Raw genomic sequence first — 144,179 nt, forward strand, 5'->3', positions numbered from 1 at the left:
ACTTCTCAACAGAAGTGGGCCTTTCAGTATAGTCTACTCAACGGGTAGAGTTTTCCTCTTTGGTATCTATTATCTTTGCCCTGGTTTAGTCTGAGCCAAATTTTTTATTATTATTATTGCAGAATAATGACTAGAGATCACAGAATAAAGAATGAAGACAGAAAAAGAAGTGAGTCAGAGAAGAAGGGAAAGCTGCACTCCATCAAAACTTGGAAGTGAGAGAGGAATATTAGCCTCTGGGGTCTGGCACCAGCTCTTGCCCAAGTGGGTACCCTATAGTGTTTTCATAGGTTTCACCAAAGCCTGGCTTTCCCCAGGGTAGACGCTAGAATGGCCAGTGGTGTGAGGAGACAAGAGTATGGCAATAATGACCAAAGCTCTACATTGAGCCCTCAAGGCTCAGGGGGCTGGTGGGCCCAAGAAAGTCCAGGAATGGGAGAAGGTGTGACACATAAATGGGATCTGGTATAAGCTTTGTTTGCTTGCTCTGGTTTTGTTTAACTTTTACCAGTATTCCCACATACTACATATATACACATATGTATCCCAAGTTTAAATTTCTAATCAAATAATATTTATTGCCAATTTAGTTACACTATGTATAGAATGTATTCTTGATAAATAATTTTTTATAAATATCATTCTTGTTTGTCAAAAGAGTGTGTATTTCTCTCACTGTTGTGCACGGTGAGTCCTTTCATGGTCTTTTTGTAACACGCACAAAGATGTTTCCCAGATTATGTGGCATGGAAAAGTCACAGGCTTATAGCAGACATTTACAAACTAAGAAGAGGGTAAGTGTGAGGTCTTCGAACTTCCACACCTCTGTCACTACCTCTTATTAAAGGGCAAGCATAAGAAAAAAATTTTAAGTGAAGGAGCTGGGCGATATGGGTTTGGTATATCAGCTGTCTACATGAGTTGTCTGAGAAATCCAGCTAATCAGCACCTAGAAACCTTGGGAATTGTGAGAAATAGCTGGGAGTTGTTTACGTTATAGCCTTGCCATCCATAGGGGATGGGACTATCAGGTCTCTAAACTGGAGTTAATCATGGTCCTAGTTGGGCTCTTGTCCAAGCAACCCATAGTGACCTTGGAGGTCATTTCTGGACATTCTTGCTTATTACACAAACCTTTTACAAGTAACATATAAAGAAGAAATTACAACACTACACCAGTGAGCAGCAGGCCAAAAGAAACGTGATCTTCTTGCAATGAAGGATGATGCCCTTGCTTAAGAACAAGATTACTCAATGAAATCATATTTAGTGACTGAGTATTTTGAAAAGAAAGAAAAGAAGACAGGAAGGGAGGAAGGATGGAAGGAAGGAAAGAGGATTTCATAAATTAGCCTTAATTATTCCCTTCTTTAAAATTCTAATCCATTTTTGACTCAAGACCTAACTTGAATAAACAATATCTTAAATTATATTTTTAAAATTAGTATCTCAACCTTGGGGGAAAAAATTAGGGCAGTACCATTGAATGATGTTTTTTCTACCATAAAACTGATTGTTGTCAAAATTGTCCTCTCCCATTCTTTTTGATATCGTATATCAAGCTACTGTCTTGATCCATATTTCAAATAAATTTATAAAAATTTTTATTACCAACAAATATTCCATTTCTAGAAGCAAACTTAATATTATTTTTAGTGATGCACTTTGCAAATGATATTTTTTTCTTATTTTAACCTAAAGATATGAAAGGTAAACATTTTCGTATATATTACAGTAAGACTAACAAGCACATACAATACTAATGAAATAACTAAAAAAAATTTTAAATTATATCAGCCCTAGATATTTAAAACTCTAACATATGAACCAATATTTACATTTCATATTGCTATAAAAATATCTATGAAGAAAATATGTTTTATAAAATATGTATTGTTTAAATATTTGTTACTCAGTGTATGCCATATTTAATATAATGCAACAGAGACGGTTAACCATCAATTAAATAACTAATAAAAAATAATAAAACAATTAGTAATAAGACAATGTAACACTTTGGCTTTAATTATTTGAGTAGTAAAATTGAAGACTAGGATTATTTGAGGACTAAGTACTAAAAGGCTTTGGTGCTTAAATACCAAAAGCTATCCATGGCATTTCTGTCTGAATGCTTTTTCCCCTCTCAGACACCTCTTCCTCCAAGAAATCATTCTTCATTAGCATTGATATATTCTTCCTCTGTGCTGCACAACACCAGTTTGTACAGATATATGTTGTATTCTTCAAAAAAAATTTATTTACTTTCTTATTTTTAGTTCTCCAATTAGATGGTAAATTCCTTGAGAGAAGAGAATCCATCCTATATTGATTTGCCTGCAATACATAGCATCTGGCCCATCCCTAGAAGGGAATTGGCAACTGGAACAAATCAACTAATTCAGGTTGCTCAAGGTAAATGCACTGAAACGGGTGGTTCTGGAACCTTTGGATATATTTAGATGGAAACTGCAAAATTGCACTTCAATAATATTCAGAAAACTAGAGTAAAGTTCAGACCTTTGGCCCACCCTCCCAAGCATAAGACCTAGACCAGTCATCCCATTTCCTCTCCCTCAAAGAAATACTTAATTAGCCAAGTTTTGGACTCAAATATAGTATTTGTTAAGTTAAAGTGAAATGGTGATTAGTCAGTTATTTAATAACCTGCTGTGATCCCTGTCTTTGAATGGAGGTATCAAACCTGAATTTTATATGTATCCTTAGCATTCCTTTTCCTGGAAAATCTATACATCCCCAGCAGGGTATTATCCTCCAATCTCAAATCATCATATAGATGTGTGATTTTGTCCCTAACTAAAACTCCAAAAGTACAATTGATCTATTGAAATTTTGACAATTAAAATTATTTCTTGCTTGTCATAAAAACGTAAAAGGTCATAGAGGATCACAAGGTGCAAAATTATCAGTTAGATGTCATCGAAAAATTTGTGCTTCTAATTTAGTCCTCTGACTACATAGAATGGTAGATAGATTTTGCTTAAATTATTGAGATAATTGCTGAAGAATTTCTCTTTATTCTCAGAAAAAAAATTCCATTTTACCATTGGGGTTCCTGAGAAAGAGTCTGATCTTTCTTTCCATAAAAATCACATCTGTCCTAACACAAAAGAAATGCTTAACAGAAATAGCTGTAAGGAAGACAAAGGTGACTTCACCATATTTTAACAATGTAGTTTCCCTTACTCATATGGAACACCGTATGTATCATTTGGGGAATTATCTCAATTTACATGGTAAGAATTCACAGCAAGTCATAAGGTCTGTTGCCCGAGGTTAACCCATGCGTATCTCATCATCTTTCTCCTGGATATTATAGTTTGCACATCAATAACTGATAATTTGACAAGAGCTAGCAGCTATTTTTTGTAGCATCACCTCTGCTAGGTAATAATATATTTGCTACTCAAATCTTGAATCTATATCTAGTTAGAAAAGTGTAATAAAAAATTCTAAATACATCGTCTGTGATTTTTACTGGCACTTCACTTTATTTGCCACCAACAGTGAAAACAGAAAATGTATTGACAGTATTTCCATTCCTACCACTTGTCTAAAATGTGCTACATAGCTAAGGTTATTAGATAGCTATATAAACACATGCAATTACTTGACTATTATGGGCAAATAACCACTAGATGATCCCAGATATTGATTAGCTGTGTACTTAATTAAAGCAATCTTCACAATGGATCCTTTGGTTTTAGAACAGTGGTGGCTAATACTTTCTAGAATGCTACATGTCTTGACACTGTTCTAATGAATTAATATACATGAAATCTTCGCTAGTTTTATCCTTAGAATTAGCCAGTGAAGGAGACACTATTATTACACGTAATTTAAAGATGAAGAAGCTGAGACAAGGGGGGTTAAAATAGTTCAAATAACTTTTCCAAAATCAAATCAGGGTACAGTAAGTTTTATAGACAGGCTTCAAACCAGTAATAGCCATTAACGTGTTAACCACAAATGGGATTCGGTAAAGTAAACTGAAGAGCTAATTGGCTTTATTAGGAGATTCATGAATCCAGCAGCAGACCCTCTAGAGCACTGAGGGGTTGTACAAAAAAGGAAGGTTTTTATAGGAAGAAGGGTGAGGCAAGGGAGCTATTAGCAAAAGAAAAGAAAGGATTATTTGTGGGCCAGGATTTCATCTTTTTGGGGGAAAGTGGAAGAATGGCAAGGGTTTTCTCATGCAGATTGCCTCTTCTTCCTCTGGGAGATGGAGAGGGCCTATGTGACAGATTGCCTCATTGGTGCTGATGGGAAAATTCCAGACTGGTTGATTAAGATTTCCATTACTGGCAGAGGATGAAACTAGTTAGGTTAGCTATTAAATCCAGATTTGGTATCATGGGCTTTAGTACAAGTGATGCTATTTTGGGCTTGTGGTTTTCCCTTTAACAGCCCTGTCTATCAGATATTATGGAAATATCAAGAGGTCATAGGTCAGGAATTCTAACACTAAGTCTCCCACTAATGATCTATATGACTTTGGTCACTCAACTGACCTTTCTGGGTCTTAAGAATATTCTTAAAACCCACATTCATTCCAACCCTCAAATTTCTACTCAATACAGAATATTTCTCTGGTCGAGCTGGTTTCCTCAGTTGTCATTCTGCATCCCTGTCTTCAAATATGTTATGCCTTTCATCTAAACAATAATAATTGTGACCCAGCATTGTGAGTGGATAACAGGTAATAATCAGTGCAGAATTTAGCACAATTCTTGGCCAGAATGAACCCTTAATAAATCATGATTAATATTACCACCAATATTTTATTATTAATACTTTCACCCCTAATACTATTATTGCTAGTATTAATGCCACAAATAAAGTTAAAATCTGATATTTTAAAAAAGCAATTAATTTTAACATTTTGATAAAAATTATTGTGATTTAAAAATTAGTAGAGGACTTAAAACACATAAAAGTTTATAGTCTTGAAAACAATGTGGTAACTGCAAAAACACCAAAGAAATGATGAGATACATTGAGAGGAGAAGGAGACGTTTGTCATACTCTGTCTTTCATTCTCACTAATTTCCTCTCTTCCTGATTTTACTCAGCCACTAGTATTAACTTTAATTTTATCTTATCCCACCCTCTACCCCACAATGGTACAATATCATTCAGCCCATGTGAAAAATGAGGAAGTCTGGGAAATTAAGTAGGTTATTCACTATACATCAAACATATATGTTGACACAAATAACCAATAATCAATCCACAGATCAAAATTGGGGTGAGTTTAATATATGAGCCAATTCTGAGGACTATAGCCCGGGAGAGCAACCTTCATCAGAGAAGGAAGCACTCCAGAGAAGTGAGGTGTACAGCATGATTATATACCATTTTGGAACAAAGAACATATATCAAATATGACAGGAATACTTTTTTTTTCCTTTTATTACAGTCACAAGATGTTTTGCTATGTACTGCAGGTCAATCTGACCCTGGTTTCTGGGAAAGAATGCTTATCTTTAAAGAAATGCTGATATGGAACAAGGCATTCATCTATCTTTAAAGGCAGCATCCTTTGCTTTGGGTTATTGTAAATGTTTCAAGCAGATGTACAATGCATGCTTGACAGGCCACGTCAGGCCACTCTGGAAAAACAAGGTCAGGCCAAATCAGTTTTAAACCAAAATGGTTTCCTCATATACCTCAATATATTAACTTTCCTTATTAGTTTTATTGCTTTCATTTATTCCATTATGAAGGTGAAAATAATTAATAGTTGGCTGTACACATATAGGTGCATTGACTGAAAAAGACAATTTGCATTTTAAGAATTTCCTTATGCAACAAATGATATTGACTTCTAGAGAAGAATTAGAGAAAATAATAATCTTACCCAGGGTCAGAAATCATGCCTAATTTTTTTTTTAAGAAATATCATAAAGCAAGGAGTTGTGAATATTGCTGTCACTGCTAATGACTATTTATTACTAGTGTTATTTGTACATTTTAATTCTATTTTAAAATAATAATGATGATAATAATAGTAACAAAACAGCCCCAGGATTTCATACTTAGCTGAAATTTAGTAATATTTGTAGAAAGAGCTTCAATATTAATCCACATATTTTCTATCGAGGTTTTAAATTGTTCTGTTATTTTTACGAAGGCAAATCAACAAGAAAATGGAAGAGACATCCTTAAAATGTAATTTTTTTATGTGTAAAAATGAAATCTGTCATTCTTCATTGTGCCCTAGTACTCGGCACCATGGCTGACACATGATTGGTGCCTACTATCTACATGTTGAATCAATTCATGGAGCATTTTATTTGAAATCATATAGTGTTTGCTGGATATATTCAATATCTATTGAAGTATTTCCAATTAAATAAAGTCACAAAATATCTTGTATTAACGATCAGTCTTTTTAAATAATTCAAAAATTAAGGGTGATTTTCATTTCCCACAATCTCTGAAATATAAGTACTTTCTGATATACTATCTCGTGATAAATTCTCCATTAATGGCAAACTTAGAGATCATTCTAGAAGGTTAAATAAACACTAAGCTAATTATTGGTAGCAATCAGCTCAGTAAGTATGAAATTAAGCCTGGGATCAACATCATTACTCTTATTTCCACAACATTAAAGAATAAATTATTTAAAAATATATTGAAAATAATTTCACTTGTGGATCAAAATTATTCATAAAATAGGCAAAAGGCTTTGAAAGAGAAATTCTAAACCTAGATATGCAAATTCAATTTAACTTTAATTTAAAAAATATTCTCATGCAGGCCTAGATGATAGATAATGTCTCATTATGTTGGAGCCAAATACGAAACCCAGCTGTGGAAAAGAGTGACTGTAGGAAATGAAAGGGCAAATCCATTTACAAACAGACCTGATGCTTTTTAGACAGCATCTATCTTTTCCGAGATATCCCTCCTAGCTGCTAACGGGTTGTCTTGCTAAATCTGAGACATAAGCCAATTTTCCAATGCATATAGGTTTTTAAAGACATTATTCTATCATGAAACAGTAATGAACATGGAGTTAGGAAATCTATTAACAGAATATGAAAATAGAATAGCTATTTTCTTATTTCCATAAAGCTAATACTTTAGAGAAAGAAATTGAAATTTTTATCCAATTTTCACCCTGTTCTCTTCCCAGTTCCCTACCTCCCTCTCACATTTGTAAAGAGCCAGCCAATGAGTTGATATACAATGAGAAGGCGTGGTGGTGCTCCCCTGTGTTTCAAGACAGAGGTCTTGAATGGAGTTTGAAGCACACTTTGAGCTCATTAGCTATAGGATTCATACAGCCTTGTTGGCAACATTAATAAAAGTTTCACAGATTGTTTCAAGTTAATTGATGTAACACTTTCTTTGAAATTCTATACCAGCACTATAGAATAATCAGATCAAACTTGGAAGGTAAAAATGGGAAGCTTTAATTTACTCTGATTCTAGCCATATATGTAACTTCAGGGCATTGCAAACTGATTTTTCAAATGCCTTAAAAATAGTGTCCAACTTAGCTTCCCTTTGTTACCTCTTTATGTATATTTTCACCAAAACCACAGCCTTGCAATGCTTTCAAAAGCTCACATAAGTGCCCTAATGAAAAAGAATTTTATTTTCAGTTCAGTTACTCTGTTTTATGTGGCACGATCCCACTTCCAACTTATTTCGAAGCAACATCTACCTGAGGATTCAACTGCTTCACCTCAGAGGAAAAACCAGAAGTGCCTTTGATAAAAATCTAAAGCATACAAGACACTTCATTCATTCATTCCGTTCAACAAATATGCATTGAGCACTGGCATGTACTAGGTACTGTCCTGTGAGCCCAGGATACAGGAGTGAGCAGAGGAGATGCATGACTTGCTCTTGTGGAGTTAAGTCAAGTCTTTTCTTAGTTCAGTCATCTGAGTTGGAAGTGATCTGAATGGAGGCAGGTGTGAGAAATGGTAACATATTAAAAAAAAAAAAAATCCAAGGAAAATATCCAATTTGAGGAATTAACTTGTTCATTTTTCCACTCTTTTAAATTCTTGTTAGTTCAATGAAATAATCGATTTTAATTAATTCAATGAACAGCACATAGAGAGGTCACCTAATTAATATATATTGTTAATTGTATGTGATTTATGTTTTATTTATATTTACATATAACGTAAATATATGTTATATAGATATGATATATTATATATGTTAATATAATATAAATTAATATAATTACAATTATTAATATTTAATTAATATTAAATTAATATATAATTCGATTGATATATAATTATTAATATATATTATAGTATATTATATACAATAAAATATGTATACTATGTACCATTTATATTTATATTTATTATATTTATATATTATCTGCTATATTTATCTATTTAAATATTATATTCTATATAATATTATATATTCCAATATTTAATATGTGTAATATTTATAAAATAAATATATATGCACATTTATTTCTGTGTGTTATATTTAAAATATCCTTTGCCCCAGTGGTTGTGCTAAGAAGACAATTAGCCAAATGTTCAAAGATGCAGATGCAACAATCTTTCTATTTAATTAGCTATTTCACAAATTCACGCAACACATGAAGTGAATACTTATCCAACACAAACATACACAACAAACCATCTACCATATTTAGAGTAAGATGGGTTTTAGAAGACAACAAACAGAAGAAGATCAGCATTGGGGCTAAACGTGACCATTCAGATTGTTCTGAAGTTTGTAGAATTTCTTTCCCTGTGAATATTGCCTGTTCTATCAAGTATTCTAAAGATATTATTGCAGAGATTAAAACTTAAAAAGCAATCTACCCATTTTGGGGTATATATCCAAAAGAACTGAAATCAGGATCTCAAAGAGATACCTACACTCCCATATTCGTTGTAGCATTATTTACAATAGTCAAGACATGAAACCAACCCAAATGTCCATCGATGGATGAATGATAAAGAAAATGTGGTATGTACATACAATGGAATATTATTCAGTATTAAAAAAGAAGAAAATCTTGCCATTTGCAACAACATAGACGAACCTACAGGACATTAGGCTAAGTGAAATAAGCCAGTCGCAGAAGGACGAATACTGCATGATTCCATTTATGTGAGGTATCCAAAATAGTCAGACTCTTAGAAGTATGGAGTAAAATGGTGGTTGCCAGGGACTGAGGGATAGGGGAAATGAGGAGTTGTTCAATGGGTATAAAGTTTCTTTAATGCAAGATAAATAAGTTCTAGAGATCTGCTGTATGATGCAGTGCCTGTAGTTAACAATACTGTAGTGTGCACTTAAAAATTTCTTAAGAGTATAGATCCCGTGTTAAGTGTTCTTACCACACACACATACAAAATCAAAGGGTCACAAAGAAACTTGGAGGTGACAGATATGTCTATTACTTTGATTGTAGTACGGTTTCATGGGTGTACACATATGTCCAAGCTTACCAAATTGTATATATTAAATATGTGTGGCTTTTTGTATATCAATTATACTTCAATAAAGCTGTTACAAATTTTTAAAAAAGCAATCTACATTGCTAGGGTTTTTATAATGGACCACTTTACATCTATTTGTAACGAACAACAAAACAACACAACTTGTGCTCGTTTTAATAGAGACCATGAATATCCATTTATTGAAAAATCAAAATAACCTGTTATAAATGTCCTGCTTTTTTTTGGCCTAAGACCAGGATTCCAACTCAATGTGAGCAAATCTATCTATAGGCCCACGGCTGCTGTCAGCTAGCACTATGGTGTTATCTCTCCTGACCCTAACTAGCATAATCAATCCTCACTCAAACTGACACGCTCTTAGAGACAACAGATGCTCTAGCCACAGAATCAGGGTCACATCAGGATTCAGCCTGATGCCCTTTCTTGTTGTGATGCTTAGAAACCAGCAAAAATCACTGAGAGGAATTTAAAAAAAAAAAAAGAAAGAAAAGAAAAATCCATTGAAGTGAACAATTTCTAGTACTATTTACTTTCTGTAGTTTACTCAGTTTTAGAAAGAGCTGCACACCTCTAACTTTGATGGTGTTGGTTGTGAAGATTTCCCAATTTCACTACTCATTTATTTTCTATTTGCCCTTTTGAAATCTATAATTTCTCTACTTCCTTAGAACAAAGCCCAATGTGTTATTGATGGGGGACTCTCTAACGCAGTAAAAATTCCCCAGACATGAAGATGTATTTAACAGTGTATTTAATTCCTTAGGGATGACAATTATTTAGATTTTGTATTCATTATAGACATTTTTCAACTAAATCTAAAAGGGTGTATCTCTCTAAAGCTTAGCTTTTCCACACCAGAAATATCTAAAGTTCTTCATTGAGTTCTAAAGTCATATGTGCTTCAATGTTGAAACTCTCTTGAAGAGTATGTACATTTCAAAGGGCAAATGTAAGTTTTATCCTTATTATTAAGTTTCAATATTTGTAAATTGTGGTAAAGATCCGGTATATGTTAGCTATCGTGCTCTTAGGGTCAGGAGTCTACAGAACTCTTCAATACCACATGCAACTTGAGTGACCTAGGGCAAGTTACTTAATTTGTCTAAACTTCACTTACATCACTTATAAAATGGATTTAAATTCTTAGTGTTGATAGTTCACTGAGTTGATGCAAGTAAATTCTAAGTAAAGCACCATATAATTAATAAACATTTGTTGACCTTCTTTTTATTTATCACTATTATTATTGCTTTTACTGTGGTCATAATTTGTTCCTTAGCTTGAAATAAAATTTAAATAAAACTGTTATCTCATGAATACATTAAATTAACATTTCATTCTACATTAAAGAAATAAAGAAGTAACTTCCTGCCTTAAAATTACTGCCTATAAGTGGTAAAAAGAGTATTGTAAGTTGTTGGCGGGATTCTTTTTCATAACTGTGGATTTATGAGCAAATATCTCTATTTTTCTTTCTAGAAACATCTCCTCCCCACTCTACCCTGGTTCCCTCCATTCTTCCTCTTTTTCTATGTGGAAGTTGTCTAAGTTCTTGGTCCTAACAGGCTTAGAGATATCTCATAGAGTCTCTGAAAGAAAACAAGATAAGCATATACAAGTTGAGCTGAGAAAACACGTGTGCTGAACCTGTCTAGACAGTTTGCTGTATTCCCTGCACATAGAGAAGTTGAAAAGAGCATTTGTAACTCATCGTGAAATAGTTTTCTAATAGTTTCTGTGATGTTATACAGCTTTTATATAGCAATTAGATCACGACATGGCACTAAAATTTTGTTGATATGTAATATAAAGCAAATATTTAATAAATGTTTTTTAAAAAAAGAAAATAGATCCTGATCAATTTAGGGGTAGTATAACAATGGATCTTATAGAATAGTGAGGTTTCTGACACCAAAATTACAAAGCAAGATGAGTTGTTGTTTCTTAATTTAGTCAACAATGATATCTGGACATTTGTCAATGAAAAATATGAGTGGAAATAAATTTTTAATTACAATGTTTTCTTTTTTTTAATTTTACTTTTATTTTATGGTAAGTCTAAACTTTTAATAAATTTTTATGTGTATAATACTGTATTGTTAACCATAGGCACTACATTGTACAGCAGATCTCTAGAACTTATTTATCTTGTATTACAGAAACTTTACACACATTTAACAACAGCTATCCATTTCTCCTACTCTCTGCTCCTGGCAAACTATGGTTCTGCTCTCTGCTTCTATGAATTTGCCTATTTCAGATACCTCATATGAGTGGAATCAAGCAGTACTTGTCCTTCTGTGACTGGTCTGTTTCACTTAGCATAATGTCCTCCAGGTTCACCCATGTTATCACATATTGCAGGATTTCCTTCTTTTTTAAAGACTGAATAATATTCCATTGTATGTATATACTGCATTTTCTTTATCCATTCCTTCATCGATGGCATTTTGGTTATTTCCATGTCTTGGTTATTGTAAATAGCACTGCGATGAACATGGGAGTACAAGTATCTCTTCGAGATCCTGATTTCAGTTCTTTTGGATAAATACCAGAAATGAGATTTCTGGATCATATGGTAGTCCTATGTGTAATTTTTTGAAGAACCTCCATACTGTTTTCTGTAGCAGCTGCACCATTTTGCATTCCCAACAGTGTACAAGTGTTTCTTTTTCTCCATGTTCTTGCCAACACTTGTCTTTTTTTAAGTTATTTAACATATGGAAATTTTCTTAAAAAGAGGAATGTCATATTAAAAAGAAAGAAAGAGAAAGAATTCCAGATGCAGTCTGTGGTAGGGCAGTTTTCTAAGGGGCCCTGAAGTCACAGTTCTGTTGCCAAGTTACCAAGAATTGGGCATGAGGTCTTGAGGGTCTTCCCCAGCACTCGCGTTTATGATTCTTTGAAAATAGCTTGAATATTCTGAATTTAATTGTCAAACAAGAGACTCCAGCTTCCTAATTGTTTAAGAATCCTCCTTGCTTAGAAGCAGAAAAAAACTAAGAATTGCACATTAACTTCATCATGTCCCTTCAGATATAATCAGTATGCATATTGAGATCATGTTATTTCTCCTTATCATATAAAGTACTGTGATATTTGTATTAAATGAATAAATTTTATATAAAATAGTATACATTAAGTTATGATGTAGTAGCTTGTGGTAGAACAATGAATACTTCTGCTGAAAACAACTATTAGAAAGAGATAAAAACAGAAAAATCCTTCTATAGCAAGGCAACTGAGAGATGCTAAGGCTAAGATGCTTTGAGGAGATAAATTCAAAAGGAAGGCAAACCACATGGAGCAGTGAGCTAATATTTTCCACCTGTGCTTCCCTTCAGGGCCTTGGCTGCTTCTAGGCCCAGAACAAGATCCTGAGGATCAAGATATTAAAGGAAGAATAAGAAACGGATAGCAAAACTCTGCCAGATTCTCTCAACACTTTGCTGAATTCTAAGCCTGCACATGGCAGGAGGCTAATTATCCAACCAAGGAGGAGTTTGGGGCCACTGTGTGCTACTGGGAAGTAAAGATTAGATTTTGGAGCTGCCCAGGGGAGATGCCGTGGTAAACACTTGAAACTCTAGTTGGGAATCTTTGCCGAAATGCGCCCTGGGAGAGACATGACAAAACTGCAAACCAGCTGCTATTCTTCCCCATCGCTGATCGGTTTTAAGTAATCGATTCCTACTCTATTAGTTTCCTAAAGGAAAATTAGTTTCTCTGCATTAGTTTTCTATTGCTTCATAACAAATTATCACACATTTATTGCCTTAAAACAACATCCATTCGTTAGCTCACAGTTCTGTCCTAAAGATCAGAAGTCTAAAATGGCCTGGCTGGGTTCTCTGCTCAAGTCAAAAGGCTCAAGTCATGGTGTCAGCCTGGCTGAGTTCTTCTCTAGAGGTTCATTCTTATTGGCAGCATTCAGCGCCTTGCATTTATAAGACTGAGATTTCAGTTTTCTTACTGGCTAACCACAGGGGTCACTCTCAGCTGCTAGAAGACACTTTCTTTGGCACTTCGTATGCTTTGAGTCTTACTTTGTATCCTGCGACCAGCCCAATAAAATTCTTTTCTTTCCTTCTTTCTTTTTTTTTTGCTGAGGAAGATTGGCCCTGAGCTAACATCTGTGCCCATCTTCCTCTGCTTTATATGGGATGTCCTCACAGCATGGCCTGACAAGTGGTGTGTCGGTGTGCACCTGAGATCCAAACCTGCAAACCCTGGACCACCGAAGTGGAGTGCACGCACTTAACCACTTGCGCCACTGAGCGGCCCTCTAGTTTTTTTTTGAGGAAGATTAGCCCTGAGCTAACATCTGTTGCCAACCCTCCTCTTTTTGCCGAGGAAGATTGGCCCTGGGCTAACATCTGTTACCCCATCTTCCTCTACTTTGTATGTGGGACACCTGCCACAACATGGCTTGATAAGAGGTGCATAGGTCCACGCCCGGGATCTGAACCTATGGACCCCTGGCCACCGAAGCAGAGCACACAAACTTAACCACTACACCACCAGGTCGGTCCTAAAATTCTCCACTGTTAAAGGGTTCATATGATTATGTCTGACTTAACTGTATAATCTCCCTGTCTTAGGGTCGATTGTGCCATAACCTAATAAATGAAAGTAAAATCCATTATATTCATACTCCCAAGGATTATGCAAAGCATATATGCCAGCAGCGTGAAATCTTGCAGACATCTTAGAATTCTGCCTAACAGTTCACATTCTGGCCTGCAATGATTCATGTCCCTCCCAAATGGAAAATACATTTGCCACCCTGCAAGGACCCCAAAACCCCATCGTATTATAACATAAATTCAAAGTCCAAAATCTCATCTAAATCTCATCATCTCAAAAGCCTAAAATCTCATCCTATAAATCCCTTAAATCAGAGCACATCAGACTTCTAGGTAAAATTCATTATGTACAACTCTTAGGACACAAGCCTTCTCTATCTATGCATCTATGAAACTAAAGAGACAACATATTGTATCATTGAAATGATTTTCTCCTTTATTATGTTAATGCAGTGAAGAACATTGATTTTTGAATGTCAAACCAACCTTACTTTCATGATATATTTTCTTAAGTCCATATATATGTGGATTTAAAATGTGATGTACATTATATATATATATGTATATATACAGACGGTCCCCAACTTACAATGATACCACTTATAATTTTTCAAGTTTACGATGGTGCGAAAACAATATGCATTCAGTAGAAACCGTACTTCAAATTTTGAATTTTAATCTTTTCCTGGACTAGTGATATATGGTATGATACTCTCTCCTGATGCTGGGCAGCAGCGGTGAGCCACAGCTCCCAGTCAGCCCAAGATCATGAGGGTGAACAACCAATACACTTACAACCCTCCTGTACCCATACAGCCATTCTGTTTTTCACTTTCAGTACAGTGTTCAATAAATTACATGAGATAGTCAACACTTTATTATAAAATAAGCTTTGTGTTAGATAATTTTGCCCAACTGCAGGCTAATGTAAGTGTTCTGAGCACGTTTAAGGTAGGCTGCGCTAAGCTATGATGTTTGGTAGGTTAGGAGGGTTAAATGCATTTTTGTCTTAAGATATTTTCCACTTGCAATGGTTTATTGGCGTGTAACCCCATTGTAAGTCAAGGAAGATCTGTATCACGTATATACACGGATATCATATTGATGTATGATATAAACACATACATATGCATGGATTAATTTGCTAATATCTTTAGGATTTCCTTACCTAATTGAAGTTAATCACATTATTAGATTTGTGAAAGAAATAGTAGGAAGAACTATATCCAGAAAGGATCAAAACACCCTGTTATGGAGGGGTGGAGTGAGGAGAAGTTGCTAGTTTCCACAACAAGTATTTATAAATGTCCTTTATAAAATAAATGGTAATACCTATTAGAAATTTTTCTGATTAAGTTTTAATCAAATCACACATCTAAACTTTTGTCTGGATTCAAATACTTGATTAGGTAATATCTTCTTGAATGCCTTCTCGGTTAATTAAGAATCTTTTAGATCCTTAAACTGAAATTAAGAATAATCAGAGTTATCAGCTGCTTGGTTTTCACTGTGTAAAAGCCAATAGTGTACCCTACTATCTATTAAAAATTCTAACAAAATTAATTCATTTTAAAACCAATGTTTTCTGCCACAAAAAGAAAAATAGGGTTTCTAAGAACCGTAGAATTACATTAGACCATACTGTATTGGAAAGTATACTGGATTAGGATTCTATATCCTAAATCTGGTACTTATTATTTGTAAGTTGTTTTGAAAGTCACACAATTTTTCAGTCTCAGTTCATCTAAATAGTGGAACAATAACGCTGTGCCTACCTATCTTTATAACAGAGTTGACAATAAGTTAAACACAGCATCTGGCATATAATATAGATTCAATAATTACTTATTTTAAAAAATAATGTGAATGAATGGATGATGTATGTGAAAGTAACTAAGTTAACAGTGAAAAGTTATATGGTTAAGATATTTCTAATGTCAGCTATGAAGAAATAAAAGTTATTTACATGTCAGTAAATGATTAGTCATATATTTTTTTCTGAACAAATGGGATAAAAAGATAAATCTATATAAGTCCAACTTATATAAGATTATAGCTAAAAAGCATTCACATGTAAAATTCAACCAACAAGTTTTCCTTTAAAATTGGTTGCTATATTTTTAATTTTCTTAAAAAACTGAAATCTACTGGTTGTTTCCAAATAAATTTTCATGTATAGGCACAGACAAATCCAATGTTAAAACACTTGGAGAGAAAAAAAAAGTATGTCAAGCACTGAATATTTTCTAAATAGTTTCATATATCTATGACTAAAATTTATTCTTATAACAGTCCCATGAAGTAAAGTCCGTGAATTTTGCTTTAAATTTTACATGGGACAGGTAAGAAATTAAATGAATGATCTCACTAATTGGTACTGAGGTCAACCAGGCTGCCTGTTTTCTAAAATTGTAAAGCTGTAACAAAAATAATAACATCTTATATTTTAGAGTGTTTTAGAGCTCTAGTCTTTTTTAAATATATTATTTAAACATACCAACTAGTTTTTGAGTAGGGAAATCATCTAACCGCTAAATCTATGTTGTGTAAAGAAAAAATTGTGTTAAAATAAACTTAGAGTTTGGTGATTATTATAAGTCAAAATGCATCTCTTACAAATGGATATGATCTTATAAGTGCTTACATATTGAGTAATAGATTATGTCTCTCAAATTATTAAAGGAAATATGTGTTAAAAAGTGCATTACACTGAAGGAGAAGGTCATAAGAAATAAAGGTGGCATCTTGCATAGCGCTAGGAAAACTCAGATTACCTAAGAAATTTGGATTTTGAATCACATAACCTAGAAAAAAAGATCATTGATCGGGAGGAGGGGAGTGGGGAGTATTAGCAGTCTCAGTAACAATAAACTCCCAGAATCAATTAAATTAACTTCTGTGACTTGTCATCTATTGACTTCTTTGGGAACAAGTTTCGTTAATTTCATAACATTTTTTCAGGCTTGAAAATATTAACATTTCTCCTTGTTTTATACAGATCAGAGGAGGTCTTTTCTATTTGGCAGACTACTATTTTAAAAATTTCACAAAATGACAAATAATAAAGAAACATTGAGGTCAAAAGAAAGTAGCTTTGCACGTTTAATTACAAAAGAGAGGGCAGAAAAGTATTTGTCAAGGCATTTTAGTCAAGGCTTTCCAGCCTATTATTTATTTAAAATAGGCATGCATGCTTCATTTGTGCATGTGTGGCATGGAGAAATAGCCATGTCTTGATTATCTGTTCACAGATATGAGACTTAAGTATTTTAAGAACTGAACACATTCAGAAATACTCTAAGTGAGAGAATGCTAAGAATGAGCAAAACTTTCAGCTCCTTGTCACCAATGATGACAATGGATTTGATCTGTAATTTTTTAATCATTTTAGAATGGTTCTTTTTCTCTTATTGCTAGAAATGTTCTTTTTCCTATGGTCTGGGCCAATTCACTAGTTATGAGCAGAGTGAAGATATTTACTAGAATCAACCATGCTCATGGGCTCTAATTTTACTACCTATCAACTACTAAAGCTTTAATTTTGGATTTTTCAATGACATCATCCGAAACGGATTCTCTGTTAAATTTTACGCTTCTGAAAAAAATATTTTACAGTTTTCAAATAATCTTTGATTAATTACATTTTGATACAAAGAAATAAATATTATATACCTAATAAACTATAAAATTTGGTATGTCAAGATCTGAAATAATCAATATTTCATTTACTCTTATTAATTATAGATAGTTAAACCAGTTGTAAGTGAGCATAAGTGAGGCCATCTTGTTACACTAAATGGTCCCAGCCCCTCCTCTGTGTGACTACTCACTGCTCTCCATGTTCTCCAAAAAATTCACAAGCTTTCCAGATTTATGGCCTCCACATACATATGTACTTCCCAATAGCTTGATAAATTAAAACCTTTGTTGTATGAGTTTCTCTCCAGGAACAGACCAACCACAGGCGAGAAACACCACTACAAGGTATCCATCACAGCTGACGGAAGAATGGAAAAATGTGAAGCCTGGAGCCCATCATGCCAGGAGACCAACATCCCTGGACCCCCTCCTCACTGCCCATTTCCCCTATATAACTGCCTCAAGGTTCTGTAATCTTTGAAGATGGGTCTTTGAGACATTAGTCACCTGTCTTCCATTTTGCTGGCTAATCTAATTAAACTTCCGTTGTGATTAATTGGCTCAGAGCAGAGTGAGCCCATTGCTCGGTATCACAATGATAATATATGTGTGAATGTATTGCACTGTATATTCAACTGTATTGAAAAACATGAATTAATAGTCCTAATAATATATAAAACATTTTAAAATATCTATTTAGACAAAAATTAATAATAAGAAATTTCAGAGGCTAGCTTTCCAGAGGTCAATTCCAGGATTTAAGAATATTATTTCCATCAAGGAAAAAATACTCATTTTGAATACAAAAGGAAGAGACTAAATGTATATATGACTAGCACTATTTTTTAGATGCATTAGGTTGAGTTTCCCTCTTTGTATCCAGTTTACTAGTAATCTCTCTTACAACACTGAGAACTGCCCTGAAAGAATTTGTAAGGATCTTAACAAATAATCAGAGAAGTTTCTTAGAATGGTATGTGAGAGCCACTTTCTAAAGAAAAGCAATTTATTAGTTCTTTCTGACTTAAAGCATTTATTAGTGTCCTTTTTACCTAGAGTTAATTTTTATCTATTATTCTAAATAAGTAGGGTCTTTTCCTATTTCTTTTTACGAATAGAACTGAAAATAGGCTAAATAATATGTTTAGAACCATCCAAGTAAATAGAAAGGTAGAGATAAAGAGATGGATAGATGGATGGATGCATAATAGCCACTGTTTTCTCTTTTGCAGATTAAAACGTATTTAATTATTTTTCTCCATACAACCTTCCAAATAGTACTGTTTCTTTTCAGTTTGTGTGTGTGTGTGTGTGTGTGTGTGTGTGTAAGATTAGCCCTGAGCTAACATCTGATGCCAGTCCTCCTCTTTTTCCTGAGGAAGATCGGCCCTGAGCTAACATCTGTGCCCATCTTCCTCTACTTTATATGGGATGTCATCACAGCGTGGTTTGACAAGAGGTGTGTCAGTGCGCGTCCAGGATCTGAACCTGCGAACCCCGGGCCACTCAAGTGGAGAGTGTGCACTCAACCACTACACCATGGGGCCAGCCCCACTTTTCAGATATTTTTGAAAACCCCTTTGAAAATTGTGGCTAAACTACAGGGGTGGAAATTATCTTTAAAAGTTTTTAATCGAAGCCTTAAAGAATAAAGGCAAAGTTGCAAATGAAAGCTACAAAAATGTCCCTTCTGTCTCTAGCAATGCTCAGATTTCCTCCGCCAGGATAGAGCTGAGGATTAGGAATAAAGATCAACATCAGCCAGCATCTCTGCAGCCTATGCAATGGAATAATTTCCCAGTGGACCTCAAAAATCATTGGGGTTCAATTTTAAGTGTATCCAGATCAGGCTGCAACCAGCAGGGTCTTCCACCCTAGAAGTGTGATTATTCCTGTATGGATTGCTCAGTCCTGCTGTTATTTCTCACTGTGGTTTGACCTCATTGACCTTGTTCTGTTTGACAACCTGATCTTCTTCCCTGAGTAGCTCTGTAGCTGTCTCCAAGGGATGTGACCTCTGCCCTAGTTAGATTTAGAATTTCAGTTCTTTCCTGCTTCAGATCTTACTCTGTTTACAGAAATCAAGTAGAAGATACAAATAGCTATGGAAAGACATAGACACAAAAAATTTTAAGGATAAGGGTTGTGTGTTCAAACATGAATCATAGATGACATGGGATTAAGCCAGGGTGTCAAGTCTGACACGAGTTCAGTGTTAAATAGCAATAATACAGTAAATGGAATTAACAATTTCATCAGAACTAGGAGCCAATCTTCTGTCACTCCTCCCGCCCCCATAATAAATCAGTGTTTCTGAGAACTGCATGAACACTGAAATCCTGATGTTATTTGTTGCTGAGAGTTTACTGACTTCTGTCTTACCAAACTCAACATGCTGCCCTAAACCTGTGGCCACTTAATTAACAGTCTAATGCCATGACAGTCAGTGTTTAAGAGGCAGGAGCCATTTCTTTTCATTAGGGAGCATTGAAGCACACATTTACTTTTGAAATATTTTCTTCTTTTAAGATTCTTAAATCATGCCAAAAATTTATTGAATGTCTTATATAAGTCAGACACTGTAAAAGTTATTTTCACTTTTATTATCTTTTATTCCTTATAGCAAACCTCTTGTAAAGTGTTTTATTATCCTTGTTTTATGGATGGGGAAACAGAGGGTCATAGAAATTATTTAACACAGAAAAGATATTACCTATGAACTCTGACTTTAAATCTAATGTTTGAAGATCTTAAACCCATAATATGTTAGTGACATTCAATCATAATTTTATGGTATATAAAAATTATCATCTGTATTAAGCACAATGAAAATGTAGGCCATTAGTATTTTATTAAATTATTTTTTTCCTGAGTCACATAAAATATTTTAGTTTGCCTTAATTTAAATTTTTCAGAGTTGAAGTTGATATTGTCAGTCTCTACTCTCCTCAAATTCCTGAGGGTTTCCCAAAGCTCTTGAGTGCTCTGCTAAGTGCCTAAATTCTTATAAGAGTACAGGCAACACATATTATGTTTAACTCAGCAGCCTGTAGATAGAGAGATAGATGCTTTTCCCATTTTCTTACAAATATCTCTAAAATATGTCTTCAGGGCTAAAAATGGGAGCATTCTTCATATATCCATCATATGGATTGGATATATGATCCATCCATCATATCCATCATATCCATTCTTCATATCCTACATCTTAATGAACATTAGCTTTCTTTTCGTAAAGGCAAAAAATAAGAAACTAATGTAGTCCCCTTTAATGAGAACTTAATTGTAGTTTTTCTTTTTTTTTTAAAATTATAGTATGGGAGGTACTTGTCTCCTTTCTCCTCTGCTTTAAAGATTTAGCCAAAATTCTGGAAGACCAATGAAAGAAAGAAAAAAAGTTCTATTCCAAATCCTGTTTTATAGGTACTAAGGATGTGTATAGACTAGTTTTACTGGATATGTAATTTATTTAGTAATTCAAATGTTTGCCTTAGGGATGCTCTTACACAAAAGCTTGCCTTTTCCAAGTGCAGGTACAAAGAAAAAGGAAAGGTAACATGTACAATATTCATAAAAATTTTGTTCTCATTATCCCAAACATATAAAGTGAATATCATAAATATACAAAAAGTAAAATGCTGTGAGAAATATTGCTTCTGTATTGCTTAATTTTTAGTATGATGGCCAAAATTAAAATACTACAATTTGATTCCACAAGAATGTAGTATCCTTATCAAAATGCACTATTCTATGGCATAATGAGTTATGTAAACACTGAGATGCAGAGTCAAACTCATAGATATGATTTTTACATTCTTGAGCACACTTGCAAAGATGAGTGTGGTGATATTTACACTTCTGTTGTGTTTCTTGGATTTTATGGAACTCCACAGATGAATGACAAATGTTATTAATTGCTCCTATCTTCCTCTTGACACTATCAGAAATTTTTAACTATTGAGTGCTTAGCCCATAAAGTTGCTTATCAATAAGCTCAAAGGTGTTATGTTGTATATTTGTGAGTTTGGTTTCTCAAATTAGAAAGGAAATTCTAAAACAACTTTAATGAACACATACCCTCTTTCCTCCTTCCTTCCTCTAGCATCAATGCTTCTATGGTTGGGATAATTTAACTAGTGCTTTAGTGAATTTCTTCCCATGTAAACTCAGCCCATTTCTTCCATATATATTTTTATTTCTAAATGTAATTCGGCTTGGACTTTGTAGACATTTTATAGAATCTTCCAGCTAACCACATGACATCATGTTTATTTAGGGGAAAAAAAAGAATGAATAAAAGAAAGATAAATCTTTAATCTCTGTGGATAAAGTACTTTATATAAATATTTTTTAAACCAACGGTTTTCCCACTGCCTATGTGTGAAACTAGCATCGTTACATCAGTACATTACAGTAGTACACAATTGTGCCTGATTGTTTCTATGAATCAATAATTATTCAATTCCTTCAAATAATTTTGAAGGAAATCTTCATTTGAGACTATCAGGAAGCTTATTTTATAGAAATTGGACTGACAAACTGTTTTGTCCTTTCTTACTTGATTTATAAGAAAAAATTCAGGAAAAATAAATAAAAATATGTGTTTCCTCCAAACAATCTTATGTTATTTTCCCAGCTGCTGCTATACAGAAGATTCTTATACACAGAGGAAACTATGCCTGTGTGTGTGTTTGTATACTGCATCCATATGTAAATAGGGATGAAACAATGATTAATATAGATCCTATGAGCTGATGATGTTTTTCCTCTGTAAGCCCTTTGGTTGCAAATGCTATTTTTTATTTTATTTTACAAGGATCAAGCAACATTTGCAAATCTTAAAATGGATATTAAATGTGAATTGGACTGATTTGTGACATTTGTAATGTATGCAAATATACCATGGCCCATATAACATTGGTTAAGAAGTTAATGAGCAATAGTGACCAGACCTACTGCTTCAGGGAGAAGCTTTAAAAGTCTAACAGGCATTGTCATGGCACTGCACATAGGGAGATTAATTTCCAATTCTGTCTCCAGTCAGGAGGTTACTCTTTCTCCTCAAGTAATTTAGAGTCTTTTTACCATCACCCTATCCCACAAAGTGAAGACATAAACAGAGCCTTCTTGCACACGACAGAAAACCATTCCCAAAGTTAATGAGCAAAGACTGAGCACCATCTGTGACTGTTCAAAGCAGACTGCTTTGTGTGACAACCAGGCCAAGCCAGAACTATATGGTTAGTCCTACGAGTTAAAGGGTATCAGGATTTATTTAATGAAAACGCCTCGGGACTTTAATCAGAACACATCAATCGTTTTGTAGTTCTGAGGACCCAGTTGTGAAGACTACATCATGGGATCTGAAGTCACACTGACTGGGTAAGGACATATAGTCAAGATGGGGTGGGAGGGGTAAAGGGATACTGGGGGAAGAGGAGTGGGCATATGACTACAGAGATCCAAATTTTTGTTCTGTTTCAAGGGTTAATACATTATGAAAAATAACTAATGAAAGAAATAAAAGAGGGTCATGAATGAGCTGTTTTGATTTAAGGCAAAACAATTGCGATAGACTAAAAGTAGCAGAAGTATCATGGATATATCTTATTACAGCAACACAAGAATTACGTGGTGAAATGGAAAATCTTAGAGTGGTTGGAGAATAGATACCTGCAAGCAATTATTTCCTAGGATGTTAGGTCATAAAAGAAAGGGGTTGTGATTGAGCTAATTAGATAAAGATATATTGGAAAAAAAGTCGGAGTCTCTATTTTTTTGTTTTAACGAATTTCACCAGAAGTTCATGGTTTGGCATGTGAGAAAAACCCAAACTCACCGTTAAGGATCTCCTTCCTAACACATATGCCTCATCCTTTCCACAAAGGTGTATCATTATCACACTGCTCCTAGGCAAATTTTGAACCTGGATGGGGTAATAATCTTGTTAGTATGTCAAAATCTTGAAACCATTTAAACTACTGGAATCGGAGACAACTGAAATCCTAAACAACTTTTTTAAATACTTTTTTTTCCATTTTCTCCATGCATCATAAATAAGAAAATAGAAAGTATATGAGAGAATACCCTGGATAGACAGAAAATTCTGTTTTATCTGAAAATTCACCAATATAAACAATCTGTAAAACATGAAAATAATATGAATTTGTTTCATCTCTTGATTTATCCTGAATTATTTGTACTGTACTTTACATAATTACAAATAAACATTTTGCCTTCCTCTTTCTAAGAAAAAGTGGAAGACTGTTTCAGTTCCTCGACTGAAATAGCATACAGACGTTACAGGCCAGTACATGACGATGTGCTTATAATGAGAGATATGGGGTGACTTGGTCAGTCTTTTCATGCATATAAGCTATGTTACCTGTATTAGGCCTTAGTTAGAGAATTTCTACACAAATATATGGCATATATATAATGCATACAGTTATATCTATGCATTAAAATAAATGGAGATCTTGTTACATATGAAACACTAGGGTAAGTGTTTATTTTTTAAATACTACATTAAATTCTCTAATCCACATAGCAATCTAAGAATCTAAAGTAAATGATATCATACCACTGGTATGTGTTTTTAAAAATGTATATAGAAGTTTGGACATGGTAGAAAATGTCACAGGGATTAGTACATGATCCTAATGAGAATCAAATGCAGCAGTTTTATATTTTCCCTATTATTGCATAGAGTATCTATAAATTTTACTGTTTTTTTTAATTTTTTATTTATTGCAGTAACATTGGTTTATAACATTGTATAAATTTCAGGTGTACATCATTATACTTCTATTTCTGCATAGATTACATCATGTTCACCACCCAAATACTAATTACAACCCATCACCACACACGTGCCCAATTATCCATTTCACCCTCCCCCCTCCCCCCTTCCCCTCTGGTAACCACCAATCCAATCTCTGTCTCTATGTGTTTGTTTATTGTTGTTATTATCTACTACTTAATGAAGGAAATCATACAGTATTTGACCTTCTCCCTCTGACTTATTTCGCTTTGCATAATACCCTCAATGTCCATCCATGTTGTCACAAATGCCTGGATTTCATCGTTTCTTATGGCTGAGTAGTATTCCATTGTGTGTATATACCACATCTTCTTTATCCATTCGTCCCTTGATGGGCACTTAGGTTGCTTCCAAGTCTTGGCTATTGTGAATAACGCTGCAATGAACACAGGGGTGCGTGTATCTTTATGCATTGGTGTTTTCAAGTTCTTTGGATAAATGCCCAGCAGTGGAATAGCTGGATCATATGGTAGTTCTATCCTTGATTTTTTGAGGAATCTCCATACTGTTTTCCATAGTGGCTGCACCAGTTTGCACTCCCACCAGCAGTATATGAGAGTTCCCTTCTCTCCACATCCTCTCCAACACATGTTGTTTCCTGTCTTGTGAATTATAGCCGTTCTGACGGGCGTGAGGTGATATCTCATTGTAGTTTTGATTTGCATTTCCCTGATAGTTAATGATTTTGAACATCTTTTCATGTGCCTGTTGGCCATCTGTATATCTTCTTTGGATAAATGTCTGTTCAGGTCTTTTGCCCATTTTTTTCATTGGGTTGTTAGTTTTTTTGTTGTTGAGATGCATCAGTTCTTTGTATATTTTGGAGATTAAGCCCTTATCAGATGTATGGTTTGCAAATATCTTCTCCCAATTGTTAGGTTGCCTTTTAGTTTTGTTTATGGTTTCCTTTGCTGTGCAGAAGCTTTTTAGTTTGATGTAGTCCCATTTGTTTATTTTTTCTATTGTTTCTCTTGCCCAGTCAGACATGGTGCTTGAAAATATGTTGCTAAGACCGATGTCAAAGAGCGTACTGCCTATGTTTTCTTCTAGAAGTTTCATAGTTTCAGTTCTTACGTTCAAGTCTTTAATCCATTTGGAGTTAATTTTTGTGTATGGTGTAAGGTAAGGGTCTACTTTCATTTTTTTGCATGTGGCTGTCCAGTTTTCCCAACACCATTTGTTGAAGAGACTTTCTTTTCTCCATTGTATATTCTTGGCTCCTTTGTCAAAGATTAGCTGTCCATAGATGTGTGGGTTTATTTCTGGGCTTTTGATTCTATTCCATTGATCTGTGTGTCTGTTTTTGTGCCAGTACTATGCTGTTTTGGTTTCTATAGCTTTGTAGTATATTTTGAAATCAGGGAGTGTGATATCTCCAGCTTTGTTCTTTTTTCTCAGGATTCCTTTAGCTATTTGGGGTCTTTTGTTGTTCCATATAAATTTTAGGATTCTTTGCTCTATTTCTGTGAAAAATGTTGTTGGAACTTTGATAGGGATTACATTGAATCTATAGATGGCTTTAGGAAGTATGGACATCTTAACTATGTTAATTCTTCCAATCCAAGAACACGGAATATCTTTCCATTTCTTTGTGTCTTCTTCAATTTCTTTCAGCAATGTTTTATAGTTTTCGGTGTACAGATCTTTCACCTCTTGGTTAAGTTTATTCCTAGGTATTTTATTCTTTTTGTTGCAATTGTAAATGGAATGGTATTCTTAATTTCTCTTTCTGCTACTTCGTTGTTAGTGTATAGAAATGCAACCGATTTTTGTATGTTGGTTTTGTATCCTGCAACTTGACCATATTTGTTTATTACTTCTAAAAGTTTTCTCGTGGATTCTTTAGGGTTTTCTATATATAAAATCATGTCATCTGCAAATAGTGACAGTTTCACTTTTTCCTTTCTAGTTTGGATCCCTTTTATTTCTTTCTCTTGCCTGATTGCTCTGGCTAGGACTTCCACTACTATGTTAAATAGGAGTGGTGACAGTGGTCATCCTTGTCTGGTTCCTGATCTTAGAGGGATAGCTTTCAGTTTTTCACCATTGGGGGTGATATTATCTGTAGGTTTGTCATATACGGTCTTTATTATGTTGGGGTACTTTCCTTCTATACCCATTTTATTCAGAGTTTTTATCATAAATGGATGCTGGATCTTTTCAAAGAACCAGCTCTTGGTTTTATTAATTTTTTCTATTATGTTTTTAGTCTCTATTTCATTCATTTCTGCTCTGATTTTTATTATTTCCTGTCTTCTACTCATTTTGGGATCTGTTTGTTCTTCTTTTTCTTGTCAAATGCTTTCTCTGCATCTATTGAGATGATCATGTGATTTTTATTCTTCATTTTATTAATGTGGTGTATTACATTGATTGATTGGCAAATGTTGAACCATCCCTGCATACCTAGAATAAATCTCACTTGATCATGGTGTATAATCTTTTTAATGTATTGTTTTATACGATTTGTTAGTATTTTGTTGAGGATTTTTGCATTGATGTTCATCAGTGATATTGGCCTGTAATTTTCTTTTTTGTGTTGTCTTTGTCTGGTTTGGTATCCTGGTAATGTCAGCTTCATAGAAAGAGTTAGGGAGCTTCGCCCCCTCCTCAAATTTTTGGAAAATTTTGAGGAGGATAGGTATTAAGTCTTCTTTGAATGTTTGGTAGAATTCACCAGGGAAGCCATCTGGTCCTAGACTTTTATTTTGGGGGAGGTTTTTGATTACTGTTTCAATCTCCTTACTGGTGATTTTTCTATTCAAAATCTTTATTTCTTCTTGATCCAGTTTTGGAAGCTTGTGTGATTCAAAGAATTTATCCATTTCTTTCACATTGTTGAATTTGTTGGCATATAGCTTTTCATAGTATTCTCTTATAATCTTTTGTATTTCTGAGGTGTCTGTTGTAATTTCTCCTTTTTTCTTTCTGATTTTAGTTATTTTAGCCTTCTCTCTTTTTTTCTTGGTGAGTCTAGCTAAAGGTTTGTCAATTTTGTTTATCTTTTCAAAGAACCAGCTCTTGGTTTTATTAATTTTTTCTATTATGTTTTTAGTCTCTATTTCATTCATTTCTGCTCTGATTTTTATTATTTCCTGTCTTCTACTCATTTTGGGATCTGTTTGTTCTTCTTTTTCCAGTTCCTTTAGGTGCATTGTTAAATTGTTTATTTGAGATTTTTCTTGTTTGTTGAGATAGACTTGTATTGCTATAAACGTCCCTCTTAGAACCGCTTTTGCTGTATCCCATAAATTCTGGCATGTTGTATTTTCATTTTCATTTGTCTCCAGGTATTTTTTGATTTCTCCTTTGATTTCTTTGTTGACCCAATCTTTGTTCAGTAGCATTTTGTTTAATCTCCACATATTTGTGGCTTTTCTGATTTTCTTCCTATAGTTGATTTGTAGTTTCATACCGTTGTGATAAGAAAAGATGCTTGGTAGTATTTCAATCTTCTTGAATTTATGTAGACTTGTTTTGTGGCCTAATATGTGATCAATCCTGGAGAATGTTCCATGTGCATATGAAAAGAATGTGTATTATTCGGTTTTTGGATGGAATGCTCTGTATAGGTCCATCTCTTCTAGTGTGTCATTTAAGGCCAATGTTTCCTTATTGATCTTCTGTTTGGATGATCTATCTGTTGGTAAGTGGAGTGTTAAAGTCCCCTACTATTATTGTGTTACTGTCTATTTCTCTTTTTATGTCTGTTAATAATTGCTTTATATATTTAGGGGCTCCTACATTGGATGTGTAGATATTTACAAGTGTTATATCCTTTTGTTGAATTGTTCCCTTGATCATTATGTAATGCTCTTCTTTGTCTCTTTTTACAGTTTTTGTTTTAAAGTCTATTTTGTCTGATATGAATACTGCTACCCCAGCTTTCTTTTCATTGCCATTTGCATGGAGTATCTTTTTCCATCCCTTCACTTTCAGTTTGTGAGTGTCTTTAGGTCTGAAGTGTGTCTCTTGTATGCAGCATATATATGGGTCTCGCTTTTTTATCCAATCAGCAACCCTATGCCTTTTAATTGGAGCGTTTAGTCCATTGATGTTTACAGTAGCTATTGATAAGTATGCACTTACTGCCATTTTTTAACTTTTTTTTTTTTCTCAGTGTTTTAGTAGTTCTTCTCTGTTCCTTTCTTCTTCTATACAGAATTGATGGTCTCTTTATTTTGACCTCCATCTGAAAGCTCTACTCTTTAACTCCCCTCCTCCCTCATTTTATGTTTTTGATATCATATCTAACCTCTTTTTTGTGCATTTGTATCCATTTCCCTCTTATCATGGAAATAGATAATTTTTCCTATTTGTGGTCTTCTCTTTTCCCCTTAAATCAATCCCTTTAACATTTCTTAGCACTGGTTTCTTGGTGACAAACTCCTTTAATTTTTGCTTGTCTGGGAAATTTTTGATCTCTCCTTCCATTTTGAATGATAACCTTGCTGGGTAGAGTATTCTTGGCTGTAAGTTTCTTCCTTTTACCACTTTAAATATATCATGCCACTCTCTTCTAGCCTGTAAGGTTTCTGCTGAGAAGTCAGCTGATAGCCTTGTGGGGTTCCCTTTGTATGTAACGTGACTTTCTCTTGTGGCTTTTAGGATTCTCTCTTTATCTTTAATTCTGGACATTTTGATTATTATGTGTCTTGGTGTGGGCCTCTTTGGGTTTATCTTGTTTGGGGCTCTCTGTGCTTCTTGTACTTGGATGTCTGTTTCCTTCCTTAGGTTAGGGAAGTTTTCATCTATTATTTCTTGAAATAGATTCTCTGCCCCTTTGTCTCGCTCTACTCCTTCCGGGACACCTATAACATGGATGTTAGTGATCTTGATTTTGTCCCAGACGTCCCTTAGACTGTCCTCACTCTTTTTAATTCTTTTCTCTTGTACCTGTTCAGCTTGGGTAATTTCTTCTAGTCTTTTGTCCAGCTCACAGATCTGTTCTTCTGTATCCTCTACTCTGCTTTTGAATCCCTCTAGTGAATTTTTCATTTCCAGTATTGTATTCTTCATTTCTGATTGGTTCTTTTTTATATCTTCCATTTCCTTGTTGACATTCTCACTGAGTTCATCTATTCTTCTCCCCAGATCAGTGAGCATCCTTAACACTCTTTGTTTGAACTGTCTGTCGGGTAGGTTGATCATTTCTGTTTCACTTAGTTCCTTTTCTGGAGTTTTGTCCTGTTCCCTTACTTGGAATGTATTCCTTTGCCTCCTTATTTTGCCTCTTTTCCTGTGCTTGTGTCTATGTATTAGGTAAGTCAGCTATGTCTCCTGCTCTTGGATAGGTGACCTTATGCAAGTGATGGCTTAGGAGGCCTGCAGTGTGCTTCCCTCAGTTCTCAATGTTCTAGGGGTGACCCCTATGTGGGCTACGTTTGTCCTTCTGTTGCGGCCTGTTTGCTCTCCCTGTAGGCACCCAGGGAGGCTGAGTTATGCTCCTGGCCAGCTGTTGTAATGCTCAGCTGCTTGTAGTTGTTGTGGGCCCTTCAGTCTCTTTATCAGGTGTGGGGAGCCCCAGCACAGTTGGCTGTAAATTCTAATACCACATTTGTGTTGCAGTATTTCTTTTAAGTGAGTAGGCCCCCAGTGTGGCAGGTTGTTAGGCTCAGGGCCTTACAATTGCTATAAGCCTCCAGTCTTTATGTCTCTTGTCAGCTCTCTGAGGATTGCAGCTGGGTGGGGCTGGCCTCAGGCACAGGAGCACCCAATTGTTTCAAGCTTTGGGAGGTGGGGCAAACCTCCTAGGTGGGTCTTTGAGAAGCACAAGTCTTCTGCAGCTGACAAGCCCTGCCCCCCGCAGGTCCACACACACAGTCAACACAATCCTGCCCAGTGTGCGTGCCCCGACCTCCCGAAGCGGACCCAGTCTCTCCATGGCGGGAGCCCCACCCACTCCACCACTGCCCCACACCCTCCACCTGCCCTTTGTTCACACCCTGCCCCACTGAAGTAGGCTCAGTTGCCAGGCTGCCAAGAATCCAGTCACCAATCTATGCAGGCCCACATGTTGCCCGAGGGCTTGTTGTTGGGTGGGGCCAGTCTCTAGGGTGGGCTGCCTGCCCTAGCTGAGCTGGATTAAATCGGTGCTCTAGTGGGTGGGGCAGATCCTGGGCTAGCAAGCTCAGGGACAACTCCAATGGCGTCTGTGTCAACACGCCCACACCAGGCCACAACAATGGCCGCCGCCAACGTCCCAGTCCCTGGAGAGGTCTCACCCCTCACCGAGATGCACTCAGGGCCTATCAGGTGAGTCTCTTTTCACCACAGCACTGTGCATCTTTCTTTCTGGTGATTTTAGGTTGCTTTCTGAAACAGGTGAGTTTGCGCGTGGGCCCTTTAAGTGCCAGTTTTAATGTCTTTGTGAACCAGCTTTTCTGGGGTTACTCCCCAATGTTTTAGTAGCAGGCAAAGTCAGATATTCTGCCACTCATCTCGATTGTGCTGGGTCCACAAAATGCCCACAGCAGGGGCGCTCCCGGCTCAGGGCCCCGCTCCTCCAGGGAGGCTGCGTACCTGTGGGCTGCTCCCTGGCGGCCATGAAGCTGGCGGCTTGTGAAGGTGGCGTTTTTCCTCTCCAGAAGGGAGTTTCTGCCTCTTCCATCTCAGTTAGGATTGTCTGTTGTTGCAGGAGTTCCTCTTATCCAGTTTTCAGTTCTGTCTCAGGGGTAATTTTTCCACGAGTAGTTGTAAATTGGCTGTGTCCGTGGGAGGAGGTGAGTTCCGAGTCTGCCTACTCCGCCAGCTTGACTTCCTGCCCCTATTGTTCTTTCTTATCCTCAATGCCCGTAAGTGTTAAATATGATTTTGTCAAAGTTTGTAATTAGCAACATACAATTAACACTGTTTTAGATATTTAATGTAAAATCCTTCATTGATCAATTCACTGTGTCCTTTACTAAAAGGTGCCAACGTATTGCAGGGTTAAACCAAAAGAAAAATTTATAAATGTCATCATACATAGTATATAATAAATATTTATGATATAAAAAATAAAGCAAAAAATTTTCTAGCTGGGTAATAAAATGCATTTAATTATATACAGTCACTATATGTACAACATACATAATATGTCTCTCTACATATGGCTTTAATAATTTAAAAAACAAGAGAATATTTTTCAGCATTTATAGAAAAATTTTACTTGCCTGGAAATACATTTTGTGTGTGTGTGTGTGAGGAAGATCAGCCCTGTGCTAACATCTGCCAGTCCTCCTTTTTTTTTTTTTTTTTTTTGCTGAGGAAGACTGGCCCTGGGCTAACATTTGTGCCCATCTTCCTCCACTTTATATGGGATGCTGCCACAGCATGGCTTGCCAAGCAGTGCATCAGTGTGCGCTCGGGATCTGAATCTGTGGACCCCAGGCTTCCGCAGCGAGCGAATGCGTTTAACTGCTTGTGCCACTGGGCTGGCCCCAGAAATACATTTTTTAAAAATAATTTTTGATGTTCTTTCAAAGTAGACTTTCAAAAGATTGACAACATAGTATAAAAATTCTGACCTGTAAATTTAGTTTTACAATATTTTGAAGTATCTCACTACTGATCTTCATGCCGAGTTACCATTTTAAAGACACAAATTTGATTCTTTTTTCTCCAAAATAAATCAATAGAATTGTAGGACATTACACAGAATTATTCAAAGATTTCAGATGAGTGGGATTCATCAGAATGGAAACTAAGATTTTAAATTTGTACATGGAATTATTCTATTGGGCTTATTGACATAATCAATAGCTAATATGAAAAATCTGTTGAAAAAATAGTGTTTAATACAAATATTGACAACAAAGAATAATTATTTTAAAGAGTTTATTGATGAACACTTTGGGTGGTATGGAACAAGATAGAGGACCAAATAATGTAAAAAACTTCTAAAAGCCATTAAAATACAAATGTTTCTTAATAATACTCACTGGAACCAAGATTGAGTAAACATCTTAATGTAATTTACTTTCATTTTATTATGACAAAATCATAATTATTACTCATTCCTTTTTTATCTGTTAAAAATAACATTAGTCTCTAAAACATTGCCAAAAGATGGTCTACCCTAACATAATGAAGAATGAAGCTTCATTAAAGCTCTGAAATTTGATAATTTAGAGAATGAGATGTTTTTTCTTGGGGTGGGTAGGGTATGGCTATTTGACATTTTTTGAAAACGTTAATAATAATGCTAATCTCAATGACCAAATAATAATAATGTATTTTGGTTTTTTAAAAAAATTTACTTTACAGTTAAATTTAGTACTAATTGCAAGAGGAATCAAATATCTATACTAAATAGAATTTAATATGAAAAATAAATTGGATTTTAAAGTATACCTAGTTATCACAGAGCATTATTTACTTTTAGAGATCCTTGTAAAAAATGAAGATATAAAATGCTAATACATGTGGATTTAATATCTCTAATTTCAGCTCAAATATTTGGCTCTGTGATTGATTTATATATACACATATATACACAGATACAAAAATTTACATTTACATTCTTCTGGGGGTATCACAATCATGAAATTATGTATATGTATTATATACATATATTTATATATCACAGATACACAAACACACATATCTATGTGCATGTGTATTTTATATAAATCTATGTGCACATAAAACAACAGAAAAATTAGCTTAAGAATGATATAGGTAGAATGGATGTGAGGATGAAAATCCACATGTAATTCTTAAAAATTTTTATCCACTGCTTTCAATTTTCTCCACAAATAAATCATTACAAAAGTTATTTTCTCCTTAGCAATTATCACCATTTCATTATTAATTTGTTTGAATGAGACATGTCAGTACCCTTTCTTGAAGGGGGTGTATGTGTTCCTTTAAGCACACAGTCACTTTCACATCATCACCAGTAAGTTTCTGCTTATGTAGAATATTCAAAGATCTTCTCTTCAGTTATTTTTTACAAGTTCCTAAATGGCAACTATACGTGTAATATGAAATTTAATAGCTTCGGACCCATTTCTCATCTGCCTTATTTTCCTCCTCTGCCTTGAAGACTCTCCTTAGTCAACATGCATTACATATACAGAGGAAACTCACCATTGCCAAGGCTAGTAGACAATTTTCTCCCACCCTTCTGATTTGAAATCACTAAGATCTAAAACTGACCTTTTCTCAAAATCCTACAAGCTGAAACTGGATGACTTGATACAAATGTTAGAAACATCACCACAACAGATCTTGTGTGGAAAATCTCAGTACCCGCTGTTGTAAGGGCCACTCAGAAAGTTCCTTGGAATACCCCATGCCATTACCAGAGACATTCAACCTGTAAACCAGGAAATTCATCAAATTGCCACTCTATCCTCAGTCCACCATCTAAAGATGATTCGAGTCCAACATCTGAAAATTTTCTTGACTGAGTGTCCTCTGAACTAAAAACTGGGTTTAAAGTTTGCTCCAACCATTAACGTTTGCTTTTCTTTTGTTTCCATGGAAATGTCCCTCATTAAATGCCTGACTATTTGCACCATATAAAGGCCTAATTTAGGTGTCCCCACCCCATTAGCACTTCCACCACTGCCTCCTGAAATAAGACACAACTGTTTAACTGAACTGACCTATTCTCAAGACTAAGAAACTGATTCAAGATATGGAACAATCTACCACCTCACCTTTTGGACAGTGAAACTTCTTGGGGAAATTTCAAAGGGTGGGGGGCGCCCTTGAAGGGAGGCAGAATATGCCCCCTCCAAAAAATGTTACTTTGACATAAGGATTAAATTTTGAGCTAAAAACACTTGAAAAAATGCAGATAAAAGAAGAATGCTTTGACTTCCCCTTTCCTTCCTGAAAGTAGAAAACAAAACTCCCAAATGAAAGATGTTCTACCTATACCAGGATGAAAGAAACATTCTTATCACCAAAGATGAGAGTCAAAGCTGAGAGAATTTTCCTGATGAAGGAGAAGCTAAAATCTGCACAGGATAATCTGATATTATCATATTCTGTGTCACAGGAAACCATTGGCCTGAGTATTGAATTGGCTTATTAACTTCCATATGCAACTTTCTCATGGTATCTATCTACTCATCTGTCTCTCTCTCTCTCTCTTATTTGCTATTTAAAAAACAAAATAAATTTATCTTAAGAGTCATTCATGTCAGGTGTTGCAGGCTGAGAAAGTCGGTGGGAAACACCCAGACCTTTCTGTTTTGCAGCACCTTCTAGGAGAGCTCTTAAGGATCGCTCGCCCCTTTAGGGCTGCAATCTGAGAACATCATTGTTGGCTTTAAGATCTTTGCTCCACCAATGTCTGTGTGTGCCTCTTTTTCTCTATTAAAGCCTTTCATACTGCAACAAATAGAGGCTCTATTTGTCTAAATGCCCAAGGCTATTCAGTAGTTTCAATAAGAAATAAATGGAAGGTGAATGCATGGAAGTGATGGTAACGAAAATATAAGTGTAAATTTGAAAACAGAAAATAGAATTGACAAGAATTGCTGGTTTATTTTTATAACTAGGCCTATTTACCTTGGCTTATACTTGGTTTACCCATTTTTCTTATTATGTATTTAAGGAGTAGCAAAGCAGATTTAATGACTGTTTTTCTGGTATTGTTTAATGTGCTCAGATATAAAACAATTTTTTAAACTTATCGTCTCCTTTGACAATGCTCTAGTCATTCAAATTAATTGCCTTCAGTCTCTATGAAAATATTGACAGTTGAATCAAGCACGTAATGGAGTTTGTCACCGAGAATTTCTTGAGTTTACATCATTTATGCTTCTTACTCCTTCCCCTCTTCTACCTCTCCTATGCCAATCCCAAAATAAAACGAAACTAAAAAACAGGCAAAACAAACAAAGCAACACACACACACACTCAAAAAACAAAAAAAAAACAGGGATAATTCTCACAAATACTTAAATATCATTTACAGAAATAGGGACTTGACTAAGTCCATTCAGGCTGCTACAACAAAATACCACAGACTGGGTAGCTTATAAACCCAGAAATTTATTTCTCACAGTTCTGGAGGCTGGAAGTCTGAGATTATGGTGCAGTCAGGGCTCTCTTCCAGGTTACAGACTTCTCATTGTATTCTTACATGGCAAAAGGGGCTAGGGAGCTCTCTCAGCCTTTTTTTATAAGGCCACTCACCTCATTCGTGAAGTCAGAGCCCTCAAGACCTAATCACTTTTCAAAGTTCCTGTCTCCTAATACCATTACATTGGGCATTAGTATTTCAGCATACGAATTTTGGGGAGACGCAAACATTCAGACTATAGCAGGTCTGGACCTTGAAGTCAGTGTCCTAAAGAAAGAGTATGTTTATTGGGAAAACAAGATAGCTTAATCTATTTGGTGTTATAAAGATGCGGGCGGTTTTAGCAGATACAACAGTAACAGCAATGGGGAATGTCAGAAACACTCTTGATTGTCATCACTGGGGGTGTGGTGGTGCTACTGGCATCTAGTGGGTAGAGACCAAGGATACCGTTAAACAACCTACAACAACGCACAGGACAGCCTCCCACAACAAACATTATTTGGTCCAAGATGTCAATAATGAATGTTGAGAAACCTTACTTTAGAAGATTAAAAGCAAATGCAAATGGTGGAGGGTGATTTATTTTATTGTTTTTGTGTTATTTCTACTATGCAGAAAGTTGCTTTCTCATTGAGAGTTCCTTATTCATAAAATAAAAAGGAGAATTCTAACCCTAGGGTTGGAATAAAAAGTACCTGTCTGTGAAGTCATATCTAGCGTAACTAAAACAAGAAAAGTCACAGAAGCTTCCTGGATAAAGTGATTTTCTTTTCTTAAGTAAAGTCTTTGAAACCGATAAGCCTCACAAAAACCTCTAAAACAGTATGGGAAACAGGCCTAACGAAATGTAGACTGGAAATCTGAACTAAGAAAAAGATAGGTGGATTTAAGAGGTTTTTCTGTCTAGAAGAAAATGTGTTTTACAGGTGAAAGCATTTCTAGTACCGTGAGAAGCATATGAAGAGGCAGCCCCGAGGGCTGTCTTCACCCTCTCAACTGAGAATAATAATTATGCGAGTGCTGAATACTCAGTCATCAATGGCTTGATATTAATGACTGCAAGGCAGGTTTATTCGTCGGCAGTAACTATTACAGTTTTCACTCCCTTCCTCATTCTAATCATCAACCACCAAGATACATTAAGCCTAAGGGGGAAAAGACAAATTACCAAGTCTTATTTTAACAATTCAAGTGATTTTGCATTCCTGATATGCTATTAAGTCAGTTAATACTGCACAGAATTCTTGCTCGTTGGTTTCTTGTTATTATGGTGAGTGCCTACATTGATATTACACATCACTTATGACCAGGGTCAGTGTTAGCATGCACACTGAACTTGAATTCTGAAATGTCAACAATGGTACAGCATATCATTACAGAAAAGAGAAAGAAACAAAAGAATTAAAACTATGTTTATAAGAAGAGAGATGATTTTAACTTTTAAGTGCAAAAGTCAAGATTTGAGACTGATTTGGGGCAACTAAGAATAATTTAATTGTTTATATGAGATAACAAAGAGAAAGACCTTCTCTGAGCTGATCATTATAAATTCATCACAAGTTAGAGGAGTAGAAACAATTAACTTAGGAGTTTGGGGAGCTATTTCTCAAAGAAAATTAGGAGAAAACAAAGAAACTTTAATTTTACTGTTGAATTAATTAAAATGAAAACAATAAATCCTTTAAAGAGAGTGTAGTATATTTTTTCCCCTCAGAAACAGTTGTGTGGTTTTGTTCTTCTCCAAAGACAACAACAAAGATATATATATATATGAATTTTAAACACATTAAATATCAAATTACTTTCCAATAATACATACCATCCAATTAAACAATACGTTCCCCACTAGCGCATTCCATTCTCACCATCATCTTATCATAACACTAGTCTATTCTTTGTTTTTCAAAATGTACAATGTGAGACTCAGAACATGAGCTTCAAGAAAAATTTCAGTAGCAAGTGTAGCATGTAAGATAAAAGAAAACACAATTCCATGGCAATGTGAGAATGAAGTCCAATTATTTTTCTGTTATCATGTAGAGTTTAAATGTCTACATGGTGTTGCTAATAGAGAGAACACTAGCAGAGTAACTAATATTAGCCATACTTTTTTTTTTAACCTCAAAAGCTCCTTAGAGATGTGCTTCTAGAGATAGCTAGAGTACTGAGAAGTGTGGTGTCAGTTCTGATAGAAATTATATGAATTATCAAGTTATGCAAAAATCTATTAAATCAGCCACATCCTCAATCTATTCCATCAATATAGAGAGAAGAAAATAGATTGTTTTTAATCTGGAGTTTTTCATATAACAATTTCCATATAATAAAAAATGAAAAGTTAAAATTGGAATCTACAATAAAGAGATCTTTTCTTTGGCAAATTTGAAAATAAAAAGTTCATAATAGGGGCCAGCCAGATGGCACAAGCGATTAAGTGCACGCGCTCCACTGCAACGGCCCGGGTTCGCCAGTTCGGATCCTGGGTGCACACCGATGCACTGCTTGGAAAGCCATGCTGTGGCGGCTTCCCACGTAGAGTGGAGGAAGATGGGCACAAGGATGTTAGCCCAGGGCCAGTCTTCCTCAGCAAAAAAAGAGGAGGATTGGCAGATGTTAGCTCAGGGCCGATCTTCCTCACAAAAAAAACACAAAAAACAAAAAGGTCATAATAGGTCAACATAATCCAAAATGATTGACATGACAGTGGCCCTAAGGTGCCTGGGTAGAGTCTTGATACATCATCAAAGCATAGTCTTTCCAAGACAGCTTATCAGATATCGCTTTACCCTTGTTCTGTAAACATTCAAGTGCCTAATAGACATTTTGCTGCTGCTGCTACAAAGTCTGCAAAAAAAAAAAAAAAAACAAAAAAAACCCCCACAAATAAAGATGCCAAGGGAAAAGTATCAGATAAAAAAAAAAAAAAAAAAGACATGAGATAAAAAATAAAGTCATACCACTATACAGAAAGTGACCCTGAGGATGCATATTTAGAACGCTTGTACCCGTGGCAGATATACGAGGTGAAGAAAGCTATTCACATACTCAAGAAATTACAAACTCTGGACTTTATTAATGCAAAGCAAAGTGTTTATCTTGATTTGACACTAAATATAGCACTTGAGAAAAAGAAAAATGGGTAGCCATTTGCCAGCGTTCTTAGTTTTCCATACCCATGAGCTTCAGGAATCAATCAACTTGCTGTATTTACAAGAACGCATCAGAGATTAAAATGGCAGAAGAAAACGGAGTCACATTTGGAGAAGGAACTAATCTGATTCAGAGGATTTTGGATAGAGAAATTCATGCAGGCTTTTATGTAGCTGTTTCAGAAATAACGCCAGAGGTCCGGCCCTGTGGCTTAGCGGTTAAGTGCGCGTGCTCTGCTGCTGGCGGCCCAGGTTCGGATCCCCGGCGCGCACCAACGCACCACTTCTCCCGCCATGTTGAGGCCGAGTCCCACATACAGCAACTAGAAGGCTGGGCAACTATGACATGCAGCTATCTACTGGGGCTTTGGGGGAAAAAACTAAAAAAAAAAAGAAATAACGCCAGAGATGAATCCATTAAAGAAGAAACTGAAAAAAGATTTGCAAAGCTTATTCAAAATTCCATTGGCTGTGACATCCCCCAAAGGCTTGAATTATTTAAAACTGGGCATAAAATTAAGGTAGATGAAGAAAGGGAAAACTTTCTAGAAACCAAAATAGCAACATTCGATCAAGTGCAAGCAGTTACAATGAAGTTTGTAGGACAGACCTCTGAGTTTGGGATCCTTTGTGGTACCCGCCTTCCTTCATAGTTCAAGTGAAGGCTTCTTACTAAAGATGGAGTCGTTGTTGCCTAAACAAGCAGAAACCAAAGAACGTGCAAAAGATGCTGCCTAAAATTGTTGAATTCTGAAATTACTTTCAGTAGATTAAGGAACAAAAGAGAAAATTATAAAACTGCATAATTTCTATGTCTGTGTCTTGTTTTTCTTGATCATTATATTTGAAAGTGAATTTTAACACCAAAAAATAAAACTTACAACAAATTCAAAAATAAGAACATAAAATTTTCTGTGTCAGAACCTTAAAAAAAGTCACAATATTGAAAAGGACCATAATGACAACACTTATTTTGTCGATGTTTTGAAATTGTTTTCTCACAAAAATCACTTAAGAAGGTACTTGTTTAATATTAAACAATTCATTAGATAAACCTCAATCAGTTGTGACAGATTTATCTTTGAGCGCATCACTTAATTTAGCTAGGATTTTACATCTACTAACACAAGAGAGCTTTCTTTATTATTTTTTTTTTTTTTTTGATCTGTGGAACCTTTGTGAGGATTGAAAATCAAACATATACCAGCTCCATAAATGAATTTGCTGGCTTTGTCACTGTTTAAAAATTATTTTAAAACCATTTATATATCAATGGATCCATCTGCTTTTTGAAAAAGCTATTCCATGTAGTTACTTTTTTTGTGTGTGTGTGTGAGGAAGATCAGCCCTGAGCTAACATCTGTACCAATCCTCCTCTTTTAATCTATTGCCAATCCTCCTCCTTTTTTTTTTCCCTTTTTCTCCCCAAAGCCCCAGTAGATAGTCGTATGTCATAGTTGCACATCCTTCTAGCTGCTGTATGTGGAACGCTGCCTCAACATGGCCGGACAAGCAGTGGGTAAGTGCACGCCCGGGATCCGAACCCGGGCCGCCAGTATTGGAACCCGAGCACCTAATGGCTAAGCCACGGGGCGGGCCCCCATGTAGTTACTTTTAAATGAATTTAGGTCAGATCCCATAACATTTGTTATGTGCTTTTCTCAACGATACAATTTTATACAAAGCCTTTTTGAACCAATGGATATCTAAGCGAAGGATATTTATAATTTACTTTTTATGCTCTCTAGTTTATTTTACAATTCTACTTTTATTGCATTTGAGTTTAGAAAACAGTGTGTCCAGCTTCCATTTTGGAGTATATTATGAATTGTGCTTTAAAATATTATGTTAGGTGTTTTGTTTTTATCAATACTTCCTGATAATTATAAACTTTCTTGATTTGCATATTTTGATGCTATATATATTTGTGCTTATAAAAACATGAGTTTATCACTTAAATAGGAGCTGTGACTTGCAGATAAACTAAATTTCCCCTTTTGCCTCATTTCATGTTTCTATGACTAATATTACACTTAAATTTTCTTCCCATTTTGATAATCTGTTTCATTTTTAAACTATATATGTTTGATCATTATTTCTAGCATTTTATTTTGTGTTAAGAATTTTATAAGGAATGAATACTTGTAACTTCTTTTGGCGCAATCTTCATGTTTTTGCCTTTAAAATGTGAAGTTTAGACTTGTATCTATTCACATATCTGCGTCATTTAATGTCTTTTATCATCTTATTTTCTTGTCTGACCCATATAGATCAAATATTCTGTTTGGTATTTTGTTATACTGTGTTCTCTTCTTAGCATAAATTAAAGTGTTTACCACACAAACTGAACCAAAAAAAAAATTAAAAATTGTTAAATGAATTATATTTTCTTTTGAATTCTCGGAATGAATTAAATTAAATTGGGGTTACAATCCTTATCATTTTAAATGTAAACCATTTATATAATATCTTTGAAAGAAAAATGTGATCATTTACATACATATTTAATTCAAATATTAGGTTTACATCTACATATTTGTCAGTTTTAGTGCTCTAAACTATTCTCCCCTAAAATTTTCTATTCATATGTGCTGACTTTTATTGCATTCTCTGTTACGATGGTATATGATTATCAGAAGGTGCTATATTTCTCATTTCTACCATATTTATGAGTATTGTAATGTTTCCTTTACACGGTAAGGAAAATATCTCATTGTCTCCTTGTATTTATTAAGTGAAGGGAGATTTTAGATTACTATCATATCTCTCCATTTTTGTTAATAATTTTTTGTCTTGGGTAATTTAGAAGTCTTTCTTTATTTTTAAAGTTTAAACATTTAATAGGATTAGTCAATTATGCTTTTTGTAAATGTCTCCTCTCACTTTGTTACTTTGGGAAAGGAGAGTTTTATATTATAAAAATACTATCTGGTATATTCTCCCTGGAATTAAAACCCTTCTCAAGTTCTAGCTTCTAGATTTCTTGTCTTTTTCAGTTTGTCATTGTTTTTAAACTCTTCTCTTTTTTCCCTTGTAAAAGTTAATTCCAACAGGCTTCTAATTTTCCTGAGCTGTTTTGCTCAAGTACCTGAACATACACATGGCACAAAATATTCTGAAATACTGTTAACAACACTGTTGATGGTATTGCTTTGTAATCACGTATCCGTGGAGTTCGGGGGACAGTTTGTCAGCATTAGTTATTAACAGTAGTGAGACTGGTGATTTACACTGTAAAATACAAAACAAATCCAAACTTGGGTAAGAAGAGACTTTATTCAAAAGGACAATTGCAAGAGATAGAGGGGTACTTTTGCAATAAACAGAGGTAAATATTGGGATAAGGAGAACATTCAGTTCAGAAGGTCTACAATCATCTCAAAAGTCAGCCAGAAAGGAATTTTCCCTCATAATGAGGAGTAACCAGGTCTAGAAAGAACCAGATGTGGAGGGGTGGGATAAGAGGGTGGCATGACTGGACAGTGAAACAGGAAAGGTTTTCTCTGAGGTCAGTAGATTCTGGAAAAGAGTCTTTTTGGAGAGGTTGTTCTTTGACCTCGTAATTACTTATTCTTAAAGGGTAGTCCAAGTTCAGGGGCCTGTGGGGGAGCAGAGACACTAAACTAAAGTTTAGTGAGTGAAGTTAGCAGATATTGTGCCCAGATTGGTCAAATAGTACAGCTAATCATTCCGAGAAAAAGACTGGAAATTTGTGGTGTCTGTTGGCCTGGGGTTGTCATAGGTCAACAAGGTTCATCCACGAGTCTTATCTAAGTCACATAGAGAAGGGTGGTCTTTGCAGTAAACCGTTTCCTGGAACAAAGAGAGTGGAAGGATCCCCTAATTTTGGCTGTTTTCCAGGAGCGCAGGGCTCAGGTAAAGTTTAATATTATTAGCACCTGCTTTCCATAAGACTCTCAGAGGGCTTTGACTTTCTGGCTGGGGACATAGCAAGAATATCCCTATGTGACCAACAGCATATTGACTCTTCTTGAGACTTCATTCTGAGCTCTTGTTTCTGAGGTGTTCTGTGCACAACTCAGTGATTCATTATTCAAGAGAGAAAATACATCCTGGAACAGACCTCATAAAGAACAAGTAGACCTGGCTCAGGACTTTCTGGAACACTTGCTGTGTGACACCTTTTGGCTCTGATGTATATTCTACTTTAATGCTGTTGTTGTATCCTTGTCTTGCAGTAAACCATAGATTGGTAAGCATTGACATTTTTGGTCCTGTCAGTTTTCTTTAGCAATCGAACTTTATCTCTCTGTCACCATAACTGCAACCTCTTGGCTCTTGAAGGATTTATCTTTTTCACAATTGTGATTATGTATCATAGAAACAATTTTATTTTTTACTGCTTCCTAAGTGAATTTAATACAGCAATAATGCTTTCCTCTCTGCAAAAATTATTCTTGATATCCCACTGCTTCCTTTTCAAGATTACTTATTCTTGCCATTTAGATGCACCAGAAGGAAAAAAAAAAAAAAAAGGAATCTGAAGGTCAGAAATTCTGAACCTCTGTGGTAGAGGGAGATGCAGTCCTAACAAGACCTGTAGGCAGTCACCGTGGCAAGTGGCCTGTGTGGTGGAGATCACCAGTATCTTTTGATCATTGTCCTCTGTTAGTCCTCGGTGAGGAAAGACCAGAGCAAATGCAAGACATTCAACATGCTACTGCATGTCTTTAAATGCCATCAATTCGTAAAAGTGAAAATATTGGTTGATTTCGCACTTACCTCTCTGCACACACTCATGGCCTATCTGCCCGTCAGGCTATTTCCTCTAACCAAGTGCCATGGAGGTGCCACTGGGAGAAGAATCAGGACTCCTTCCTGTAGAGACACTGCCTTATACATACCTGGTCACGAAAGGGAAGGGTGAGTCACATAAGACCTTGCATTTCTTTGCTAGGGCTGCCATGATAAAAGACCACAGACTGGGTGGCTTAAACAACAGAAATTTATTTTCTCACAGTTCTGGACGCTGGAAGCCCAAGATCAAGGTGGTTGCAGTGTTGGTTTCCTTTGAGGTCGCTCTCCTTGGCCTGCAGTTGGCTGCCCCCCTGCTGCCTCTTCACCTGGTGGTCCCTCTGTGTGTGGGTGTCCCTGATGTCCCCCGGTGCGTCCTAATCACCCCTTTATAGAGGCAGCAGTCAGACTGGACTAGGGCCCACACTAACGGCATGATTTTACCTTAATCACCTCTTTAAAGGCCCTATTTCCAATACAGTCATGCTCTGAGGTACTGGGGGTTAAGGCTTCAACATAAAAATGTGGGGGAACACAATTCAGCCCATAAGAGCATTCATTACTCCTTCAATTTATTTCCACACAAAAGGAGCAAAATACCTCACATTTTCCAGCTTGGGAAAAGCATATATTTTCATTTTTTTCATGCATTGTTTTCTCATTATTTATATACTCTGAAGATTATTTACCAGAATATACAGTAAGACTATTGTTACTTATTACTCAACAGTTATTAGTCTGGCATCAAGGACGTTGAGGGATGGATGGGTTTCCCTGTTATTTTGATTAAATCTCAGTATTAAGCAGTCACTATTTTCTTGAGCCTTGGGTGTAGAGCTTTCTCAATGATCCTGCTCTGCTCCCAGCTATAGGTCAAGGCACAGGACTTATTTGTCCTATCCAATGCAGGTAGAGAGTTTTCATTTTGCTTTGTTTTGTTTTCTGTTCCCTTCCTTTAGTTTCAACAGGTTTTCACCAATGCCCTAAGGATGACAATGATATGTGCCCTTCACCTAGTGGTTTAAGATTTTTCCTTCACAGGAGAGTTAGAGGGGAAGGATTCAGGGATCCAGGGTTCACTTTCTATATTCCTTGAAGAAGCATCTTCCCTAAGCCAGCACCACCTCTTGCTCTGACTCTAATCTGTTTTGAGAGTACTGATGAAGTTTAATGGAAAAGAATCTGTGAATGAGTGCAAATTCACCCTGTCTTCAGCCACCAGAGTCTCATATTTTCTTGCTACTCCACATTTAGCAGTTTATTAAAAAATTTACCTGATTTTTTTTTTACTAATGTTCAATGGCATTTGCCACAGGGAAGTGTATTTCTCTCTTATCTCATTTTGGAGTCACCCGTCTTTCCTTATATTTAGGGTCAATTGTCTGCCCAGCAACTTCAGCTTTCTGATAGATTCAAGAAAAGTTATGAATATGCAGATTTCCCTTGCTTTTTCATAGTTGTTTTGTAAGGAAAGGAGAGATATTCTTTCTAGGTCTCTACATCCTCAAAGTCCAGCTCACCTATTTTTTTCCTTTAACTAATAGATATTATTTTTAGAGCAGTTTTATGTTTACAGAAGAATTCAGGGAAAAGTACAGAGGGTTCCTGTATACCACACCCCCACTATCACACCCAGTTTCCTCTATTATTAACATCTTGCATTAGTGTGGTACATGTATTAAAATGAATCAATGTTGATACATCATTATTAAATACAACCCGTAGTTTACATTAGGGTCCACTCTTTGTGTTGTACCTCCTATGGGTTTTGACAGATGTATAATGACATCTATCCACCATTACAGTAGCATACCGAATGGTTTCACTTGTCTAATAATCCCCCGTGCTCCACATATTTTTCTCTCCCTCCTTCCTTCCCACTAAACTCCTGGCAACCATTGATCTTTTTACTGTTTCCATAGTTTCGCCTTTTCCAGAGTATCATATAGTTGGAATTACACTTTTGTGTGTAGCATTTTCAGGTTGGTGTCTTTCACCTTGCAATACGTACTTAAAATTCTTCCACATCTTTTCATGACTTGCTTCTTTTTATCGAAGAAATATACTCCACTGTTTAAATGTACCACAGTTTGTTTATACATTCACCTATTGAAGGACATCTTGAGTGCTTCCAAGTTTTAGCAATTATGAATAAAGCTGCTGTAAACTTCCCTGTGCACATTTTTTTTTTTTGAACATAAGTTTTCAGCTCCTTTGGGTAAATACCAAGAAGCGTGATTGCTGGGTCATACAGCAGGGATACATTTAGTTTTGTAAGAAACAGCCAAACTGTCTTCCCAGTATCTGAACAATTTTGCATTCCCACCAGCAAATAATGGGAGTTCTGGTTGCTCCACATCCTCGCTAGCATTTGGCTTTGTCAGTGTTTTGGATTTTGTCCATTCTAATGGCATGTAGTGGTGTATTATTGTTTTTTAATTTGCAATTCCCTAGTGACAGATGATGTTGAGCATCTCTTTACATCTTATTTGCCATCTGTATATGTTCTTTGGTGGGGTGTTTTTTCAAATCTTTTGCCATTTTTTATTCAGGTTCTTTGTTTCCTTATTGTTGAGTTCTTAACAGTTCTTTGTATATTTGTATAATAATCCTTTATCAGATATGTGCTTTCCAAATAATTTCTTCCAGTTTGTGGCTAGTGTTGTTACCCTCTTAACGGTGTCTTTCATAGACCAGAATTTTTAAATTTAGTGAAGTCTAACTTATTTTCTCTTTCCTTGATTGTGCTTTCAGCATTGTATCTAAAAGTCATTGCCAAACACAAGGTCACTTTTCTCCCATATTATTTTTTAAGAGTTTTATAGTTTTGTAACTTACATTTAGGTCTATAAACCATTTTGAGTTAATTTTTGTGAAAGTTGTAAGGTCTGTGTCCAGATTCCTTTTTTTTTGCGTGTGGAGGTCCAGTTGTTTCCGTACCATTTGTTAAGACTATCCTTTCTCCATTGAATTTCCTTTGCTCCTTTGCAAAGATTAGTTGATGATATTTGTGTGGGTCTATTTCTGGAGTATCTATTCTCTTCTATTGATCTATTTGTCTATTCTTTCACCAATACCACACCGTCTTATTACTATATCTTTATAGTAAGTCTGGAGGTCAGGCTGTTCTGGGTCTTTTGCCTCTCCATATAATTATAGAACCACTTTGTCAATATCCACAAAATAAGTTATTGGGATTGCTTAGAATTTATAGATCAAGGTGGGAAAAACTAAGATTTTAATGATACTGAGACTTCCTATCCATGAAGCTAGAATATCTCTCCATCTATTTAATTTTTTGATTTCTTTCATCAGACTATTATAGTTTTCCTCATATAGATCTTTTTTTTTCAGATTTATACCTAAATATTTTATTTTTTGGTGCTAATGTAAATGGTATTGAGATTTTAAATTTCAAATTCCAATTTTTCATTGCTGGTATATAAGAAAGCCGTTGACTTTTATATATAAACCTTGTATCCTGCAACCTTGCTATAATCACTTATTAGTTCCAGGAGTTGTTTTGTTGATTCTTTGTAATTTTCTACAAAGACAATCATGTCATGTGCAAACAAAGAGAGTTATATATCTTTCTTTCCAATATGTATACCTTTTATTTCCTTTTCTTCATCTATTCTTTTTAAGTCTTAACATACGTCTTCTCTTTCAGGTTGTTTCTCATTCCCTCCTTTTTTCCTCATTAATTCTGTGGTACTTCTTTTTTAACATGATGTTGCAGTCATCTGTGTATTTCCTTTCACTTTCTCTCTACAATCTCTTGTGCTTTTTCTTCTTATGAACTGAGTCCTCATTATACTAAATACTCTCAAAAATGTAAAACTATGTATTACTTTATGGCTGTCCCCACTACCTGGACAAATGACCTACCACAATACAGACAGACAGAAATTGTTAGATGAATGAAAAGATAAGTGAAGGCAATAAACAAATCTTTGAATAAACAAATCTTTAAGGCAAAGTACAGTACAAAATATTCTTTAGAAATAATTAGAAGCAGATCAAATCTTTAACAACATTCAGGAAATTTCTTTAACCTTGATTTCTGCCTCAGGAATATTAAGCAAAATTTGGGAGCAAATATACAGCCAAATGTGTAAAACATTTTAAGACATAATTTGCAATATACATTCAACCAAATCTAAACAAAGATTTGAAACTTTCAAGTCACATGGGAATTCCTTTCAGATCTGGGATAATCTGACATAACCGATAGCAAATTTGAACCATATAAATTAGCATAGAGTTAACTAGTTAGGATAGCATATACATTTCCAAGCTTATATTTTGATCAGAGAAATTTTCACAGTAAATTACTCAAACATTTGACCTGACCTTGTGTAATTAATAAGGTAATTCCTTTGAATATGTTATTTATCAGAGACAAGCATTAGTATTTAAGCCCTAGGATATGTCCACAAGTGAAATCAGTTATAAACTTTTTATGATTTTATTCAACGTAGTAGCTACAAAGTAAAATATAGAAGTCATTGCTTGTAGCTACCAGCAAGGAAGATTAGCACTGACATCAAATCTCTGAAGGATATGTTCAGTTTCCACAGATAAATTATTTCTTGTTTTTTTAAAAAAACTTACTTATTTCAAGATTTCTGATGTATGTTTTGATTGCTAGAATTAATAAACTTGAACTAATACTATCAGTGAAAAAACACAAATAATGTTATGCTGTGATATAGCAACTCCCTTGAAGACAATCTAAATCCATATGAAGACATTATAGTCCCTGGCATTGTACTGCCATGTACGTGTAATAATGTAAATATATTGTGCTATAGACTGAATATTTGTGCCCTCCCAAAATGCATATGTTAAAATCTAATCCCAACGTGATGGCATTTGGAGGTGGAGCCTTTGGGAGGTGATTAGGTCATGAGGTTGGAGCCCTCATGAATGGGATTAGTGCTCTTATAAGAGACCTCAGAGAACTTCCTTGCCTCTTTCACCATGTGAGGTTACAGAGAGAAAAAGGTCATCTATCAACCAGGAAGTGGGCTTTCATCAGGCCCCAAATCTGCCTGCACCTTGATCTTGGACTTTCTAGCCTCCAGAACCGTGAGAAATAAATGTTTGTTGTTTAAGCCACCCCGTCCATGGTAGTTTGTTATAGCAGCCCCAACAGGCTAAAACACGTTGTTTAGTGTTGGGTTGCTGCTGTTATAATAACCTTCATGAGAATTCCATGTAAATAAGCCCTCTTGGGCAGGTCAAAGATAGATCCCATTTATAAGAGATCCAGCAAACTATTGTTTCAGTTACGGTGCTTCTCTACTATAGTTAGATTACTTAATGAGCCTCCCAATTACAAAACTTAATATTAATCACCTATATAAATGTAGTTAAAATATTTTGAAGAGTTCACATTCTGTTAGGCAAGAGAAACAAGTACAATGCATTGATTAAGAAGGAAAGATAGTATTAATACTCTCTTTAGAAATTGTCTATGTCTAACTGTGAATCTATAATGTCAAATTGCCTTTACTACCACATATTCGTTGAAACAAGTACTATAATATATCTGTAAGCAGATCATGCCCATCAAGTCCTCGGTAGCCAAAGTGATTTCATTACCGTCTCTATTGCTTCTTAAGCCTTTCCATCCTCTCTCTCTCTCTCCTTTTTTTTTTTTGGTGAGGAAGATTGGCCCTGAGCTAACATCCACTGCCAATCTTCCTCTTTTTGCTGAGAAAGATTAGCCCTGAGCTGACATCTATGCCCATCTTCCTCTATTTTTCATGTGGGACACAACCACAGCATGGCTTGATGAGCGGTGCATAGGCCCATGCCCGGGATCCAAACCTGCAAACCCCAGGCTGCCGAAGCAGAGCGTGCGAACACAACCACTATGCCACCAAGCCAGCCCCCCATCCTCCCTTTTTTTAAAATTATAGTACACATGTAAAGGGTCTCCATCATAATAAGAGATCAATAATAAAGAAATAATACAGGTCTTCATTTATAACAAGCAATTTCAGAGTATTGAAAAATATTTCCTATAACATTATGAAATTAGATAAAAAGGATGAGCTATATTGAAAGAAAATAGATTCATTAGAAATAACTTTTTTTTTCTCATACTGTCGTTTGTTTTTCACTCTTAACTTCTCTTGTGAATTTTTAAATCCCCATTATGTTTGGATAGAACAAGAACAATTGTGCCAGGAGGGGTAAGGTACCCTCACCATGCTTACTAGAAAGGTGGCACCCACACTACATGCAGTTATCGCTGGATTGACTGTCTGTCAGCAGATGCTGACTGCAATGAAAATGGTCCCTGAATTCATGCTCTGCCGGTCTCCTCTACTCCCTGGTGTCTTTCCTCCGTGGGGAATTATAGGGATAAGAATCTCTCCCCTTTATGATGAACGCTTTAGAGCTCACAAGAGAAGCATATCTTATGCCCGCTCTCTAGGGAGTGATTTATCTCTTCTGAAACACATTTTCATTATTTTGCTTTAAAGACCAGGGTTTGAGTGCATGTAACCTATTCAGTTATCAGGATCAGATGCAATTGTTTCCTTATCCTGTGCCTTCCCCACGTGATGAGCTTATAAATGCTTCCCTCTGTGTTCTATGACTTTACTACCTATCCACTTGGAGAAAATCATTATTCATTCAAATGCACACAGCAAACATTGTAAAAATCCAGTGAAAATTATTTTTCCTGACAATATCTGAGCTATCTGAACTGGAAATAAGGGAAATTGAGTGGTCCAGGCACTTCCTGGCACCTCATTTTCCCAGAGTTGGAAGGAAGGTTGACCCAGTTATCACCAACATTAAGGGGTGGAGAAGGCCCCCCACCTGGTGATATATTCAGGCCACTGGAACACCCTTTAGTGCAGGAGCAAGTCTTAGAATAAAGCAGTCCTCTCACTCTAGGCAAAGCTGCTTCCTTAATAAAAGACTTCCCATAGCTATGCTGAGCTGCTCCAAGAAGGCTCCCGGGCTCTCTCCTGCCTTTCCTTCAGAACTTGCTTGCTTAGGCTTATCTCTTTTTTCTGTCCTCATGCCCTCTCTCTTTGCCTCTCTCCTCTACCTTCTCCTATCTCTAATTCTGCTTAGTACTGTTGTATTGGTGATTCTGTTGGACTTCTGCAGGATTCTTTATCTACCACTGGACACTATCCTTGAGATCATCCTCTTCCAAATGCTCTCTGATCTTACAAATTTATATTATCTATTTACTATCTATAACTTCTTACAATAAAAATGAAAATGGAATGAAAACCCAGATAAGGATTGAGCCATCAGGCATTATATTATTTTTAAGCCTTTACACAGCAAATAATTTTCTTTTTACTAATATACTTAGGATTACTAACATACTTATGTTACTTAGTTACGTTAATTGATAAAATCAAGCTTTTAAGGCAAACAATTCTATCAAGTTCTGTGATTTGCTCAAAAATAATAAAGGTAGATTTTTCAGTTCACCACCCTATTTTCTTTACTCTTGAGAAACTGAGTTGGAGGCTGGATGGTGACACAATCCAGTCTGAAATGAACTTATCAGTTGCCTGAAAAAGAAGAGAAAAAAAGTTGACACAAGATAATTAAGTCACAGGAATGTAGGTACTTGCTTTCTAAATATGTAGCATCCTGATGCTGTGGGCTGTTTTTACCCCCTTGCAGGACTTAAATTTATTTGTTCATTACAGGATGTCCACAGATATCAATTCATTTCCTCTTCAATACTAAACAACTACTTTGATGAGAAACTGACACAGAGTGACACCACAGTGCTTATAGTCTTTGGGTTTGTGAATATCACAGTTTTTCCTGACAGTAGAGAAACATACCCTCAATCGTGCCGTCATCTGTGATCCCAGCTGTAGAGTAAGCTTGTCTCCACACCACTTACTTCCTTCTTAGGATGTCAAGTCAAAATAATAATAATAATAATTTAGAGGATTGAATTCTTCCTCAGTCCTAGCTGCTCTGTGATATTGAAACAGATTATTACTGGAGTTCTTCAAAATCTCTTCTACATGCTTAGAAGAACATGCCGTTCTACCGATAAGTCGGAGAGTTGTTTGTTGGTCTCTGATATCCTCAAGCTTCTTCTAAATTTCCTTGCATCAAGTTGATGTTTCAAAATTTGTAGGATGTTGGTAAGAATTTTCTAGTTTTACTCCAGATAAAATTCTGATCTCTTTCTTTGGTAATATTAGTAAGTACACTAAAAGGGAAGAGTTTGGGACACATGAACTAAATCTCCATCTTCCCAGGTGATACTTCAGTGCATTCCATATTTATTACAGACTAATGCCAATGGAATGTAACTTCTTTTGCATTAGAATATAAACTTTCTAACAATATCAAGTTCTTAGGCGCAATTGAGACATACTTAACTCATTATTTTCACTGAAATATAAAAATTTCCTAAGGGTTAGCTCTCTTTGACAGCAGAGAAGTAACCAAATTATTCTGAAAAGTAAAGCAAGATTTCCCCCCAGGACTGGACGAGATGAGACAGCCGCAACCTAGCAGGCTTTAGAGACCCACATTTGATTTTCCCACCTTGCTAAATATTCTTCAAGTCACATATTAGTTTTCCCTAACTGTCACTCATAATGAAGAAAAACTGTGCTAAAGAGGATGTGGAGAAGTGAACTGACTACCTATGTTACGTAAAAGGAATGCCTGTAAAACAACTGTTCAGAGAGAAGCATCTGTTCTGGCAAGTGAAACCTAGAGAAACTGCTACCTTCTGTGCCACACTGGGAAGATAAATTGTGAACCAGGATGCTCAGGAGCATTTTCACATACTTCTTTTGAGACAAGCACATCAGTCTCAGGAGTGGCTTCCCAACTCAGACTTTTGCTGGCCATCCAGCCTCACTTCCCTTCCTCCTTTGTGTTGTCATTTTCCCAAGAAACCCTCTACTTTTCATTATTGGGCTTTTTTTCCTCCTTTCTCTATATGTCCTTAATAGAATGGAAAACAGGAACAGGACTGGAATTCAAACTTTACAAGACTTTTCATTGAAAACATAAGTGTTTTCCACTGCTGTGTGTGATGTAAAAAATATACTAACCATAAAAACGTTGCCAGGAAACACAACCTTTGCATTAAGTGATATTTTTATGAAAATATCAAATATCAATTTTGTTCAAAAAAATGTTTGACCCTTCTGCACGCACTGAGCCCACCTATTGAATAATCAGTGACCATGAATAATATTTTTGCTTTTTAGCTCTAAGCCTATCGCTTATGCTCCAGCACCACCTCTACCCATGGAAATGTGGACCTTCCATAAAAAATAAATATCTGTCCAATCAAGGAATGCCATGTGTTTTGTTAAGAGGACTTTAGGTTTTTCCAAATCTTTGTGTTTTTATGTGTGTGTGTGTATGAAAATGGATTTGTTATTATTCATCATAGAGTTAAAAGTTTTAAAGATTTAAATATTTTTACATAAATGTAATTCATATTTGTGTAAGAAGATTTTGAAATTGGTGGAACATATAAAGAAAAAATCATACAAAATTCTATTAAGCAGAGATAACCCTTTTGATATTTTCTCATTTATTTATTTTCCATTCTCTCTCCTGTTCTCTCTGTTCTCTCTTCTGCTCACTCCGTATATATTAAACATACAAAACCTAAGCATTAATTATTTTCCTCAAACTTAATTTAATGACTGCATAATCTGTAGGGAATAAAAAAAGCACCAAATTTTTCAATCTCTCAGTTTTGGATATTTAGACTTTTCAAAGTTATTTTCAGTGTAAAAATTATTTTTGAAAACAAATTATCTTACAGCCACTGTGAATATGAACATAAGCATTTTGTGTGTGGATGAACTCAATATGTAGCAGTTCAACTCCTCTCTGGCTGATCCAGGGTGTTAACCAAAATAATTTTAATTAAATATTCAAATAAAAAGTTGATTAAATATATCGGATTAAATAGATAAATTTAAATATGTAACATGCCAATGTTAAATCTTATGCTAATACTCTTTAGACTGAAGATATGTTAGGAACATTAAAGTGTCACATGAAGAAATTATTTGCAATACTTCACCAAACATAATTCGAGAGTACTATGTTTTATAATGAAAGTTAAGTAATCTACTGTAAATCTTGCATTTCGATGAATTCCAAGGTAACCTGTTTTAGTGAGATGACTGCAAATTTTGTATTGTGGCAGAAATGATCATGAATTTCAGCACTATACTTTCCATTGGGGGATTTGATCAAATTTCTTAGTTTCTCTAAGGATCAGTTTCCTCATTTCGATATCTAATTGAATATTTTTCATAAAGATAAAATTACAAAAAATTCTGAATACTTAAAAGAGAATTTCTTCATTGACTACATATTTGGTTTATTAACTGAAAGAGAAAAATTTATAACATGCAAGAAAACAAAATAGCTCTAGTCTCCATATCCTTTGTTCATAGATATTTCAAATAAAATAACTCTTTTGGACTGAATTACCCAGGTCAATCTTGTAAGATTTCCTTTCCGATTTGTGTGTGTGTGCATGGCCTCTATAGATTTATACCTTTGAAAACATTTTATCATATTTGTTGATTCAAGAATTGATTGGTGTCATAAATAGCATATATACTTGCCATATTTTCCACTTAGATAAGTACATTTATTTTTCATGTGGCTTCAGATAGTGTTCTGTTTGTTCACCCCTGTGGAAATAGTACTGCCAGCTACTTCTGTCTAGAAAAGGACAAAATTTTGATAAATGAAAAGAAACAGTTCATAGTAAGTAGTTTCCATGCATCATATTTTAAGAAGTGATTACTTTTGGTGTTTTTTAGTCATAACATCCGAGTTCATGTACTTTGAAATATGATGCTGAATATAATTTTTTGGAAAAAATTAGTAGTTCTCCTATCATAACTATTGACTAGGGGAGGGGGGCCGGTATTTCCACACTGAAAAAGACAGGGAAAAAAAACATTTCCAGCTGTACAGTGATCTAAATGTGCTGAAACTGATCTTACTAATCATTGTGTTGCTGCACAATGTTGTGCCATAGATGGAAAACGTATAAGTGTACAAAATATAGACACCTTCAGGCCTCTGGACGGCTAAGCAAGTCCCAAGACTCCACCACATTTCCTTTCTGTATATATATATATATGGTAGTGTGGTTCTATAGAGTCTTCATGAATGCTGAACGAGTGAATATGGAACCACTACTCCTAGGGGAAATACAGAGTTAGGTTCCTGGGAGCCTCTGGTTACAACATTTTCATCAATCAGTCAATACATAACCTTGTTTTATACGTGTTTCTGTTTAAACACATCTTATTGAATATGTATTGTTGATTCATCAACATTGAATTCAGGACCAACAGCACCTAACGCGTGCCTGAAAGAATCTTGTGTCATACACGTATTTTCTCTGTACGGCGCATCACAGCCTTCTGGCACTTAGAAACACTAGACAGCTCTTCAGCACTATGCTTGGGGGCCATTTTAAACAGAGAAACCAGCAAAAAGCACAAATGTGAAAAAACGTGGCACTAAGACCATGAATAGGATATTTCTTTACAGTCTGAGGGTTGAAATAAGAAGGCAGAATGTTGCCTTGTTAGACCTCAGCTGGTAATGTGTGCATTGATCAGACAATTCAATTTTTCGCTGCTCTGCACGTCTGCAAATGACCATGAAAGAATTGTGAGTGTTATTTTTAAGGTTAGAAATAAATTTTAGCAAGTAGATAAATTCACAAACACAGAATTCGTGAGTAATGAGGACTGACTGTATATATATATACTATACATATAAATATAATAATGATATATAATTGTATATTAAAATTCAGATTATATGTATCAAAAGAAAATAATAATTCAAGTTATAATCAGGGAGAATATATTTGCATCAAATATGACCAAAACAGGATTCATATCACCGGCCCGGTGGCGCAAGCAGTTAAGTGCGCGCGCTCCACTGCGGCAGCCCGGGTTTCGCCGGTTCGGATCCCGGGGGCACATCGACGCACCACATGGCAAGCCATACTGTGGCGGCGTCCCATGTAAAGTGGAGGAAGATGGGCATGGATGTTAGCCCAGGGCCAGTCTTCCTCAGCAAAAAGAGGAGGACTGGTGGATGTTAGCACAGGGCCGGTATTCCTAACAAAAAAATAAATAAATAAATGAAAAAATAAAATAAGAAACCTACATATAAAAAAAAACCTGAATTTTTTAGATGTGCAAATAGCATAAATACCCATTTTTACACCTTATATAAACAAATAAAAATAAGCTTATTTTAATTAGTGATCAGGGAAATTCAAAGTAAGTCAGTGAAATACCACTACATATCTACAAGAGTGAGAACTTACAGGTTTAACAGTTCAAAGGATGGTGAGGTTATGGAGTAACAGGGACTTTCACTTTTGTAAAATGTTAAAAGCAATTTTGGGGAAAAAAAACTGTTATTAATCATAGACTTAAACATGCCAATATCCTACAATTCAGAAATTTTTCTCATAGAAGTATATTCACTGAAGAACTCTTGCACTCTGAACTCATGTGTACTGAAAACCATGTATTATGTTCATACATATTAGAGTGATTAAATACATTTGGTTATAGTCACACAATGGAATATTAATATGTTGTGGAAATGAAGGTATAATTGATCAGAGATTTATCTCAAAACATAATATTGAACAAGCATGTCAAGTTACAGAAAAATAAATACTATATATTTCCATTCATATCAAGTTCAGAAACAAACAATATTATGTCACAGATTTTATATGTATATATATATTAGCAACACATACATCAGTGTCAAAAATGTGAAAAAGAGAAGCAGAATGCCTAATAGATAATTCAGAATAGTATTTACCCTTGGAGGGACTGGAGTGTGATGGAAAAAGAATTAATTCTAAATAGGACTCGAAATGTTATAGATTTAGCATAAGGCAGTCTAGTTTAGTGCTTACAAGGATAACCTAGGTAAATGTTTCTGTTTATTTAGGCTGTCATAACATACTATAGACTAGGTGGCTCATAAACAACAGAAATTTATTTCTCACAGTTCTGGAGGCTGGAAGTCCAAGATCAAGGGACCAGTAAGGATGTGTCCTGGCGAGAGCCCTCTTCCTCATTCACGGCTGGCACTTTCTCTGTGTCCTTAAGTGTTGGAAGGGGTTAGGGATCTTTCTGGAGTCTTTTTTATAAGACACTAATACCATTCATGAGGGCAACATCCTTATGGCTAAGCACTTCCCAAAGGACCTGCCTACTAATACCATCACATGGGCGTTAGGATTTCAACGTATGCATTTTGGAGGGACATGAACATTCAGAACATAGCAGTTTCTATTTCAGCTTTGGTTCAATATATGTTGGTTGTCAGGATGTTATTAATATTTTGTTCTTGTGAATTCAAAACATATTCTTGGGATGTAGCTAATTTATTTACAATCTTTTCCAATGTAAATATCTTGAAATGATGAGACAGATATTAATGAAATGAATAGACTTTCAGCATATGCTTTGTTGATAATTTCAGAGTGAGGATGAATTTTGTTTGTGACTTTTCTTTCCCCTTAAAAAATGCTTAGGAACAGATAAACTGCAGAGCAAGATAAACTTGGCTCTTTAGATTCATTAGAAGCTCGTTGAATATAAGCTTGCAGACAGGAAATGCAGCCAAAGGAAGAGTACTTTGGCCTCTTTTGGCTTCAGGACTTTTTTAACACTTAGATAAATCTTTTATTTGTTTCTACACCTTGTGAAATTCCCTGATATTCCATTTCCGCAGACATATGGAAGCACAGCTCACAGTATTTTAAGAGTCTTATATCTTATTTATAGTTGCTATGTCAAAATAAGGAAAGAATTTGCTTATGCTTGTGGTCATAAACAAATTATTTCAATTTTTAAATAGATTTTTAAACGTATTTATTACAATAAAAATGGCGTGGCAGTCAAGAATTGAAAGATTGCTGGAAAAAAATCTTTTATATAATATATTGTTGCATCTGCTCTGTTAGAGATTTAAAAATATCTAGCTTAAAGCAAGCACATTCAAATTTAAAACTAATTATTAACATAAGCTGTTAGTCTTTGATTCTTATTTGTTTTATTTATTTTTTACTAAGAACTTTGAAAAGATTAATACAGCATGGTAGAAAAAAATATCACATTTTCTCTGAAGTTAGCTTTGAATTTAACAAAAGATTACATTTACTTTGAGAAAGAAAGCATGCATTATGAACTCTTCTTGAGTTCATCCTTTTTCTGTTATAGTTTGGAGATGTTATCTTTTTTGGTGGTTTCCACATAAATGCACGAAGATTCCTAAATCCTTATTCATAGCTATATTATATGCTGTGCAGAGTTTTATTCCTTAAAAATTAGAACTGTAAAATCAAATAAATCTCTTGTTGCTTAAACCCTTGTCTATGGGAGGTTCATATGGTGTTGGATAAAATTAGGTTCTCCACTAACATTTAAATTCCCCATTCTTTGCAGGAAAACTTTGCTATCAATGCCACGTTTTTCCTTCATCTCTTAAATTGAATTTGCCAACAGTTGCTGTGACTGTTTTCTATGTAACTTCTCAGATCTTTCCTTCTATGACAGCATTAAGTAAAGCATAGATTTAAAATCAAACGTGCGGATCTGGATCTTAATTCTTATAACCATCAGCTAAGTGACCATTGTAACCTGTTTATTTTCTTTTATGTAGAGTTATTATGACGTCTGTTTTATATTATAATCTAGGAATATTGATGATATTTCAATACACAGTAATTCCACTTGTACCTGTGCCTTCATGTTAAAAATTTTTTTAGCATCTACTAAGCACCTTAGTTTTTCAAATTTGATTATTCTTTAGGAAACCAAGAGAACAATATGATAAAAAAAAGTTTGGACAATGTCCCAAAAGTTTGGACAGTTGCTCTCTTGGGATTCTAATTCTTTATAAAACAAAGTATACCTTTTGTGATCACACATATTGGTTCCTTGATTGCTAAGGAGTGTTGAGCAGATGCTATACAGCTGTCTGAATTTCAGAAATTGATCTAGCTAAACTTTGTTGTTGTATCATTGAAAATAGTCCACAGCATCTTATTGGAAATTGGTTTCACAAATAAAAGAACAGAGGGTAGGGGCCGGCCCCGTGGTTTAGTGGTTATGTGCACGTGCTCCGCTACTGGCAGCTGGGGTTCGGATCCAGGGCGTGCACCCATGCACCGCTTCTCTGGCTATGCTGAGGCCGCGTCCCACATACAGCAACTAGAAGCATGTGCAACTATAACAGATAACTATCTACTGGGGCTTTGGGGGAAAAAGGAGGAGGATTGGCAATAGATGTTAGCTCAGAGCCGGTCTTCCTCAAAAAAAAAAAAAAAGAGGAGGATTGGCATGGATGTTAGCTCACACAAAAAAAAAAGAAAAAAAAAAGACAGAGGGTATTACTAGAAAATCCACACTCCGTTTCAGAAAACCTGTCTTTCTCAAAACAGTGACTTAAGCACGTTTTTGTTTTGTTTGTAATTTGTCTCAGTTTCTACATCTGTAAAACGGTATAAAAATATTATTTTTGAAACGAGTTGTGAGGATTAAACGTGATAATACAGGTAAACATTAGCTGTTATTATTATTACCATTAAAATGATTAATATTAGAATTATTACAAAAATATGAAGTGAATACCTCTCTAAAATACGAGAGGTCTTCCAAATGTATAACTTGCATTTCCTTCTTATCATTTTCCATTGTGGGCTCATGCTTTAGAACACAGAGCAAAATAGTTTCCTACAAAACAATAGTCTGATGATTTGCCAAAAGGCCTTCTTGTGCTTCTAGAGAGCTCATGCTTCCATCTCTGGCTGCTCATGAGGGTGCATTGGTTAATGTACAGTTGAGAGCATCTACATTTGAATCAGATGTTGAGACTATATCTTCAATTGTATTTGTCATTTCTCACTTGTCAAAGAAAAATTACACCAGATATGTTAAACAGGCAAGGAGACTTTACTCAAGACTATTGAAATAGGAGAGATTGAACTCAACTCTGCTGGAACAAAAGGTCGAAAGAAAAGTAGTGGAGGACTTGAGAAGGAAAGGCGTTCAATGAGATCAGGGCATCTGTATTTGCTAATCGTCCGTTATGGAAGTTAGGGACCTACTCCCCACAGAAACTGGGAGATAGGGGTGCAATCTCCTTAGGTGATGACATCTTAAAGGAATGGCTTCCAGGTCCTTGGTAAAGACATTCCTGGGTTATCAAACTAGCAAAGGCTGGCAGAAGATTTACATCTCAAAGGAGCAGAGAAAAAATTTACAATGGAAAGTTTTCTAGAGTAAATGCTCTAAAAAAAGGGAAAGTCGGGGATCTCAAGTCAGGAGGGAATCTGTCTAAAGTTTAGTCAAGCTGAGGAGAATTTTAAGACCTTCTTGGTCACACTGCTGGACTTGACCTAAACTCTTCAGGAAAACAAAAAAAACAAATCCCAATGCCTCTATAGCACCTACTACATATATTTGCATTCTTTGTGCAGTCAAATACTATTTGATTACAATTCAGGGTGAAGATCTTTAAAAGATTAAATATTAAGTTGCTAAGTTCAATTTACTCTATATTCCCTGCTCCTAAAACTCCATCATGAATATGTATGTTCCCATTTTATATAATACAAAAGACAAACTTCACTTGAAGAGAAAGATTGAATTATTTTCAGAATTATCTTGGGCTATTGTTACTTCTTCTTCTGTTCTTCCTGTAAATGGGCCTCAAACAATCCAAGTCAGAAACCTGGATGTTTTTCTTGTCACTCTCTCACCTCATAGCTTACCCACAGGACTGAACATTGGAGCCTCTCAAGAAACGTCTGCTGAAATGATGAATGGAGTTTGCTTTAAGCCCATTTCTATTATCTTTAGATTTTTTGATTAACAACCCTGTGTAATACTTTCCAGAGATAATTGCAAATACTGGACCCCAGACTTTGATGTTTTTATCTTTTCACCTCTACAGCCAGTCTTGCTTCACTGAGGTGAGTGCATCCATCATCCATCTCCAAATATGGTATAAGCCATTTTAAAAATAGTTACATCTCCTCCCAAATTAAACACAAATGTGTTGTTTAACAAACCGACCATCTAAAATATTATATCAGCTTACGTTTTAAATAATTTCAAGTTCCTTAGACCAATATTTGACAGTAGAAAAAATATGTGTTGAGGCACAGCTTTTCCAGTATTGATTTTTGTTTCAAAGTGTACTATTTTGTGAAAAAGACTGTCAAGAAAATAATCAGACTATCTGTAGCTTTTAACAGGGAAATATGCAATGGAGACAAAGTAAATGTGTTCACTGCAGAGTACCTCAAGTCTAGGAGTTCTGCCTCTGACCCCATTCCCCAAGACTTGCCCCATGGCTTATTGTCTCACATACATTCATGTCTTGTGGAGAAATAAAACTTCTCTGGATTTCTAAGTGCTCCTGTAACAAACTATAGCTTCCTGAGACTCTTCACATACCATGCGAATTAAATCTGTAGCCATTTGTCCAGTTATTTGCCCTGATCCAAATGGATAGTAAAACTTCTCTTATCTCTCCGAGAAGGCCAAGCAGTTGCAGTCTGGACTAGCTCCCTAGGTTAAGTCACACATGCCTGGGAGACTAGGGTGCTATCTGCCTAGGTACTGACGTGTCAGGAAGGAAGAAGCCCTAGAACTCGGAGACATCTCTAGGTTGTCAACGTCAAGGCTTACAGAGTTATCTGGCTCCTGGAAAGATTTTATTTATCTAAATAAGGGTTGGGGTAATGAGGAAATCCTTTCAGGAAGGGAGAGGGACAGCTGCCTCTTTTCACTTTATAAGCAGAGAAAATAATTCTTCCTCATCTCTCATCTGTGGAGTGTCCAGTTACACAAAACCCAGCTTTTAACTTCTCCAGCTGGTTTTCATCACATGGCCTGAAGGGAAAGGCATGAGGCCAAGGAGGTTAGAATGTAACATACTTATTATTTATTGTAATTAATAAGAAATGTGATCCAGAATACCTCCTGTGCACATTCAGGATAAAATTAATAATGAAAAATATTAAAAACTCAACCTATCTCTCTTTAAATATTGTGTCTTCAGAAAGGAATTTTCTGATCCATTCTACGTAAAATAACCATCACCCCTGTTCATTCATTCTCGACCCTCTTTCTCTCTTATACTGTTTTAATACTTATGTAAAATAATATAATTTATTTCTTTTTCTTGTTTCATGTATTCTTCACTGGATTGTGAACTCCATGAGAAATTGGACTGGGTCTGTATTTTTCACTCTATCACTAGTGCCGACAGAGCTGGCTTGTCTAGCAATATTAGGTTCAGGCGCTCTTCGCAGATTTCCAGAAGTGATATCAACTCTATTCCAGCTCGCTTGACCTTAGGTTCATATGGTTCATTTTGATTATATAGCTACATTATTTGTCAGAAAATATAATATCCAAAGGTATCCCTACACACATTTGAAGAAATAATATTAAAGGAAGTTTTTGAAGAAGAAAAAGCTAAACCATTCCTTTACATGTGCTAAAGTGTATATTCGTATATGGAGAAGGACTTTGCTAGAGACTGAATGTTTGTATTCCCCTCAAATTCATATGTTAAAGCCTATTCCCCAGTGTGATGATATTTGGAGGTGGGGCCTTTGAGAGGTGATTAGCTCGTGAGGGTAGGGCTCTGAAAAATGAGATTAGTATCATTATAGAAGAGACCTCAGAGAGCTCCCCCGGCCTCTTCCTCCATGTGATGACACAGCGAGAAGATGGCTCCTACCAGACCCCAAATCTGCTGGCACCTTGATCTAGAACTTTCAGCATCCAGAACTATGAGAAATAAATTTCTGTTATTTATAAGCTACCTAGTCTACGGCTCTTTGTTATAGCAACCCAAACTGATTAACACAGACTTCAAATTTCAAGCCCTACTGGGTCGGGCAAGAAAGCAGGGTGTACAACAGTAGGAAGTAAGCAAATTGGAGGACTTATTCCTTATCTAAGGGGGACAGCAGTTGTTCAGATAGTGGATATGGTTGTTGTGTGTGAATGTAGGCTAAATGTTGACACATCTTCTAATTTTTTGGAAGAAAGTTGGGAATACAGATATTTATGTGAAATTCTGTGATATATAAGTGCTGGCCAAAGAAACACATGTCTGCTAGTGGGCTGTAACACACAAACTGCAGGTTTGCGATCTCTCTGTTGAGTCAATGAGGTAGTTATGTGCTCTTACTTTTTGGGGCCTGTTTAGACTTATTTTAATTCACACACAATGCACCATTGGTCTTTTGGGGGGATATTATGAGAAATCCAGCTATAGAACTCACTACTGTATTTACTTTAAGGAAACTTATTGAACCTTGCCCAGTAAGTTTTCTTTGAGAAATCTTTCAGGTTGCACTGCCCTTTTAATTCTGATTAATGGGTGAGCACTGAGAATCAGGTAACAGAAAATGTCCTTTTTCTTTGATAGCTGTGAAGAATCATATCAATCTATCGCAAGCAAATACATAGAATAGTTTGGCATATGTTTTCAGTAGTAGCTTAAATTTATTTCATTAATGAATTCTAGTTGAACATAGGAAAAACTCCCTAAACTTCTAACGTGGTATTCTATTTTATTATGATAACTACCTATAACATATTAATGCCCTTGTATAATGTATAAAGTCCATGGGCTACATCTATATTCTTCATTGCTGCATCCCTAGGAACCAGAAGGGAACTTGGCATGAGATAGGTTCTCAGTAAATACTTGTTGAATTAATGAAAAACTCTGTTACGTTATAACTTAAATGCCTAGTAAGTGTCCTAAACACTGCTAAGAACCTTCCAAACTAATGGGTGATAAACAAACCTTCTTAAGGTATGACAGATATAGCTCTCAGGTTATAGATGAGAAAACTGAGATTCGAAATTTATCCAGGGTCACACACTTCAGATAATAGTGCAAGTCTCAAAAATCTGTGCAATTTTCATTTTTCCATTATTCTATGTTGCCAATGACCTTGATTTTATAATTTGTATATTATGTGTTTATGGAAGTGATTATAACACTTTAGATCTTTTCTGCATAGTAATATAAAATAGAAAAAAAGAAGAGAGAGACAGAAAGCAAGAAAGCAAGCCCATGTATACAGAATCCTGCTTCACAGGGAGCACATGTCCTGAGCAAGATAATAAAGCAAAAGCCAGTACCTGGATGCCAAGATTCATGGTAATAATTAGAAATTGAGAATTCAGAAAACACGTAATATAACTATACATTTTACTCTTTAACAGCCCTTTTCTTTTTATTAAGTTGACTAAATTCTCCAATTTATATAGAAAAAGGAAGAGCTACCCCTACAGAGCCTGTAAGTGTTCCTTCACGTCCCTGGCTGTTTCTCTGTACAGTAGGGAATTCCTATTTAGGAACACAGAAGCTTAATATAATCATATCATATATGATCAGATTACCAATATTAACATGAGTGCCAAATTCTAATGAAAAGAAAAGAAAGTCTCTAATATAGTCTGATTTCATTATTAAGGAAGATTCTTATTCTACATATACATTTCTAAATAACAGATATCTATAGGATTACTGTAAAGTTTTTCCCAATTATGCAAAAGAAATGATTAGAATATGATTAAACCAAAAGTTTTTCTGTAATGTACTTTCAGGAGGAAAAAAATATGACAATCATTACTTTTTTTCTATTTATGTGAAAGTTTTTATAATTTCTTAATTTAGTAAAGTAAAATATATAGAAGATAAAAAGCATCCACGATCTAACCTATTAGAGTAACCACTAGTAATGTAGTATATAATTTTTCTGAAACAATACACATGCATGTATTCACACATGCAGGGTATCATATTGTATTCAAGGTTTTTTTATCCTCATTTCAATCCTGATTATAATCTGATCATTGTCTTGAGTAAAAGTATTCTTATAAAATATCTGTTATTAAGTATCTGCCAGTATACATGTTATCAAATGTATAAAACTAATAATTTATAGAATATAAAATGTTATTTTTAAATTTAATTATTGCAGAATTTGAGACATTTGAATCTATGTTCATTTGTCATGTTATATTACAACATTGCAATAAACCCCTATATAAAAATCTTTGTGGATGTCTGTGACTATTTTACTAGAATCATCTCCAAAATTAGGGACACATAGATAAATGTATGAACATTATAAAAGTTCTTGAAATTTATCTCTAAGTTGCCCTCCAGAAACCTCCTAGAGGTACATGTTCACTATAATAAAGGATCTGATATCATTTTTCATGTCTAACTGCTGAGAGCTTTCACACTCCATCCCTCTCCTCTTTCCTTTTGCCCCACATCTGGGCAAGCAGATAAGTAAGCCCAGTGATGCCATTGATGAGAAATTCAAACCCTGTAAACCCAAGCCCAGCAAACCTTCAACCTTGTCCTAACATCTAACCACAATAAAAACCAGAGTCACCTGTGCCCACTCACTCTTGTTTTACTCAGGATCTGATCTGATTGTTTCTTCTTAGGGAATCATTTCACGATTTCCTCTGTGAGTAATAGACTCTGTTTCACATCCATTGGTGGCTGTGTGTCATTCTGCCCAATATCTATCTATTCCTGCAGAAGGGTTGAGGGGCTGCACGATGTTCAGCAGGAGATGCCTGGCCCCCAAATAAAACATTTACGTTACATACTTATTTTTCTACACTTTGGCTAACTTGATGAGTGTAAATAGCTCTTTATTATTTTAAATGGCTAAGGAAATATAATTTATGACTATATGCTTCCATTTAACATTTCAAATAAACCCATCAGTTACAGGAGGTGCAGATTGTTTTAAAATAAATTCACTGAAGGAACAATCTATTTTCATCTGTAGTATATGAGGAACATAGCCTTCAAGCTACAATTTCTACCCACACCATCTGCTCTTATTTAATGAGAATCTATTTGATCTGAATGATGTGGATAATTGCTTCAATCATTCATTTCACTTGTCATTTCACAAGCACAGTTCTAAGAAGACAAAATGAAAATAAATTGGCCTTATTGTCGGAAAAAAAAATAAAGGCCTCCTTTTTTTCCTTCAATCACACTCAATTTCAGCAACATTTTGCTTTCAGCAATGTTTGCTTTAAGAAGAAATACATACATTTCTGATATTCAAAATGCAACAACAATTACCATTGTTGACATTTTATTTTTTAGTTCAGAAGATTTTTGTGTGTCTCTTTTCAAAGTTTAATTAAAGGGTAAAATGGAAAATTATTGGCTTTTATTATGCAAATATGTACATTATTATCAGAAGAAAAGAATAAAAAACATCAAGAAATATTGAAACAAAGTTTAGGTTGAGGTTTCTCAAAACAAGAGTGAATCCTCAGGGGAAAAGGAGGGACGATCTACAATGACAAGGGAGGTCTTAGATCTGTCAAGTTTCAGATATGTTCTGTAGTTATTTCAACATGGTTGAGAATAGGTTTGAAGAAACTAACCTCCTGAAACTCACGGGTCATCCCTAAGCCCTTACCTTTAGAGTGTGTTTGAATACAGAAACAGATCCTGAGGCTTTAGAGGTTTAAATTCTGGCTCTGCTAGCTTTAAGACTTTGATAGATTTAAGTAATTTAACCTCTGATGTTTCTCAACTCCCTCATCTTTAAAATGGGGATAATAATAAGCACTCTCTCAAAGGGCTGTTTTATGGATATAATAGGGCAAAGCACTTGGAACTGTGACTCATACGTAGTGATAATTTGATAATTAGCATCTATTTTGCTCTTATAACTCATTCATAAGTGTGCACATACTTTAAGGCTTTTAGTAAGCTCACTTTCGTCAGATTCTGCAAGAGTCTAGAAGGAATCTGTCTTCCTGTTTTTATGTATAGGTTTATTTAATCATGGAGAAGTCTTTCAAATAAAGACTAAAATATGTTTGGAAATAAATGAAGACAAACCAAATGAGAGCAGGCAAAGGTTATTTACTAAGGGCTTGCTGTGGCAAGAGAGTCAGCCACCATCATTTAGGTTTTGGCAGAGATTAAAGGTAGGCAGGGGAATTTATAGTGGGAAAAAGAGAAGGCTGCAGGTGTGCCCTGATTGGAGGCTGTTGGTGTGGAGCAGCTGGAGGGGGACTGACTAGAAGCAGGGCGTCCTGTGTAAGTGGTTAGGGGTGCATATTTGGCTTTCACTGGTTGGTCTTAAGTAGGAAGCAGAGACAAAAATTAGAGATGTCAGGTATTAATCAAGTCCTGGCCATTTGTGGCCTATAGTTGTAGAGGTTTTTATTTGGCTTCCTGGATTCTTACTAGAGATACTGGTCTGATTACTGCAAGTCTGACTTATAGAGAGAAGGCTGGCTTCCGATAGATGGTGAGTTGTTTTCCTAGCCTGGTTGCTGCGTGTTATGGGTCAGAGTTTTACTTTTATATATGGCCTGGCCATTGTCCCTTTGTATAATCAGTCTCCCAGATGTTTAGGCCATATATGGAGAATATATTTCTAAAATTTTCAAGGCCACAGAATGTGCAATCATAATGATTTTTTAAGTATTATAATTTGTTTTAATCATATAAATAAGTTAATCCACAATGTGATTAATTCATATTATTTAACTGAATTAATTTCATTAATTTAATTAATAATTTTATTAATGATAGATTTTTCTACTAATATTCTGGATTTTGACTACATTATTATATGCCTTGGTGATTTTGCACAAAACGATGAGTAAATTTAGGAAAGAATGACAGAGCAAATATGTTGTTGTTATTTATATGTACCTATAAAGTTACAGAATAAATCAAATATCCTTAGAGTACTAAAATTATATAAAGTAAAAAACTATGCAACCATTTGATGATATCCTTACTAATTTGGGAGACATTCCAAATATCCACTCAGGCTTATTCTTGAGACCAGAATTTAAATGTTCTTTTTAAAAGGAATATAAGGAAAACATTTTGGGAGAGGTCCATTCTTTTTCGTACCATATAATTCCTTATTTCTTTAGACATACAAAGGAGGATACAATATTGTCTTACTTTTTGCAGGTGATTTTTTACTTACCCATAATTCATTCAATTGAATTCATCCGTTTTATCAAAGAAAAAGCCCAGTGAACAGTAAATAGCTCATATTAACATGAAAAAAAGGCACAAGGCCAGTATAATGGGTAGTAAGGAAACATTCAATTTAGTGGTAAAGCATAACAAATCATTGCCAACAATGACTGGAAGTCTCATTGCAATGTTGGGGGAGATTTTCTGAAATCACTTTTCAAATAGGAAGACTTTGTTTTGGTTGAGGTTAGGCATTGTGATGGAGTGTTATACACTGAAAATCTTTTGGCCTTTAGTTGTGGAAATGGTCCCTATGTTTCTGGAAGTGCAGCTGTAAAATAGTAAAAGTAAATTGAGCTAAAGGAATCTCTTTCCAGTATTCACGCCAAACCATTTAGAAGCAATATTAAATCATTATTTGAATAATTTATGGATGGTGATTATCATGATGTGATGTGTTGTTTGTGGTTATGGGCAGTCTTTTTTTAATTAGGTTTCCAGGCTTAATTTCAAGAAATAAATCCAAGGTTAAAACTCAGGACAACTAGTTTATGACTAAACCTTAAGCCAATGCTTTTAGTAGAGTCAAGTACTACTGGTCTTAGTCAGCATTTTACAACCACAATTCCTAATTCTAAATGAACTGGCTTGTATGAAACATTGTGAATACTCAGTATATATACACACTTTTTATTACATATTTCTTACTCCGTTTAATCTGAAACAAATACAGATCTATGTAACTCTTTATATAAAATCAAAGATTTTGTTGCAAGATAATTTTCAGAAGAAAAAGATGAAATCATCACTCTCATACAAATATAAAAATGAACAATCATTAAAGATTTTATTTAATATATTCAGTGAGGGAACCAGGAAGATATTATAACTGGGCTGAGAGAAAGAGAAGAACAGACATATTTATACAGAGTTGTAAAATAGCTCAAAGACAATGCAAGAGTTTAAATCAGATAAACCAGCAGAGTGTGCTTGATATAGACAATGCATAGCTGTAAAATAGCTTAAAAACAATGAAAGACTTGAATCTGGCAACCTGGAGAGGGCTGTCCTCTAGGCAATGCATAGTTTTCATTGAACCACATTTTTTCTATAATTCTTTTGTCATTAACAGTGAAATAATGTTTGTGACTTTTATCCAACTAATTGAGGCACTCTGGGTGTTCAGATATAAGTATCTTTAATATCTAATGTTCTGATTGTTGAGGTGATACCAAACCTCTTAATCTCAAGTTCGTGTGCCTGATGTGCAGCAAGCCAGACACTGAGACATCGGTGCTTGGAGACAGAGAAAGGTTTTATTAGAATTGCCCAAAACAAGAAGGTGGGAGCCTGGCTTAGCTCTAATCCGCCTTTCTAAGAACAGAAAACAGGAGGGTTTTACAGAGCTAAGAGGCTTGGCTGGAGGAACTTCGGAGAAACAAGAGTTGCTCCCGATAAGCCCCTGGGCAATCTGACTTCTGGGCTTCCATGGCTGTTGAGGGCTGGCCATCTGGTGATAGGTGATCACAACCTCTCTGAAGGCATTCTCTTTCTTCTGCAAAACAAGCTCACAAGTCCTTGAGACCCCAGTCACCCCTCAAGTTAAACAAGAAAGCAGCAAATTGACAAGATTCATCTATGTCTGTGTTGGGAACAAGGTCAAAAGGCAATCATCTTCTTACCGAATATTTACAGTAAGCCTCAGATACCTGGCTTCAGAGAGGTGGTTGATGAAAATAGATGTAAATCAGTTCAGATCAAGTGTCCTCTCAGAGAACAAATATAAAGACTACATATCACAATAAAACTTTGACCCACAACCTCTCTAGTCACCAGTCCAGGAAGCCACAACCTGTGAAGCAACAGGCCCAGAAGAGTCAGAATTGACTAATGACTGCCACCTTCCCAACTTTTTTACTCCACTTCCAACCCAGGACCAAATGAAGAAAGCCAGATGTGCTCCCCAAACCGGTCACAGAGGATGGCCTGCTTCTAGTTAGCCTGCCTCCAGGGTCCTTCTAGAACAGTCTTCAATTAGAGCATACCTGAAGCCGTCCCTTTTCTCACCGTAGAGCTTTCCTCACTTCCCCACCTGCCCTTGAGTCTCAGCCAAATGCAAGTGGTGGTGTCTGACTCTTTTGCCACAGCAAGCTTTGAATAAACACCTTCTATTTGTTCTCATGTGGGTGGTCTTTGATTACTTCCATACCTCCCAACTATGAAAAGTAGTCAATACCAGTTAATTTAGAGAGAAGAGAAAACTGAAATAGCTAAAATAATTCAATATTCCAAAAACTCACCTTTGAGGGACATTTTTTCTTGATTGACAATCTACATGTTCTAAAATTCTTGATAATTCAGAAATTTTCAACCCATACAAGTATGATCTAAATATTAATTCTGTTCAAATATTGGATCTTTTAAAAATCTGATCATTATGTATTACATTTAAATAGAATATTGGATTTAAATAGCTAATATTTATGTTTTTAATTTTATTAATGTAAATTTATTTCATTTTTAATATTATTTTTGTGGTATTTATAGTTATTTTTTATTATTCTACATTTTATTTTTTACACTTTGTATGTTATTTTCTTGTTAATTTATGCCAAAGGGCTGTTCATATATTTTTGAAAGGACCAAATTTCGGTTTTATTAATCTCTAATTTTGTCTTTGTTTTCCTCTCTTTTTTACTTTTGTCCTTAACTTTATTATTTTCTTTGTTTCATCTTCATTTTATTTTTCTTTTTCACTGAGGAAGATTTACCCTGAACTAACATCCGTTGCCAATCTTCCTCTTTTTGCTTGAGGAAGATTTGCCCTGAGCTAACGTCCGTGCCCATCTTCCTCTACTTTGTATGGGATGCCTGCCACAGCATGGCTTGATGAGCAGTGTTTAGGTCTGTGCCCGGTATCTGAACCAATGAACCCAGGCCGCTGAAGAGGAGCATGTGAACTTAACCGCTAGGCCATGGGACCAGCCCCCTCATCTTCAATTTTTTGTAATGAAAGTTAATCTTATTTAGTTGCAGTTTATGCTATTTCTAAGTCATAATGTTTAAAGCTATAGATTTCCTCTTGCGTATCACTTTCCATGTGTCCTAGACTTTTGACATGCAGTGTCTCCTTAGCACGTTTTCTAAATATTTCTTAATTTATACTGAGATTTATTTTTTATGTAGGGATATTTAATAACTGGAAATTTAGTTTCCAAATGTGTAAGATTTTTGTTATTAATTTCTAATTTTTCTTTAGAGTCAAAAGAACATAGCATATATTTTCATCAGAATTTATTAAAACTTTTTTATTACCTAATACAAAATATTATTTTCAGATAATATGATCATCTACAGAAAAATTCAACAGATCAGAAGGCAAACTTTTAGAAAATAATAAATTTTTAAAAATTGAACATCTTTATTTAAGTATATTTGTTAAGCTTTGTCCTAAGTGCTGGAGCTATAGCCTTGAACAAAAGATCCAGAATTCCTGGCTCACATGAAGTTTCCATAGGAGTGCAGAAGTGAAGAAATACAACATACAAATAATAGGAATATTTTATAGTAAAGTATATCAAATATAAAAACATAATAAAGGGAACAAAGGGAAAAATGATATCAGAGATGAGACATGATTTAAAATAGGATGCTTGGAGAATGTCTCACTGAGAAAGTGTACTTGAGAAGAAACCTGAGGTATATGAGGGAGCCATCCATGGAAATATCCAAGGGGTAACTTTTTCAGACAAAGAGAAATGCAAATTAACAGTGTATTCTAGGCAGTGGTGAAAGTTTAATAACCAGCTTAAGGGGAGATCCCTGATTTATAGTGCTTCCTGATTTCCTGTGGTGCAAATATTCTGACCATGGTCAACGTCAAGTTACTAACATGAAGTCACTGAATTCAGAGTTGGAAAGAAATGTACAGTTTCACATCATTATATAGTATTTCTACCCTACAGGTATAATAGATCTGGATAGAGTTATGATAGATAAAATAACCTTCAGAATAAAGATAATAGCAAAATGTAGTAAAATAATTAGTAAGTGATGAGTTTTAAGGATATTTTATCCATATTTTTAATGTAATTTACTTAATTTTCAGTTTATATAATTTAATTTTTGATAATGGCTGGGTTTGACAACTGGCTTTCCAAATTCCTAAAAATTTAATAAGCAACACTCACATGCAGTTCTAGGACACTAGTGGTCCCAGGAGATCCAGGCCAGTCCTTGAGACGAGTTAGTGTATAGGAAGAGTAGGAAACCTCAAAGAGGCACATAGATACTAGAACTGATGGGGCTGGATAAGCCTGTATGTAGAATTTTGCTGGCATTCTGGATGATTAAGGGGCCACTAGAGGGTTTGAGCAGAGAAGGGACACGATCCATTATTTTTAAAAGATCATTCTGACTACTATCTTGAGAATGGCTTGGATTATGGCAAATGAAGAACCAGTAAAACCAATTAGGAGGATATTTCAATAATCCAAGGAAGAGGTTATGTGACTTGCACTAGGGTTAGTAGAAGAAATAGGGACAAACGGCCAGATTCAGGATACCTTGTGAAGGAAAAGAAAATAGAATTTTCTAAAAGGTTGAATATGGAGCGGTAGAGTAGGAAACAGTCAAGGATTTTGAGTTTGAGCTTCTAGAAGGGTGAAGTTGTCGTTAACTGAGATGGGGAGGCAGGGGTAGAACATGATGTTGTCATGTCAACTTTTGAATATGCTAAGTTTAAAATGGCTATTACACAAGTGGAAAATGCTGAGTAGGAGTCAGATATATGAGTCTGGAGTTTAAGTGTTTAAATAACTAATCATAATGGAAGACTTGACCCCCAAATGGCTTGAATAATAAGGGCTTAATAGTAATTTAATTACTAGGCAGATAAGACAAGCTGTGCCTTGCATTAAGTAGGAAACATTTCCATGATTGCCCATGTGCATACATAGTCAGCACAGTTATTCTGTTTAGGGGTGAGTGTAGAGGGTGATAAGCTAATGATGTTCCTAAGAGTTATAGAAAATACCTTCTTTTTTGTTTCAAATGCTGTCTTTCAGCATTTATTCCTCAAGGCAGCTGAAGGCCACAGTCTCTCAAGGAAATTCTGTGCTTTCTAATGTGCATTCTGTCTCCCCACTGTCCTCAAAGGGGAATACAAGGAAACCTGGATAACTTGGTTTTTCCACCCAGTTCCAACCTGAAATAAGAGCAAAAAATACTTTGTAAGGATTGCTGTTACATATATTATTTGTTGAAAAAGTTCTGTGTTTACATTTATCAACAAATGTTATTTCAGGGTCCTAACAATAAAATTCCACCTATTTTCACTAGAAATATTAAAAAAAAACATATTAATATTCCTGCAATAAATTCATAGCCATTATCTAATTTAACACCTAGAATAACTGCATGAGGTAAGTATCGTTTTGATTAGTGGTACCACTTACAGCTTTGGAGGCCTGGGCCTGGAGATATTTTGCTGAATGTCATCCTACCTGTCTGGTCTTATTTGCATAAGTCCTTCTTTACTTTGGCTGCCATCATTGAGGGGTCACCAGTGGGTAGACTCTGTGAGGAACTTGGGCTCTTTTTACAATGCTTTGGTTCTAATTCATGTTACCAAAATGTCCACAATTCTGGACATATAGGTAGACTTCATTTCTGCATTGTGTTGAGTAGAATAGGAAGATAGAGTTGTCCTTACTCCCTATTAAATGCAATCTAGTTCAGGGAATACAAAAATACCTAATCACTTATATTAAAAGTAAAATAAGTTGCATATCTTTAAAAAAACAAAAATAAAATGTTATGGAAAAAAATTTCAGTTGGATAAATAAGGAAAGGCTTTAATGGAGAAAGTAGTATTGAATTTGAACTTGAGGAATAAATAAAACATCAACAGGTGGAAATCATAGCGAGAGTTTACTAGGCAGAGGGGTATAACGGGAGCAATGGTTTAGATGTTGGAAAAAGAGGGAATATTTAGAAAACAAATAATCAAGTTTGGCTGGAATGAAGGTCCTCATAGAGGAACAATACACATTAAGGCTGGAAAATATTTTGGAGTGATATTATTGGGAAGCTTGAAAGACAGTATGAGGTATTTTTATTTTAGTAGCAGTTGTAATTCTTTTCATGTTTTTTATTAAGGAATTGATATGATTGTAATCAAGATTTGGAAAATAATTAATTGAACATTGATTACTGACATTGCAGAACCTCACTCAGGATAGGGGCAGTTAGAATGGAAGAGTGAGTTACAATATGAATTTTCCAGGTAGAAATCACAAGAGTTGGAAAATAATTGGATATGTGAGATAAAAAGAGAGTTGAACCAGCATTGACTGTGGACTTTAAGCCACAGTGACAGAGATGGTCCTGTCAATTAAGGGGAATAGAGAAGTTGGGAACAGATGCAGTTGTGGGGGAGTAAAAGTCCAGTTTTGCACATCACTATTAGATAGATGGCATCTGGGCGTCGGGCAGCCACATCCTCTGAATGATGAATGAAAAAGAGGGTTACAATTACATACCATGAGTGTTGTCAGAATAGAAATATTAGTTGAAACTTGTGAAAGTGGATATGATTCTGGTGGTCCTAAAAGGAAATTCAACATCCTTTTTCATCTTTTCTACTCTATCTGATAATCTATGCAGAAATAGAAGTATAATGATGTAAACCTGAAATTTATACAGTTATAAACCAATGTTACAGCAATAAAAAAAAAAGTATAAAAAAGTAAATAAAACAAACTAAAAACTAAAAAAAAGAAAATACCCTTAGCTTTGAACTTCATTTTATCCATTTATGTTATCCTTTCTTTATGAGAATTAAACTGGTTAAAAAACAAGATTCTCTCACACTAATAAATGTGGCAAGACTGCTAAGTGCCCACCCAATATCCTCTCTTCTCTCTTACCGCGAAATTCTGCTTTTACTTGTAGTGTTAATAGACCAGATTTTAAAATTTTAATAATTAAGTAGTAGATAATAACAACAACAAACACATAGAGACAGAGATCGGATTGGTGGTTACCAGAAGGGAATGGGGGAGGGAGGAGGGCGAAAGGGATAATTAGGCTCATGTGTGTGGTGATGGATTGTAATTAGTATTTGGGTAGTGAACAAATTTCAAAAATTTGAAAAGAATCTAAGTCCTTAATGATATCTTTGAGCTGCTGAATTTACAAATCTGAAGTTTCTCTACTTCCATACTTCTTTTTATGCGACATGATAATTTGTTTCTGATTGTTTAAGGTAGATGAGGAGTCTTATGACACTTGCATCCAAAAGCACATTGATGTGCAAATTGTGTATACCTACTGAATACCTACTGAATGAATATCCTGTATGCTTAGTTTTAGGAAAAGTATTAGAAATTTCACATTAATATTGATTGTATTTTTTTTCTGCAGAATGAACATATGTTTTTCATTCTATGATTTTAATGGGCCAGTAGAATGATATGAAGCACACTTGACATCAATGTTTCATTGAGATTGAATTAAGAATTGCTTGCAGCGTAATCATCAGAGGTTGAAAAATGCAGATCCCTGGGCTCCTTCCCTGACCTATTAAATCAGAATCTCTGCAGGTTGATGACCTAGAATCTGAAAATTTAATGAGCTATCCAATTGGATCTTAAGCATACCCAATAGACACATACTGAACTTTCTGGTATATAAAACACTTCATTACTTTGCATTTTTACAAAAAGATGTGTAATCCCAATTAGTTTAACATTATCAAAATGGTTAGTTTACCAAAATTCAAAATCTTGACTGTTTTTTTCAAGTCTAGATATTTTTCAATAATTAGCTCTCTTCAACCTCGCAGAAGTCATCTAGTGTACTTAAAATCGTGAAGATAATTAGCATCAGCAAATGCAACACCTAAGAATTCATATAACTTTACTTTTGATAATTTTGATCATTTCAGCATTCTCAAAAAGAAAATTGGGCTTTTATTAATTTTTCTCAATAAATAAATACCGTTTAGAAATTTAGGTTAGTAATGAGATTGTTACAAATTAGTGTTGAGTTCTATAGTTTGTAGAATCGCTTTTTCTATAAGCATAAATAAATCAAATCAATTCTAATGCTGTCAATTTAGTGTAGATTTTAATGATCACAACTGTTGCATCAAGTTCGTTGTCTTAACGACCAAAACCGCGGATGCTTCTCCATTTCTTGCGATACTCATGGAGATAACTACTGGATTCAGCACGGACGGAAGAGATGTGCTCTCTGCTGGGAGTTGTTCCCATTAGCTGGGCTCCAGCAACGGCCCGCTGATCATGAGAACAAACAAGAGTCGGTTACAGAAAATAACTCACTGACCTCGACGTACCTGTGTGTTTATTTGCATTCCATGGTGATACAACTGCAGAGTGGGTTTGGAAATATACCACTGATAATGTACGGTCGTCTGTACTGTTGATTGAAACAGCTTCATTGCCGAAGATACTTACTGAAAGATGATAACTGAAGATGCAAGGATCTAGAAATTTAAAATGTCAGTCACATTCTCTGTCAAGATATTCTACAGCAATATGACTTCTTATTGTTGAGCAAGTTGCTTTATTTCATCCTGTGATGTCTTTATTGAACCAGCTCTAAAAGATAGAATATGCAAATAAGCCAGAATAATTGAGAATACTTTACAAAATTAGTGTTAAATAGGTATGCATCATAATGTGTCCATGTTTAAATTTATTATGATTCACATTATATTTGCACATCCATAATTTGCATTTTAACTATTTTTTAATACAAACGTGAGGGAAATTCTCTGCAGGTTCAATAACTTAAGCTTTCTCATTTGAGGAAGTATTTTTTCCCTGACAAAGTAGACAAGGTTATTTTCAGTTGACATGGCTAAAGTAGCAGACTTTCCATTGAAGCACACTGTAAGTATCTAAAAATTTTGCATCAGGATTTTTTATATATATTTAGCAACTTATAAAAAGTAAGAGTCTAAAAAGACTCTTTTTTCTAAACACATAAAGTTGTTCAAAGCATTTCGATTTACGTTAATTTTGTCTAAGGTTTGGGGAAGAGAACCTTCCCCATGCAGTCGGAAAAATAGCTCTAATTTCTAATGGATCTGCCACTGAAATTCTCTAATGATTAGTGTTTATAATGGGAACTATTTTAACTGAAAATATATAACAAGAATTTTTAATTTTTAACTAATATGTTTATTTGCCTTAGGTCTCATTTTGCTTTCGCTATTGCTTATTACACGTTTCTTGAGTAAAAGGTCTGAGATCACATATACATCCACTAGGGATGTACACACCATGGCATATTGCCACATAGTTGCATTTTTAAAAAAGCAAAAAAAATCCAAAAGTCAAAGAAAGAGTCTTGGTAATTGAATTATTTTTTTAATAGTGAAAAACTCGCCCTTAGCTTTGTCCCCAGTTTCCAGGTTAATGACATGTAAATATTCTTTCTGTAGCTCCAATTCAGAAACTCCTTTCATATTTGAAGTGTTTTAAGTTAAGCCATCTTTAGTTTTTAGACAGCATAAAGGTATTTGATGTTAAAATTAAAATTAAATTACTCTCTTTACACATCAAAACTCTTATTATAAGACATGTCCACTTGCTACACAACTAAAATACACAGACCAATTAATAATCAAAATGGACTATGATTAGCAGAACCAGGGGCATGACAGGACATGAGAATACTATGTTGTTTTTTTTTAAAAAAAGTGGTCATCACACACACTTGGGGGCTCTATTCACTGAGTAGGCAAATATAATCATTAGAAATTCAGAGCAAAATATACCAAAGTTCTCAGTCCACTGCAAACATTAGTGTAACTCCTGTGCCTGTGTTCTTCTCAGTTGTCTTCCTTGCCTCCCCCGTCTTCACCTTGCTCCACCAAACCTCTCTCCTTCTATCCATCGCTTGCCGATCCTCCAATGACCAGTTTGCTTCTCCTTCTGTGTGAATCCTCTCTCACATTCTAGCCAATGCTGATCTGTTTAATTTTGAGCTCCTATAGTGCGTATGTATGGTTTTTCATTCACTTTGACAGCTAGTCATTTTTATTCTTATTTCCATCCCCTCAAAAAATAGCAACTAAGCATGTGTTACAGTTAGAGATGATGGATATAAACATATAAAGATAAGTTTAATGGATATGTGCTTTCTGTCTAACTAGTTTATTTTCGGTAACCTTTTATAGAATGTTACACATCCAATAAAGTCAATATCCATTCCTAATGGTACTGATAAAGATAGTTATTATTTATTAAATTCCTACTATCTGTCTAATACTACCCTAAGAATGTTATATATGTTTTCTTCTCCTAAAGAGGCTAAATTCAAGACAGTGTAAGCATTAAACAATTTTTCTTTTTTTTTCTCACTACACCTTTAAACCTAATCTGAAGACTCATTATTTTTACCAAGCCAATAAATGAAAAATTGAGCTGACTTAATAACATTCTCAGTCACTCTTGGAAAATAAACATTCCTCTAAGTATTTTTAGCCCCAACAGTCCATGGCAATAATTAAAATATCCATGCCAGTGTAAAATAAAAATAATTAAAATTCTTATCTAATTTAGAACTTCTTTCCTCTTCCAGCTAGGCTCTGCTTCAGGCTAAGGGATGAGGCATGACAGAGTGGATATGGATAGCTTCTGGTCTCCATCTTAGCCATGCTTCCACTCTCACCACACATTTCTGAGTTTCTCTACCTTTCCAGGATTTGAGCCAGGGAAAGAGTGATTACTGGAAAAGAGATTTTCTTGCTTGTAAGTGTTTTTGAGATCTGGTATCAGGGCGTGGTGGGTGGTTAGAGCTGGTTGTTTTCTTCCTTAAGAAATTTCAAGGGTTTTATTTTAAATTCTCCCTCCCCTCAGAATCTCTTGTTGACATTTCTTTGAGTCTCTGCATGCCCACTGCTCACAACTGTCTCCTCCAACAACTGGGCTGCTGGTGCCTCATCCACACTGACCCTTTTTGATGGAGTCAGCTTGCACAGCGCACTAACACATCCCTTCTCCCAAGATTATTCCCCTCTATTTCAGTCTCTTGAACCTCACACAAATTTGAGATGGGTGATGGGGTAGGTAGAATTTCCTAAATCAGTTTTAAAATCCTTCAACAGTACAACATAAGTTCATTCATTAAATCAACAAATATTTATTGAGTTTCTAGGCATTGTTCTAGGCAGTAGGAAAACTTTAGTAAACAAGTAGACAACAATCTTTGTTTTCACGGAACTTAAATTTTGTTGGGGGAGGCAGAAAATAAATAAGACTTTTTGAAAAGTAAAATGTATACGTTGTGTGATGGTTAAATTTTATATGTCAACTTGGCTAGGCTACGGTGCCCAGTTGTTGGGTCAAATACTAGTTCCAGATTTTTCTCGGAAGGTATTTTGTAGATGTAATTAACATCTACAATCCATTAACTTTAGGGAAACTATATGGGCCTCATCCAATCAGTTGACTACCTCAAGATTGTAACAGAAATTCTGCCTGAATTTCCAGGCTTATGGCTTGCTCTTTACGTTTCAGACTCAAGACTACATCAACTCTTGTCTGAGTTTTCAGCCTACCAGCCTGCCCTATGGATTTCAGACTTACCATTCCCCATAATTGTGTGAGACAATTTCTTAAAGTAAATCTCTCAATATATATTAAGATGATATAGAGGATAATATATATATCCTATTGGTTCTACTTCTCTGGGGTACTGTGACTAATATACTATGTTAGTTACTGATAAGTGTTTAGTAAGAAAATAAAAACTGAAGGGAGTATGAAGTACATGCGCCTGTGTGTGAGGTTATATGGATAATTTTTAGGTAGGGTGGCAAGGGAAGACCTCACTGAGAAAGGGGGCTTTTGAGTAGAGATAAGGACAAGGAGCCAGTCTTGGTACCATGTTGGGGGAAGAGCATTCCAGGTAAAGTGAACATTTGCAAAAGAGCCCTGAGCTGAGTCTATATCTAGCTTGCTCAAGGAACAATGGAGAAGCCTGTGTCAGTGAATGGAGTGAAAGAGATCGAAGTAGGAAATGAGGTCAAATGAGTAACACAGGGTAGATCATGCAGGACTTTGGAGGATATGGTAAAAACCCTTTGGCTCTTCATTGAAAGAAATAGGAGCGACTGGAAGGTTTTGAGCAGAGGACTGGACTGACTCTAGTTGCTATTTTGAGAGTAGACAAAGGAGGTAGTGGAGAGAGACCCGTTAAGAAGCTATTGCACTAATCTAGGTGAGAGGTGCTGGTGACTTGGACCAGGGTGGTGGCTACGAAGTGGTGAGAAGTGGTCAGATTCTAAAAATATATCAAATGTAGAGTCAGCACACAGACTTCTAACAAGATGTGGGTTAGTATAGAAATAGAGACATATGGAACAACAGTAACCTTTTGGACATGAGCAACCAGAAGAACAGAGTTGCCATTATTTGAAATGAGTTGAATGAGACCCAGAAGGAAGTAGGGAGTGGAGGGCTGACGGTTACACTAAGGAGTGCAGTCTGGTGCACGTGTGAGCTATACGAGTATGGAAGGCAGCAGCACATGTTCTAATAGCAAAGTTCTGTTCCCAGCTTCTGTGCTCCACCAGAACAGCAATTCCCAATGTTCTAGCATCCTGTTATAAGAATATTCCCTGATTTGATCCTTACAGAAACCTGGAGGTCAATAATATTTCCCCAATTTCACAGATTAGAACAGGGAGACTGTAACATTTTATATTTCTATTGTGTTTTGCTCAGATAACAAACTGAATCACTGAGTCTATTTGATAAACAAGCTCTCAGTGTACGTTGATTGCATACATGGGTTGGATCCTAAAGTTCATTAGACAAGGCATGCCATTTAGAAAGTTCCGGACATCGTGAATGAAACTTTCTAGTTTCTCTCTGTATTTAGATATATTTTTTTATCTCAACTAAAGCTCTGTCTTCAATTTTAAAGAGTTTCAATGTTCATATGCACTCAAGTACTGAGACAGATATTTCTCTGAATTCTAGCCACAGATATTATTTTCACCACACTTAGATGTTCTGATTATTTATACACAGTCTTGGACAAACATCCAGTAGAAGCACCTCTGTGTTTTCACTTCTCTTAGTATTTGACTTCCTTCCTTAGCTTTTGCTGTGCCAACAAATCACTCAAATCTGAGAAAATGACAATAAACAGTAATTGCATATGTTACTTGAGGGCTGTGGGTTAGTTGAACTAGCTGGCATGTGTCTGGCTAGGCAGAGCTCAGTTAAGCTCTATATATTTTTAATCTGGCATCTAAAATCAGAGGTAAGTAGGGGAAATATCAGTATATCTGAGATCCCCTACAAGATTGAATTATGTGTTTGGAATATCTAATGTGTGTAGGATGGGAGTTAAAGCCAAACTCAATTTAATCCCAAATGATAGGGTGATCTCAGCTCATGTTTGGGTTAAATATGCCTTGAGAGAAAAACCAAACACTTTCCATTTCTATTCAGCATTGTACTGGTGGTCCTAGCTGGTGCAATAAAGCTTTAAAAGGAAATAAAATATCTCAAGATTGGAAAAAAAGAAATGGAACAATTTTTTATATACACAAAAATTTTAATATAGAAATTCCTAAGACATATACAATATATCTACTAGAAAAAATACGTTTTGTTAAAATAAAGGCATACTTTCTCATATATCTGAAAAGGAGTGATCAATGTAAAAAAAAGTTGACTGTGATGCTGCATAATTTCATTCGCTAATTTGTCTGCATAATTAATTAAATAAATTAATTTGTCAAGTAACAATAAGAAGTAGAAAATAAAGGGAAGTGAAAATCATAAAACACATTAAATTACAAAATTTTAAAACACATTTTAAAGCAGTTAAACATAGCTAATTAAGAACTATGTTCTGTTAATTTCTATTCACAGATGGAAGAAGCTCAATATTTCAGACGTTGGTATATCACTGACAAACTCAATATGACTGGAAAAGTAAATTAATGAGATTTATTCTACTAAGTTATTAAGTAAAAATATTGTTAGTTAAAAAAATATTATGGTGTGACATCAAAGTGTTACTAATATTGACCAGTGTATTTTTTTAATAGGATTTGTTGGAAAGGTAATATATTTTTAAAATTGTTTATTGAGATATAATTGACATATAACATTATATTAGTTTCAGATGTACAACATAAAGATTGTATGTATATACTGTGAAGTGATCACCATAATATGTCTCGTTAACAACCACCACCATGCATAGTTACAACTTTTTTTTCTTATAAGGAGAACTTTAAGATCTACGTTCTTAGCAACTTTCAAATATACAACACAGTATTATTAACTATAGTTACCAGGCTGTACATTACATCCTCAGGACATACTTATTTTATAACTGGAGGTTTATGCCTTTTGACCACTTTCACCCATTTCGTTCACCCCCAGCCCTGCCTCTGGCAACCACCAATCTGTTCTCTGTATCTAAAAGTTCAGTTTTTTGTGTTTGTTTTTTTTCAATTCCACATATAAGTAAGATTATGCAGTGTTTGCCTTTCTCGGTCTGACTTATTTCACTTAGCATAATGCCCTCAGAGTTCACCCATGTTGTCCCAAATGGCAAGATTTCATTCTTTTTTTATGACTGAATAATATTCCATTGTATATATCACAATAACATATATTATATTAATATATATCACAATAATATTCCATATATATGTATGTATCACAATTTCTTTATCCATTCACCTCTTGATGGACACTTAAGTTGTTTCCACGTCTTGGCTATTGTAAATAATGTTGCAATGAACATGGGGGTGCAGATATCTTTTCCAGTTAGTGTTTTCATTTTCTTTGGATAAATATCCAGAAGTGGAATTGCTGAATCATGGTAGTCCTATTTTTTGAGGAACCTCCATGCTGTTTTCCATAATGGCTGTGCCAATTTACATCCCCACCAACAGTGCATAAGGGTTCCCTTTTCTCCTCATCCTTGCCAACACTTGTTATTTCTTGTCTTTTTGATAATAGTCCTTCTAACAGGTGTGAGGTGATGTCTCATTTTGGTTTTGATTTGCATTTCCCTGATAATTAGTGATGTTGAGCACATTTTCATGTACCTGTCACCCATCTGAATGTCTTCTTTGGAAAAATATCTACTCAGATCCTCTGCCCACTTTTCAATCAGATGTTTTTTTGCTATTGAGTTATATGAGTGCTTTATATATTTTCAATATTAACCCCTTATCAGATATACGGTTTGCAAATATTTTCTCCCATTCCGTAGATTACCTTTCATTTTGTTTAGGCTTCCGTTGGTGTGCAGAAGCCTTTTAGTTTGATGTATTTACTAGTGTATTTCTTTTTAAAAAATATTTTTAAATTTTTCTAGTATTTGTTATCGAATACATAATATGTCAACCATGTTATGAGTTTGAAACTGATTGTGAACTATCATTCTTTTTCTTCAATTTTTATTTTATTGTTGTAGGAACACTTAACATGAGATCTATCCTCTTAAGATTTTAAGAGTATAATATATTATTATTGAAATTGGTATATTTTAAAACTTCTTATTTTAAAAAAATACTAAAAAAACATCATTTATTATAGGTTCATCATTAACAACGTAGATAATGAAATTCCCCATTTTTATTCATTAACTTATGGTCAAAACTAAGGTGTCCCTGAGCTCTGGAGACATCCTTTTTAACACAGCCATTCATGTTGGTTTGTAAAATTACAGTTTTCTCTTCTAATATTTTTTGTTGTATAATATTGAGTAGTTTTCCTTGTATTATATATCATTCTATGCTTTCGGGTTTTTAAAACGTCAGTGTTAAAACAGCAGCAGAATCATTGCTGTGGTGTTTCTATAATAAGTTCAGCTGGGGATTAAGTGACAGGATTCTACGCCATCAGCAACAGTAACTGATGGTCATTGCTACCCTTCTTTTGTACAATTGATGATCTGGCTCAACGTTACGGTTATGCTACTGCCTATGCAGAAGTAAATACTGGTTTAATTTCTTTATTTGTAAATAGGAAGAGAATTTGTAACCTTGATTTAGGTTACAAATTAGAAATTACTAGAAATTATTCCTATTAGAAATTATTAGAAATTTGGAATTATTCCTAGGCAATTCTAAACACCTCTGGGAAAATATGAATCACAATAAATTAGGTTAGCTATAATTTGGTAATGTCTAAACTGTCTTGGCATAATTTTGTCTTTTATTTAACTTTAACTTGCAAAGATAAGATCAAATCCATGAAGAGAAAAGATGATATCCCAATTTTTCAAAGAATTTAGCATTATCTTAATCCTAAATGATTAACTAGATGCATTCAGCAACTTACAATGATATTTAAATTTATGTTAAGATCAATTTTTGTAAACATTTTTATTTAGAAAAAATGTCATTCAGGTAAAATTGGAGCTGTCTATTTCCATTGTGGGAGATCTGAATTGACCACCCTGAAATATATCTCTTTACCTTGATTATTTTCTCTGATGGACATTTGACGTCCCCCAAACTGCCTAAATGTAATGTAAAAGGCCTGTTTCAGGAAGGAGTTACTACCATATGATGGCTGTAATATAGTGTAAAATAGATGTTACAATAGGAAAGGCACCAACAAGCCCATCTTATCAAAAATTCTGTCTCTCCCAGGCCACATTCTGCAGGCCCTGCAAAGAGTTGCCAGACAAACATTTTCATTTATAAGGGAAATCTCCATTTGCAAAGGTATCTTCCTCTCTGTACTGGCAAAGGGGCGGAGATGACCTTATCTCTAGAAACTCTTATCTGGACTGAAAGAGAGGACTTAAATCTACAGACCCTTGATTGCTGTGCTTTCTATCTCCCATAACTGACTCCCCCCACCCCCAACATCCTCCTTTGTCTTTTGCTGAAGATAGTATGTAAGATGAGAATCTCTGCCATTGTGTAGAGAAACTCAGTTTTCCTGGTTTCTCCCATTTATACATGTTATTAAACTTGGTATTATTTTCTCCTGCTAACCTGTCTTTTAATTATTTGGCCAGCCATAAGAACCTTAAGGGAAAGGGCAGAGGGGGATACTCCTTCTTCCCCAACACCATAGTCTCTAAAGTACATCTGAATTATGACAAAATGCACTCGATTTTAACATTTGCAGTTAGGTTCAGCCTCCCAGCACTAGTATATCCAAGTATGTTTTCAACCTCCAAGTTACCACCCAAGACTCCAGACTCTACGATTAGACAAACTCTGTTTAAATCTGGGCTCTGACATTTACAGACAATGCAGTCCTGAACGGGCTTATTCATCACTCTGGGCTCAGTTTCCTCATTTGTAACATGGATGTAAAATTTTCATACTCGTAGGGTTTTGTGAGATTCAATGAAAGAGTTTATGTAAAGTATTTAGAATAGTGCTTGGACTTATTATTCATCTGCTGCAATTAAGTTGATGTCCAGTTACGTCTTGGGAGGTGACATTATTAAATCACCCCAAGCAGTTTCTCAGCAGTGCACACATATTTGATTTTAAGCACAACTCTGAACCTCTATTCTTGTTTTCACTGCCATTCTCTCTTCACTTACATTCAAATCTCTTTTTTTCCTCTCTCTCTCTTTCATATAATTCTTCATAACTGATTTCTTTCTTAAATCTGCGTTTTTATTTTAGTAATTTGATAATTTACATGAAGCAAAAAGGTCTTAAAGTTCTCTCTCAGTTGAAGACACTTTTCTTATCTACTATCCCCTTTAGTTTCCTGCAAAACTTTGCCTCCTATATGCTTCATAGAAACAAAAAGAAAAACAGAAAGCTTTATCTGGTTTCAAAATAATATATATCTTGAAAAATGACCTTAAATTCAGGATAGCAAATCATTACCTGTAGAGATATTTCCCATTAACCAAATTTTTGGCAAAACTGTTACCTCTCTCTTTTTTGTTTACACTTCCTGGTACAAATTAAGAAACATGAATTTTATTAGTGAATCACAAGAATTTCTCCATCTTGCTTAAAACCTCAATGAACAATGTTTTACAAAATTTTCTAGATCAGAAAATAGAAAACAGTGGTAATAACATAAACATTGCATGTAACACTTAGCTGAACTATCAGGCTTTCCTCAGTCTACAGAGTGGTTATTTATAACCACTCACACTTACATGACACAGAAAAATGAGATACTTGCCCTTGGCACAGAGCCAACACCGAAAGCATCTACAGTTGGTGATGAGTTACCTTAGAGAACTTACCACATTCTAAATCTCATTCTTTGTTCTATAAGCTCAGAAACCAGACATGATTTTCAAACAGAATAAATCTGCATCTAAATCTGAGCAGAAACATTTACCAGCATATGAGCCTGACAAATTTTTATTCATTTCAAGTAAAGAAGAAAACAAATTACAAGTAAGAATGTAATTTTTTATTTTAACATAAAAAATTCATCTTTTTTCTCCAGTCACATGAGTAAGCAAGTCATTTCACGAGGCTTTTTAAAAACTGTGTGACCAGAACAAAGAAAATTATTCAATGTTTAATAGTATTAAGATAGGATAGTTGGATGTGTCTATCTCTGCATAGAATAAGCCTTTGCCACTGTGACCAGAATACTTCAATTATTTTAATTAAGATGTTACCTATCCTGGCATATTAGCCCTGGTTTTGGATATCGTATTAGTTATACTTAGCTGCAATAAAGCTACATAAAAATAAACCATAATCTCAGTGACTTCTAACGATTAATATTTATTTCTCAATATTGGATCTGCAGATGGCTATAGTGATTCCACTCCAGGCTATGGGCTGTATTTAACTCTGTCCCACCAGTCTTCTCACTCAGGACTCAATCTGATAAGACAGTGGCTGCCAAAGGCATGCTATTCTCATGGTAGATGACAGGAACAAAAGGAACTAAGCCCACTCTCAGTGGAGTAGGGAAGACTATTTCTCCCATGCAGGAGGGAAAAGGAGAGTGCATATTTGTTTTACAATAATCTGTCACAGATGGCTTCTGAAAACATTTGCTCACGTAAATCTTTCTTTCTGTGTTTGATGACTAAATTACCAGATTTCTCATCTTTCTTTCTATTTTTCTACATTAGTCTATTCAACCCTGCAGGACTGGGGACTATTTTATTTCCTTAATGGGATATTACTCACTCCTCTAATGAACTTCATGTTGTTCAAACTTATTTCCATTAACTCAGTTCTTGGTTTATTAATGCCTCATTGTAGATCCCAAGAAATAATAAATATAACATGGTTCAGTCACTACACTTTGAAAAACAAGTAGATATGTGCATACTACATGGAGACCAATGTTAAATTCACTACAAAATAATTTTAAAAATATAACATATAGAAATGAAATAGAAAATTTTGAGGGTAAAAGCACAACACAAGTCAGAGGTCATAATTTTTATTATAAGCCATTTAATAGATCTTGGTGGCCAGAGCCACGAAGTTGATGAATAACATTGTGTCCCCATAAATAGTGCCCTTTGTGAAGTTAATCATGGAGACCTCACCATTTACATCTCCCCCAATTTTTCTAAACAGTGCTTCTGAAATTATTCTCGACTAGGTCAACTTGCAATCCTTGACTCTGGTAAAATTTTTTGTGTATTATATTAAATTATTGTTGGTATTAAATTACTATTACTACAAACAATTAAATTAGTTTTAATTACATTAAAAACAAGCAGAAACTATAAGTCAATAGTGTTATACAGTATATTATGACATTATATCACATTTGAAATGCACAAATTCTCCTTTTATGTTTCTTGCTTTGACCTCCGTTCTTTTGTCTCATATTTCTGAATGCCTAATGAAAATTATCTTTGGATGTCCAAACAATACCTCAAACTCACAAAGTAAATTTGTCACATGTGTTTTTAGTTTGCTTCTGTTGTGTTCTTGTATCTGTTTTGCATCCTCATTTTCCCAGCTACAATGGATGGGTCAGATAACAAATTACATAGAACTAAAGAACATATTTGTCAACAGAAAGACAAAGCTAAAATTATTATCCAAAACTTAGCAGAAAGAGACAAAGAGAAAGAAAAGATAAAAGAGACATTAAAAGACATAGATGATAAATTAAAATGTCTAACATATATTAGAATCCTAAAAAATGAATAACAGAGAGGAGAAACAGTATTTTAAGAGATAATAATAGAAAATTATCCCAAATTTATAAAAGGTATGAATCCTCAGGAAAGATAAATCCCCAAGTGAGATAAATGAAGTTAAATCCACACCTACACACCTCATAGTGAGACGGCAGAGCTCTGAGCACAAAAGATAAGTTTACAATGTTTTGACATCTATTCATGCATCAATTACAAAAACTATACCAAATTTAAGAGACGTCAAACAGGTAGCTCTTTGCATGATGCTCTGATAGCAGGTAACACGTTCTTCACTTGCCTTCTGGAAAATTTTATTTCCTGGAAAGCTGAATAACCAAAGAGGGTAATTACTATACAAGGCACAATATTCACTACCAATTAACAACCAGTTTCTAACAAGAAATAGAAGAGTAAATCCACAATAAACTGGCATTAATGATGACTAAGAAAGAAAGCTTTGAGAAGTACAGCATATATCCCAGGTTTAAGAAAAATTTTAAAAGTTTCAGAGAAGATGTACTTATAAAACTAAAGTCTGAATTTAGAAGATGATACAAAAAAATTGTAAAGCTCCTCAAAATAATGTTCTGAAAATATAATTTTGAACGGGAAAGTAAGAAGACAGAAGAATTATTTAAAGATATTATCATGTCTAACACAAAGCTCTAGAACAAATGTATATTTAACGATTAATGAAGATGGACAGAGACTGTGTAATTAAGAATGAATAAGAATTTCATAAACCCTTAAGAATACCATTAAAATGGTGCAAACCCAGATTAAACTACTACTTGCAAAAATGAAAAGGATAGAAGCAGATTTTCTTGGCTATATTTGGTGAGAAGAACAAGGTAATCTGAGGCATGCTGCTTGGACTAGAGGGTAAAATATTAATAAAAAATAGTCCTCAAATCTATTTGATTTCCCTCCCTTTTGTTTCTGTCAATTATATTGAAATAAAATTGGTAGTACAAAATTGATAAGAAAAAAAATATTCAAAGGTAATTGAAAAAAACCTTCAAGGAACAACTATTTTTCTCAATCAAAGACAAATGGCTCAGACCATTTACTCCTCGGCACACTGGAAGAACTTGTAGATGATATTAAACCAATGTCAATTGTGTGGTATGAATTATGTGAAATGACAGAGATGGTGGCGATGGAACAATATAAACTAAATTTCCCCCAAAAAGAAAAGTAAATCTAGAAACTCTTGTGAGAGGTTAATACCAGTCATATTTTGTGGGTTGTTTTTGTTTTTTGTTTTGCTAGGAAAGATTCGCCCTGAGTTAACATCGGTTGCCAATCTTCCTCTCTCTTTTTTTTTAACTCCCCAAAGCCCCAGAACATAGTTGTATATTGCAGTTGTAAATCCTTCTAGTTCTTCTATGTGAGCCACTGCCACAGCATGGCTACTGACAGATGAGTGGTGTGGTTCTGCACCCAGAGGCCAAACTCAGGCCGCTGAAGCAGAGCAGAACTTGAACTACTAGGCCATCAGGGCTGGCTTATTATACTGGTCATATCTAAGATGCTTAACATAATATTAGCTGGTTGATTTGTAGGCACTTAGAAAAGAAAATAATTAACATCCTAAGTGTCTAATAATAGAAAATTGTTGTGACAGTTGTGGATTGAGTTTAACAAGGAGATGATAGTTTAGCTAATCTCTGTGCTGATTATTTTCACCTGGAGAGTTGAATTGGTTTAAGGGTGATGTGAGCTATTGGAGCCATAAAATTTAGGAAATGATGGAGGGGATGGAAGAAGGTTAGATAGGAGAAGAAAATATTTAAAAGGACACGACCATTGGAAAAAGGAATTTGAAATATTTGGCATGATTCTGTCAAGAAAGAAAATAAATACACCACCACCAGGTAGATAGAATCCAGGGAGCTGCCTCTCATGGTGGAAAAATTAGTCTTTAAAAGAGTGAAAGCTGAGGCTGCATTGGGTATGTTTAGAGGATTCAGGAAATATTGAAATTTTAGAACTTATGACTTTAAGGATCTAGTCCAAATATGATGTTAACAGAATAACAGATTGTGTGCTAATGGCTACAATTATTGTGCTAACCTATGCAACATTGGGAGAGGAAAGTAAAATCAGCTTATTTTTAGCTATTATTTTCATCGTCAGTATCACTATAAAATGCTTTACTCAGCTATGAAGTCACTTACCAAGACCTACAGTGTGTACTATTTAAAACTGGACAGATTCCTGGAAGATATACTATAAGGAGTAGTTCTGCTTGGCGAAGCGGTGCCCCAGTTGATCCAATAGGTCATACCTGCCAGTCAGTAATTTCTTCAGAACTGTAATGTAATACTTAGGACAATTATACTATATAGTAAATTATTCTACATATCTATTATAGCCATTATGTTGTCAAATGCAATACATTTTCTCCCATTTATCTGTAAAGCGCCATAATTAACATCTTATACTTTATAGCTGCTATATCTCATATATCTTCTAATTCACAGCATTTAGTGGCAAGATAATTACATCATCTTTCTATAAAAGAACACAGGACACAGGACACATTTTCTTATAAAACGTTTTCCTTCAATAGGTGGACAAATTTATTTAACAGCAAGTATACTGTTTAACGGGAAAAGAAAATTCTAGTCAGTTAACATGCAAAGTATAATGGCATGATTTGATTATCCTGAGCTTCTGTCCCACTTAAAATGTGAAGTCATAGAAAACAAAATATTGAAAGAGAAAATGTAAAAGGAACAAGCTAAGTTCAAGATAAACACAAAGCAGTAAGTGGGTAAAGCATATAGGTAGATAGGTTCTGGGTCGGAAACAAAGGATAAGAGGCTTTGCCTCTTTGGGGTAACAGGGATTTAAATATCCTGTGAAAGATGGGATCTCGCTGCTGAGTCCTTGAAATCGAAAACTGAGATAGTGCTTTCTCTCTCTCTCTCTTTCGAAGAAGTTAGAAAAAAGCGTCTGTTAGACTTTGTCCTGGGGTTCATGATTTGATGAAGTTACACATCTAATGAGGTGCAATGAAGCAGGCCCAGGCTCACAAACAGCTCTAGGCCAACTTACCTATTGAATATAGGGTATAACAACATCACCATTGGAAAGGAACTCTGAACCACTCTATAAGATATAATTCTGACCAGAATGATTAGATAAAGAGAGGTAGGTACAGAAAGAGAGAATAAATAAAAACACAAAAAAACCTCCATTCAGTAGAATAAACAAATCCAAATTTAGAAACATGCTATGAAAAACAGTCAAAGCAATGATAAAAATATGAATTTACTACCAATAAAATAATAATAGAGCAAATAAATTATTGACATAAGGGAAAATTAAGAAAAGGGTAGGTAATTATGTGAATAACTTATTGGAAATCCCTAAAATGGGAAAAATGTCATCATTGAAATATAATAAACGATAGAATAAACTCTTGGCTGCACGCAAAGTGACAGTTACTGAATTGGAAGTCATCAACAGTGAGGCAAACAGACAAATTATCAGAAGGAACAGTGAAAAGGAGCAGTAAAAGGATATGGAGAAAACAACAATGAGATACCGCTACACACCTATTAGAATGGCCAAAATCTGAAACTCTGACAATGCTAAATGCTGGTGAGGATATGGAGCAACAGGAACTCTCATTCATTACTGGTGGGAATACAAAATGGTAGTCACTTTGAAAGACAGTTTGGCAATCTCTTACAAAGCTAAAAACATAATATTATTATAAGATCCAATAATTGGACTTCTAGGTATTTACTCAACTGATTTGAAAACCTATGGCTCCCATAACCCCCCGCCATAAAACAAACATGAGCATATGAATATTAATAGAATCTTTATTCAAAATAGCCCAAAACTCAGAATAATCAAGATGTCTTTCAATAGGAGAATGGATAAACTGTGGTACATCCATCCATTCAACGGACAATTATTCAATAATTTAAAAAATGAGCTATCAAGCCAGGAAAAGACATGTAAGAAACTTGATTGCATATTACTAAGTGAAAAAAAGCTGGTCTGTCAATACTATATAGGGTACTATTCCTATTATGTGATGTCCTAGGAGAGGTAAAAATATAGAGACAGTAAAAGGATCAGCACTTAGCAGGGGTTCAAAAGAAGGGGAGGAGGTTGTATAGATGAAGCACAAGGGATTTTGAAAGCAGTGAGAATACTCTGTGTGATACTACAATGTTGGATACGTGAACTTATACAATTGTCAAAACCAAAAGATCTTTATACCACAAAGGGTGAACTTCCATGTATACAAATAAAAAGTAATAATTTGGAAAATCAGAGGAGTTTGGAAGGAATGCAGATTGTGGCAGGAGAATATAAGTATTACAACACATGAAACAATCTCACTGAAGGGAGTGGGGAAAAAGTTGTTGTCTTAAGTAACTTTGGAAATAAGTGGAGTCTGTGACACTAAGCAAAGGGAACTACACATAAAAACTGTGCTCTAGTTGGTAAAGTTGCTTCCCACAGAGGTGTGGGTTAACGATTCTGATACTGATATACATATACACTGAAACTGAACAACTGAATAAATGGAAGGCAGATAGTGAGAGACAGGTTTCTAGCTATTGGAGTGGGAATATACATACAAGCAAAGGAATAGTTTAGAATAGTCAATAGGGCAATGGATTAGAGTTGGAGACATCAGTATGAACTCAAGTTTAGCTTTATATAAATATGTAGTGTCACATATAGAAATATTTATTGGTGTATGTATCTATATTCATTACTGTACACATATAGTTCCCTGTTCTTTTAGCTAAAAAAATGACACTCCACTAGCAATGGATGTTGTTTTCTGGATGAAGAATGATAGCTTTCTGTGAATCAAAATGATCACTTATAGATGAGAAATATGAAATCCAGAGCAATGAATTGTCTTGTATGAATTTTCATATCAAGTAGTTATAAAATTAGGACTACAGCCTATCTTTCTCAGTTCTGTATTCCTTCTAAGGAAGAATTTAAGGAAGAATGAAAATAAACTATAATGGAATGGTTACCTAGCTATATTTAAAAGAAGGAGAAGGTGATTGCTGGTTAAAGCTGTCAAAATCCACTATTTATATTCCCTCTTTTGCAAAGAAATCTAAAACTCTTCTAATAACATATTTTCATATGCTGAAGATTGCAATTAAATCAGTATGAGCCCTTTTATCCTTAGGCAAATTTGTCCTGATTTTCCTAACTTAGTATATATCACATTTTCCATATTTCTTATCATAAAAAAAGTATTTGGGAGGCCGGCCCAGTGGCATAGTGGTTACATTGGCAGGCTCTGCTTCAGTGGTCCAGGGCTCATGGGTTCTGATCCTGGGTGCAGACCTTGGCACCACTTATCAAGCCATGCTGTGGCAGATGTCTCACATATAAAGTAGAGGAAGATTGGCCTAGATGTTAGCTCAGGGTTAATCTTTCTCAAGCAGGAAAAAAAAAGAGGAAGACTGGCAACAGATGTTAACTTAGGGTGGATCTTCCTCAGCAAAAAAAAAAAGTATTTGCTCTCTTGTGAAACATCTTCAAGTTCTTTACATTCGTTTTAAAGCTAGATGTCTCACCATAAAAGTCATGGCAAAGCATTCTGTTTCATTTAGAATTATCTAGTCTCTACCCTCTACTCCTGCAGATTTTCACTTATGGAATCACTTTTATGTCTCAAAATCTCAAGGAACATAAAAATATTCACATAAAAGAAGAAGATATTTGAAAATGTTTTAATGTAAGTTGGATTGCACATCATGAAATTTAATAGGTATATGGCCTAGTGTAAAAGAATGAGTAGAGATACTCTATAATGGGCTGTAGATAATATGATCTGATTTGCAATTGCCTCCCATCGCTTAGCTAGTGTGTAGTATTAAGCATGTCCATTTACTTCTATAAGACTCACTTTCCTCATCCTAAAAATGGGAGTAATAATATTGAATCTAGAGCAGAGGTCAGCAAACTAGTACCCACAGGCCAAATCTGTCCTGCTGCCTGTTTTTGTAGATAGTTTCATTGGAACACAGTCAAATCCATTTAGTTGTCTTTAACTGCCTTTGGGCTACAATGATAGAGTTGAATAGTTATGACAGAGACCATATGGCCTACACAGTCTAAAATATTTACTATCTGGATCTTTAGAGAAAAAGTTTGCCAACTCCTGGTTTTCTAGAATTTTTTTTTTAAGTAATAAATTAACTGTTAGACACAGTGGTTATAAATTTCCTAGGAGAGTGCTTGACTCTGGCTACTGTTAGTAAATAGTAATGTGCCACACAAAATTTGTATTGACCCACAAATTCAATGCAAGTACTTTAACCAAACAATGCAAAATTGATGACAATGAGTTGATTAATTTTCTTTCATTCCGTACAGAAATGCAAGTCATAAAGTATAGGCCTATAGAGATTTTTTTCATTTTTTTACAATGTTTATGTAGTAAAGAATTTAGATCAGTGTTTTAAAAAATTATTTAGCAGTGAAATTTTCTGTTTGAAAAGGATCCTGGATACTCAGTTTACAAAACAAAGTCAAAACTGCCGTTATTTAAGCACAAGAAGTGTTTAGTACCTCACCTTTCATTCTAAATATTTCTTTCTCTCTACTATAAACCTTGATGAGGTTTGCAAAATGCTTTCAGTTCTAGAGAATTAAGTTAAAGAAAAAACACACAAACAAGTAATAGATAGGTTAGAGTTATAGAAAAACTATATGTAACTGTTTATCTTTTGTGATATAAATGGTATACGTCATAATATTTTCAAGTTTTTGTAATGTAGATACACAAATACACACACAAAATAAATTAAACCTAAAAAAAATAACAGCATCTCCCCTGTATTGAAACCTTTCTTGTTTCTTCAACTTCAAACCACAATTATCTTATATAATAATTTTATCTATTTAAAAAAATAAATTTTAAACTCAAGGAAAATGATTATCAAACTTATACAATTGGGAAACTTTGTAAAGAAAGACTTGCTGTCTTTTTTCTCCTCTAAGTCTGAGGAACACAGATAAAAATTAACTTGAGCACCATTGCGTAATGTTTTATTAAAACAAAAAATTCCAGAATCTCATTTACTTATGATATTTTATTTTTTATGTTGATTTATTTATTTTAAAGCATAACTTTAGAGTTTATTTACTGGTAAACCATGAAGAATTTCAATAAATAACTGAAATTACCCCTATAAAATTTTTTTTTTTTAATTTTTAGTCAAAGATATGCATTCTGCAGCTTTTGGAGAAAATAAGAACACTTTCCACTCTAGATAAAGAACAGTGGTCACACAGGTAGCGTCTGAATCACAGTATGATCTATAGCAACGTAGCATAATATATCACAAGAACAAAATTGAGTACAAAGGACGATGGTGCTACTAACTCTGAATTCTGTTATTGATGCCCTGGCAATGCTAGCATAAGTACCAGTTCTAATTTCACAAGAACCATGTTTCTTCAGGCATTTTAACTGTGAGATTTTGTTTTTTATTGTTAGTCAAACCCAAGTATATGCAATGCATGGAAATTTATATCAACCGTGATGTGAGTTTTAGTGAGTAATCCAAAATGTTTTTCCAAGAACAAATTATTTATTTTGCTGAAATAGCTCCAGCTATTTTATTGAGTTTGGTTCATGTTGTACATTTGTATGTGATATGTTTCCACTGTGCTATATTTACTTATAGGACATTCAAATCTTCATGCTTAAGATATATATTTCTAAAACTCGTTGGAATTAATCAAAGAAAACATGGTAAGGTTCTTGGTGACTTATATGAGAAGGTCGTATGATAGAAGGTTCCCAGCGCAGTGTCTGATGCTCAGTGAATATGTCTTTTCTATCTCCTATTCTCCTTAATGCTTACCTTTATGATTCATATTCTACAGTATTCTAGGAAAAAAGATGTTAGTGTGACAATATTGTTTCTTTTGCTTCATAGGTAGAACTAACTATTCCCTAGTTCTGAATAACCTCATTTATACCTAGGGTTTTAGCTGCCATCTCGAGGATGATAACAACTAACTTTTTAACTTTAGCTTTTATCTCTTTTATTCATTTATCGTTTAAATATTTACTACACGTGTGTTTTGGGCTTTGCACAATGCTGGGAAGATAATACAGTGGTCAACAATGCATTCCCTGTTTTATGGGCATTATACCATTTGGGGGTATCAGAAAATAAAGAAGCAGAATCAGGATTTCAACTTCAAAGTGTGGTGGAGATGTTTGTAAGACATCGACGTGGAAATGTCAAATAGATCATTTGACATAGCTGAGCTTAATTCCACTTGGCTAGTCCCTTGCCACCAGAGATGGAAAATGGCCAAACCTAAACCTTTTGTTGCTGACTCAATCTGATTCTTTTTAATCCCAATCTTTGAGAATAGCAGCCTTCTTCATTCGGTCAACTAAGAAGCTTGAGTACCATTCTAGACCCTCTATTTCCTCCACTCCCCACAGCTAATCAGTTACACGGTCCTACTAATTGTACCTTCTTAAGGTTTTGCATCTGTCCTTGCCGTATTCATTTGTAACCTGAAGCACCATAATATACAGCAAACCAACCTCTCTGCTTTCTCTGTTAGGCTCTTTAAAGGGTCTTCCTCCAATACAGATTTAGGCAGATCACTTGCCTGAATAAAATGTGAATAATCACACTTTATGTATCAAATTCAAACTCGTAGAATGGAATAAAATCTCTTCCATCAGCAGGCCCTGTTCCTATCTCCAACTGTATCTCTCACATGGCTTTCTCTAGAGCTTCATGCTTCAGCCACACTAAAGTTATTTTAATGCCCTAAACTTCTAAATGTTATATAAATTTACTTAGGTTGTTTTCTTTGCTTCTAGTATTCCCTTTACAGCCTTCAGTTTTCTGATTCATCCTTCATTTTCTTTTCCTTCCTTCCTTCTTTCCTTATTACTCTCCTTCCTTTATTCCTTTTCTCCTTCCTTCCTTTTATTCCCTTTCTTTCTGTTTTACAGTAGATTGGCTTCCTCGGATAACACATCTGACTCTTCAGGATTCTGCCTACGAGGTAGTTCCTCCATGAGACAATGTTTCTCCTTAGCATCCTCCTTATAAATGGGGCTGCCATTCTTTGTTCTGAGACCTTAAGTTGGCATGATAAGCAGTGGGTCAGTTTGGTTTGACTCTGACACAGACTAAAGATCACAGAATTTAACTAGATTTGACTATATAAATTCCTCATAAAGTTAGATCATTCTCACCAGGATTACAGTCTACCTAAGCACCAGTCATTTCACTAATCATACCAGAAAACATTCTTATGGTCTGAAGCCGCCCTGCCCAATCCACCACCATTTACCCATCCTTGGCTTCAAAATGCCAATGCCACTCAGGATCCCAATGGAGCAAAGTGGTCTCCCAAATTTGAGGAACATGTGTCTCATAATTGTCTCTGTCATTCTAACTCATGACCTTTCAGAAGCTTCTTAACCACTGGGAGGCAAATTCTTCATATGTTCTCAGTGCAAATTCCTGAGTAAGAAAATCTTCATAAGTGATACCTTTTATCCAAGCACAATGATATCATCACTATCTCTACGGATCACGCACCCTTAGTAATCTATCCATCCTCTGGTCTGCTCAGAGTGACTATGAAGGTGAAGGTCTCGGTTAAATGGTATAAAATCTGTCCATTGAGGAAACTGATTATCTAGGAGAAAAGGGTGGGGAAAAAGCCATAAACGAATGGTTTTCCTTAGAAGGCACGATGGGAAGAGAAGAAATAAAGAATGTCATGCTCCGTTTTACTTTATAAAGTTTATATTTAAAATATCTGTTCTCCTATTATATTTGCATTCTTTTCAAAATTCCAAGTCATATCTCATTCACACTCTATAGCATTAAATACAGGAATAGTAAAGAAGAAAGGAAAACCATATTGTATTCTCCAAAATGACCATCATAATATTAGGAAATGATTGTCATAAATACAACAATGGGAAAATAGCTTTATAAGTTTATTACAATTATTTACAAGTATATTTTCAAGTATATCTTGTAAAATCAGACAATTTCCCCCAAAATTTTAAGCACTGAACCCAGAGACTAACTGCACACAAAAAAAGCAAATCTGTGAAGCACTGTTTAATTAAGTAGCTATATCTGTTCTATTATATATTTGACGAAATGACATGTGTTCTGATCTACCTATTAAGCATAAAAACAATAATTAAAAAAAATTAATTGGGATCTAATCATTGCACTTTTACTTTGTATGCTCTTGTAAATGTAGCATTCACATGTGAATGCTATTTTAAAAATAGTGACTGATAAGAAATTGATTATAATTTTGTAATACTTCTGGTCAATTAATACCCCACTTAAAACATCTTGTTTATATTATATAAATGTTAATTCTTTTAGAATGAAGATACAGAAGCATGAGATGGGCAGGTTAGGAGATGATACTTAGAGTCAAATGTTATAGGTAGGTTAGAAATATTTACTTAGTGTAGATACATTGCAAATGAGAAATAATGAGATCAGAAATCTGAAGAATAACAAGAAATATATGTGTATTTTCCTAATTAAATACACAATATGCCATGTATTATTTTTGACTTTGTCACTTTCCAATACGTGGCTTTCTTTACGTGGATTAAAACAGAGCCATGGAATGCAAACCAAAGTAGCGGAGGAAAAAGTCACATTAATTATTTGCATATTGAGTTGAAATATATCCAAAATCAACATTCATACAATTAGAATGGTAGACATGAGATTGGAATCCTGGCACACAACATAGAAATTGTGAAGAAGATTTAAAGGATGTGCTTCTTGGGGAGGGCAGGAACAGCTTTAACTTGCAGATTATAGTTTTCGCAGACATTGCCCTTCCAAGGAGGGTTAGCACTAGATATTTATCTGATGCAGAATCCTGATATGTCTGAAGATGATCTAATTCTGGTAACAACCACCCACTCTCCTGAAGCCGGGCAGGGACATTTGCCATCACCTGATCTGCTCCATGTCTCCGTGTGCAGTGATACTCTGTACTGGGAACTGCAGCGCATGGGCTGTTGGCTGCCAGATGTGCCTGTGAATGTAATCATACTACTGAGATGAGATCACTCTCAGAAAAACTTGGAGGCGTAGAAACACTTCCGCCCCTGCAGGGAGTTTAAGATTGATGCATTAAATTTATTGTAGCAAAAATGCAGTATTTTAGATCATTATGTATCTTATTTTGGATTTTCCTATGTCATGCAAATCTGTGATAGTTTACAATTCGACACAGAAAGATCAGTCTACAGATCACATGAGGTTTCTATCTCAGTGCCTTCAGGCATTGAAAAAAGTGTGTACATGCTGCATATTTTTTAAATCAAGCTATGCAAGATTTCATATATATATATATGAGATCTCACATATATAGGAAATCTCTAGAGAAAAACAACCTAGATATGATTCATGGAGAATACTATTTTTTAATTCATTGGTATTAGAATTCCTCTTCTTGCTTATTAACTACTGTGAACCCAATTTTTAATAGAAAGATTCTGTTTCATCCTTTTCCTAATAATTTGACGAATACAGTTTTAGAATTTAAAAAATGTTTTCACTATTATCTTATTTTCAGAATGTTTCTTGTATTTTAATCCAAAATGCTACAAGAATGGAGACTTCCGAAGAATTTAGACACTACTTGCTTTTAAATTCCATATATTATTAATAAATAAATCAACTTAAGTTTTCATTCAATATATCTAAAACTTACGTAATATCTACTACTTTAAAAATGACTTTTAGGTCTGATAAAATATTATAATTTTATGGACTAAAGTTAACAGGAAAATTATTGCTGTCCTGTATTTTGTACCCTAACCTACAATATTTAACAGCAAGCTAGAAAAAGAAAAGGAGGAATGTCTCTTATTTGTAAAAACGTGGTGTCCTAGGAAAGTGAAAAAAAGTATTACAAAAGACAAGGAGTCTTCATGAAAGAATTCTAAACTGCCTTTCTTAGCATTTGAACTCCAGGATATTTTAAATCACATTTATCCCCTTAGGAAAGAACAAGTATGGATTGACCAGGCAGTCAATTCTCTAGCCATTTAGATTAGTATCAGGTTAAACTAAGTTATTGAAGTGATATGTACATATATTTCAAACCAGGAAAATGATGGAAAAGCCATTTGTAGAAACTGAGAAAACCTGACACTGACTCTTAGTGGGTAAGCTGGTGCCCAGAAATAATCTATAGTGAGAATACTTATTCAGGTCCCACTGGCTGTGGATAAGGGAATTCCTAAGCACTCCTTCCCTCAAACGGAAGTGACTGCCTCACCAAGCCACTTAGTTCTTGAATATAGACTACAATATGTCATTAATTAACAGGTTGTGAATCTATGTCTTTTCCCTTCAAGTACTTAGGACAGGCGTTGTTACCCACACTTTTGCATTATCCGCTGCATTCTCTAGCCTGTTATCAATCAAATGAATGCTCAATACAGTGAGTCCTATTGACTTAAGAATCTGGATTTTACTAAATAACAGTATAATTGAATATTTGATAATTATTAGTTGTTTGGGGAATCCAGATTCTTCTCTTTTGAATAAAGCCCCTAATTAGTAATTCCCATTCATAACTTGTGGCAAACACATGCAAACACACACGTCTAGTTATGTATGTAACAGAAATAAAGTCTTCTAAAAATACCAATTTCTAATTAATTAGTTATTTCCAAGTTAGATTAATTTTTGTACAATTTTCCAGCTGCCCATCCCAGAAATTTTGTTACCTAAAATAAGCACTTCTGCACGTTCCCAACATTTAAAGAAGCATATGTTGTATATATATTATCTTTATAAGCCTCCATAATCTGCAATTATGACTCCCATGCTTTGGTTAATACCTATCACTTCTTGCCTGGCCAATTAAAATAGCTTCTTATTTGGTCATTTGGCCTTTAATCTCAATTCCTCTACAATACATTGTTGATCTAGGTATAAAATGATCATCCTAAATTGAACATTTAATTATGTTGCTCCCTTGATATAAAATTTTTAAATGATGTGGTTTTAGCAGTTCAAATGACCACTTGTGAAGGTTATTAAAATAATAATTATGATTAAAAATACCAATTCTCAAATACTACATATTCCAGACTTACTAAATTAGAATTTCCAGTTTTAGACTTCCAGGCTCTGTTTTTATTTTTTTGACTTTGAAGGTGAATCAATGCACACCCCAGATTAAAAACCACTAGTTTAATGGTCTGCTATTGCCTAAAAGGTAAAGCGTGGTTTGATATACAAGGCTGTCTATATTATGACTCTACTTAGCTTTCTGCCCCCATACACTGCACTAGAGTAATATCAAAGTGCTCACAGATCTCTGAACATTCAATGATCTTTCATTCTTTTGTGTCATTGATCTACTCGCAATGCCCTTCACCATTTTTCCCATTGGCCAATGTCTATTATTCCATTAACAGTAATTCCCAAGGCATAGGTCAGCATTTCTTTCATGCAGCAACCATGCCACTGCAATCATACTCCTCTCAGCACTGAGGGCTGTGCTGTATCTGTTGGGACATATATTTGTCTTCTTTGCTAGGCAATGATTTTCTTGAAGTTAGGGACAGTGAGTCATTTCCTCTTTATATGGAAAGGGGTTGTCAACATTTAGTGACTGGCACATAGCACAATAAATATATTTCAATCAATGGGTGAAAGAAGGTGTTAAATTTTTATCAAGTTTCCACAAATCAATAGCTCCTTCAGAAAAAAGCATTTTATTTAATAATAATTACTATGAGGGAATTAATTGATGATTGCCTAATAACTGAACTCATTTTAAAAGCATATTTCCACAAGGAGAAAAAGGGAAAAAAAGCATTATTTTTCCAGTGTTTTGAATCTGAAATTGTATTTATTTGTATTTTCAGAAATCTCTGCTTACCACTGAAAGCCAGGTAAAAATGGTAGATTTATAAGATGTTTAATGGTTAAGAGAAGAAGACTATAAGCTAAATATAAAGGTTTCTACTTATCATATTCTCTGAAATATCCTTTTAACTAGTAAAGCTAAGCCATGTTTATAATGAGAGATTAGATAATTTAATAATGTCATAATAAGATATGTTAATTTTGAACAGAAAGGTTTTAGTTGTCACCTTTGAAATGTTCTCTATGCCTTTTACAGTATGCCTTCTGGCATAATATCCATGTGAAATAGCTGGATACACTATATTTTTAAGAGATATATTTAATGTAATAAGAAAGAGCAAATAAGCTCTCAAATCAATTATGTTACAGTGAATACTATAGACTAAGTGTTTGTGTCCTCCGAAAAAATTCATATGTTAAAATTTAAACTGCAATGTGATGCTATTTGGAGACGAGGTTTTGGGGAAGTGATTAGGTCATGAGGTCAGAGGCCTCATGAATGGGATTAGTGGCCTTATAAAAGAGACTCCAAAGAGCTCCCTGGTCCTTTCTGCTATGTGAAGACAAAGTGAGAAGATGGTCATCTATGAACCAGGAAGCGAGATCTCACTAGACACTGAATCTGCCAGTGCCTTGATCTTAGATTTCCTAGCCTCTAGAACTATGAAAAATAAATTTCTATTGCTTATAAGCCACCCAGTCCATAGGCTGTTATAGCAGTTTATGGACTGCTGTTATTTTGTTATAGCAGCCTGAACGGACTAAGACATTAAACCATCCATATAGTAGACATGATGAAAGAAAGAAATGAGAGGTTTCATTTTGACATTATGTTTTCCATATGCTGTAACACCAGAGGCCATAGTGAGAAAATTATTCTTTTTCTATCCTAATCATGTAAATCCTACATTTACCTGAATTACACAAATTAAATCATTTAGCTGATGGGAGTGAATGCTTCCTCCCATAACCTGTCGTGTTGCACGACCGCGGCAGTGTGCTCACACTTCAAAGGCTCAGCTTTAGATTTGTTACAAGGACTCCAGCTCCTTTCCATGAAGTGGTCTTGAGTTCAGACCTCTGAACAAGCGTGTACTGGATGTGGGCCATCTGTGTGGGGTTCTCCAAGGAAAGCTAAAATTCTGGGTGTTTGTTTAATAGTATGCCACAACTTGAAATTCTTGTCATGGTGTCACTAATAGGAAGATTTGTAGTGGCATCATGTCCAAAAGGCTGCAGAGACAATACAACACAATGAATGACAGCTTATGAAGTCACAGTAATCTACTTGTTTCAGTTGATTTAAAATGTTAGATAATTGTTATTTTAGTGTCTAGAAGAATTACGTCAAGGACAGCCAATTTTCCAAAAAAAGCATTTAGGAGTGAGACAGACTGTTTTGAGCGTGAATGTTGAGTAAGTGAGGAAACTATGAGCTTCTCAACCAATACAGAAAATGGTGAAGTTTCTAATGTCACTGGACAGAGACAAATGAGAAAAGGAAAGCTAAAAATGGAATGAGAATAAGGATTTTTGTCCTATTACTTAGGATGTGGTGAGGATGAAATTGGATAAGTAAAGAAAACGAGTTTGAAAAGATAAAAACTAAAATCTAGGGCACGATCTTTTAAAAATCATGAAAGCACTTAACTGAGTAGCAAAGAATAAAGTAAAACATCATTTTTATTTCCCTCTTCCTTGGTAATTTTTAAGGATTTTGATAAGATTCCATAGTAGCAATATTTTTTAAAATGTCTTTCTCTAATCTTTGTTTCAATCCCAACGGATTTGAGAGTTCACTAGTAGCTAGTTCATGATCAGCTAATAGCTACATGTGCTCTTAAAAGTAAATTGTTTCAACTTAATATTCTTCGAAGCTATTGAATGCTCAAATGTTTCTAGACTAAATGCTTTTTCCATCCCTTGATTGGAGAGCTGTTTAGTATAAAGATTTACTCATTTGGCTTCTCTAAAAACAACAGGAAAAGTCTTTTGGCCAGTGACCCTTGTCAAATGACAAAACTAAAACAATTATAGTAATGACGTTGATGTCCTTTATTCAAAGGAAAACCATCCATGGATTGGGAGCACAGTACCTCACAAGCAGGGGAGCACCGTTTCTGAGGGATTTGAGGCAAGAGCGAGTTTTATAGAGCGTTAGAGAATGCAATGTGGAAACAGAGCATGATTGGCTAGGATGGTGGGGAATTCTGTATGAGGCTGGCAGGCCCTGTTTTCCAGGGTAAAGTAAACTAGCTAAAGCTGAGTTGGAGGTTTGGGATTGGTGTATGTCAGGTTTCCTTGACAGGCGTTTCCCATGAAGGCAGGTTGACTTAGGTTTAGATTTCTCACTTGGGCTGGACCACTGGGGCAGCCTTAGAACACAAAATGGCATGGAAAAGCAAGGTGCAAACTATAGACAAGGTGGTTTTTTTTTTGGTCTTGCACAGTGTTTTTAATATTGTCAGTTTAGACGTAAAGAGGCTGCATTTTAGCTTCAGGAAAGAAAGAAAGGAAGGAAGGAAGGAAGAAAGGAAGGAAGGGAGGGAGGGAGGAAGAGAAAAGAAAGAAGAGAAGGAGGAAGGGAGGGAAAGAAATAAGGAAAGAAGGCAGAAAGAGAAAGATGTGGCCATACATGGCTTGCCTTTTGTAATGCAATAACTAGCCAGAACCAAGTAACCACTGTCCCCATTAGAAAGAATCTACATTCTTAAATCCCCCCCTCCTCCCATAAGCATTGCCGTCACTTAAAATTAGTCATGGCCTATGAGCCTCTCTTATTTATGTCACTTATTAAGATCCTATATATAATTGGATTTGGTAATTGCTAGATTATCTTTTCAATAAATAGTGAATCAACAAGTAAAATGTATAACATCTAAAATATGGGAATGAGAACAAGATTAATAATTGAGGGTCTTTCTTTTTCTTTTGCAATGGATAAAAATTAGGCATAAACTTAAGTATTTAAGATAAATAAATTTTTAATAACTCATATTATAATTTGAACCTCCATTCTTCTAAGGTGATGGAAGATTAATCTTACTCAAATTGGGTTCCCTTTCCTTACCCTTAAATTTGTCAATAGTTTGGGGGATGATTAGGGTGTAATGGGCTCATTTATCTTTTAAATAATCTGTCTTCATGGGAATCCTTTGAGACTTCTGTCACTGATCTGTACAGGTTACCACTGATCTGATCCTTTTTCATGCCTCCTGTTCCTTTCAGGAGAAGCAGCCAGTTATTTCCGTGCCAGGCTTTAGGGCATGAGCAACGCTGGGTAGACTCTGTCACTCTGGGGCATGGGTGAAGGGTGAGGCTGTTTTTGCTTTCTTCTGGGTCACACCCGTTCCCAGAGGCAGTGAACACAGAATAGCCTAAATACTTCAATGAGATTGAGAGAGAACTACTGAGAGGAGGAAAAAAAAAAATCCAGCCTCACATACAAACAGAACCTACAATCCGTAAAATTGCAATGATTAAATCACATCTCATTCTTAACTTCCTTTAGGTAACGTTCCCCTGTGCCAGGAGCCCAAATATAGTTAACAAAGCTTCACAATACAAAGGATGAGTAAACCAACCAGCTGAAAACCTAATTAAATTCACTGAACCATGAAGTATACAAATGCCAATATCTGTAATGGGCTAGGCAAGCAAATAAAAACTGACTGTACCGGCACAGGAAACGAGGAGCGACATAATTGTTCACAGGGTAATGAGTGGATCTTGCACGTGCATAGGAAAGCAACATGAGGAGTATGCAAGAATGAAAGAGAATTAATAATATTAAACTTGTTGACAGGGAATTAGCAAAAAATTTTAAAAGGATTTTAGATTGGTAAATATGGCAGAGTCATTTGACAAATAAAATTCAAGACACCATCTATCCAAAGTCTTAATTCTAGAACTTGTTTATTGGTTTTGACAATTGCATGACTGCACGCATGTGCGCACATGAGCACATGTACACGTGCACACTTTATTATATTTATATATGAATGTAATACATTTTAAATCATAGTAGCTTTGATTATCTAGGTGCATTAATTATATATAACAATCAGATATCAAATTTATCTCCATAGGCAAGTTACTTTCTCACATTGTGCTGTGGTATAGACCAATTTATTCAGAGTAGAGAAGTCTGTCTGTGTCATTTCCATTTTCCCATGTATTTTGTGTAAAACTGAAAGCTATTTTCAATACTTCATTCTTCTTTGACAACAATTTCCAATAAATCTTCATGATCTGTTAATACTTTCTTCAAAGAAACCCATCTCTTCCTTTAAACATCTGCTCTCACCACCACAGCTAGATTAATACATTCTCTTCTTTAAGGTTTTCCCAAGCTTTACTTTTACATAGTCTCCACATGGAAGATGTAAGAAGAATCCCCCAGCAACAAAGGCATCATGAATTACCTTGGACAACGGTGTTGAACCAGCATAGAGAAAGAGTCTAGCAGATGGGGTAGTCAAAGAATTTACGTAACAGCCAGAGAAGGAAATTGTCACTATTTCTACCTGTGCGTTTCTGGTTCCTTTTCTCCTACTGTATATCTGATGTCCCTGGGCATGACAACTTAAATTTTGGTTTATCGGCTGCGAGGTTGCAAGGAGATTGTACAGATCTGCTGAGAGGACTGATTTTGAACTTGAAGCTGAAATCGCAACTGGATGGCTCACTTTGGCTTGTCTTCCTTGAGGAGGGGATGATTGGCTTCTCTGTGTGGGAGCCAGAATATGAAGGGCAAGCTTAATGCCCTTACACTAATACAAATATCCCGACAAGTATACCTGACAAACCGATCCCACAATGCCTTGTCTTAGAGCCCTTATTACTGAGTTTCTGCTTATCACAGGCATTCTGTTTTTCTTTTCTTTTTCTCCTGCATAATGGAGAAAATAATAATTCCTCTTTATAACTTTGTAGGGAGGATTATGTGAGATAATTTGCATGGAATATGACAATGTGGGACAATATATGTTAGCTATCATCTTTGTGATTACTATTACCAATATTATCGTTATTCCTGTTCCTCTCAGGCCTGGAGCCCATCACGCAGCTCAGGATGATTGTCTGGTCTATCTCCCTTCTTAGGACTTGATGATCTTCCTAATCTCTTGTCCATTCTCTGAAGTCTTGTTTCAAATACACTAGAACCCCTGGGCACATACTACTCCCGTACCTGATGATAAATGCACTAAAATTTAGAGACCTTTACCGTTGCTATAATTCCCTTCAAAATTCTTGTACTTCTGTCTACCAGGTGAGGAGGTGTCCAGCCACTTACAGTAATTGGCTACCTCCCCCAAGTATTTAATGGAGGCCCCCAGGCTATGCAGCAATCATTCCATGATTCCTTAGTTCTCTCTCCCATTCATCACTGCATGTTTTTCAGACTTTCTCATATCAATTCAGTATTCAAATCCTTCGTTGACCTTATCTCCATCTTGCAGATGAGCACATTTATTCCATCAATAAAATAAAAGCCATTCGAAAGGAAATACTTCAATTTCCTGCTGTTGAATCTGCCAACCTACTTATATTCCTTCCTCTTTTTTCTATATTCTCTCCCCTTATAAAGATAGAGATGTATCTTATCCTCTCTAAAGCTAATGCTTCTACATAATCTCTGCCTTCCAGGGTGTCTTTGTCTGTTTAGACTGCTATAACAGAATATCATAGACTGGGTGGCTTATAAACAACAGAAATTTATTTCTCGCAGTTCTAGAGGCTGGAAGTCCAAGAGCAGGGTGCCAGCATGGTCGGGTTCTGGTGAGAGCTCTCTTCCAGGGTGCAGACATGGCTGAAAGCGAGCTAGCTAGCTCTCTGGCCCCTTCTTATAAGGGTATTAATCCCATCCATGAGGGATCCATCTTCATGATCTAATTACCTCCGGAAGGCTCCACCTCCAAATACCATCCTAACCACTCTCTGCACACTTGTCTGCGATAGGAGCCATTTCTATGGGCTCTATCTGAATGCATTATCTCCCTTATCAGTGAATATATCACATTTTTATTTAGTTGCATTTCTAATTATGTCCAAAATACAATCTTAATAACATCATGATCTATTCCTTATTGTTTATTATTGAATTTTCAGTCCACTGTGCAATGCATTAATGAATCTGAAAGAATAAAAGGATAAATAATGTAACATAGTCCTCTTTCTACTCATACAGGTTTTTTTGGCTTTCCACACCAGCATGCCACGGTTGAGTCTTCATTCTTAAAACTAATCTTTATAAGGTATAATAATAGTGGAAGATAAATCGCAAACGACATTAGAATCAAATAATAGACAGCACTGAATATTAGAACATTTGGATTAAACTTAATTTGTTAGTAAATCTAAGGTGAATGGGAAATTTTAAGTAGTCATTACTAAAAAGATGCCAAAACCATGAGCTTAGGTTTCATGCTCAGTCTAGACAATTAAAGAAAACGGAAATGACCACTGCATTGATAACATTCTTAGTAGAAATGTGTGGTTAGTGCCAGTCCCTGAATTATTTAACAGAAGACGGTATGATATCAGGATGATGGAATATTCTCTGTACTCATTCACTTGGCAGATAATGTTAAACAAGAGGGGAAAGGAAGGGATCTAAAAATGTAGAAGATAAAATCACCATTCAAAGTGACCTTATTGAATGGAAAAACACATAGAAAAAATGCAAAATGAGGGTAGTATATCTGAAGAGAAAAATAATTTTTCAATGCAAAAATACAAGAAATGTAAGTGTGGCAGAAAAATAGCTGTGCCATAACAGATGATAAACTAACCATTATCAAGGATGCAGCCCTTGGGAAAGCAAACACAGTGCTGAATTCTTACATGGGAACCACGCACCGAGAAACCATGAGGTAATTCACATGTTATATTCAACAGTGACTTGACTTGTTTTCATAATCAAAATTAACCCTGTTGTGGGAAAGGTAGAGAGAGTTCAGAAGAAGGCAATGGAGTCTGTATAAGGTTTAAAATTAGTTATGAAGAAAAGACAAAGAAAGGATTGCTTTGGAGGTGACAACACTGTGAGAAAACAAATTGTAATATACAATACATAACAGCTCCCCTGTAAATGATGGTGTCCAGGCGATCACCTCCAAATCCAATCATGCAGAAAGAAGAGTGAAGAGCAGCCCATAAATGTAGACAACACATGGTGAGAGTTTCTAAGAGTTGATAAAATACTAGCAGGAAATACTACAAGGATAAAGATTAAAATTGATTTTTCTTTGAGCAACTTAAATAAAATCCTATCTAACTGAGGATAGACTAAATTGCCTTCAATTTACTCCTGCTCATCACAGAAATGTGGATGCTATTATTTTAATATTGATCCTGACAAACTTTTAAAAAAGCAAGAATCCCAAGGTAGATCTTTATAAAAAGTACAAACGCTAACAGTGTTGACAAAGCCAGACAGTGGATAACATCGAGTCAGATAGGTATAGTGCAATGAGCAGCGGCTTTAGAGACCTTATACATAATGATAACAATTAACGGTGATAAATGCATAGTTTTCCAGGTGCCTGCCTGAGCACGTGGACTGCATTGTCATTGTTAATTTTCTTAGCTACTCTGTGTGTAGATAACATCATCATCTTCAGTTCACAATGTGTAAACTGAGGTTTATTAGTTGAAGCAGCAGGCCCACAGCCATACAACTAAAGAGTTTTATTCAAACTCATGCTTGTCTGACACTAAAACCCATGCACTTTACCATAAACAATATAAAGGTTTAAGTAGTGTTTTACTTTTCTTTCTATTTTCCCCACTGTTTCCCCAGAGCCCTGTACATGATAGTTGCATGATGAATATTTGTTGAAAGACTATTACACATAACACATTTTTGGAAATATTAGATGACAAGTTGGAAAATGCAAAGAAATCTATATCAACAGAGGAATACAATTTTTAAGGATTTTAAATTTGGTGGTTAGAATGATACTCTTCATTTGGGCATTTTATCATATCAAATTTCTTAGTGCTGGATGGCGTTTCCCATGTCCTAATAATCTTTGCTGTTTTTACAATTTATAAAACATACTTTTTTCATAATTATCATAGTGTTTGAATGGTACGGGAAGAAAGACAAACATTAGTTAATTCTGTGAATTCAATAAAATTTCATCCAAATAATTAAAAAAAGGAAAATCTCTTAAAACTGGAAAACAACATATATATACTTTAGAATATATTATGTCCATACTTTCAAAATAATTAAAAATAAATCTGTTAAATATTTAAAAATATGAGTTCTTCAAGGAATGCAAAGATGATTGTGAAAATAGTACTTTTAACATAACATTATTCATAGTCTGTCTTGGGTCCTTTTTGTACGTTTCTATTTTTATTGTTCAAAATTCAAAAATTATGAAAGTATGCATGAAAAATCTCTCTTCTACTCCATCTAGCCATCTAGTTTTCTCGGTTGCAGGGAAAACAATGCAAAAATGCTATGATGCTGCAATAAATAACCTTGTACGTATATCATTCCTCACTTTATTTTACTTTCTGTATAATATTTTCTTAGACTTTAATGTTTCACATAAGTCCTTTTTACCTTCCATTTTGGACATTCTTTATTGTGGTATTCTTTCTTGAGGTGTTACGAGAGAACAAGATGTTTTCCAAAAAGGCACGAAAAAAGTAAATGTTAAGGCTTTTTACAGATTGCTTCAAGTCCATGTTACTTGTGGATTACAAAGTGGGAACATTTAACTTCAAAGCGTATCTGGCTGTTGTTATAAAATCAGAAAATAGATCGCTTATTTCTCCAAATAAACTCAAGACCATGCTTTACTGTGAATAATTTTCATTCCACATTAAAAGTGGTTTTGAGACAAACAATGTATTGTAAGTGAATAACAACAGAAAATTCATACTTATTTACAATGGTCATTGTTACTTTTAAATGTTAGAATAGACTTCTATTTTTTTGATCAACTTGAGAAAAAAATTTATGATAATAGAATGAGTCCTTAACTTCTGCATTTAATAGCTTTTAATGATGAAGAGAATGAAATATGCGTTATTTCTACATAGTTGAAAGACTACATTGTAATTAGCTAAACCAATATTTTGTACCCAGCTTATAAATGTAGACCTGGGTAAAAATAAGTCATAGATGGTTTTCTTGGGCTTTCGGTTTTAAAAATTTTTATGCAAATGTCTATGTTAATATTTGTTTTATCTTAAAGATTTAGACTACAGTATTTATTTTCACTGTTTTAGAAATAATAGATATGCATCAGTGTTCTTACATATATTATATATAATATACCTATGTCACATACATTAGCATATAATATAAACATGTATATGTATATACATATATGTCAATTTTTTTTTTATTGAGCTCATATTGGCTTATAACATTGTATAAATTTCAGGTGTACATTATATTTTAGTTTCAATATGATTCAAAATTTCTATGTCTGTTTTACATCAACTGTACTTTTCTTTTTTTTACCTTTTGACCCCCTTCACTCATTTCTCCCACCCCCACCCCCTGTTTCCGGCAACAGCAATCCATTCTCTGTATCTATGAGGTCAGTTTTTTTTTTTTTAGATTTCACAAATAAGAGAGATCACACAGTATTTGTCTTTCTCTGTCTGATTTATTTTACTTAGCATAATGCCTTTAAGGTCCATCCAGGTTGTCACAAATGGCAAGAATTCATTCCTCCCTATGGCTGAATAATATTCTCTCTTTTTTTTTTTTAACTTAAGAGGACTGCAGTAAAAATCATAGAGTTTCACTCTTTACAATCTTAGATAAATAGCATGAGAGATCATGGACAGACCTTAGCCCTGAAAATAATAAGTAAAAAAGTTATGAGAGCTGTACTAGTCAAGGTTCTCCAGATAAACAGTGATTGTGCTGGTCTGCTGGCGAGCCAGGAAGAAGCACTGTTGCAGACGAAGCCCAAATGAAGACTCCTGGCTGAATTTTCCCATACTTGGGAGAGGTCAGTCTTTTGTTCTATTTACGCCTTCAACCGATTGGAGGCCTAAACTCCACATTATGAAGGGCAGTCTGTATTATTCCAAGTTCACCAATTTAAATGTAAATCTCATTCAAAAATACCCTCACAGAAACATCTAGAATAAAGTTTAACCAAATATCTGGGCACTGTGGCCCAGCCAAATTGACACATAAAATAAACCATCACAACAGCACAATTTGTTTTCGAAAGGTATACAATTTTCCTAAGATCTTTTCTCCTTAATTAATCATTTTTAGAAAATATGAAGGGCAGATTTATTTATTTATCACCTGAGATGAGTATAAATTTTGGGGGTCATCTCAGTTTTTGATATCGTGTCTTTAACATCAGGTGATATTAAGCTAATTTCTCTAATATTTGGTCATATCTGTGCATTTATTAAAGAGGTAAAAGGTTAAGTTGCACAAGGGGCTGAGAAAGCTAAGCACATCTTCTCACAGCAAGTTCTCTGTATCCACTTATGGTTCTTTTGTTCTTTTTCTTTTCTTTGTATACTTAATATCAATTCAGAGTTTGTGGCGTCATCTGAGAGACACTACGCCTCTACAGAAGCAGTCCAACATCTTATTTTTCTTTAATTCCCTGCTATCCTTCCAGCTCAAATAAAAATCTGAAAACTAAAGAATTTTAAATTCAGAAATGTAATATTTATTATAAAGTTAGTATTGTGATATAAAAGTTTTTGAAAATCTACCAAAATCTTATTATTCTACAATATGACTTTAGCCACTATTTTGATTTTTTTTTTGGTTCTAAATAAAACATAATAAGAAAAAACCACCATGAATAAAAATATACAGAAGAATAATGACGTGATAGAAAGGTATTAAAATGGAACCTTAATACAGAGAGGCTTCATTTTTCTCCATAATATAAATTATAGATAGTGTTTGTTTTTATATTCTAAACCATAACTTGATATTACCTGTTGCCTCCTCCATAATTTATATTTTGAAGAAAATAAATTTATATTTTGAAGAAAAACATTTTCTGTTGCAATATTGTGATATTTCATCAGTAGTTTCCAAATGCTTTCTTGACGTTCTTTTGAGAAAAAGTTTACAATTTTCAGAAGGACCTTTTACCAATAAGTAGCAGTAGGCTATGATTTTTTTTTTTAAATATTTAAAGCCCTTTCAACTTATTATTCTAGAATAATTTTTTTATTTAAGAAATATTCACATGTGCATGGTGATGGATGGCAATAGTCTTTGTGTGGTGAACATGATGTAGTCTACACAGAAATCAAGACATGATGTACAACTGAAATTTATATAAAGTTATAAACCAATGTTACCTCAATAGAAAGAAAAGTTATACATTAAAAAAAAGAAATATTCAGTAATAGAGAATCTGATTACTTTTTACCTTTAAGTATAATTATCTGAACCTTATTTCCTGTTTCATAGTTTGAAAGGACTCTTTTCATCTATATGGCAGACTGAGCTAATATGAGAATTTGAATTTTCAGATTCAAGCATATAAAAATTCACACAATATAATATTTCACATTGTAGGGCAATGCTCTTAGTACAAAGCAAAACAAAGATAATATACAGGTGTCAGAATTAAGAGAACCCTCCAAATAAGATGCATGAGAGGACACTAAAGACACTTAACCTTGGGATATTCAAACTGGATATTGACTTCAGGCTTGGGTACTGGGATCCTAATGTCCACATAGGGGTGAAGATGATACCATGTCCAGGCCCAGTGAAGAACTGTATTTCCTTGAGAAATCTGTGAAGTTAGTCCCGTCTGTGAAATAGAGATTTGAATATCCTGTTCACCAGCTCGAGGAATCATCACATAAGTTAGCCATCTACTTGAAGTAGTGAATAGCAAGGGAATTATCTATTAAAATCCAAACCCCATGCCTTTGTCTTAAGTGACTGTTAGGTACCAATTCTGGTTACCTCTGTGGTTGAATAGCCCTGAGCTGAGAAGTTAACATGCTGCTCTGTAATTACAGAACTATTTGAGTTTCCTACAGCCCACAACAAATATTACTCCATAAGTACATATTCCCAACTCAGACAGCTATGGCACTTGTAGAAAAACATTTTTCTCTAAAGAAACGTTCACAGTAAAAAGTACACACACATACATACATACATACGTAAACAGAAGGAACACAACCACTATGAGACCTATAGATGTAACAAATGGCAAAATATACACCTGAAGAACTTATAATGGAGCACTATAAATGACAATTTAAAATGTGTGTCTGACGTGCTCAAAATGATGGAGGAAAACGTAATCTGTAGAGCAGAAACAGTATATTATGAAGAAGAGATGAATTTGAAAAAGAACAACTGGAAAAGCAATTCCAGGATCACAAAATGTAACCATTAAATAAAACTCTTAGAGGACAGGTTTAATAAATATATTGGTTATACCTAAAGAGATAATCAGTCAATTAGAGGATAGATATGAGGAAACCTTGAAGAATCAATTACAGGGAGATAATCCATGAGTTATATGTGTGAGACAGTTAAAATCCATGCAGACTAGGATGAGAAACCCCACATATATCCATGGAAAGTATTACACTTAGAGGCATCTTGATAAAACTGTTGCAGGATTTCAGTGCTCAGAGGAGAACGGTAAAATTTACTGTATCAATTTTGTAGGACTGCCATAACAATATATCACAGGCTGCGGAGATTGAACAACAGACATTTATTTTCTCGTAATTCTAGAGGCTGGAAGCCCAAGATCAAGGTGTTGGCTGGGATGATTTCATTTGGATGCCTCTCCTCTTGTATTGCAAATGGCCACCTTCTCACTGTTTCCTCACATGGTCTTTCCTCCGTGTGCACACACCCCTGGCATCTCTTTGTGTGTCAGAATGTCCTCTTATAAGGACACCAGTCAGACTGGATTAGGGCCCACACTGACAGCCTCATTTTAAAGTAGTCACCTCTTTAGAGGCCCTATCTCCAAATACAGTCACATTCTGAAGTACTAGGTGTTAGGACTTCAACATATAATTTTTTTGGTGGGGGGACAAAATTCAGACCATAACTCTCACCAAAGAACAAAAATGAATTTCCTGAAAAAGACTGACAATCAGACCACTGTTGTAAATAGATGCCAGGAGAAAAGGGAAGGATGCCTTCCAAACTCTAATGGAAATTATGTCAACCTAGACCTCCATAGCCAGAAAGAGTATTTTCAAGAAAGAGAAATAGACCCATTAAGAAATAAAAATAGAATTATTATTCACATACTGGCACTGAAAAATTTACTGGTGGTTGGATTTTAGAAAGAAAGAAACTGAATTTTGAGGAAGAAATGATATAAAAGTACAGTCATTGGTCTACATGCTTTATACGTCTTAATTGATTTAATCCTCATAACCACTAGAAAACAAAGTTATTATTATTAAAGTCGTTTTAGGCTCATGAGTTTAAATAACTTGGCCAAAGTGACATAGCAAATAAGTGACAAATCTCTTACTCTAGTTCTGTCAATCTGGCATCAGAGCCAATGTCTTCACCTGTGGCTCTGTTTTGTATTTTAAACATTTTTAAATCGTACTCTAATATTTATGAGAATCAATTTCATCCTCAAAGTAATTTTATTTGGAATATAAAATATTTTCTGTAATTTCCTTCAGTTTTAAGAGCATAAATATGAGTATGTGTCTTTTTTATTATCTAAGAAGAAAAACAGAATTCAACATAGTGATAAAAGGGAATGAGAAAAGAAAAATGTGAGATAAGATGTCATTAAAACTAAAACAGATTCCAGGCACAAAGGGTTTCCAATTCCCAAGGAAAAGTGGTTATTGAGAAAGTTGAAACCAGGAATAGTAGGGCTAAAATGAACATTTTAAAATAGTAGTTTACCAACTAGTAATTACAAGTTTCCTAACTCTTTAAGTTGTAAGAATCAGAAACTACCAGATATTTAGCATATTTTGAAAACACAGAAAGGTTAAAAGACTGATGAAATACATCATCAGTCTTTCAAATTAACTTGTTATTACTTGTTATTTTTATTATTATATCGACTTTAATTATTAAATCGATTTTAAACAAAATAAAAAAATTATTATTTTGTTTAAAGTTGATTCTATTCACATATACAATTCTTCTAAGTCAGTTTCTGTTTTACACTACTAATTTCTTTCTTGATAACATTGATTATCTTTTCCTATTTCTTTAAGTTTTAAAACCAATGTTTAGGGCCGGCCCCGTGGCTTGGCGGTTGGGTGCTCACGCTCCACTGCTGGTGGCCCAGGTTCCGATCCCGGGCGCGCCCCGACGCACCGCTTCTCCGGCCATGCTGAGGCCGCGTCCCACATACGGCAGCTAGAAGGATGCGCAGTTATGACATACAACTATCTACCGGGGCTTTGGGGGGAAAATACACAAATAAATAAAATTATTAAAAAAAAAAGAAGCAGCCATCACTTATAAAAAAATAAATAAAACCAATGTTTACATGTGTTCAATAAACAAGGCTATTATTAAGCTTGCAGATCGCGATTTCAGACAAAAGTAAAACAATGCAGTGTAACATTTTTTATATGGCAGAACTAAAAGACCATCTCAATTTTGCACATGCTACACAGGCCATGCAAACTGAAGATTGCTTCATAAATGCCATTTTCTAAGTGAAATTTTTTTTATGGTTAAAATGACAACAACAGCATTGTTACTTCAAAACTCCATTATCTGTCACAAGCTCCACTTTTGAAATGGCTAATAGAACCACTTACATTGGTATTTCACTGTAGTTTTTGAACTGTTAAATTGCATTATTTGAGTCTTTTTTTGCTTTTCCAAACACATTTTTTACAGCTTGGGTAACACTCCGTCGGTGTTAATGAATATTTTTTTACAACATAGCTTGTAAATTCAATTCTATCCATTAAATGAGATGGGACTTTTAGCATCAATTTGAGGAAAATATGCATCAGCTTTTTCTAAGCAGGTGTAAATTTGAGAGTATGTAACTTGACTACAAAATAAAGTTGACAGAATCCATATAAACTGATACATGATGTTTATATACTTATGCAAATTATTGTAAAAACAACCTCAATTGAGAGGGCAAAAGTTAGACATAAAGGAAGAAAAAGTCTGGAAAACTCAAAGTCACGCTTGGTAAATATGAATAGATCCAAGAGGTGTAGAAAGAAATATTGAACAATTCCACCCCAACCACTATCCAAAAACTTGAACATGAATACAGTAGCTAGGAGTCAAATGTAAGAGTAGGTATATCTCAACTTTCTTGTTAATATATCTTTGTAGTATTCAGTGTTGCCCTTTCTTTCGTACGTAAATACCAGGTACATAAATACTGTTACGAAGAGCGTCAAACCCTCAATATGAGAAAGATTTCCTCTTGAAAAGTTAAAACTCTGGGAAATATCTTAAATCTATATCACAAGGGTGAAATGAGTACGCCGATAGTTTAAGTTTTATAGGAAAATACTATCTTTTCTTTCTTCTTTTTAAACATTGTCTTATGTTAATATAAAGGCAAAAAACATTTGATAAGTGTTTTCAGTCATCATTAAATCAATAAAACTGGTCTATTGAAAATGAGAAAAAAGGAAAAAATTTGACAACTTGTCAAATTTTGGTTTAATTTGGTTAAATTAAACTTAAAAAAACTGATCACTGCGTAATTTTTTCTCACTCATTTTTAAAGTTCTACCTGCAACATATTTTGTTAAAATTAATAACAACTTGACATAAATCATTAAGAAAATAGAAGGCTGTGTAAAAACAGCTTTTCCCTCAGTAAATCTAAAGGCAGTGAATTATTATTATTTTTCGTAAAAAACTCAATTGTCTCTTCTTCAGAAACTTTTAAATAATACATTAGGAAGGTAATGGGCAACAAACATCTCAAGCTCCATAAAATTACGACAACAGAAAGTACCTTGTGAAGTCATCAAGAAAAATCAATAAACATATGTCAAAATGTCTGTATGGTTTTTGCTTTCATTCTGCCAGAAACACATCCTTCTATAAACTTCCAAACTGTGAACAACTTCGATTAAGCATGTTTTATGTTTTAGGTGCTTTTTATTTTTCAACTGACATAGAGAAGCAAATTAGGGATAAGCCATATTTTCTTCCGAAATCTGTTGACATTAGAAGTAAATTCATACAGATCTGAGAGCTCAAAGTTATATAAAATTAGTCTCATGTTTATTCTAAGAAGATGAGAATTGTTGTGCAATTCTTCAGTGAGATTGTAAACAATGAAAGTAAAGTCTTCAAAAAGAGAAACAGTTCAAGAAGTTTAATGTTTGGCTTATGGTATTGCTACTGTTGCTACCGGGGGGAAAAAGTTATTGTCTCTAGCCATCTCTCCCTGCTCCCCAGTAGAATGTACTTTACATGCCTTTCACCTCCCAGGTTCTCCAGTGATGACATTAAAATAACTCCATTTAATTAAATTCAAAACTATGTATTGCTGACACACTATCTGTCAGGCATAAAACTAGGCCCTTAGGATAATAAAACAAACAAACAAACAAACCTACTGGTGAAGGAGACCATTTCTGCCTTCAACAAGTTTATGGTCTTGATGTCGAAAGGACCGGAACACAAAGTTTTGCAATACAATGTGGCCACTACAAAGATAAGACCATATACAAGAGACCTTGCATGAAGAAATACATGATTGCTCTTTTTGGCAGAGTTGGAGAAGGGGAAGATTAGTTCAAAAGAGATGGTATTTGAGCTGGACATCAAATAAGGAATTTAACTTTCTGAGTCAGTTAAGAAAATGAAAGAATGTTCAGGCAGAAGGAAAGGCATATGTAAAATCAAAGATGAACTCATGATAAAAGTTTTGATGAGTTTCAAATATTGTGAAGTTACCAGAACATGCATTGTCAAGGGGTATAGAAGAAGATGTGGCTAGAATGCTGAGCTGGAGATTGATCTGGGATCAACAGAATTATTTTTTTAAAAAGCCAGATAGTAAATATTTTAGGCCTTGCAGGCATTCACTCTGTCACAACTACTCAACTCTGCTGTTTTATCATGAGAGCATCTATAGGAAATATGTAAACAAATGGATTTGCTGTGTTCCAGTAAAACTTTATTTGCATCAACAGCAGTGGTCAGGATTGAGTCTGCAGGCTGTAGTTTGCTGACCCTGAGGGCATTATGCTAAGTGAAATAATTCATAGAAAGTAAATATTTTATGTTCTCACTTATACGTAGAATCTAAAAAAGCTAAACTCAGAGAAATAGAGTAGAATGGTGGTTGAAAGGGCGTGGGGGAGGGGGAAAGTGAGAGATGTTGGTCAAACTCCCAGCTATAAGATGCATAAGTTCTGGGATCTAATGTACAGCATGATGACTATATAATTAACAATATTGTATTATATAATTGAAAGTTGTCAAAAGAGTAGATCTTAAATGTTATCACCACACACAGAGAAATGGTAATTATGTGAGGGAATGGATATGTTAACCAATCTTAGTCTGATAACCATTTTCCAAAATATATATGTATCAAATCATCATATTGTACATCTTAAACTTACATGTATCATATGTCAATATCTCAATAAATCTGGGAAAAAAAGAAATTATATATACCACTCTAAGGAGATACTGTTTGAATATTTAAAAAAATAAATGTTTAATTTTAAAATATAAATTTTTTTAAAAATTTAAAAATTCTTGAATTTCATTTGTTTGTTTAGAAAAAAGAAATCCAAAATGTATGCTTAGATGGCAGTGGGTGTAGATCCAGGATTATGCTTGAAATATTCTCTTCATTTGTATTCTTTTTTCCAGACATTAAAAAAAAGTTCTTTCGGGTTAAAATAAATATCATATTAGCAAAAACTGAGATACAATATGCTGATAAAATACAGGTCCACAATCCAACATGTACACTTCCAAAATGCAGAAAGCTTTCTGTATATTGGACACCAATACCTGACCTGATTAAATTAATTTATGGGAAAATCTAGCATGAAGTAATATGAGGTTATTTAAAGAATTTCTGTATCCTATTTAGTGCTACTATTCATATGTTTTGTTGCAGATGTATAAATATATTTGATTACACAGGATCTTCTTCACATTCCAGAATCTGCCAATAGTGCTACGTATATTGTAAAATGTTACATGTTGTTCTCTAAAATTAAAAAAAAAAAAACCTGAATTCCAAAACTCATATATGTAGTTAATGAGTTTCTGATAAGAGATTGTAAACATGTAAAAAGATTCAAGAAAAAATCTTTTTTTTTTTTTTGGTTTTTGTGAGGAAGATCAGCCCTGAGCTAACATCCACGCTAATCCTCCTCTTTTTGCTGAGGGAGACCGGCTCTGAGCTAACATCTATTGCCAGTCCTCCTCCTTTTTTTCCCCAAAGCCCCAGTAGATAGTTGTATGTCATAGTTGCACATCCTTCTAGTTGCTGTATGTGGGACGTGGCCTCAGCATGGCCGGAGATGTGGTGCCTTGGCGCGCGCCCGGGATCCGAACCTGGGCCACCAGTAGCGGAGGGCGTGCATGTAACCGCTAAGCTACAGGGCCGGCCCCAAGAAAAAATCTTTAAAACAAGGAAATACAAAAAGCTTGATTGTTTCTTTACGGCCTTCCTATTTGAGTTCTTGTATATATTGGATCTAATGGGGGCAGAGATTTCAGGAATCTTAAATCCTCGCCCCATGTCTCCTACCTTCCACAATGGAAGCCATAATGGAAGCCACTCTACCATCTGTTTCACCTTTTGGAGGCTCAATCACCATTTAAAGAACTGTGCACTCCTTCAGAGCCCCCTGGATTGAAGCCATGTGACAGCCTGAATTACTGCTATAATTGTGGAAGTGAAAGCTCTTCACGATCATTGTGCTGGAAGAAAAATGTCACCTTGCATCCTTAGAACTGTGAAGTCATTTTGCCATAAAATGCCATTGCCCTGGTCTGAGCCCCATCATCCTTTCTTATGTCATAGCAATAGCCACCTGAACCTTCTCCCTTTTTCCAACCTTGCCCCAACAATCTGCTCTCAGTACATCAGCCAGATCGCCTTTTTAAATGTGAGTTGAGTTATGTAAGTCTTCTACTCAACATCTTGCAATGCTGTCCCATCTTTCTTGGAGTAAAAGACGAAGTCCTTACCTCAGAGCAAATGTATTTTATGCACTGGTTCACAAATTACTCCTCTGAATTCATCCTCTACTACTCACATAGACCTCCATATTGGTGTTCCCCTCACATAGCTCAGGGCCTCTGCACCTAATATCCTCTCACCTGGAATGTTCTTTCTTAATCTAACCACCTGGGTGACTCTATTACTACTTTCAGTCTTTGCTCAAATGTCACTTTAACAACCAAGTCTATCCCAGCCACTATTTCAAGTTGCAACAGCCTCCCTGACTCCACTGCTGCCACTCACCATCTGCACACCAAGTCCTCCTTATCCTGATGTCTTTCTTCACTCCAGAGCATGTAGAGCCTTTTAAATTACTATGTAATGTATTTATTTATTATGCTTAATAATAATACAGGCAGGAATTCTAGTCTGTTTTGTTCACTAAATATGCCAAGTTCCTAGAACAAGATCTGTCACACAGTAGGACTTGTATGAATGAATATCTAATTGATTAGCATGATGATATGTATTGGCTGAAATTATACACTGTGATAATTGAAGCATGGGATTATTGGAAAACGGGGGATAATCAGAGATCCGATTTTTTCTCTTGTTCTGTCGTTACTTGGCTGTGCTAACTAGACTTGGACAAGTCACTTATCATAGGTCTCAGTGACACACATTATCAGTTAAAAATAATAATAATAATAGAAGACAACCTGGGGCTATATTATTTCCAATTTCTTTCAGGTTTCACATTCTATTATCCATGAGTATTCTATGGGTTTCTCATAGAGACAGCTAAAGGCCGATGTGTCCTAAATGTTAAACAACTAACATATAAAGAAAGTTTTAGAATGCATCATGAATAGTAGGAATTGGAAGAATAAATTTTTTTTTTTTTTTTTTTTTTTTTTTTTTTAAAGATTTTATTTATTCAGTTTTTTCCCCCCAAAGCCCCAGTAGATAGTTGTATGTCATAGGTTCACATCCTTCTAGTTGCTGTACGTGGGACTCAGCCTCGCGTTGGACAGAGAAGTGGTGCCTCGGGGCGCTCCCGGGATCCGAACCCGGGCCGCCAGCATCAGAGCGCGCGCACTTAACCGCTAAGCCACGGAGCCGGCCCTGGAAGAATAATTTTTGAAGGAATTAATTTGTAGCTTTAATTTCATCATTTTAAATATTTAGTTGGTAAGTTTATGATTGAATTGCAGAATATAATTCTAGGAATAAAAAGAGAAATGAGTTCCACTGCTACTTTTCCGTTGTGGGAATACAATAAGCGTAGCAATAAAAACACAAAATCCATTAATGGGTCACATTGTGCTAAGCGCAATAAAGAATGATCCTTGTGGGACTATGGAAAGGACACATTTGGAAGTAGGCCATGCAAGTGAAATTTATTTTTAGTCTTGTTAGTTTGACAAATGAATCTGTAATTGGCAATAGATGTTGACTTTGAGAACATAAAGGGTGACCTAAACATTCACAAAATTTTCCTGATGAGAATAAGATGTTAATCCAATAATAGGCTGTCAACAGCTAGTGGATTTCTAGTATTTATTAAAATGTCGCCTTCTCTATTTGCATGGTAAGTAGAAGAGTGCACAGTTGTACATTAATTTATATTTTCACTACCAAGTTAAAAAAAATCCATGTCATCAATTTAGAAAGCCCTTGAAAACTGAGGGAAAGATTATATGAGGCATATTGGCTAGCTTTTCACATTGATTAAGCATTAATGGCTTTGATTTAATATCAATATTCAAGTACAGCTAAAGAAATGATGAATAAATGTGTATAAAGGAGGATGTAAGAGTCATTAGATGTAAGTCATTAAAATGTATTCACTTAAGTGACATGTAATCAAAAAGACCTTTTTCAAGCTCAATTTTCTCATCCAGGTATGAAGCAGTTGTCAGTACGTATCTACTTATGTTTACTCTTTATGTCAGGATAAACCAGGAGGAAGCTTTATCCACAGGCATAGCATTAAGTTAAAAGGGTCCTGGGTGCTTAAATAAAAAAGATAGAAAGAAATAGGAAACTAGGCAATGAGTAGAAGTGCAGAAATTATAAAGCAGTTCTGGGGGAAGAGCTAGAAGGAATTAAAGGCAAATTGTTCATAAATGGATGTGAAGATATCGGAGCCAGAGTATGAGCACGCACCCCTATTGCATATGTTTCAGGTGAGACATGGTAAGTGTGCATGGACTTTCACTACAGCTGTGCTGAAAATAGAATTGGGCCAAGAGGATATAACATGAGTCACACACACAAAATGCTATACTAGGCAAATTCATAATAGTACATTTGTGAAATAGGATATGTTACAGCTCATATTAAATAAAATATCTTAGTAAATTCAATGTTCAGATAGCGTTTTATGAAACACAAGTGTACCACATTTATAAAAGATGATTTTTTAAAAATGGCTTTCGTATATGTTTTTTACCAGGTTCATAAGACTTTTAGTAGATTCATTCATTCATTCATTCAACAGATATCTCCTGAGGGTTCACTATGGCTGCCCTGTCACCCTTCCACCATGGGGAAACACTGATGAATGAGGCAGACAAGGATACAGCCTTCATGAAGCTCACATTTTAGTGGGAAAACAAGGGCTTATATTGTGCAAGAACTAGTGAAAGTTGGGCTTTTACCATTAAGATAATTTGGTTAATATCCACAGACTGGTTAATCCTTGAGAAATTCAGATTTTCTAAATCACAGCTAATGTATTCTATGTTACAATTGTCTATATTACCTATAAATAAACTTGACTGAGTGATTAAATTTATATATATATAGTAGTTTACTACTCAGTTTGAGTTTTAACTCTGCCCTGTAGTTTATACGAATAAAAATAAAAACTTGGCTGAAACACATATTATTACACTAGCATTTATGCAATTGCTTGAGCACTCTTTGAGCATGCTTGAGAATTAGTTGAGTTGGTACAGAATTTAAAACTAAAAAGAATTCTCAACAAGTTCTTGATTCTTTGGATAAATCCTCTTGAAAAAATTTATAGTAGATCAACATTTGGTTTTATGTTATTTGGGATGTTCTATTTGCATATTCAGCTGTAACAGTAAATTTTCAGTTTAAAACAGCTTGTGTATATTTTAAAATTGAAAATACCACTCAAATATTTCTTATTATTTAAGATTATCATCAAATGTTAGAGAAAGGCAGGGTCAGAGAATCCTCTTAATGCATATGCAGGTACTAGTCAGTGTGGCTTCTGATAAAATATATTCATCTCTTCAGAATGTAGTTTCATGTATCATTAACTTAAAATGAATGATAGAAGATAAAACAGCAATATTTATTTTAAAATCTTCATTAATGTTTGTGTAAAGTAACTCAATAGTCATAAGAAAGATGTAAAAGTATATACTAGTTCATATACAGCCTATCATGACAAATAAAATATGTTTAGAAGATTGTTGTACATAATTTCCTTTTCTGAGGCTTTCGTATTTCTTTCTTCTGAAAGAAAAATTTTAGTTATTAATTTCCATAAAAAACTGTCATGCATCCATGTTTGAACCATCAAAAGACGATCAAAGGATGCAACTGTCCCCCAGCTATAAATCTGTCTTTCTTGGACTTGGGTCCTGCAAATTATACTTCTCAGTTAACCGGGGGTTCCTAGGAGGTACTGCATAGGGAGCACTGGAGGGAAATTAAAAGGTTGGAGGAGGCAGGAGAATGTACTCCTTTCTACAAGTGTAAGGTTTCTATTAGTTTTGTCCTAGCTATACCTTTCATCTTAGCATCAACAGAACAGCCATTGGTTTCATTATCCAATTATTTCAGTGTTTCCAAGATTAGCCTAATCCCATCTACTCAGAAATACCAGTAGCAGCCAGGTAGAACCCTCCCCTGAGAAATCTGAGTCCCAAATCCATGGGCATCTTCCAGAATTTTAGGTTCTGATGACCTCAAACTCTTCCTCTTTGTTAACCTGGTCCTAGTGATGGTGGACGCTTTGTTCATTTAATGTATTTATAGCACCTCATCTTTTCCTATTTCTTTGCAGCCATGCAAAACTCGTGTAACCAGTTCCCTCTGTTGAATTAACTTGTGTGGTTTCTGTTTTCCTGACAGGAACTTGAATGATACAAGGTACTTTCTTTAGTAGACCTACTAGTGAAATTCTCTCTTCAAGTGGTGACTATAATAAACCTAAAGAATTTTCTAACATTAAATATTAACATAGAAAAGGCTGACTTCTTGTCTTTACAGGATGGCATAGACTCGTTTTTGCCTGCACCTCCTTACTAAGTACAACTATAAACCGTGAATATAATGCAATAGGCAGCCAAAGGAAAACTCTGAAAGAAGAAAAGAAAAAGTTGACCTAGTTAAGGACCCCAGGACTGGAGGGACAATATAGTGGCAGAGCATCTTACCCACTCAAGAGAAGATCCATTTTTTTCCCTGAAATCCAGCATAGCAACAGAAGTCACCTAGGTAGGCCTAATTTTACCCCAGATCAAACAATATTCTACTACAGTGAGGTGCCTAGCCAGAGGTGATCTTCATTCTCATAGGATGGAAAATCTCTTTCACTACCCAGAGACACTTGGGGAAACTCTTTCTACTTCCTCAGACATCACCAGTAGGATTAGTAAGAGTCCCAGTAATATCAGATAAACCAAGCAGAGAAAATCACAAAACAAACTTCTGAAAGTTAATTGTCGTTTGAACCACAGTCAAAAACGTTAAGCCAAGAGCTGTGTGCTAAACCTAAGCAAAATGACTGTCTGTTAACATAAAATATTTAAATAGGACTCAAAGTGCCCCAACAGAATTTTGAATGTGCAATTGAAAACCACCCATCACACCAAGAACAAGGAAAATCACAATTATATTGAGAAAAGACAATCAACTGACAGAAAAGGAACAGATGTTGGAATTATCTGACAAGGATTTTAAAACAGTTGTCATAAAATTCGTAAACAATAAATAACAAATTTTCTTGAAACAAAAATAGAAAATCTGAGCAAAGAAACAGAAGTTATAAAAAATAAGCAAACAAAAATTATAGAATAAACAAAATAATAGAAAAACAAACTTGCTATGTGCACTCAGTAGCAGATAAGATTTGACAGAGGATGTAATCAATGAACTTGAAGACAGATCAACAGAGTTTGACCAATCTGAACAACAGTGGGAAAACATGGACAGAAGAAAAAAAATGAACAAAGACTCACAAACCTGTAAGACAATAACAAAAGATCCAACATCTGTGTCATCATCAGAGTCCCAAAAGGAAAGGAGAAAGAGTGCGACTGAAAAAATATTTGAAAAAATAATGTCTGAAAACTCCCCAATTTGGCAAAAAACATAAGCCTACAGATTCAAGAAGCTAAGTGAAACTCAAATGGAATAAATGTGAAGAAAACCATGCCAAGACTTATCATAATTAAAAAAAACTGAAGACCAAGGAAAAAACTTGAAAGTAATCAAAGAGAAACACATGCATTACCTATAGGGGAACACCAATTTGAATGACAGTATATTTTTCATTTGAAATCATGGAGGCAAGAAGGAAATGCCATAACATTTTGCAAATGATGAAAGAAGGGTAATATCAGCCACAAATTCTACATTCAGCAAAAAATAGCCTTCATGAATAAAGAAGAAATGAAGACAAAGGAAAACTAAAAAAAAATATCACTACTAGACCTACTCTTAAAGATTGAATAAAGGAAGTTTTATCAAAAGGAAATGATAAAGGAATCTTGAAACATCAAGAAGGAAGGATAAACGGAGAATATGGGCATATTCAATAGATTATCCTACTTAAGTTTTACAAATCTTATTTGATAATTGAAACAAATTATAACATTATATTCAACACAAAGATGTGTAAAAATTGGGAATGTGAAGGAACCAAAGGGAAGTGCTAAAATGTTGATAGCAGTAGATTGTAATGTCACATATGTATATCGTAATCAATAAAACAACAACAACAAAAATTTTACAAAGAGATACACTCAAAAACACTATAAATAAACCAAAATGAATCCTAAAAAATGTTCAAGTAAATGAGAGGGAGGCAACAAAAAAGAAGCAAGAAATATGGCACGTAGAAAACAAATAAGAAAGGGAAGACTTAAGCTCGACATGTCAACAATAACCTTAAATGTAAATTATCTAAGCACAACAATTAAAAGGCAGAGTTTGACAAGGTAGATATACACACAAACACACACAAAATGACAACATGTTGTTTATAAGAAACTTCAAATTCATTGACACAGGTATGTTGAAATTAAAAGAATGGAACAAGATATATTACACAAACATCAGTAAAAAAAAGCAAAAGTGACTATTATTAATATCAGAGAAAGTAGACTTCAGAGCACAAACTAGTTACTAGAGACAAAGAAGAATGTAACATACTGATAAAAATTAACCATCCACAAGAATTCTAATGTGCAACTATCCTAATGTATGCACTAAACAACAGAGCCTCAAAATACATAAAGCAAAAACTGGTGGAGATGAAAGGAGTACACAAACCCACAATTATAGTTAGGAACATCCCACTTTCAGCAACTGACAGAAGTACTAGACAGAAAATTAGCAAGGATATCAAAGTACTAAATAATTCCTTACACGTGTGGGAAGCATGTTACAAATACACGGCAGATCTGCCAAAAACAACTAGAAATGAAAGTGAGAGAATACATAGGATAATTTTAAGATACTGTGGAACATATTTTGCTGAGGCAACGTAAAATCAATGCTACAAGGGCTTAGTCAAAGTAGATGTCTTGGAAAACTTTTCTTAAGAAAGCTTGAGATGAGTAGAATTTGCTTTTTGCAAATGTGTGTGCATGCAAGTGTGTGTGTGTGTGTGTGTTTGCATGCCTGTGCTGTGGGGCAGGAAATGACATTCTAGCAACTGAGAATGATGTGTAGAAGCATATAGTTTGAAGTTGAAAACTACAAGAAGAATATTATAAGAGATTAGGAGATTGTTCCCAGCTCATTCTCAATTTCTTGATTTACTATTCAAAATGAGAGTTGAAGGCCGGCCCCGTGGCCTAGCGGTTAAGTCCGCGCGCTCCCCTGCTGGTGGCCTGGGTTCGGATCCCAGGCGCGCACTGACGCACCACTTCTCCGGCCATGCTGAGGCCGCGTCCCACATACAGTAACTAGAAGGGTGTGCGACTATGACATACAACTATCTACCGGGGCTTTGGGGGAAAAATAAATAAATAAAATTATAAAAAAAAAATGAGAGTTGAGCCTTAATTCTTTACCAATTAAATACTCCATATGCTTTTGGTTTTGGAGATCTATCTGAATACATTTATGAACTGAGCTCCACATATTCAAATATCATGTAAGCAATATATTAATTATCATTTACAATTAATTCAGCCATTCCTCTTTCTATAAAAAATCTATTATAGGATGATGTGTTCACCAAACACATGTATTAAACATCATTATTTTCCTACAACATTTCTACATTGTGAATGGTTGAATTTTAGGCAGTTTATTTTATCATAACATGTCAACAACCAACCATTGTGTCATGTTAATGTCATTTTCATTCAATTCATTTAATTAGGTAAATGTCTTGAGTGTCATGGTAGATGCTGAATAATAAGATCTCTTGAATAAAAATACTGCCACCAAGTTTCTTGCAATGGGAATAATCAAACAAAATAATGACGTTCCCTTTATTTCTCATATTTCACAGCATTAGTCTTTTCTAATAACAGAAAGCCATGGAGGCTGGAAGAAAAAAGAAAGGCAGGAAGAAAAGGAAGAGAGGAGGGAAGAGAAAATTTAATATTATAATATCTATTACATCTATTTTCTTCCCAATTTTAAAATTTATTTCCTCCAGTTCTTTCAAAAAGTTGTGTCTCGGGGCCAGCCCAGTGGAGTAGTGGTTAAATTCACACACTCCATTTCGATGGCCCGGGGTTCACAAGTACAGATCCCAGGCGTGGACCTACACACTGCTCATCAAGCCATGTTGTGGCGGTGACCCACATACAAAACAGAGGAAGACTGGCACAGATGTTAGCTCAGGGCCAATCCTCCTCACCAACAATGACAAAAAAAAGGTGTGTCTCCTCAACTAAAATAGGAAGAAGGAGAAAGAGATGGATACATGTGTCAAAAACACTCGTAGTTGGAGTCTAACATGTTTTCTGCCTGATGTTTTCTTTTTTAAATAAGAAGTGAGGCTATGGTTTGTAAGTAGGACGTGGGATGAGAGCAAAAGGGAAAGGCAGTGGTCAGAGGTTTGAGGAGAATAGAGAACCTGTGAATACGTTGTAGTAGAAAGTACTGTAATGAGCTAATTAGAGAAATAGAATAGGATATGTGCAACAGCAGTGAGTGCCCAAATGAGGTGGACATCTTAAATTATTTTGGTGCTTAAATGTGTCATTGAATGTCTTCTTCCAGCAGTAGTCATCATCTAAATATGAATATCAAGAAAGAAGGCAAAGTGTTGGCTTCATCCAGGGTTAGAATTTAGCAAAAGGAGGTAAATCAAATGAAAACAAATTGAAGGAGTACAGAATAACAACAAAATACACGATTAAAAATATTATTTCAGGGGCAGGTCCAGTGGTGCAAGTGGTTAAGTGTAGCATTCCCCTTTGGCGGCCCTGAGTTCGCAGGTTCGGATCCTTGGCATGCACCGACGCACTGCCTGTCAAAGCCATGCTGTGGTGGCATCCCATATAAAGTGGAGGGAGATGGGCATGGATGTTAGCTCAGGGCCAGTCTTCCTCAGGAAAAGAAAAAAAATAGAGAAGGATTGGCATCAGATGTTAGCTTAGGGTTGATCTTCCTCACACACACACACAAAAATTATTTCAATCAAAAATACATGCTTTATTACAATTTTTTTTTAAATCACTTTTAGCTATCATTATCCTCAAAGCATGTCCTTTCAATTCCATTGACTCTAATCACAGTTTCTCTCCATTAAAAACAGTGGATGGAAAGCACATACACTTTTTGGACTACTGTATATGGTTCCTAGTCTTTCTCAAAACTGACAAAGAGCCTCATTCTCTTGACAATACGTGTTTCCAACTGTCTGATTTTGGCACTGGAGTTCCTACTATTCCTCTTCAAATGTATGCTTGTCATTTAAAATCTAGAAGAGAATGTTGAATCTGAAAGTAGCAGACGAGGTCTCCTTTCCAGCACTTCTCTCTAAAATCTAAGTAGTCTTTTGTTTTTAAAGAGACACTCTTATGATGGAGCTAGTTAGGATTAAACCTGAAGCCTTTACCAGAGATTAGAGCAAAGCAGTAGATTAGAAACAAACACACGAGAGACATATTCCCTAAGATTCTTTTGACAACTATCTTTGAACCCATGATATTGATAATAATCCCAATCAAGCAAATTTACAAAGATGTATCACACAGATTTTCACCATTTCCCTGAACTGTGAGTCAGTTACAATTGCTAAGATCAGTGATAGAAAAATAGAACCCTTCAAAGTTTAATGACTGATTTCCGGTGTTTTCTCTTTTGTGAGTTACCAGAGAGGAATTTCTAGTACTGTTCCATACACGGAAACAGAGTCTCATTTCACTAATTGTGCCCAAAGAGAAAGAAGTGAAAGCTTATATAAATAAACCTGAAGTTCTTTCTAATTTTATTTCTTTTGAGAAAGTGGAGTTTTTTAAATTAGTTCTGCAGCAAGAATCTCATCATAGTAAAGCATTTCTCAGAATTAATTTAAAAGTTGACTTTTGTTTTATTTTTTTACTCTGGAGAAATTGCTTCAAAGCTACTTCCACTGTTTGCCAACATTGCATAAAAATAAGTACTTTCGAGGAATATTTTCAGTATAGCTTTTAAAAGGCTATCAAAGAAAATTTAGACGTTTGTGGAATGATGGATTACCACTAATCAGACATTTACTTGAAACAAATTTTATAACCAAGTAGTCTATGTGGATATGATTAAACACTTTCCATGTTGTAATCAGTGTTGTCACAAGTCTGTAGTTCCCTCAGCCCATTAGATTGTCATGTCCAAGAAGACATAAGATAACCTTCACATAGGTAATTTGACCAATAAAACTTCTCTCCTCTAATTTATAAAAATGTCACAGCAAACACACAATTTACTTATGTTTGCATATTTGTGAGGTCATACAAGAACACAACTGTATTCTCATTCTTTGTAAAACTAACTCATGTAGTTGTCTGGCATTCTAGCCTATTTTTAAAATAAAATCAGAACCGTATTTTGTAAGAAATAAGAATGAATGATATGTCATTGCTACATGATTTCAACACTACTCTCAATAATAAAATGCAAAAACATTTATCCAGAGATAGAGAACAAGAGCTGTGTTATGTCTGTGTTGTAGTTCATCCAGAGGTCTCTGTTATTCCACTCTTTGCTCTGTGTTGACCTGCTATAACCTTGTGTTGTTGTCCTTCGTGTTCACACGATGTTGGCCAAAGTTTTCGTATTAGAAATGTAGGTTTGTATCAGCTGTATTAGAATATTGAACATTTCTTCGTAGACCTGTGGTTAAATATTTAAAAGATTTTGCATAGTTAGGACAATTCAATGACAAGAACTTGGATGTCAATCTTGTCTGTCAATTATAGTTATTTCCACCCCTCCATTCAAATATAGATAATGACTAAGTCTTAGGAATTGCTGAAGAATTTCCCTCTTGCTGTTTAAAATCACCTTCTTTTGACTTCTTGCAAAACTGCTCTTTGAAAATCCTTTCTTTCATTTCCTGTATATGGTCATTTCAGCACCATGTTGAAGTGAGAGCATCTTAAATGCTGGTAGGCATGCTACATGCCTAGACTCTGAGACTGCCTCCTACCGAAGGGCAATGATCAGAGGGAATGCTAGTGACACTGGACAAAAAGTCATGGCCTCAGATTCTAGCATTTGGTTACATAGTAAGACTGACTTACAAAACTCTGTTTGGTCTGTGGGTTAATGCTACATCTGTCAAAATATTTTCTCTTTCATATTCTCATAATCCCACTAAACTCTGGTGAGTGATACTATCTCAATGCTTTATAGTTGCTCAGAAATAGACCTCAGAGGAGTTGGGAGACTGACAGAACCAAGATTCAGACACATTTATGCCCATATCCAGAGAGATATCCATGAGCAGAAAAACAAAAGGGGAAAATACAGAAAAAAGTTGAATTTTATCCTATTTAAAATAAAGGTACAAGGATTAGCTTTAAAAATGCTTTAAAAAGATACATATACACATAAGTAAATATGAGGAACTAGGTGTTGATCAAGAAACTTTTCAAAAATTACCTGTACTGATAGCTCCAGAAAGTTTATTTTTTTGAATCATGAAAGAAGTTCATATAGCTAAAATTGTGTTCTCTAAATTAGAAAGCGGAGTGGGATGGGGCAATGGGACTAGGAGAAAGCAGATCAGATAGTCAACAATAAAACTGTAGGTCAACAATAAAAAAGAACAACTCACTGATAGACACAACAGCATGGATGAATCTCAAAAGCATTATTCTGAGTGAAAGAAGCAGTCACAAAAAGAGAACCTAATATGATTTCATTTGTGACACTGTAAAACAGGTAAAACTCATTTATGGTGATAGAAATGAGAACGGGGATTGTTTTGGGGACGATAGGAGTTGATAAGGAAGAAGCACAGAAGGAACTTTCTAGAGTGATAGAAATATGGGTTATATAATTGTATATATTTGTCAATACTGATCAAATACTTAAGATCTGCACATTTCATCATATGTAAGTTGAACCTCAATTTTTTTAATGAGAAAGAAATAATGGTCTTGCTATTATAGCATGTGGAAAAAATATTATGTAGCCATTAAAAACATGTTTTTGAAGTCTTTTTGCTAATATGGGAAAATCATCATGATATAATGTGGTATATTAAAAGGCTCTACAATTGCATATGACATGATCCTTCTTTTACTGGGAAAAAATTGTACATGAGCATAAAAAATACTGGAAAGAAATACAGGCATATGTCATCAGTAATGATCTCTGGTTGGTGGGATGGTAGGGACAGTTAGAGCCTGATGCCAGCACTGAGTATACATGACACACTCAGGACCATTTCTAGTTCATGAGTTTTTCTCACCATGAACTCCATGGCTGTGTGCTCTGGGAGTTTAAACTTCTTCATCCTGACATCCTCATCTAGTAGCATCGTATCAGCTGAACGTAGGTAGTCAATCCATCATACTTGGGAATCCTCACCCTGCACTCTCGCCTTCCTGAACCTGCCCTTGAAGTCCCTGTTGTGGGAGCACCTGACAGGTGAGACTACCTGGTCATGAAGGCCTTCATGTATTGTAGAAACCAAGATAGACATGCCTTACACTACACTCTGTTCTGTAGAAAAGCAGGCTTTTACTGGTTGCAATACATCTATGCCACACTGACTTTTTTTCAGGGTTCTCCTGTGGAATTTTAATTAGGCTTGTTTGGAGAAGTGCCAAACAATATAAAGGATTATTAGAAAACATCTGAATGGTGCTTCACTCCTTTTCTCTGACCCCTGCAACCTCCCAAACTCAGCCTTAATCTGTCCTTGCTTCTCCACGTCAGTAATGACAACCCCAGTGCCAGTCGCCAGTGCTCTCTTGAAGACAGCTGTAAGGTTCTTCACAGCCAAAGAGATCTATGTAGAATACATACTGTACCATACCATCTCTCCCTCACCACTCCTAACTGCACTGCCAATAGGGCTCAAAACCCTCTCCAGGTGCCAGCACACTACACTTAACACTCAAGAAATCAAGGATAGAACTACCATATGATCCAGCTATTCCACTGCTGGGTATTTATCCAAAGAAATTGAAAACACCAATGCGTAAAGACACATGCACCCCTGTGTTCATTGCAGCGTTATTCACAATAGCCAAGACTTGGAAGCAACCTAAGTGCCCATCAAGGGACGAATGGATAAAGAAGATGTGGTGTATATACACAATGGAATACTACTCAGCCATAAGAAACGATGAAATCCAGCCATTTGTGACAACATGGATGGACATTGAGGGTATAATGCAAAGTGAAATAAGTCAGAGGGAGAAGGTCAAATACTGTATGATTTCCCTCATTAAGTAGTAGATAATAACAACAATAAACAAACACATAGGGACAGAGATTGGATTGGTGGTTACCAGAGGGGAAGCAGGGAGGGAGGAGGGCGAAAGGGATAATTCGTCACATGTGTGTGGTGATGGGTTGTAATTAGTATTTGGGTGGTGAACATGATGTAATCTATGCAGAAATAGAAATATAATGATGTACACCTGAAATTTATACAATGTTATAAACCAATGTTACCTCAATAAACAAAAAATTTAAAAATAAATAAATAAATAAATAAATAAAACACCTGTGCAGTCAGCCTTGCTCACTCTTCACTACCCCACCCTACCCCACCATCTTTGCTGTGTTTCCTCTGGGCCCAGAAGCCAAGTTATCAGAGCCTTTATACTACCGCATTTTCTTTCTGCCTGGAATGTTCTACCCCTGAACATCCCAGGCTACCTCCTTCTTACCTTTTAGATCTCAGCTTAAATGTCCCTTCCTCGGTATTACCCCATTGCCGTATTGTAAATGTCTGCAGCACACATATTAACATCTGCTTATTTGTTCATTGTCACTTGAACCTGCCCCTCACCAGAATGTAAGCTTTGTGGGTCCACAGTTGTTTTTTCCATCACTGCATCCCAGGAACCTAGGACAGTGCTGAAGACATCAATAGATATCAACAGAAGCTCAATAGATATTTTTTAAGTAAATGGATGTTAATGAATGCAACAACACACACTTTCAAACAAAAAGGCTCAATTGTTCTGTTCATTCTCCAGATTCATTCTGTGCGCCTTTCTGGCCTGCTCCGTGCCCAGGAGGCTGGCTCCCCTGGCCTGCACTACCCAGGCCCTCTGGGTGCCCACCACTTGCTCTAGCGGGAAATGGGAGGATAGGATGGGAGAGGCTGGGGACACTTCCCTATCCCTCAGTTCCTTTATCCCTGCCACAGCTCAGGAAACTGTGCCTTCATCACAGTCTCTCCATTTTCACAATTTGGGATGAGGTGTTTCTTGTTGAAGTCTTGTCTGATACATCAGGCAACTCTTTTTTCTATGTGTATATAATTTATGTATCTTTTGTGTATACACAAACTGTACACAATTTTTTCTTTCTTCACTTATTTATTTTTTAATTTCTGGCTCTCTGTACTTTCACACCTTCCTCAGCTACTGACATAACAACTAAAAGAGCCTTGTATGTGCATTGGGGGTGGAGTGTGTGTTTGTGTGTGCGTCTGTCATTGAAATCTTGGATATGGATCTTGGGAACTGGTATGCATAACACATTTTTTATTCTTCTTCACTCTAAGTTTGAGAAGTTAGTATTTTGAAAAAAAAAAATGGTAGCCAGTAATGAGTACAAAACAGGTATAAAGGGTTAAATGCTAATTTTAGCACATCTGATTTTGTTTTTTACCACGCTCAGCAAGAAACACATATCCTACATCTGATTCCCAATACTCAGAGTCTGAGTTGATAAACCTATGGTGGTGCATTAAAGGCAGAAAGAATCCAGTTGTTATGGTATCTGAGAAATAAATGGCAGTAGTTTTCCTGGGAGAATGTAGAGCTGGATTTTTCTAAATGATAGAAAGAAAAATAGGAGGCAGTGTGATTATGTATTTCAATGAAACCAAAAAAAAAAACCGCAAGTAGTGTGAAAATCCCCATTGCAACCAGACGAAATCCCCACCAGATCGTTGCAGTCCATTGATTATTCTGGTATTTCCATCTGCAGCAGGGAGGGAGATGTGGCTGCCCCAGCGCTTTTTGGGTGGAACGCATATGTTCCATCAGTGAAGACGCTCCAGGCAAAGCGGAAATGACATTAATTTAAAAGCAGAATTTAACTCATCCCAATTGGGCAACAGGCCACTTACATAAATGATACAAAAAGGATTCCATGTCACTAAACTAAGATAAATAAATTTTAAGAAAGACAAGCGAATTAGAAAATTGTATTTTGAAAATAGCTCACATACTTGCACTGTGGAGTGACATTCGTGGAAAGGTCACTTGGTTATTCATTTGCTTCCCAAATGCTTTGAACCGTCCTAAGAGCAATGATTTGCAACTTAACTGGAGTTAGAGCCCCCTTTGAAAACTTGATGAAAACCGAGGCCCTCTCCTAAGTTAAACGCATAAGTAGAGAAAATTCACACGTAATTACATGTCCTTGAATAATGTTCACACATACCGAACCACTGCTTCAGAGAATGTTTCTATGAAGATAGCATACTAAAGCAAAACCTAGAAATTAATAATATTAAAATTTTAAGCATTTGCCTTTTGCAAAGTAAACGCTGCATTTTGACTTTAATTGCCAATCATACCGTAGGGTTAGATAAGTTTTCTGCATATTGTTTTTAATTTTATCTGTCAAGAGAGAATATGTGGGTAATCAATCACTTAAAAGTTCATGCCATTTTAAATGAAATAAAAATTCAAATGAATAATTACTGTCATTTGATAAAAGGTTACTTAAGACTCAATCTGACCACTCCATCCATTTTATGGTGTCCTGTCAGAGCTAAGAGGAGGTACATTATTGACATAAATATTAGCATGCCGACTTTGAAACTAGTTTTTAAGATATTTTAAATGTAACCAAGTATAGGATCTGAGATCTGAAGATATCCTACTCCTCTTTAATATTAAGGACGAATCTCTGACAGGTTAAGTGCTGTAAATTTCTAAAAGATGCTGACATGAGTGCCTTGAAATGCTGCTCAGTGTCCCCAAAATGCTGGTAAGAAAGATCAACCATAGTTGATTGTGTCAAGACTGTGGCAAGAAAATAAAATGTATTTATTAAAAAAAAAATCCTGACCTGACTGTCATAAAATGTTAGTCAAAATTATCACAGATAGAATAAAAAATAACTGATGAATTCAATAATAAGTACTAAAGTTTTGTCAGCAAAATATTTTTTAATATTATAAAATATAATATAAATAAAATTTAAACTCAGTTAATTCTAAGCAATACTATTAAACAAATGAAAATAAAAATAGTTTATTAGCATCAGCTATGCGCCACATATATTTTTATATCATGTCCAATTTTCAAAAAATTTCACAAGTTCACATTCCCACCTTTTTCAGATGGCAAAATTGAGGAGCAGTAAATTTAAGTGTCAGGCCTGGACAGACAAGCACAGAGAAGATTTAAAGCCATGCCTCTCTACCATGGTCGTTTTACAGAGAATTAAGATTTAATAATTATCCTGATTATGGTATGATTGAATTCAAATAAGTAAACTACTTGGTTTTAGTTATTTTTTTCACTTGATTATATTGTTAGAAAAAAGGGATCTTCAAAATTATGTGATTTGAGAATAAAAATTCTTATTTCTTTTTGCTTAGAAAAATTACTTAACATTTTCAAAAATCATCATCTTTTACAAATATTCAGTGACTCGATCTTTAGCCAAATTTTCAAAGCATTATTTAATTTTCAAAACAATCTTATTGGAAAGCCAGAAAATTATTCTTATTTTCTCATCATACAACAATACAAGAAATTGTATACATTTAATTTTACACATTGAATTTTAATTTCCTACTTTACGTCACACAGTTAATTTGTAACATTCCTGTAGAAACACACTCAGTCCTTTTAGAACTTAATGATTATATCATGACTGCCACTCTACATAATGCAAGCGAGGTCTTTGGATATTACAACCTGGAATAGCTAGTCAACATTCAACAGGGCAATAATGGACAAAATTCTTGAAAGAGGAAAAAATGGTCTCCAGTCATGTTAGTTATGGCTGCAAAAAGAGAAAATACTTCCATGATCGAACAAAAAAAAGTTAAAGAATGTGACATGATACAATTTGCCTGATATAGAATGAAATGTTAAGACCTATTAACCGTAGAGATGTCTAATCCTGGGTTCTACTATGAAACTATCAGAAAACTTTAAAAAGGGAGAAAGTAATATTTTTTCCACTTTTTCTCTTCTTTTTCTTATGTTGAATAAAAAGAAAAATCTGAACACATTTCTTGGAAAAGGAAGAAAAAGAAGAATGAAATCCAGTATGGAAAAAGCAAAGAATGTAAAATATTGTCATCAATATTATCTTATTTTTTTTCTTAACAGGGAGTCATTGAAAATCAAGAATTAGGCAACGCAACTGCAATAAATGGAGGGGAAGTTTACTAACAAGATTTAAACTTGAACTTTATTATACATTGAAAGCAAATGTGCCCTGTGTGAAGCAGATATTTTATCACTATGTCTAATTGTCTCAAAAAGACTATCTCCTCATAAATTCCAGACAATCTCATTTTTAAAAATTATCTCCTTGATGGAAAAACCTTTGTCTGATTGTGCCAACAAAATGCTTCATCTCCTTTCATTTCCAACCCTGCTGTGTTTGATACATCAGCAGCTGTATCAATTAGTGAAATGTGGTAATTGTATAAGTATGTAGAAATCTACAGAGAATCCCTGCCTCAATAAATAATCACCAGAATGACATCAAATCTCTTAGACAAGTAGTAAATGCTTTATAGTGCACCCATATTGAGAGTCTTAGGAAGAAAAAATCACATCCTGCTTAATACAAATAAGTAAAGATTTGGACATATCAATAAAAATATTCTTGAAAACAATCAAGTTAATCTATTCCAATACAGTTATGAACCCACAACTTTTCTCCCTTTCTGGTATTAATTCAATTCTAATTTCGTAGCAACCATTTTATGTGCGAGAACTTTTTTCTTTAAATCACTGGAAAACTGTTGCCATGAAAACATATTGTTTATGTTAAAGCAGTGCTGTCCCCTATTTTAGTTGAGGTTTAATTTCTTTTATTCATTTTTTGAAAAATTCAGCTATCTACTTCAAAGGTTAACAAACAACCTTAAAGGATTTTATTTGTTTTACACGCAAAATTAGATTTAACCTTCAGATTACTGCAAATTCAGCAATGGCAATGAGGTATTAAGCACAAGATTCTTAGGTCTTAATAAAAATGTTGATTGCTCAAAATCCTTGATGATTTTTTTTTCCCTAAAAACTTCAACAATTTAGTAAAAGGGGACTTTTTATGAGGACCAGCGATGTTCCACACTATGGAATTTGCAGATGACGTGTATCTTTTAATTTATTCCATTTTCTTAAAGCAGCTATCCTAAATAATAGCACATTATTCTTAGCTGGTACTCAAAAAACATGCTTAATTGATCCAAAATATTGGAGACAAGTGCTCAATTGCTATAAATGATTTATATTGAATAAGAAAAACCAGAAGACAGGAGGTTAATTCTCTTTAGTTCTGTAGGGGAGGAAAAATAATTTTCCCTTTGCCCTTCTGAATTCTTGGCTAGGACCTCTGTAGCAAAAAGACAGATAAGCAAGAGAAAAATAAACAGAAGTTTACTAACATGTATACCTCCTGTTTCAATGCGAACTCCCCCGGGAAAATGAGTAGCTCTCCGAGGTGACTTACCATTTAAGCTTGAATATTATCTTCAGTTAAAGACAAAAGAAAGATGTGGGGGAAGCCATTTATGGGGAGGTGACCAGGAAAAGCACAGTAAACAATAGTAAGGTTGGTTATGCAGATTTAAGTCAGTGCCTTTTCCATTGATTAGGGTCTAAAGTTGTCTCCAATGATTAACTTTTATCCTCCCTGGTAGAGAGGGGAGGAGGGACACCTCTGTAAATCTGTGTCCTGCTTTTAGGCAAATAGGGAGGAGAGCAGAGAGCTTTTCTTGTATCTGCTTCTTCTCAATTGCCTTCAGCTCAAAACAATCCCTACGACCAAGTGGCAAATTTTAGGTAGCATATTCTGCCACCCTTCTGTTCCAATTACTAAATGTTGGTAGGGAATTAGTAGCATTGCTATTGATTGGAGCTTCAAGTTTCTGGAATAAATATTGAAGTCCTAAATGGAAATAGATGCTTTTGATGAACTATCATTCAGGGTCAACCAGAGAAACAGAACCAGCAGGAGATATACGTTAAGAGGTTAATTGCAAGCAATTGGCTTACACTATCCTGGGATTTCATTGGACAAGTTGAAATCCACAGGGCAGATTGTCAGGAAGGCAGGCTGGAACTTTTGGATACAAGAAGAAGCTACTATCCACAGGCAGAACTTCTCCTTCTTGGGTAAGTCTCAGCTCTGATCTTAAAGCTTTTTAACTGAATGAATCAGGCCCACTCAGATTGTCTAGGATAATCCCCTTTACTTAAAGTCAACTGATTATGGACTTCAATAACATTTACAAAATGCATTCACAGAACTTATACCTAGATTAGTGTTCAGTTGAATAACTGGAGACGAAAACCTAGCCAAGTTGACACATCAAACTGAACTCACAATGAGGAAGGGGCATGGGGAGATATTTTTCTCATCGTATTTCAATGTTAATGGATTTCTAGGATGTTTTATTAGTCTTTTCTTTTTTTACTATCTGATGCAGTGTATGTGTTAAAAGCATTTTAACAGTCTCTTCACTGTGTCTCAAGCACCTCTCCTGTTATATATAGATCCCCCCGTGCCAGATAGTGTTTTCAAAGGACACTCCAAGTATGTATCTTATTCCACATATTCTTCTTACAAAGTGCTGTTGATTGACACTCTTCCACAGAAAGTCAGGGTCTACTTTTCTCCTTGAACCCGACCAGACCACTGTAACTACCTCAACCAGCAGCGGGTGGCAGAAGTCATGCTGCATGACTTCTGAGTCTAGATCAAGAAAGGGTATAAGGCCTCCATCTGGCTCTCTTTTATTCTTGGAACACTTGCCCTTTGTACTCAGACATCACATTGAAAGGAAGTCCAGACCTCATGGAGATATCACACATAAGCGTTCCATTGGATAGCCAACATCAACTAGCAGACGTGTTGGTGAGTGAGCTCTCTGAATGAGTTCAGCACCCTGTCTTCAAATTTTCCAACTGAGGCCAAAGACATTAGGGGGTCCAGGAAAGCACCCCCTATCATGCTCTGCCTAAATTTCTGATTCAAAGAATCTCTGTGAAAAATAAATAGTTGTTATCTTATGTCAACAACGTTGGGGGTAATTTGTTAGCTAACACTAGTAATTGAAATTTCTACCCTGCAGCCCCCATGATTCTAGAAGACTGTCAAAGTTCATTCCAACAGGGTGAGACAGAGCTACTTGAATGTAAGAGACGTTGTTCAGAATATCCCAAACCAACCAGGAGGATTGATTTCGTGATTATTGACCCTCATGAAACACACATAAAATTTACCCCTGCAATTCAGCAAAACAGCAAACATTTTTCAATGTATAAATATGGAGACCATTTACTCTATTGTCATTTTGTTTACAAAGATATAAATTGTTGTTTAAATCTTTCAGCAGAATAGATCTAAACATTCTAAATGTGTGTCATCTTATTGATTCTACTGCGTAACCTAATTGGTGAGCCCAGCAGCACCAGCAACTGAGGGAGGAAACTGCTGTCTTTGAAAAGTCATAGGAAGAAAAAATAATGTAACTCAACTCCTTTTAACTACCTCTGCAGTTTTCCTCCTCCCTTTTCTCCTCTAGACAACCAGGAATACTACAGAGAATCAAAACTGGGCTTCTCCAGTCGGAGAAAGAGCAGGTTATAGTTATGAGCATCCATCTTACAGTTATGTAAGCCAGGGGTATAGTCTGGATTCTTTCGTAACTTTCCAGTCTCAGTTTCCTCCAGTGCTATTAAAAATTCATATCTTCTTAATGAAGTGAGGTAAAGTAAAGCACTTGGCACAGAGCCTGGTACAACTAAGTTCTTAATAAAAAAATAAAAGATGAAAATTGAAAAATGAAATTATTTAAACCAGCACAATTGTGGACATTGTATTTATGCAAAGCATATTATAAATTTGCTGACTTGGAATAAAAGAAAACATAAAAGTATAGTTGGGATATTTTAAAAGTAATACATAGGCTAAGGTTCAGAAACAAGAGTACTATTCAATCAGTTAGTTAAGCACTTTGATTTTGTTTTCAGGGAAGGTATTGGAGCCATAATAATCCAATAACAAGCTCTTTCTTTTGGGTAAGGATAGATTATTATTTTTTCATTGCTGCTATAACAAATTACCTTAAATTTAGTACCTTCAAACAAGACCCATTTATTCCCGCTTAGTTCTGTAGGTGAGAAGTCCTGGTCCAACATGGTTCAAATGGGTTCCCTGCTTAGAGTCTTGCAAGGGCAATATTAAGGTGTCAACAGGGCTGCATTTCTTCTTGGAGGTTCTCAGAGTGAATCTACTTTCAAGCTCATTCATGTTGATGACCAAAGTTAGTTCCTTATTGTCGTAGGACTGAGGTTCTTGTTTCCTTGCTTGCTGTTATCCCAGTGCCCATCTTTCCTCCTAGACTACCCATGTTTCTTCTTGTCTTAGTTCAGGCTACTCTAACAAAAATATCATAAGACTGAGTGGCTTAAACAACTGTTGGGGCCCAGGGCAGGCCACCCCAAAATATCTCACAATAGCATACTGATTATTTTGAATTACAGTTACTTAAGAAACAGTCAGTGCAAAAAGGTCACTCTGATCACCCTTCATCTCCCTGAAAGCAGGAAATAAAGCTCCCATGTGAAGTGTGCCCTCTCTGTGTCTGAAGGTTGAGGGAGGCATCGTTATCACCAGAGCTAGGGAATTCAAGGTCAAGAAGGCTATGTAAACAAACCTTGTTACTTTTTACTAATTTATTGCCTCAAGCCTAAACTCTGTTTAAATTTCTCTCTTATTACGTACTTCAAACCTAAGTTTCTTTGTCCTGTCATTCCTCACAGATTAATTGTTTCTTTGTGTGAAAGATATATATACTGCCTGCTTTGTTCGCTCTCCAAGCATCACTTCTCTATAGTCTCCAATACATATGTATTAAATTGAATTTTTCTCCTGTTAATCTGGTCTTGTGTCAGATTTATTATAGTCCAGCTGTAAGAACACAGGAAGGGTAAAAGGGGGTATTTCCCCCTCCTTGATATAACAAGCATTTATTTCTCAGAGTTCTGGAGGCTGGGAAGTCCAACATCAAGATGCCAGGAAATTCAGTGTCCAGTGAGAACTGCTTCCTAGTTAACAGAAGACCATCTTCTCACTATGTCCTCACATGGCAGAAAGAGGCCTGGAGGGCTCTCTGGACTTTCTTTTATAAGGGCATTGATCACATTCATGATTTCTCTGCTCTCATGACCTAATCACCTCCCAAAGTTCTCACCTCCTAATATCATCACATTGGAGGTTAGGATTTCAACATATGAATTTGAGGGAGGCACAAACGTTCAGTCCATAACACTTCTCATGCTTTTCATGTGGTTCACTCTAGCAATGGTGGTTGAGCCTTTCTTCTGCTTAAAATATCTCTGACTTCCTCTTTTGCCACATCTTTCCTCACTCTAGCTGGATAAATTTCTCTGAATTTAATTTCTCTGAATTCATGTCATTAGATTTGGGTCCATCCTGATAATTCAAGATAATCTCCTTATTTTAATGCCCATAATCATAATTATATCTGCCAAGTCTCTTTTGCCATCTAATGTCACATATTCACAAATTCCACAGATTAGAGTCTGAACAACTTGAGGGCAAGAGTGATACCAAACCTCTTAATTGCAAATTCATGTGCTCAGTGCACAATAAGCCAATCATTGAGACACCAATGCTTGGAGACAGAGAATAGTTTATTCAAATTGGTCAAAATGAGAAGGCAGGAAGATAGGTTCTCTCAAACCCATCTTAACGAAAGAGGAAAGCAAGGGGTTTTATAGAGATAAGGAACTTGGGAGAAGGAGTTTGGGAGAAACAAAGGGGAAATCTATGTTTCTTTCATTCCAGACAAGCCCTTGGGCAATCAGACTTCTGGGCATTAACAGCAGCTAGGGGCTGGTTATCTGGTGACTGGAGCTTCCTTGAAGGCATTATTTTTCTTCTGCAAAACAAACTCATAAATCCTTGTGAACTTTGAGTCACCTCTTAGGTTAAACAAGAAAACAGCAAATTAATAAGATTAACTTATTTTCATCTGTGTCTGTTTGGGAACATATTAATCATGTTCTTATTGAATATTTACAGTAACCCTCAGGTACTCACCTTCAAGGGGATATGTTTTGTTCTCTGTATCAAACACCCAGGAGCAGTACATATAGTAAGCCTAGTTTGATCAAGGGTATTCTTTAATCATTTCTTTAGTCTTTTAAATCTTTTCTTAATATTTTTGATTGTAAATTATATTTACAATTTTAATTGTCTATAATCAGGCAAATGTCATTTACCACCATTGCAGTTTTCAAACATTTTTCATGCTAGCTTTTATTTAACTCTTCTTGTTCTTCATGCTACTT

The 144,179-nt window shown here is 35.1% G+C and overlaps 1 pseudogene; it reads left to right on the forward strand.

Moving 5' to 3' along the window:
- Window positions 1–38,244: 38,244 nt before the first annotated feature.
- LOC101391581 (large ribosomal subunit protein uL1m-like) lies at window positions 38,245–39,443 on the forward strand (annotated as a pseudogene).
- The last annotated feature ends 104,736 nt before the right edge of the window (window positions 39,444–144,179 follow it).

Source organism: Ceratotherium simum, chromosome 27 (genome assembly GCF_057802395.1).
Source record: "Ceratotherium simum simum isolate JZ-2026a chromosome 27, ASM5780239v1, whole genome shotgun sequence".
Classification (NCBI taxonomy): Eukaryota; Metazoa; Chordata; class Mammalia; order Perissodactyla; family Rhinocerotidae; genus Ceratotherium; species Ceratotherium simum.